The sequence below is a fragment of the Ochotona curzoniae genome, unplaced genomic scaffold (assembly GCF_017591425.1).
Source record: "Ochotona curzoniae isolate NIBS_2020 unplaced genomic scaffold, NIBS_Ocur_1.0 contig_908, whole genome shotgun sequence".
Lineage (NCBI taxonomy): Eukaryota > Metazoa > Chordata > Mammalia > Lagomorpha > Ochotonidae > Ochotona > Ochotona curzoniae.
The window spans coordinates 11,909,769-12,031,664 of NW_024466607.1; the positions used below are offsets into that span (position 1 = coordinate 11,909,769).

The window sequence follows — 121,896 nt, forward strand, 5'->3', positions numbered from 1 at the left end:
AGGAGGAAGAAGTATTGACAGCAGGAAAAAGTTGATGAACCTTGAGAACAAAATGGCCTGGCCCCGTCACCCGCCTAAGAAAGAGGCCAAGGAAGAGAGGGCCTCGGTGGGGCGAGGGGTGCCACTGAGGGGGTCCCTCTGTTTCCCAGGACTCTCATTCCTCAGGCAGGACCTGACCGCGCACGAGCACAGCAAGCGAGCGGCAGCGAACCCAGAGCAGCGGCCCAACCTTCACACAAGCGATAAACCCAGAGAGTTACTGGGGGTTTGTTTTATTTTGCCACTGCAGCCTGGCGGGGACACAAACGTAGAAAGCACGAATTGTCTCACCGGCTGAGTGGCTGGCTTCTTCTCTGGCTCCTTTCCTCTTCGGCGTCCTCACAGGCGCCCCCAGGACCGCGCAGGGTACTTCCGGGTGTGCCCCGGAAATGAAGCCCTGCGCGGGCGCCAGAATCTTCCATCCCGGAAGACCTCCAAAGCCGTGGTCGAGGCGGAGAGCTCTGGAGGCGAGGAAGGCCCCTGCCCCGTGGGAACATTCCTGGGGCGCACAGCAGCACCTCCAAACCGCACACAGTCAGCTCCTGCCAGGAAACAGGCAAGGACTAAACCTCTCCTCCCTGCGAGAGAGAAAACTCTTTTCTCAGGGGAGCGGGGTTGTCCCCAGCGCGCCCCTTTTTTGCAGACACGTTCCAGCGCACTGCTTCCTGCTCCACCCCTCTACCACTTGCATCCCCACCAAGCTAGGTGGTTATGCCGCCAGTCTGGAGTTCCTGCCTTGCCTCGAGGGTCTAGAGACAGACCCTCTTCGGGGGCCACCCGTGCTGACAGGCACTAACCAGCCAGGTGGAGAGAGATTCTCCAGCAGGGAGAGGCCTGAGAGGGTGACAGATTCCAGGCAGGTCTACTTGTACAACAGGAGAGCTTAGTCCTGGGTTCCCGAACGCCCAGGAATGCTTCGGAGGTCCTTATGTTTGGATGGTAAAAATGACTGCTTTATTCTGTTTTAACTTGTTTAGCGTTTTCTTCTGCTGTGAAGAATGGCTGGCAAACCACAGCAGGAGCAGCAGGAGCTGTGATTTTCTTACCAATAGAAACCCCAGGTATTTTTTTATTTCTTAAAACAAAAAACCAACAACAATGGGCCCAGCGGCATGACCTAGTAGCTAAATCCTCGCCTCGATCGCCCCGGGATCCCATATGGGCGCAGGTTCTAATCCCGGCAGCTCCACTTCCCTTCCAGCTCCCTGCTTGTGGCCTGGGAAAGCAGTCAAGGACGGCCCAAAGCTTTGGGACCCTGCACCCGTGTGGGAGACCCAGAAGAAATTCCTGGATCCTAGCTTCAGATCGGCATAGCATCAGCCATTGCGCTCATTTGGGGAGTGAACCATTGGACAGAAGATCTTCCTTTCTGTCTCTTCCCCTCTCTGTATATCTGCCTTTCAAATAAATACTTTTTAAAAAAATACATTTTTTAAAATGTATTTATTTTATTTATTTTTGTCTGCAGAGAGAAGAAGAAAGAGAGAAAGATCTTTCATCCAGTGGTTCACTTCCCAACTATCCACAGTGGCCGGAGCTGAGCCAGGAGCCAGGTACTTCTAGGTCTCCCACATGGGAGCAGAGTCTTAATGCTTTGGGCCATTCTGCATTGCTTTCTCATGCCACAAGCAGGGAGCTGGATGGGAAGTGGAGCATCCAAGACTCAAACCGTGTCTCTATGGGATCCTGGCATGTGCAAGGGGAGGATTAGCCAGTCAAGCCATCATGTCAGGCAAGGCTGGGCACATCTCAGAATGTCATTCACACACATCATTATTGTTACTCCCCCTCCCCACCGACCCACCGCAGGCACATTCCAAGACCCCTGGTGGATACAGAAAACACAGTTCTGAACCCTGTGTGGGTTATGTTGTTTCCTGTGTATCGCACTTACCATAAAGTGTCACTTATAAATAGCCATAGTAAAAGATTAACAGCAGTGACTCAGAGCAGTTACAGCCTTGGGCTGTAACGTACTACACTCACCCTTCCCTCGTGTCGGGGGGACGACACAATGCCCACAAGATAAGGTGAAGTGAGTGGGATGACAGCAATTGTGGTGTGCCATCAGGCACTGACTGACCTTCTGAGGAGAAGTCCAAGGCAGGGTCCTCGAGCCAGGCCAGTGCCAAGTGACCACAGATGACGATCACTGTGGGAAGCAGAAGGACAGATAAGGAGGAAGCCTTCTACTTTATGGTCACCATCCATTCTTAGTCTGCCACGAGGTCTTGTTATTTTAATCCACAAGAATGAAACACACATGCCGTAATGACACAAATTGAATATTTTGATAATTCTTTTCCAAGGAATGTTATGTGTTCTCAAAGGAATGTCTGTTTTATTTTTTGTTTATTGATTTTTTTTTAAAAATGTAACTTAAAACATCATGCTAACAAGGGTCTGTAGGTTTCAGAAGATCCATGGCTATTAAAAGGCCCAGATCCTGACCAGTGCTGTGGCCCAGTGAGTTAGGCCGTCGCCTGCAGCCCTAACATCCCGTATGGTTGCAGGTTCAAGTCCCAGCTGCTCCATTTCTAAGCCAAGACCCTACCAATGCACTTGGAAAAGCAGCAGAAGATGGCCTGATTACTTGGGCCCCTGAACCCATGTGGGAGACCCAGATGAAGCTCCTGACCAAACCCTGGCTGTACTGTTTGTCCTGCCTCGCTCTCTCTCCCTGTGCCTTTCAAATAAATTCATAAACCTTAAAAAAAGAGAGAGATGCATACCCCTGCCCGACAGGGGCCCCAGGAAAGCAGCAGTAGGTGATCTCCAGGTAGGTTAGGAACAGTTCTCCTTCTGTCTGTAAAGAGGTGGGCCAGGAATCTGGGAAAGGCAAAGGCTGGGTAGCCAGACTGCCCAAAGGAAAGATTTTATTCCTTTCTCTTTCCTTTCTCCTTTTTATTAATTTAAATGTATGGTTCCAGCTTCTCAGCTTATCCACTGTGCCCAGTATGGAGTCTGGCAGGAGAAGGTCCTTGGCAGAGTAGAGCAGGAAGTGAGAGCCTGGTGGGCACCTTTCTGTGACTGCCTGGGTTGGAGCGTCAACTGGTAAGTAAGAACCCACGGGCATCCCTCATCTTCCCAGCTGGGGGTTCAAAAATGAAAGTGCCTAAGTTCTAGGTTGTCCTGGACACAGGTCACATTGGCTATCACTCAAAGTGGGCACAACCAGGTGAAGAAGTAAGGTCTTAGGCACGAATTACAGTGAGTGTGTGGCACCTGTCCTGGAAGTGGACTTCATAGCCTGGACCACATCCTTGTATACTTTGGGTCAGAGGTAGGCAGAATTGGTACACTCATTGTCAGAGATGCTAAGAGCTTCCCTTGTCTGGCCTTGGTTTCTTCCCTCAGTAGCAGGTGCTTCAGGGCCCTGCTGTGCAGTCACAGTGGTGATGGATTGTTCTCAGCAAACTCTGAGCCCCACCTCAAGATCACTTAGGGAGGCACGTATTGTGGTGTGGCAGGTTAAGGTGCCACTTCCAACACGGGCATCCTATATGAGATGGTTCAAGTTCCCACCACTGTGCCTGCAATCCAGCTCCCTGCTAGTGCACCTGAGAAGCTGGGAGAAGCTGATCCAGGTACTTGGGCTCCTGCCATCCATGTGGGAAATCCAGATGGTGTTCCTGCCTCCAGCAGCAACCTGGCCCATCCCAGGGTGTTGTAGACAATTAAGAAATGAATAGTTGGATAAAAGTCTGTCTCTACCTCTCCCTATTTCTGAACCTCTGTGTGTGTTTGTGCCTTGCAAATAGATTCATAAACCTTTTTTAAAAAAAATATGAGAAAGCATATAGAGCTCTTCCTTTGCCAGTCTAGGGGCTATTTGTGAAGTCACAGAATCAGCTGGAGCATGGGGTTTGGGGGAAGGGAGGCTGTAGCCAGGACATGTCTAAGAGCTCATTTTCCAGTAGCTTCCAACTTGCCTTTTGGGCTTCTGAGTTCCTTGCTGGGTTGAGGCCCAACCCTGAAGCAGAGGCCTTGATAGTACTCTAGCCACTCCCACCCTCCCCACCCCCAGCCCCTAGGGTCATCTCCCAATAAACAACCCAGACTCAGATTCTTCCTATCAGGTTCTGTCTCCAGGAAAACTGAAGCTGAGATGCATCACTCTGGAATTATGGGCCTTGGAAACAACAGGCTTTATAGGAAGCTGTTACACGACCTTAGATAGTTATTATGGCTTGAATGTTGTCTCTCAGAAACTTCTCTATTACAATCCCGACTTCCAGAATGTCAGAATGTGACATCGTATGAAAATAGGTCCAGGCCTGGCATGATACCCCAGTGGCTAACTCCTCACTTTGCATGTGTCAGGATCCCATATGGGTGCCAGCTCATGTCTCAGCTGCTCCACTTTCTATCCAAGCCCTCTGCCTGTAACCTGGGAAAGCAGTAGAGGATGTCTGAAAGCCTTGGGACCCTGTGCCGACGCCTGAGAGACACAGAAGGAGCTCCTGGCTCCTGGCTTCTGATGGGCTCGGTTCCGGCCATTGTGGCCATTTGGGGACTGAACCAGTGAACAGAAGATCTTTCTTTCTGTATCTCCTTCTCTCTGTAAATCTGACTTTCCAATAAAAAAAAAATAAATCTCTCTTTAAAAAAAAAAAAAAAGAAGAAGGAAAGGAAAGGAAAAGAGTCTTCACAGGATAATCAAATCCTAATGAGGCTGTTAGCCTAGACCCTAATCTGACTAGTGGAAGTGGAGAGGGGAGGGCCCAGCACCGTGGCATTGCATATTAACCCTCCCTCCTACATCAGCATCTCGTATGGATGCCAATTGTAGTCCACGCTGCTCCACTACTTCTAATCCAGCTGCCTGTGAATGCCTTAGGAAAGCAGCAGAAAAGATGGTCCCCGTCCTTGGGCCCCTGCATCCACATGGGAGATCTGGAAGAAGTTCCTAGCATCCAGCTTCATATTAACCCACCTCTGTGGTCGTTGCAGCCATGTGGGAAATGAAACAGTGGTTGGAAAATCTTTCTCTGTCTCTTTGTAATTCTTTCAAGCAAAATACATACATCTTTAAAAAAAAAAAAAAAAGAAAGAAAGAAGGATGAGCTCTTAGGCAAGTGGTCAAAACCTCACTTGGGGAGCCAGCATCCCACTGCAGAGGGCGTGGGGTCCAGCCTGGCCTCCACTTCTGATGACTCTGGTGGTAGCGTTCCTGCCACCTGTGTGGGACACCCAGCGAAGTCCCTGGCTCCTAGCTTTGACTTGGCCCAGTCCTGGCTGTTTGTGGGCATTTAGGGCGTAAAGCAGCAGATGGAATCTCTCTCTCTCCTCTCTCTCTGAAATGATTCATTAAAAAAATTTTTTAAGAAAGAGGTTAATTTAGAGACAGACCTGTGCACAGGGATGATGCCCAGGAAATGAAAGCAGAGGCTGCCAGGCAGTCACCAGGAGCTGAAGCAGCAGCATGGAACGCAACTTCTCATGGCGGTTGGAAGAAATCCACCTTTACTGTGGAGGACTGCACATAAGACAATTCAAAGTTCGGGGCATAAAGAAGTATAACAGAGCAAGATTTATTCACAGCACAACACAAATGTAAACACAAGAACAAACAGCTGAAAGCACATAAAAGGCCCCAAACCCCTCACCAAGGGAAAGCCACCCCAGTGGTGGAAAAGCCCTCTGTACAGAAAGAAGCCTCCAACCAAGTCAGTCCCATCAAAAGGTTAGCTCCTCGCTTCAGACCCTCCTGTGCACAGTTGGGTGATGTCCTAGGCGGAGCCCAATAGAATATTCAGAAGGGAGCAGGGTTTGGGCCAGGTTTCCAACACTGCCCATTTCTGTTCCATTTTTAGGAAATATAGGAAGTGTCCTGGTATCAGGAACATGAAGGGAGTGGGTGTGCCTGCCATGATCATTTTTTTTTACAGTGACATTATAATGATCTAGAGGTCACTGGGAGGAACACATCCTGTGCCCGGGTCAGACGGTTCCAGCCAGTGCTGGTTCCAAGTTCACAACACTGTAGACTGCAGTTGTCACTGCACAGAGAGACATAGAGGCTTGCCACCGCCTGGGAGGCGGGCCTGCGGCATGCACAGAAAGGAAGCTCGTGCTGGTCACCAAGGCAGAAGGAGAATTGCACGGTGCACCAAAGGGGACTTGTGACACAAGTCAGTCCCGGCTGTCCCGTGGGCCAGCTGTCCTGCAGCAGGTCGGCTGCAGCCACAGGTGAACAAGGAGCTGTCAGACCCAAGTTCCTTCCTCAGCTACGTGCACTCCTGCAATGCCGCCACCCCAGCATCTCGGGCTTCCAGCGGCTAAGCCCTCCTGCCAGTAGATTTCACATGGAGATGACTCCCCAGTCCCACAAAGGAAGAAATCAATGGAGACCTATCCCATCGCTGCTGCTGCAATGACACACAGAACCTAGCATTTCTTCCATGTGGAAAGTGGATAGAAGATGCAGAAAGCTGGCCGAAGACCCTCCCCACAGAGAAAGAATACCACTGTTCCAAAAGTCAGCCTACTCGTGGACTTTCCAATTTCTGAGACACAAATCCTTTCTTTGCTAAAGCTGGCATATGCTGGCTTTACTGTCACATGAAACAGAGTATTTTTTTAAAAAAGATTTATTTTTTTTTTATTGGAAAGTCAGATATACAGAGAGAAAGAGAGACAAAGAAGAGGATCTTCCCTTCGATGATTTACTCCCCAAGCAGCTGCAATGGCTGGAGCTGCGCCGATCTGAAGCCAGGAGCCTCCTCTGGTTCTCCCACATGGATACAGGGTCCCAAGGCTTTGGCCCATCCTCAACTGCTTTCCCATGCCAAAAGCAGGCAGCTGGATGGGAAGCGGGACTGCCAGGATAGAACTGGCATGCATATGGGAACACAGCACATGCAAGGCAAGGATTTTAGCCACTAGGCTGCTGCACCGGGTCCCAGACAGAGTTTTAATATGCAAGTCTTCACTCTCTATTCTCCAAATTGTTCAGGGGCAGTAGAGTGGAAGAGTCTGCTTTGGGGAGTAGTTGGTTGAGCAGGATTAGCAACTTGTTAAGGGTCCAGGACCTTGGTGTTGGCCTCTTTGCTGGCTCTGTGGATCTCCCTAATCTCATGCCCTTTCTTGCTCTGTCACAAGGGGTCCTGCTCCACCCTCAGTTCCCTTCAACACGCCATTGCACTGCACCCCTCTTCTGATCCACACCACCCAGAGAAGTTAAACCAAATCTGCAGCTCCCATCCACACCCTACCTCATTCCTAAAATGCCATCCTGGTTTCTCCTGTTGGCCTGAGGTTCCCAGAGTGAGTTCTGGGCTTCTTCTTGCCCCTTCCTCCCCATACAAGGCATGAGACAGGTCAATACTCAAAGGGGAGATATATAATATTATATCTCAGGGCACCATGGGATTAACAGAAGGCAGCAGCTAAGCCAGGATGGCTTCCCGCAGCAGCAGCAGGTAGCAGGTTCACCTGGGCTGTGGAAGAGCTTCTGTAGTTGTCAGGGACTATATTCCTGTTCATCAGTATCCAGTCCCATCCCAGGAAAAAGAAGGCCTAGCAGTAAGAAGAGTTGGCAGGAGATTTGGTCTGGGCAAGATCCAGGAGAGGAGGAAGTGGGAGAGGCTCACCTAGCCAAGGCTATTTTTACCTAGATCTGTGCAAACAGGTGTTGGCTGGCCTGGCCAGTTCCTCTCCGCCCTCAGCTCCTGTCCCAGAAGTTCTTTATCAAATAAGCAGCGTCCATGAGGTTGGGAAGCTAGAGAAGGGAGGAATGGCTCAAAAAGAGCAATTGTGGGAACTGTCTCCCAAGGTGCCCAAAGATTCCAAACCTGGAGGGAACCTCAGGGGCCCAGATACTCATGACTGGCTGTTGGGAGCTTATACAGACTCTCTCACTTCGCACACTAGACAGTGGGAGCTGGGCTGCAATCAGGGTCACAGATTGTCAGAGGATGGGCATCGTGGCACTGCCACTTAAGCCACCATTTGAGATACCCACATCCCATATCAGAATGCCTGGGATAAAATCCCATCTTTGTTTCTCATCCAGCTTCCTGCTGGATGTGCCTGGGAGGTAGCAAGGGATAGCCCGAGTACTGGGGACCCTGCTAGCCACGTGGGAAACTTACAATGGAATTTGCAGCTCCTGACTTCAGCGTGGCCCAGTCTGAGCTGCTGTGAGCATTCAGGGAATAAACAAGCAGATGGGAGAGCTCTCTCTCTCTCTCTCTCTCTCTCTCTCGTTCTTACCCTACCTCATCATTGTGCCTTTTAATAAATAATAAGGCCTACAATCAGTCAGCTATCAGCCTGGACTCATGGGTTACTGTGGCCCAGGGACCAGTCTAGATCGATCAGGGTTAGAGATCAGCCTGTGACGACCGTGGATGTTGGCCAAGGCCTAGAGTCAGTGACAGATCCAAGCAGGGTCTTCCACATCCCTCCTGCTCACCCAGCCTCCGCTGACACCCATTCTGGGCCTGACTCCCAGCAGAGTTCCCGGAGTCTTGCTAGAGCAGGTGCCCGACTGAGCTCCCAGGGCTATGTAGAGGAAGGCATTCCTGGCAAAAGGTGTGGCCTAGGCCAAGTCGGGGAGGTGTGAAAGCGTACAGTGTAAGTGCACTAAAGGGAGGGGCAGGGAAGGACGGCAGCACCTCCTTTTTCTATATCTTGAAGCCATCTCATTAGCTGCAGCGATAGTTGGGGGGTTATTATATCTTCCTGCTAGATTGAATGTCATAACATGAATTACCTACCTACCCTCTTGGTGCTTTTTTCCCCCTCATAAAGGCCCAGTCATTTATGCTGACTCTGATGATTAATGCTTGTCATTATTCCTGGCATTTGATTTAATGCTTCAATTTATCATGTATTGTTGTGTTTAATCCTCCCACACATGCGATCTTTGGAACGGTGAAGTTTTCTTGTTTTTTTTTTTTTCTTCCCCCTCTGGTTGTTTGGAAGTTATATTAGTATTTCTTTTCCCCATCTCCCCCAGTGAATACTCCTAACTTTTTAACAGCCACTTTGATCTCTTGGCATCAATTGTTTTAGGAAAACTCCATATCTGTTTTTGCTCTACCTACATTATTTCCCTGTTTCAGAATTTATTATCCAGGGATAACTTCCCAACAATTCACAAACACGGAGCTGGGATCCATGGGATCCGAGGTAGACATAAGCACTTTGAGATCCCATGAGGAGTTTGTCTGAGCTTTCCCAGAACCCCTGCTGGGGTTCCGTGGGTCCCCACAATGTTGACCTGGTGCTGGCTGTGGTCCTGGGTACTGTCCTCTGTCCCTAACAACTCAGAAGCTGCCCTTCAGTCTATCTCATCCGAACTCACCCTGACCAAGCCTGCTCTCAGACCCCTGCTGGAAACCAAGGTATCTGTATAGATTCATGCCCAAACACAAGGACACATGCTCACTGGCTCTGCTGGACACACACAAGGTACTCACACACACACATACACTACACACACACACTACAGTAAGCATTTGGCCAGAGATTACGGGTGCTATCAGAGAATGAAACAAGGGGAGCAGTGCATTCCCTCCAGGGTCTCCCAGTTTCATTGTACCAGGATTCTCTGCTACACCTCCCGGAAGCTAAGCTACCTGCTGCCGTACTGCTGACTCCCTGCACTGAACTGAGCCTTATGATTTTAGAGCAAAGGATTCCTTCTCTGTACTCGGACTGGGAGTTCCTGAGGGTAGAACCTGCACCTGGTCTCCCTCTATTCCCTGGAGCAGAAGCTCTCCCTTTCATTTCTCAGACCTCAGCAGCCACCCTCCAGCACATTGCCTCCATGCTGGGCCACAGCTGGAGCCACGGCCATGCCCACCTCAGCCCATTCTGCACACAGTGGGGTGTCTAGGAATTGATTGGGTGGGCTCAGACCCAATCTGAAGTTCTTTCCACCCACTCCCACTTTTTCTTCCTGTATCTTTTCAGAGCCCCTTGCCCCCGCCATCCAATGGATTTATTTACTTGTTACCCCGATGTAGTACCCACTCACTGGAGGACCTGAGCTAACAAGGCTACAGCAAACTTGGATTTCTTCCTGGGTACAGCAGCAGCACCACCAGAAGACTTCCCCAATCTCCTGCTCACGCAGACTGGAGTTTAAGTCACAGTTCCACCCCAAGCCTCCATCACAGGGAGTAACCCATGAAGGAAGCGTGAATGATATTCACTGCATACTGCAACAAAGGCTCGAAGGGAGCATTTCTTTAAATACCTGCCCAGGTCCCTCCTGCCAAACCTCTGCTTGGAGTTAAGATGCAGAACCTCAGAAGGCAGTGAGTGCTTCAGATCCCTGGAACTGCCAGCTGCACTTGACCTATGGGCGAATGGAGGTCCCTTTAACTCAGAAACCCACCCTTCATCCAGACAGGGGAGTCCTGGAGCCATGATCTCCAGCTCATGCTGTTTCCTCCTCGTGCCCTGGTGCAGCCTGGTCCTGCCACACCAGTCAGGGCTATTCTGTGGTCCTCAGATGCTCTTCCCAGCCCCCTGCGGCACCCTCCCCTGAGCTCCTGAGCCCAGAGCCTTGGAGATAGCCTTGAGTGTACAACTCTGAGAGCTGGCTGCAGGGCTGGAGGAGGCTAGGGTGGTACCCACCACAGGGAAGCGGCAGGCAGGAAGCCAGACAGGCTCCAAGTGAGTAACTGCAGATTCTCTTCCCACTGAGCCTGTTGTCACGGGGAAGAGCAAGTGACTCTCTCTTTCTCTCTCTCTCTGTCTCTCTCTCTCTCCCACCTCCAGCATCCTCACACCCCTGCAGTCCTGGAATCTGGAAGGAAAGTGAGGGGGGTGATGCTTGAGATGGACACTGGAGACAGGTTCCAGTGATCCATGAAGGACTGGATGCCAGCAGCGCGTGGCTAATCAGATCAGGAGGCAAGTGGGGGCTCCTCCCGAGCCAGCACTGGGGAGGCAAAGACAGCCAGCAGAGGGACTAGGGCTTCAGGCAGGGGGAGGGGAGACGGAGATGCCAAGGAACAGCCAGCCTCCCACTCTGTCCCACCTCAGCTTCTGTTATTTTTAGCCTTGCTCCCTCCCTCTGCTCTTAACAGCGCTCCTCTTCCCAGAAGCCGTCCCGAGCCACCCAGGTGAGCAAAAGGAAGGTTTTCTTCATCGGATTCCTCAGGACTTCTCAAGAGCAGACCAGTGGTTGAGTCCTACCCCCGTCCCTCCAGGCCAAAGTTTCAGTACACGGGACAGGACGTGGGACAACCATCTGTTGAAACACCATCATCACAGTTAGCCTTGGTTGAAAATCCTTTGCTGTTTCTTTTTTCTGCCTCTTTGGGGAGTGCTTTGCGTACCCTTTGAGAGGTAAGGAAGGGTGATGCCCCAAGAGAACAGTTCCAAAAGAGCCAAGAAGTGTAGATTCCAAGGAAGCTTCTCTGTCCAGTCTCACCTCCCTTCCTGGGAGAGGATGGCAAGGGCATGGCCGGGCACCCTGGCTGTGCCCAGACTGGCAATCTAGTCCCACTGGTGGCATTTACAGTCTCTCCCCCTGCCAAGCAGTCACGTGCTGGGGGGTCACAAGGGCAAGTGGATTCTGGCTCCTTGACCCACCCCAGCCTTCCTGCAGCCTCCCTTTCGAAGTCTGGGGACCACTGCTGAGTCAGGGCGCACCAGCTGCGAGCTACGAGCCGGACCTCCCCTCCCCGCGCGAGGGCGCTGGAACTTCGGCCCAGCCTCCCTCGGGAGGCGCCTGTCCGCGCCGTAACACGCGAGGGCGCGGACTCGCGGGCCTCCGGGGAGCTGACCCTCCGGGCATGGAGGGCCGCGCAACCGTGGGTGAGCGCGCACCCCGCCGGCTCGCCCCGGAGCGCAGGCGGCACGGAGGAACCGGAGTTGGGCTTTATTCGCTCCCCTTGGCCAAGCCTCTTGGGACCGACGGATACATTGGGGGGCTGCTGAAAAATGCCTCGAAACAATGCGCCCCACCCTACTCTCGATTGCTACCAGAATCCAGCCCAAAGCGGGTCGCAGCCGCTGCCTGGAAAGGTGGTGGCATTGCCCCTCCGGCAACCTGCAGGCACGCGAACTCTCCGAAGCGCTGAAGAGAAACCGGCGGGGAGGCACCCTGGAGGAGGTGGCTCTGAGAGTAAACCCGCAACGCCCTGGGGTGCGGCTAAGGGGGCGTGCGAAGCTTGGGAAGCGCGACCAGGATCCTGGGAACATCGTGCACCGAGCAGGGAAGGACAGGGCGTGGTGGAAGACCGAGACTCCCGGAGACGAGCTCGAAGGGCGAGGGCTCGTGCACGCTTCACGACGGAAGACAGACGCGTGGGACTCGCGGGTGAAGAGCTGGGGACTCCCCACCCGAGGGGCCGACCTCGCCCAATACCTGCACGGCGGCTCCGCCCCCGTGCCATCCATTGGCTGCGCCCGTCACCCGTCAGACGAGCCCCCGGGGCCCGCCCCCAGCCCCGCGAGCCTCTTAGCGCTAGGGCCACGGTGCCCGCGCCACTCGGAGGGTTCCTGGCCGTCACCCGCGCGCTGCACCGTCCGCTGGCCCATTGCCCGCACGGGGCCGCCCGCCGCGGGCTCAGGGCGGACCATGGGCCCCCAGAGCCCGCCGCCCACCCGCTGGCTGTGCGTGCTGGCAGGGGCCCTCGCCTGCGCCCTCGGGCCCACGGTGAGTCCCGGCAGCCTAGGGGGTGTGGGGGCGGCGGGAGCCGGGCCATCTGTGCGCGCGTCTGGGTCCTGGGAAGAACAGACACCGGGCGCCCCGTCTCGCCTCCTCTCTTCCTTGCCGGGCCGGATTTAGACCCGAGAGGCTGGGATCGTGGTCGCCCCAACCCCTTCCAGCACAGACTGGAGCTCACACCTCCGGGCCATCGGTGGAGGGGCCAGCGAGGAGGGGAGCGTGCCGGCCCCTAGGCTTGGCTTTCCGGGTAGTGGCTGCCTGCTTGCATGCGACTGCAAGGCCGGTGGCTGCAAGACAGGGACTGGGGTCGACTGAGCGTAAGATCTGATAGACTGTGAGTACGAGGGAGATGATGAAGGTGATTGTGGTGTGCTGTGCCTGTGTGCAGAATCGAGGCGGGGTGAGGAGAGGGCGTTGTGTGCCTGTGTGGAGGTGAAGCCGGCCAGGGGACCCTCGGGAGCAGGCGGTGAAGGGAAGACCTCTCCCTACGCCCTCCCACTGCGCAGAGCAGCCAGGCACAGGAGCCAGGGTTGGAAGGTGGCAGGCAGTCAGGTGGGTTGCTTGTGGTGTTTGCCAGGAGTGTACCCTAGTGCATGGGGGGAGGGAGAGAAGCTGGGCAGACAGACAAGAGCCACAGCGGGTGGCCTCCCCCTTGCTCCCCACATGTGTCTGTGTATTTATTCCCTGGGCCCATGCGTGCCTGTGTGTCCCAGGTGTAGGTAACACTGGTGTGCATCTGGGGATGGCACACACCTGGGTCGCAGGGCCAACCCTGCTTGAGGCAGGAGATGCATGGATCGGTCACTCTGAGTGCAGGAAAGCCCTCCAGAGATAGCGAGTCTACTCAAGCCCATTCTACAGTTGAACAAATGGGGCAAGAGACTGACGTCAGAACCTTGGACCCTGACCCCCACCGGTCAGACCTGGACGGAGAGATATCTTTCTCCTTTATATGCGTACCAAGGCCTTGTGGAATCTGGAGTTACTCTTCAGGCATGACCCAAACCACCCCTGATTCCAGGTGTGTCCCCAGATGCCTTCCTTCACTGCTGCCCCCACCAGGGCCACACCCTCTGCTTCAGTATCTCGTGCACATGGGCTCAGAAAACTGTCCTCAGAGCCTGCTGTCCTCTCATGGGGGTTCATGAGACCCAGCCCTTATGCCAGCACCCCCAGGCCACTGCTCTGACCCCACTTGCAGCCCCACGAAGTCCCCAGACCTTGCCAACACTGTGGCTGTCCTCACCCTCAGCCCCAGCTCTCCTCAGCTGAGCCAGGGGTACCCCATCCCTGGAGCAAGGTGGTTTCAGCTAGGCCACCTTGCCCTCCACCTGAGATGGCTTCAGCCTCACTCTTTCCTCCCATGTCTTTACACATATTACTGATTTAGTGTCCAACTCTGTCTCCTCCTCCAGACAGCCTTCTTTGATTGCTTCAGCCCACTCAGCCCTCCTCCCCCTCTCTGACTCCACCCTTTAGCCCTAACCAGCACCTAGATAGAGAGATTCTGATCAGCCCATGGGATGTAGGCTTGGGGTCTCTTATCCACTCATGTCCCACGTGGCCCAGTCCACAGCTAGGCCCACAGGGTGGGGAAAAAGGAGTCCACCAGGACCCAGTAAGGACAGACTAGAGCAAGGAGCTCCCCACTCTCCCTGTTACTCCTTTGTCCCCGAAAGCCACCACTTGCTGTCTCTTAGATAGACACCAGGCATGCCTGCTAACAGTACCCTGAGGGGTGAGGGCTGGAGGGGGGGGGGGGATGTTATCAGAGTCATAAAATGGCAGCTGCAAAGTTCAGGTTGAAGGCCCAAGGCCTTATCACACCTGTTTATGGTGCTTTGGCCTCAGCCTGGGCTGGAGAAATCTCTGAACAGGGAAGCAAAAAGAAAAGAAAAGAAAAGAAAAGAAAACCTCCAGTGTCTCAGAGGAGGAAGTCTGCCCCAAGGCCACTGCCAGGCTGCCACTACCCCTGCCTCCCACCCCCACAGCAACCACAGAAGCTCCTCACCCCATGGCAGAGCCAATAGCGCGACATGCCCAGTGTGTGACTGATGTGGGGGAGGTGTCCGCCAAGGAGAAGGAGACTCAGGCCCTGCCCCAGGAGCCTGTCAAGTTAATGGAGACCCCTCTATGAGGAGGAAGAGCCAGGAGTTCAGCCCCCTAAAACCAGGACAGCAGTCTCTGAGAGGAGCAGTCAGGGAGGATTCCCTGGACAAAGAGGGACAGCTCCCTGAAAAGTTGGCCGAGAGGGCCAACCATCCCCCTCCCAGGGTGGTGAAACAGCTTCCTGCAGGTTGGACCCTGGACAGAGGAAGCTGCCCTCAGCATGTGGGATGGCCTGGGGTTGGCTTCTCTGGCTCCCCCTAGAGGCAAGCTGCTGGGCACTTACTCCTGCAGCCACCCTGTGCCATGGGCACCCTAGCCAGAAGGTGGTCCCCAGCTGCCCAGGGACTCCCCGCCTTGGCATCTAGCAGGAGACCTGTGAGGCCTGTACGGGGTTCTCAGGGGATTGTGCTGGGTGAGGGAGCTGCTTCTGGAAGTTTCTACACTCCCATCCACCTGTCCTGAGTCTCAACTTTTCCCTGAGGTTTGTGGGGTCTCCATGGGCCAGGGGGTGGAGGGGACAAGAATGCAGAAAACACGATGATAACCGCAGTCCTTTGACCTGGGAAACATCTTACGTCTCTGTGGAAGAGCCTCAGTTTTCCCAGTGTGTGAGGGAGGAGGGGAGGAAGAGCTGGAATGGAGCTAGCTCCACCCTCCTGACGGAGGTATCATCTCCCCGACCCCCATTCTAAGCACCAGTGTCCCTGGGAAATGAAACTAGTCTTCCATGCAGGACATCTGAGAGCTTTGTAGGAACAGGGAGGGAGGCAGAGTGCAGTATGTACCGAGTGGCAGGTCATCCCTTCCTGGGGTGGCAACTCCAGGCCTGGGCAGGCAGCAAGTCTTGGCAGAGACTCACAGACTTCTCACATGGTATCAGCTCTGTAGAGGTCCAGCCTGTGACACCAGCATTGAGCCTGCCTCTGCAGGGCCCCTGCCTGCAGCCACCCTGGCCATGAAGAAACAGAGGCCAGGCCCCCAGATGAAGCCTTGTCTCTCTCTCTCCCAGCCCTTTCTGCACAACTTCCTAGATCATGTCTGCGGGTTGGATTTCCCAGCACAAAACAGTTTTCTTGGTGTCTAGAAAAAATGCAATATATCTCAAATCTCATTTCTTAGAAGCATTTCTGAAGAAGAAAATGAAAGAGGGATTATTATTATTATTATTATTTGCAAGGCAGAACAACAGAGAGATGGACAGAGATCTTCCATCTACTGGTTCGCTCCCCTAGTGCCTGGACAGCCAGGAGTGGGTCAGTCCAAAGCCAGAGGCCAAGAATTTCACCTGGGTCTCCTATGTAGCTGGCAGAGACCTCACCTGCTCCCTCCCCAGCTACAGGTTAGTAGGAAGCTAGAACAGAAGCATAGCAGCTGGGACTCAAATAGGACACCTGGATTAAGATGTTACCGTTGCCTCAGAAACAGTTTAGTCTCCCTTGGACATGCTCTTGTTTTGTAAGAAACATTCCAACAAGTAGAGAGAGTGGTATACTATTCATGAAAGCACTCAGTTTCTGTGTGTGAGGGTTGAGTCCTCAACAATGACTATGTGTACCATTTGCTTTTTTTTTTTCTGTCTAAAATACTTTCAGGTGAATTATAAATCTTTTTTTTCAAGATTTTTTTTTTTATTGGAAAGGCAGATATACAGAGAGGAAGAGAGACAGAGAGAAAGATCTTCTGTCCAATGGTTCATTCCCCAAGTGTCCACAACAGTTGGAGCTGAGCCAATCTGGAGCCAGGAGCTCTTCTGGGCCTCCCACATGGGTGCAGGGGCCCAAGGCACTAGGCCATCCTCGACTGCTTTCCCAGGCCACAAGCAGGGAGCTGGATGGGAAGCTGGGCTGCCGGGATTAGAACAGACGCCCGTATGGAATCCCGGCACGTGTAAAGCGAGGACTTTAACCACTACACTATTGCGCCAGGCCCAAATTATAAACATCTTGTTCTCTGTCTCTAATTGCTTCAACACACTTCTCTAAAACCAAAGGCCACCTTCCTGTATCACTATTACACTGTCATCACACTTAACACAATGAACAAAGATCCCTTCATGTCTACAACCAGCACCAAATCAGGCACCCCTGATGAGCGGTGTCATTGTCAAGGGACCCAGTCTCCCAGCCTGTGGGTCCGGGTGGAGTTGAAAAGTGAGTTGGTAGTGTGCCTGGCCGTGGAGCGCCAAGCTGCCCTCCTCATCTGGGCAAGGCTCTTTACCCACATATTCCCTCTAGTGTGGCTCATGATGTAAAGATTCCTATTGTTCAGGAAGTGCCTTCTATTATCTGACTTAAAAACAAGTTCTTCCTGAACTTGGCCCAGGCAAGTGAAGAGGTCACACACCAACCTCCTTGCCCCAAGGACTTGGAGCCTCACAACCCCCAGCCCCCTTCAGGTGACACCAAGTTTGGGGGTGCTCTGGATGATTGACAAGGGGCAGAGGATGAGATTGTCTACTTGGCCTGCTAGGCTCGGTGCCCCGAAAGAAAGCTTCCAAGAAACTCCCTTAGATGGGAACAGGCTGAAGGTCTCGCTTGGAGTCTGCTCATTGCAAGAACCCTTGTCCTGGTACCACTCTAAGCTCTGGAATGTTCTTTCTTGCCTCAAGCCAAATGTACTTCTTTACATTCCTGCTGTTCCTTACCACGCCTGCCACCCTCACCCAAACACACACACACACACACACACACACACACACACACACACACACACACACACACACACACTCCTTCTCTCCTGACACAGGGACTCAGTCTTCCCCAGGAGGAGGTATGGATGGCAAAATTTGGTTGCAGAGAGGGGAGGCTCTGGATCACTGCCAAAGGAATGTGAAAATACAAGGACGGACAGAGAGCTCTCACTAGAGTCAGGGACAGGGGGAGTGACAGAGACCTCTCCCCTGGCAGGTATGGGGCCACTCCACAGCGGGGAGGGCATTCCGACTCCCTGAGCAGATGCCAGGCAATGAGACTGTGGCAGGGCCAGCCAGGCACGAGAGAAGGACCTTTGGCAAGAGCTGTAACCGTTGCTGGCAGTCCCTGAGGGCCAGATCAGTGCCCATTTCCCCGTCACCCTCGACACAATCCTCGAAGTCAACGTGTTTATTGTCCCCCTTTTACAGAGGAGGCCAGATACGTTGCCCAAGGTGACCCCACCAGGCAACGGTGCACCCATCAAGTGCCAGAAGTTTGGTCTTACATGGGTGGAGCTGCTTAAAGCACATGTTGCCCGGCAACTTCCCAGACATGCTTCATGAGTAAAACGCACAAGTGACAGCTGTCACACATGTGCACGCCAGAGCAGCCACCACCCAGGTCGAGCTGTGACCCCTTCCCATGGCTCCAGCTGGCTTCCCTGAAGTGAAACCTGATTTCCTCCTTTTGGTTCCTCTGCTAAACTGGGGCATCTGGATGCCAGGGTCTGCATACTCTCCTGTGTCCCTCACTCACTGTCTTCCTGCCCTCCCCACTGCAGCTCCTCCCTCCCTCCCCTTCCTATGCTTCATGGACTACAAACACAGGAACCAAAGCCGAAGCCCTATGTGTCCTCGGTTTCCCCTGTGTGGCTTCAGCAGCTCACAGGATACAAGGGCTGGGGAAGGTGGCTAATGAACCATGTACAGCACACTAAGGGCTTCCCATCACCCTGCCTCCTTCGATGGCCCCCAGGGAAGCACCTGTGCATGGTGCTATATAACAGAGGGGTCCTTTTGCTATCTCACCTGGTCCCAGGTGCTTCACTTTACATTCCTCAAAAGGATGCCAGTTCCCCCAGGGCCCACACCTGCAGCCTTGGGAGATCTCTGCAAAGTATGTAGCCTCTACTCTGACTCTCTTGTTTCAGATCTCTGATGCCCTCCCACTGTACCTCGCCCCAGGGTTCAAGTTCACATTCAGAATGGGCATTCCAGGCCTTTTCCAGTCCCAACCCTGTCTGTAACCTCTGACTTGTCTTCTGGGACCTCCCAAACTCCTCGCTGCAGCTACACCAGACTTCCCACAGCTTGGACTGCACTGGGCGTGTACGTGCCCCCGTGCATGTGTGCACACCTCGCTCCCGCTTTCTGGAACACTCTTACTCCACTTTTGACTGTCTTGCTGCTATGCACCCTCCGAGTCTGTCTCTACTAGCCATTCCACATGAAACCCACACTCCTGCTACATCCCACCCTGGGATCCGTAGTCTCAACTGTATTCAGCCAAGGAATTTTCCAATTCTCTCCATGTACCCAGGGTCCAAAGGGATAATGAGGATGTTTAGAATAGGGAAATAAGTTAAGAGAGAGGAAGTCCAAAGTCTGCCTGAATTCCTCAATGATAAGGGCTAGAGGGATTTGCCCTTGCCCTAGCTGACCAGATGGGCCCCAGGCAAAACTATGAAAAAGGACTGATCTAGTCCAGACCAGCGGTCAGAGACTTGGGGCCCATTTGGGAATGTGCACTTGCTGGGTGACCTTAGGCCCTTCCTCCAGTCTCCATTTTGTCAATCTCTGTCCAGAGGGGGCCCAGCACTCAGCTGACATGCAGCCCATGTCCACTTTGTTCAAAGATACCACCCCCCTCATTGCTGGCTACCCTGAGAGCTCATGTCACTACCTCTTCCCGCGGCTGCCTCTGAGGAAGGGCTCTGTAGCTGTGCTGCTAGGGTAGCAAGGTAGACACGATAGCCCAACACTCTCCCGCCCTGAGACAGAAGCTGCCAGGAACATTGAGTGCCCAAGGGAATTGGAAAAGAAATCTGTCTTGGCAAACTGCATGATCATAACCCTGGTTCAAGAGAAAGTGAGGGCATCTGTTGTAGTCCCACCACTAGACTGGACACCTCACGCACAAGGCAGCAAAGCTAATTGGCTCAGGCTTTAAAGGCAGGTGTGGGCTCACGTTGCTGGAGGCAGGCAGCTTTCAGGCATAGATGCACCCAGGGACCTGGCTTTTCTCCATTGTTCTCATCTACCTTCAGCTGTGTGGTTTGTCATCGTGTTCTGATAACGAGATAGTGGCGGCAGCTCCAGCCCCCTGCATCCTTTGGGGTCTCCAGATCAGTGGGAAAAAGCAAATCCATTTGCCTCATCACTTAATCCAGTGTCCCAGGAGAGAGGCCTCTGCCTCTGAATAGCCTGACTTGGGCTATGTGCCAGGCAACTGTGGCCAGGAACGCTCCGAGTGACCTAAGTCTTGGGTCACATGTTTGGTGCCCTGGAAGAGGGTTCATTAGAACCTCAGGAGCAGGGGTTGGAGGAGGAGGTGGTCCCCCAGATGGGGAGGAGGAGAGTAAAAGTCGGTGGGAGCCGGAAGGAGGTCCCACCAAGGGTGGTGAGAATGTGCAGGAGAAGCAAGAGAGGCTGGGAAAGGGCAGAGGGAACCTTGTTGCTGGTGGACAAGACCATAAGAGAAGGTACATCAGTGACAGACATGCTCAGCATGGTCAGTCGAGGGTGGATACTGGCCAGCGTGGCCAGTCCCCAGCTTCCTCTGCCAAAGGCCACCTCTGATATCTACCTAAGGCGGAGCTGGCACCAGCTGCTTTAAGACCAGCCCCATGAGGGCTTCACCTAGAATAACCCTATGGGAAAGGGGGGAAGACCACGGTTCCAGAGAGGAGGCACAAACATCAAGTCCCCCTCCAAGTCTCCTATCTCTTGTTTACCAGTGACACAAACAACTACATCCCGTTCCGTGATAGGGCCCTGTTATGTTCCACGTGCCTCATTTGGGTATCTCACCAGCTCACGTCTTTGCCTCTTCCTGCCTGGTGGGTGACATGAGCAAGCCCGTGGATCCTCTCTGTAGTCATCATTCTAGACAGTGGCAAAGAGACAGGTGTCGTCTCAGCGCTGGAGAAGCCTGAAAGGTGTCCTGAATCAGGAGACTTTTCCTTGGACCAGGAGTGGCTCGCTTAGGCACTGATGCTGGCGGCACTGAGACCAACGGGACCAGTGGTGACCTCTGAGACTGTGATGCTCCGCCAGGGCCTTCTACAAGGCATGGGAGAGCTTTGAGGCAGAAGTGACCCAGCTATGTGGCTTCTTGGACAAGGAGTTACCCAGCCTCATCTGGACCCCTCTTTCTCCATAGCAATAGGGACCACTGCTGCCTGGGATGCAGTTTCCTCCTGGCAGGGGTGGGAGGGGGTGAGTTAATTTACTTAGAACAATGGTCAGGATGTATAATATTTGGGTGCTACAAGCCAGACAGGAATCTCCTTAAAGAAATGAAATGAAGTACAGAACCCCTCAACTCTCTCCCTACAACCAACTTCAAGAAACCTTTGGATCAGCAGGCACATTTAGCTTACAGACCAACCGAAGCACAGGAGTGGCAGGGGTGAGTTGGAAGACTCTAGGAACCTCTGTTTCAGGAGCAGCCATGCTGGACCCTTGCCCACGGCTCCAGTGAGGGGCTGTGGCATTCTCCTCCCCAGGCAGACGCAAGCACGCTGCCATGGGGCTGCAGTCACTTCCCTGAAGTCTGAAAGACCAGCAGAAGCTGCCACCAGACAATGGTTCCTCCAGAGTGGCTTTCCCCAACCCAAGAGCTCCCAGGCCTGGTCTTTTGTAGCTATTCCTGAGTAGCCTTCTCCCACTCCCAAGTCTGCTGCAGTGCCCAGGGCCCTGTGTTACTGGTCTGGCCCCACCTGTAATCCCTGAGCAGCACTCAGAAGAACAGAGGGGAGAAGGCCGGCTCTTCCGTCCATCTACCCACATGACAGAGACAGGGAGGCCTGCTGTGATTTCAAGGCATCCCAGCAGGGCCTTGCTAACTTCTCTACCCTCCTTTCTACCTTTTGGAGGTCTGCTACAGTTGGGTATTCAGGACACACATTTGGCCTAACAGTCCAGAACGCACATCCCACGTTGGAGTGTCTGGGTTTCATCCTCTCAGCTCTGGCTCCAGCTTCCCCATGATGTGTAGCCTGGGAGTCAGGGGTGATGGCTCAAGTATTCGGATGCCTGCTGCCCATGTGGGAAACCTGAATCGCATTCTGAGTCTGGATTTTTCTTTGGCTGCAGCTCAACCCTAGCTGCTGAGGGCATTCGGAAAATGAACCAGTGGATAAGAGCATGGGTTTGCTCTCTCTATCTCTCTGAAATAAATACATAAGTAAAAATCAAAAGGATACTGGTGGGGTCTGGGCAGGAAGAGCCAGCGTGTCCTTCCCAGCTAGGTGAGCATCACCTCCCAGCATGGAGCAGAGGCCGAAGGTACAGCCAGATGCCAGGATATTCCCCAGGCCTGGCCTCAGAACCTAGGGTCAAACACCCCCCGGGCCACATCCCTCCAGGAAGACTGAAGGTGGAGTGGAGGATTCCCCACTCAAGCTGGAGAGAGATACAGTCCAGTAGGCAACTTAGGGTTCCAAGAAGAGGCCTTCCCATTTGTGTGCAGGGCTAGCCACCTGCAAAGAGTCAGAGCTTCTATAGCTGCCTCCCAGGGGTCACAGGAAGCCTCGTCAGGGTCCCCAAGGCGGACCAAGCCTGGAAGGGAAGAATGAACAACGGTTTGGAGTCAGATTCAGTTAGGAGTCGGGGTTCAGTCGGGGGCTGGGCAGTTCAGTCTGGGGTATAAGCAGTGTCATTCCAGTGGCGGGGCTATGCTGTGGATGCTGTGGGTGAGATGCAGGCTGGGCCTGGCTCATGGCTCCTTCGTACCTCTGTCCCCAGGGTGGCCGGGCGACCAGGATGCATCAGGAGTGCGACTACCTGCAGATGATTGAGATGCAGCGCAGGCAGTGCCTGGAGGAGGCCCAGCTGGAGAATGAAACGGCAGGTGAGGCCTTGCAAAGCCCTAGGTATCTCTCATTGTGCAGCCAGATCTGGGTCACATTCCTTCCCCACGTGGAGGATGGGCGACCACAGGCACAGGCTGCACCACAGAGCTGCAGGTGGTGAGGTCTGAGCAGACAAAAGCAAAAGGACTACCAAGCCTCCAGCTCCCAAGGAGAACATACTGATGTGGAGTTCCGGAAAGTGAATGAAGCCAGCTCCCCCTCTGCGACTCCCATCCAAGGGTGGAAGGCTTGGGACCCTGAAGACTGCGAGGTCTCTGGGCCATGAGGACACACAGGTTCCTCACTCTCAGGCCAAAGAGGCTCTGGGGCAGCTGTTGGGTGGCAGCGTTCCTAGGGGCAGGTTTCTGCATCCCCCTGAAAAAGCTGGAATTTAGCTTAGGAGAAGGGGGCTCCAGAATGCCACACCTGGGAGTAGCCGTCTTCCTGCATCAACCTCTCTGAGGAAGAGGAGGGGACATTCAGACACTGAATGTGACCCCACGAAGACCTCGTGAAAGCTCAGAACTATCAAAGCAACGCAGAGCAAGAAGGAGCAACGGCCTGGGCAGGGATGGAGCACTCCCCTCAGCAGGGAAAGCCAAGGCCCAGCTCCTTCCTCCTCACCCTCAGCCCTGCCGCTGAGATGCCAAGGGCACTCTGCCACGTGCACATGCCATCTCTCAGGGCCAGGGCAGCCTGCCCCGCAGCAGGGAGCATCTTTAGATCATCTTGGCTTCCCTGCCACTTCTCTGGGACTGGCAGTTATATAACCCCCTCTTCTAGGGTCCTTCTTCTTAGGCCTGGCACCCCTGCCCTCTGCCTCCTGCACTGTAAGTGAATGTGTATAGCCTTGCCTTCCCTGGGTGCCACAGCCCCCTCTACCCAGGAGGCCTGGCCCTAAGACTAAGGTCTGAACCACACCACTACCAGCATGGCTCCTCTCCGTCCTGCTAGGGCAGAGAGGCAGGTGAGGCCACAGAGAGGACTCCAGAGGCCCCAACTCCAGACTGCAGGTCCTATCACAGTGCCTTCCAGACGGCAGGGGCCAACCATCTCGTGATCCTCATGAGATCATTGCTGGCACAGGAAGCCTATCAGGTGCCACCACCCTGTCTCATGGCAGCCAGCCTGGGATCCCAAAGAGGGCAGGCAGGGGACAGTGGCTGTGGGTCTTCCAATGACCCACAGGGGTCTGTGTGTGTGTGTCTGTGAATGTGCAGGGTATACCGTAGCCTGCATCTGCCTGGGGTCGTCTGGAACTCTGGGTTTGATGTGTGGGTTGGGGCCGTGTGTCTATTTAAGCTTGGGCACACCAAGATGTGCCTGCCCTGATCTGTGTTTCTGTGTGTCCGTGTTAGAGCACGTCATTGATGTGAATGTCTAGAGTGGGCCCAGATGTGTGTGTGCGGGTATGTATGTACATGTCTGTGTATCTGTGTGTGTGTGTGTTTGTCTTGTGTGTGTGTCTGTGTGTGTCTGGAGTTGCATGTTCCACTGTACCTGTTGACTAACCAGCCATCCCTGCATTCATGCACGTGTGTTTGCATGTGTGTCTGGGGTCCCGCATGCCTGCTGGGACACACAAGTTAGTGTGTGCCTCTGTGTGCACACATCTAAAACACAACATAGCAGAGGCCCCCACTGCATCCTGCCTCATCTCCAACTGCGCTGTTGGGGTCAGAGCCCTGGTGAGCATACAGCTAGCCTGGGCTATGTTATCTGTAGGCAGTCAGCTGTGGGGTCCTCCCTAGGGTGGGCTCACACACCACAGTCCCAAGGGGGAGCCCCTAATGATGAGCCCTTCCAGCTACCAAGCATTGTTTTCCTCGCTGTTGCCCCTCATCTGCATCCCCAGCTGTGTGGCCCTGGAAGACCAGGCCTGTGTTGCTTCCCACAAGAAGCTCCCCTGACCATGTCCTCCACCCTGGCCTCTCTTTCCTGGCTCCCCTTGCTTTGCTTGCTGACCTGTGCCCCGGTCCCCATTCACTGCCCAACCTTGCCAGTGCTTGAGTGTTCCTTGAGGCTGAGGGTGGCCTTCCCAAGGGCAGAACTCGAGTTCTCTCCTTTCTGTCTTTTCTCCAGTGGAAGCAAGCTCAGGGCCCGAGACCCAACACTGACTGCACTCCCCAACCCAAGGCGGCAGCTGGAGATTCCGATCTGGCGGGCTCTCAGACAATAGTTGGCCCACAAAACAGGGTGTGCCAAGCACTGTCAGCAAGGGATAAACAAAGTCCAGCAGCCACAAACTTGCCTTCAGACTGGGTGTGTGACCAGGCTGTACCACTCACTGACAATGTGAATTTAGGCTACTGATCACCTGGTTGCTCAGCCTCAGTTTCCTCTGAAGTCAACAATGCCTTCAGAGACGTAAGAGCAAAGCCTGGCACGTAACAGAATGACGTCGTGTTTGCCAATATTATCAGCAGCATCTTAAACCATGAGCAGGGTTCAACTGGCCTGAAGGCCCCTGCGTGGCCTCCAGAGAGGCTGGCATGGGAAGAGAAGAGAGCCGGGCAGCCAGAGTGAAGCCACAAGAGCCCTCAGGACAAGTTGGAGTGCAAGTGGTGGGGGTCCACAAGACCAGAGGCTATACTCTGTGCCTGATCCTCCGAGGGGCAGGCGTCTTCCCTCCGCTGTCAGTCGCAGGTGTCACCTGACTGCTGCAGCCCATTAGGAAACTGCACCTGCTGCCACCGCACCCCGGGCACACAGAGTTCCGAGGCTCTTCCCCAAGCGGGGCCGTGCCTCCACCTTCTCTTCCCAGGCCCCCTTCTTGGGAACTGGTGAACCTTCGGACCTGGGCTGGGCAGGGCTTGGCCCAGCTGGCGTTGACTTTGGCTCAGGGGTTGGGTTTCCCGAGTAAATCTATGGGACTGGCAGGACTGCAAAGAGACAATTAAGCCTTCCACAAGGGCAGGGGTCCAGAGTAGTCACACTCCCTGGCTGGAGTAGGGGGATGTGTGGGGGGAGAGTAACTGACTCCTAAAGAAACAAAACCTTCAAATTGGCATCTGCCTGGTAGAGCAGACTCCTGAGGGACCCCCAGGTCCCCTGCAGCGGCCGGGCACTGTGAGGCTGACAGTACCAAAGTGAAGAGCCTAGTCTGGGAGGCAGGGTTTGTCTGCCCAGCCTCCCTAAGCCCTTTGCATCCCACTGAATTGAGGACATCTGTGCTGCACTCGGCTGCACCCCAACACCCTCAGCACCTCTTTTTTGTAGCAAACATTTTCTGGCACCTCCTTTCCTATCAGAAAGTGATATCCAGGACACATACCTATTCATTTATATGTATATATGTGTATATATATATATGTGTGTGTGTGTGTGTGTGTGTGTATAGTCCAGTTGTAATGTGAAAGGAAAATCATTTATAATACAATACTGTATACATATTCAGGCATGATTGTGCTCAAAGATCAGCAGGTACGGTCTGAAGGTTGTACCTATAAATATGAATTCCGGACATGTGAGAGCTATAAATGCTGAATGATGTATACAGGTGATTGTACTAGTGTCTCAGACCATGGCAGGCAGCATTGCTTGGAGGTAACATGGTTTTCCAAAACGTGGAATGATTCCCAGTAAAGCTCAGAGTGGGACAAAGGACACTCTTCTCTCCTTTTACGCAATAGTCGCCTTTCTGAGAAACTTGCAGGCTCAACCCATGCCGTGAATACCTTGAGTTGATAACGTAAAATGGAGTGAGAGTCTGGGCTACGGTCACGCGGAGGTCATGAAGAATCCAAGACAGTTCATGGGGCAGGAGCACGCAGAGGGGCACATGCACATCAAAGATCAGGTGGAACCCAGTCCCCATCAGCACAGCAAACAAAACCCCCACCAGACACTCTGTCCTCCACTGAAGACTGCAGAGCCATGGCCGTGCCTCCTGCTCCCCACGGCTACCAGGACAGGCCCTGTCCACCCTGGCAAGGCTGGGCCTCCCCTCTCAGGCTACGGACTCCCCCTGGCAGTAATTAGCAGGGGATGGAGGGGAGCAGCTCGGGGCGCAGGGCCGGAGGGATGTGGCTGATCCTTGTCTCCCTGCCTTGGCTCCACAGGCTGCAGCAAGATGTGGGACAACCTCACCTGCTGGCCAGCCACCCCTCGGGGCCAGGTGGTCGTCTTGGCTTGCCCCCCCATCTTCACGCTCTTCTCCCCCATTCAAGGTCAGACCCTGGGCTGAAGGGAGGGAGCCGGGTGGTATATGGCTTGGGTGCAGACTCACAGCTCAAGCAGGCAAGAAAGCAAAGGAACAAGTCTAAGGGGCAGGAGCAACCTGGAAGGCTTCCCGACTGAGGCGATGGTGGATGGTGGCACAGGGACTAGGAAGGAGCTCTTCACCTAAGTTCTTCACAAGAGATAAGCACATGGGACCGGCTCACTAAATATTTACTCAACAATTGATAGCCAATTGACTGACAGGTGCTTGATTACATTATGGCTCCCATGTGCCTGTTCTCTTATGCCGGTCGTGATTCAGTCTTTGCCTGGAGTCGATGACCTTTTGGGCTATATAAAACCATCACTTTTGCATAGCTTCACCTGCAAGCCTTGTCGTGGTACCCTAAATGCATGTCCACATCCAAGGCAGAACAGAGCCAGAGCTTTTTCCAGATGTGGCCGTCTGGCTCCCAAGTCAATAAAGAAGCGGAAAACAGACTTATACATTCATTCCCATGCCCCTAAAAATGGAGCGCTTCCAAGCAAATGGGATGAGCATGGTGGGGAGGGACACACCACCTGCCTCTGGGAGCTCAGGTTATGCTTAATGCAAATATACGCACGATAAAGAATGAAAATACCAAGCAGGAGAATAAGGAGGGGACAGCACACCCGGCAGGTGTTCCTGGCAGATAGCATTTGTGGAAGGTGACAGGAGCGCAGGCACTAGCATTCAGGGAAACCCCATGAAGGCCAGGTGGTGGCAGGCACGGGGAGAGCTCAGGGCAGGAAGGAGGCGGTGGGAAAAAGCACTGCCTGCACAGCCCTGAGGACTGAGGCCAGAGCGTGGGCTTTCCTAAGTGCAATGAGAAGCCACAAGGGATTGGCCATTCTGCTTGAGGCTTGTCACACACTGCTCTGGTTTCTGTGAGAGAAGTGGGGGGGGTCCTAGAAGTACAAATGGGGAGACTCAGTGACAATACGGGCCAGAGAGGATGGTGGTTTGGATTCATGGTGAGAGCATGAAGCAGTGGGGGACAGTGGTGAGCTGCTTCAGGGAGTGGGGTGTGGGGCGCTTGGGAAAAATGAAACATGGCTAGGGAGGACCAGGAGAAACAGAGTGCCTGGGGAGGAGTAAGCGGGAGCAGGATGGCATGGGGGGAATGGAGAGAGCAGGATGGATGGGGAGTGCCCAAGAGGGAAAGAATGTATAGGAAGGGCTGCAGATCAGGGGTCAGCAGGTGAGTGGAAGGATTCCTGGATGTGTTTGACCTCTGGCAATCTGTCCCTTGTTGGACTCTAGCCTCCAAGTTTTTTTTTTTTAAGATTTATTTTTATTATTTTTTATTGGAAAGGCGGATATACAGAGAGGAGAGACAGAGAGGAAGATCTTCCATCCGATGATTCACTCCCCAAGTGAGCCGCAACGGGCCGATACTATGCCGATCCGAAGCCAGGAGCCTCTTCCGGGTCTCCCACGCGGGTGCAGGGTCCCAAAGCTTTGGGCCGTCCTCAACTGCTTTCCCAGGCCACAGGCAGGGAGCTGGAAGGGAAGCGGGGCTGCCGGGATTAGAACCGGCGCCCATATGGGATCCCGGGCGTGCAAGGCGAGGACTTAACCACTTGCGCCACCGCGCCGGGCCCTAGCCTCCAAGTTTGCAAGCAGGGACCAGTGGTGGAGAAGAAGCAGAGACCCTTGTATGGGCCAGGTCTATTCCCAGAGTTCAGGCTGTGACCTCTATGAGGAGGAACAGGGCTTCTGGGGAGTCTGGGAGCAGCCAAGCATGCGGAGTTCCAGGTTGGTGTCCCGTTCTCCATTCCCAGCCCAGGGCTCCTCTGGGACACCCACCTCCTGGCCAGGTAGGAGACGAGCTCCTCTAACAGGTCTCAGGGTGTATCCTCAGCACAGCCTGCAGCCGGCATCCGCTCAGGTCCCTGAAAGCACCTGTTTAATTGCCCTGATCTGAGACAACCTGCTAATCGCGTTCCTCCCCACTACTCTTCTGTCCCTGCTGTCCCGGCGACTCTCTCGCTGGACTCCTGTCCACCACCTGCCTCACCCCAAGGCTGCTGGCCTCAGGCAAGGGGGCCTAGATGGTCCCTTTGTGCAGATGAGACACAAGGCAGCTCTTTCTCAGCAGGGTCACCCTCCTACCAGGGCTTGCCCAGCAGCAAGCTGCATATGGGAGAGCTTTGAACCCTTTTCATCCATCAGCCCGATACCATGTGCAGTGAGCAACCTGCATAGCTGTACTCAGCGGGCGTTTTCTCTGGACATGATGAGAAGAAATGGGAGCCTGTGGTTAGAGACTGACACCATAGAGGCATATGATTATTTTCCCAGGGAATTAGATGCAGAAAGTGTTGGACACCTGACCTTACATTGCAAAAAGGGAAGCTCTCACGTGTGGGCTAAGAGTTGATGCTAACCCCCAACCCCTACCCCTACTCCTTTGGAAAGCAGGACCAGAGGCGAAGTGTCCTAGCCAGGGAGGGACAGGGTCTACTGGCAAAACTGAAGAAAGCTTGTGGGAGATGCCAACCACGGAGGATTAGAAAGCTGCCTTCCCTGGATGGGGTTAAAACACCCGGACGACGGGGCTTGGCCCGGTGAGGAACTTGCCATGCACTAACCTGTTTCCTTACTGTGTTGTCTGTATTGCCTTCATCTGCAATGCTTTCATCTTCAATATTTGCAGAGGCTATTTTTTTTTAGAATTAAAAAAAAAATAGGATAGCTATTTTGGTCGAGGAAATTCAACACAGTCTGTATTCATCGTGTCTGTGGAACTCTCCTCTCCCTGCCACATGCAACCTGTCGCCATGCTTAAGAAACTTCCGATGCCAGCCTGAGGAGTGGGTCCTTGCTGCCCAGAGTGGGCACCACGGATAGCATTTCAGCAGAAGGGACTGAGCCGGACGCTCACTCCAACTGGCTTAAGGAGGGAAGCCTGGCAGAGGGGGCAGAGAGGCGATGTGAGGGGACACCCCAGAAGGTTCCTATCAAGCACAGTGGAGGCAAGAGAGGCTGGGGCAGAGTGTGGGTGCTGGAGGAGAGAAGTGAGTCCCGATTTCTGGCTCCATCCATCACTGCTGGAGACCCCAAGAGAAGGGATGAGTAGAAGGAAGGAGACTGGAAGAAGGTGGGGTTCCTCCCTTCCTCTCCCCACTAGGGACAGACTGCAGAGACACACCCTTGGCCGATGCCCCCGAGTGGGGTGTGGCTTCCGATCTCGGCGGCAGCAGTTCCCTTTGAGGCCTTGGCTGTCTAGTCCCTGGCTCTTCAAAGAGGCCACCCAAGGGCTTGCATTTGGTAGAGTGGTTCAGACGCACCCTCCTCCCCCCAGGCACGCCCACATGTCAGACAGCCTGGGTTCAAGACCTGGCTCCAGCTTGCTGCTATTGTGCAAACCCGGGGAGACAGCAGCAGATGGCAAAGGTGCTTGGGCCCCTGACATTCATACAGGAGACCCAGACTAAGCCACAGGCTCCTGGGTCTGGCCGGGCCCAGCCCCAGCTATTGTAGGCGTTTGAGGTGTGAGTTAGTGAACCGAGGATCTCTCTCTTTCAAATAAAAACAAAATAAATCAAAATAATAATAATTTAAAAGCCTTCCAGATGATTATCTACTAACCCCTTCCTTCTGCGAGAACTGAGAGCAACCAGGGCCTTGGGGAACAGGATGCCACTACAGTCACTGCTGGGAGCCCAGAAGAAGGTGGACTCAGGCTGGCCTTGCTCTAGTAGGCAGGCAGCTTCCTTGCTGTGTGACTATTGGTGAGTCACTTCACCTCTCTGAGCCTTGGGAATACCAGTCTTTCAGACCAATGATGACCTCTGCTCCCTCGCCTTCACACATTAGGGTTGTACACACACAGCAAACTGGGGAAACTGCCACGTAGACGTGGTGAGTTATCCAGGCTTGCTAGTGAGCCACAATGATGCCAGCCGGGTGTTCACCTTGTCGCTGGGACCAGCCGCACTGCATCCAGGTCTATGTGGCAGGGAGAGCTCAGGACTGCACTATCCCAACTTCAAAACTGGTGGGTTTGACCGTGGCCTCCTTTCTTCCATGCCAAAGCCTGGCAGGGGAAGTCCCCAGACAAATCAACTCCTGAGTGGAAGGCATGGCCTGGGGGCCTGCCGTGCGATCCTTAGAACCAGTGCTCTGGTCGGGCCTGCAGCTTGATGAGAGCTAGGCTGCGGTTGCCAAGCCAGGCCCACCCCTAGCTCTAGTGGGCAGCAGCCACGATGGCTGAGCAAGGCAGCTGCACTCCCTTCGCCTGTCCTGGGGGCCTCTTGCAGAAGTGCAGCTGGGCAGCCTGGGCAGGAAAGGGGATGCCATCCTGGGAAACTGGCCCAGCCCAAGGCCCCTTCCTCAATGAAAACTGCCTGCCCCTCCTTTCCTCTCCCCCCTCCCCGGGGGATAGCACACAGTAGAAACAGACCCAGGGCTGCTTCTTCCTGCCTGACCCTCCCCCGCCCCCAGATGGCCCTTGTCTCTTCAGCTGGTGTATTCCAGGGACACGGCAAGGTTTGGAATCCTAAACACACGCATGTACAAGGACAGCGGGACCACTCCAGCATGGCCTTAGAAGCCTCTGGAGACCAGACCGGCTCGACTCTGTCCTCCCCGTGTGGCCTTGGGCAAATACAGCCTCTACTGCCCAGCTGTGACATGCGGGGTTGGCCTTCCTTACTGGATGGCTGAGGGGCTGTAAGCATGACCATACGCCGAGAGCCCTCTGTGCTTCTAGCGCCAACCTGGGGAAATCTCGCAGGTGGCATTTGTGTAACGCTGCTGGGGGTAACGATGGCAGTGATGTGATGGTGACACGTGAGTCCCAGAATGCAGGAGAACAATACTTCTCCTATTTCCCCACTGTCTGTTCAACCCCTACTCTCGTTTTAGGGCAGGACCCCTCCCCAGGGCTGCAGCGTGGGGAGCCTGACTGCTCCCCTTCCCCTTCCCAGTCCTGTTCCTTCGCTGTGGCAGAGAGCACAGCTGCTGGCCAAGAACCCCATCTGCCCCCTCCAACCTGTTGCTGCCCCCAGTTCCCACCATACCAGGCTGCTTGATGCCCTTTCTCATGCCTGTGCCCAGGCAGGCCCTACTACAGGAACTCCCAGATCCTTGGTTTATGGGGTTGTCGGATCTGGGACGACATCAGACACCCTCAATCCCCACCCTGCGCCACACCTCTGTTCCTTGTCCCATGGCCCCACAGAGGCAAGGCTCACTGGGGAGGTCCCCATCCTGACCACGGCCCTGCAATGAGGGTCGGCAGTCCAGCTCACAGCAAGCTCAGGGTCATTCCAGGGCAGTATTGTGGGTCTGAGGGTGTGACAAGGATCAGGGTTTCTGTTGCCCGCCAGGGTCAGGTTCACACCATGACGAGGAATCTGAAACCTTATAGGGCCCTTTTCCTGCTCAGCGACCCCACGGTACCCTGGGTGCGTCTGGATCAGGGTCCCCGGGAACTGCCAGCACCCAGGATCGCTGGGATGGCACGGAGAGGGGCAGGTCCCCGTGGTCCACCCCTGTGACTGATCTTGCTCCAGTCCTCAGCCTCTCTCTTCCCTGGCCCCTCCCAGGCCGCAACGTGAGCCGCAGCTGCACCGACGAGGGCTGGACACACCTGGAACCTGGTCCCTACCCTGTGGCCTGTGGCTTGAATGACAAGGCATCAAGTTTGGATGAGGTGGGCCTCCTCATACCCCACTCCAGCTGCAGAGCGCTTGGGTCTCCCATTTCCCCTACCCATCTCTCCCAGGGATGCTGCTAACATCTGTATGGATGGGAGGAGGGGACAGGCCTCCTGGGGCTAGCCCTCCTAAAACCTTCTCTCTGCAGACCTCATTTTGGGGGAACTCATCCCCTGGCCTCCCCACCCTGGGAGGGGCTTTCACCGCGATGGACACAGTGGGGGAGGTGTCCCCAGTGCAATTCCCCAGGGTCAGCCTCACTCTAGTCCAGTGGGGCAGATACCCTCTGTTGTTCCCATAGGGGAAACTGAGGTGCAGGTCCTAGAAGGAACTTGCACAGCCAGACAGGAGCAGGAACAGGTGGAGGCCTGCTATCCTCACTTCTCCCAGAGCAGGTGGAGCCTGGAGAGTCTAAGTATTTGGGGAAGGGGTCAGGGTATAGACAGGGAGGCTGGGGTCTACCTGGAGTCCTCAGCTCCCAGCCTTCACTGCCTTAGGGTGCAAATACACGTGTGTCTGTCTGCACCAGGTCAGCCAGGACCTCCTCTCTCTACTCCAGGGGGTAGCGTGGAGCAAGACAGAAGGAGATGCATGCCCAGTAGCAACCCCAAGTATATATATGCCGTGGAAAGGGCATCATATTGGGAAGACAGGCCGTATACCCATAAACCAAGCTTCCCTCTTCCACAGGCCCAGCCCCTGGGAGCCCAGGGTGGAAAAATAGCGCTCCCCCATGAATTCCTGACCCACCTACTCTTCCTGGGTCTCTTTGTCACCCAGAGAAAGAGTATCGTGGTGCCCTAAAACTGAGCTACCTAAAGCTGCCCAGAGCGGGGCGGGACACATGGCTGGAGAATGAACAGTAAACACAGGGTGTGTGTGAGGTCATTGCTTGGCCTCTCTGCAACTCATCCCTTGTGAAAGAACAGAGAGAGAGAGAGAGAGACTAAACCCACCCCTACCTTCGGCCCCATCCTGGGGCACAGTCCTTTCCCATCTGTAGAAATCGGAGTGGGTGGGCCATTGCAGGAATCACCCCAGCTGCTCTCTGGAGCCCTGGCTGCAGCCTGCTCCTCTGCCCAGGCGCCCTGCTCTGCCCACTCTCCCCACTCCTCTGCCCACTCCCCCACCATCCCACCCTGCTCTGCCCACTCCCCCACCGTGACACCCTGCCCCCTACTCTGCCCACTCCCCCCACCATCCCACCCTGCCCCCTGCAGCAGCAGCAGACCGTGTTCTTCAGCTCTGTGAAGACTGGCTACACCATCGGCTACAGCCTGTCCCTTGCTGCCCTACTGGTCGCCACGGCTATCCTGAGCCTGTTCAGGTGAGACCCAGCCCAGGCAGGAGACCTGAATGCAGACTGGGCCAGTGTCACACGGTCAAGGCCAGCCAGGATCAGACGCGGCTGTGCCAGACTCTCTGGAGATGGCAGGTGACCGCGGACCTCATCTGCTGCTGCAGCCCAATCCCCGACAGGATGGCCCTGCCCTAGGGAGGGGGCATCTAGGGTGGGACTTGTACCCAATTGAGGCACCCACGGCAGAGCTGCACTGGAGACAGAGGAACTTGGGGGACCTGCAGGATATGGTGAGGCCTGCGTCCTAGAGGCCACATGCTCCTCTACCCTTGCCCTGGGGACAGGAGGGAGTTGGCAGGGTTGGGAGTCCAAGACTCCTTCGGCCTCCCAGATCTACCCACCCCACGCAGGAAACTGCACTGCACACGGAACTACATCCACATGCACCTCTTCATATCCTTCATCCTGAGGGCCGCCGCTGTCTTCATCAAAGACTTGGCCCTCTTCGACAGCGGGGAGTCGGACCAGTGCTCCGAGGGCTCGGTGAGGACCCCAGCCCTGGCCTGCCTCCCCCTAAACTTTGATCATCTAAATCTCTTCTCCCCTGCTCCTCCCATCTTTCCTCTTGCCATCTGCTTGCGCTTTCTCTCAATAAAAAGATGACCAATACCCCCATTCCCGACCCTACTTGGAGCCCCTCCCCTCCCAGCAAGAGGCATACTTGCTCAGCCTCCTGGGAGTCCCCAGATGAGAAATGCAGATGTTAAATACCCTCTGTTGATAACTTCCTCTATGACCGTGGGCAACTCCTTGCCTCAATTTCCCCATTGGTGCAGGGACTTCTGAGATTCCTCCCACTTCTGTGCTTTCTGAGTACATAGCCCCAGGTTCCCTTCACCACCCTTGCTACCTCCCAGCCGCCGGCCCCACCCCCTCCCCCCTTGCTCTCTGGAACCGGTCCAACCACAGCCAGCCCTTCTGTTCTTTCCCTGTCCTTGGTCCTCACTGCTTCCCCAGGGAAGGGAGGTTAAGGGAACATCTAAAATCTTCATTGTCAGTCTCTAAAGGGTCCATCTCCAAGGGATGCTCAACCTAGGTTTCCACTATCCCCCAGACTGAGTGCCCCTGAGCTTGGATGGACATCCTAAGACCAGCCCTGCTTCCCACCATTACTGGAGGACAGAAACTCATTGTTTCATGAGTGATCTTGGAGGTGCACATTGTGTCATGGGCCAACTCTTTCTCCTCCATGAAGAGTGAACCTGCAAAAGTAGAACCTCAGATGTCTCAACAAGGGGGAGAAGCAAACCAGGGACGAGTCAGACTAGTGCAGTGTGAACTTCAGAGCAAAGGATGCAATCTGCAGCCTCCAGACCCTTATTAAGGACCGTGGTGGACACGGCTTCCTGCTTCATTAGCAGCTCCGTGATGCTTCCTAAGGCACAAAGAAAGCACAGATGGAGCTGAGTAATCCTTGTTGTGAAGTGCGCCAGGAAAGGTGGGAAACACCTTTAGCTAGTGGATTGCACCTGTAGCTAGTGGATTGCAGTGCAACCTGGGGCAGGGAGGGATAGCAAGGGAAGAGGGAAGGGCAGGTGGCCTTCTGAGGATGTCTCAGAGCCAAAGGCACAACAAGGAAGGATTGAACCAGTGTTCTGGATATAGAGGGAAGTTCCTAGAGGAGGATGACTTTAAGCTCTGGCTCACTGGTGTTTAGCCTATGAGACTGTGTCTAGGAGTAGACAGAGGGCCCAGAAGACCTTCCGATCATGCCAGCTGGGCCGCCCAGAGCCCCTGGATTACCCTCATCAGGTCCTGCATCATCCTCATTTGTGTGGGGCCGTCCCCTTCCCTAGTGTTCCCAACTCCCAGAAAAAAATGTCCATCCTTCACTTCCCCTCTCCTCATTTCTACTTCTGCTTCCTCTACCCTCGTCTTAGTCCCACTCCACAGGCAACAGCCCATGACCCCAACACATTTAGCAGACTCCAGCAAGAAGTCTCCTCCCTCTTCTTCAGCTACCTCCAATCCTAACTGGAATAAGATGAATGAGTTGGGGGCAGGTGCAGGGAGGTGAAGTACATGGGCAGATTGGTAGAAGGTAGAGTTGATCAGTGCATGGATGGATGAGTCAGAAGAAGGATAGATGAAGAAAGTAAAAAAGATTGGACAAGGGAGGGTAGAAGAGCAGGTGAGTAGACAGATGGATACATGAATGGATTAAGAGATAGATGGTTAGGTGGGTGGATTGGTAGAGGAATGGAGACATGGATAGTGAATGGAGGATAACTGGATGAACGGATATGTGGGCAGTGGATGGATAGGTGGGCAAGTTGGGAGTAGAAAGCTGATGGATAATTAGATGGGTAATGGATGCATAGGTGGGTCAATGGCTGTTTAGAAGGGAAGATAGGTAGATGATGAATTGACCAATGGATAAAGCCTCAACTGATCCAAGATAAAAAATAATGGTAAAACCACCGAGTATATTTTAAGGTGTTAGTGCAAGAAAAAAAAAAAACACATAGATGATTAAGTAGGCTGTACCATAACTGTGTCTGCCCCCTTAGACTAGGGTGTGGGCAGTCGGAGACCCCTGCTTTTCCAGTGACCACCCCCCTCCACCTCCTGGCTTCTCCCCCTGCAGGTGGGCTGCAAGGTGGCCGTGGTCTTTTTCCAGTACTGTGTCATGGCCAACTTCTTCTGGCTGCTCGTGGAGGGCCTCTACCTACACACCCTGCTTGCTGTCTCCTTCTTCTCCGAGCGGAAGTACTTCTGGGGGTACATACTCATCGGCTGGGGTATGGTACCAGGGAGGGCTGCCCAGTTGGGGACAGATGGGGTGGGCAACATGGGGGGAGGATATCCACCCAACCCATAGCCTTCAATCTGGTTAGAATCTTGATCAGCAGGGGAAAGAGACCCTAGGTGTGTTGGTGCTGGGGCAGGTGCTCTCCAGCCTGCAGCTGTCCCCACAGCTAGCCTGTGGGACAGAGTCTGTCTTCACCCTGCCATCTCTCCTTCAGCCCTTGAAGCCCATGGGGCCATTGCTAATCCATAAGGCATATCTGTCACAATTAGAGGAAGACTGTCCCTCCAGGTGGACACAGCATCCTGGGCCTGCAGCTCTTCCATCTTGGGGGAGAGTCTTTGCTAAATCAGCAACCTGTGCAACCATGGGTGGCAATCACAGAAACCCACCCTGCCCTCCTGCTGCCTGATTTTTGCTCCTAAATCTCTCCCTCATGCCCTGCACCCGTTTCCCATGCCCTTTCCTTTCCTCTCTCCTTCGGTCCGGACAGGAGTGCCCAGCACGTTTACCATGGTGTGGACTGTCATCAGGATCCAGTTTGAGGATTATGGGTGAGCTGTCACCATCCCCCACCACCCCACTTACAACCATCCACTGGGCCAGACCCCTGGGGTGCAGAGAGAATGTTCTGCCTGGGCTGGGCAACTGATAGAGCACTGCACTTGGTCCAGAGGGGGAAGGCTGTGAGGCAACAGAGCACAGGAGGAAGAGCTCAGGAGGCAGAGAGTAGGGGACAGCTGGGAAGATTCTGACCTGCCTGAGGGACACCCTCTCTCATCCTCCCACCATACCCCACTCAGGTGCTGGGACACCATCAACTCCCCTTTGTGGTGGATCATTAAAGGGCCCATCCTCGCCTCCATCCTGGTAAGGACTTCTCCCGCCTCTTTGAGATGGGGAAACTGAGGCCCAAAGTGGGTTGACAACGCCTCAGGCCACACATGCAGTCAGTGTCTGGGCTGGAGCCTGACACTGGCTCATCCCTATCCTGCCAGTTCTTGCCCTCAGTTCGCAGATGGGGAGGCCTGATCCCCGGGGGCATGAGGCAGGGATCCTGCGAGACGTGCTGGGCAGAGTAAGACGGAAGGGCAGCAGGACCCCAGGGAAGAAGATGGCCCCGGAGATGGTGCGCCCAGCCTCCCCTCTGTGACTGCTCGACCTCGGGCCCCCACCCACTAGGTGAACTTCGTCTTGTTTATCTGCATCATCCGCATCCTGGTTCAGAAGCTGCGGCCCCCAGATATCGGCAAGAGCGACAGCAGCCCGTACTCGTGAGTGTGGGCCCAGCGCCCTGCCCGCCCCCCAAACGCCTCGTTTCATTTGCATCCCTTAAAGTCAGCCCTACAGCTAAGCCCAAACCTCCAGAGTTCCGAAAAGCCCTTTGTCCTTGCCTACATGCCTGTCTGTGGCCTGGCTCAGCCTGTTAGTACTCCCTGTCCCCTCCAAGCTGCCTGAGGGAACTTCATGCAGCCTGCTCCCACCCTCACTCACATAGCATCCTTCCCAGATGCACATCTGGGAGCTCGGGGAGACAGTTACTGGTGTATAGTCCCTGGTATGTGCTGGCACAGGAAAGGGATACACTCAGTGCATAGCCCCAGGGGTCCCCCATCTGCCCAAGAGACCCAGCGTCCCCAGTCATGAGGCCACCTGTGGTTCATGTGCCTGGCATGTGCCAAGGAGTTTCCTTGCACTGTCTCATTTCAGCCCCAAGGCCCCTGTCCAAAGCCCATTTCCAGAGCTTGGATGCACATGGGCAGGGGAAAGGGGATGCAGGGTCCATCAGCCTGCAATGGTTTGGGAGAACCAGAAAGAGGCAGAGCTTCTGGGGGAGTTATCAATACTCAAAAGGCCTCAGAGCTATAGAAAGGTGGAAAGGCGGGCTGCGGGTAAGCGAGTTGGGGTCTGCACCCCTGCAGACAGAAACAGGAGACCAAGACGCAGTACCATGCATACACAATCCTAGGACATCCCAGAGTGGCCTTTCAAGGCTTAGGATTCTAGAATGCTCTTGGCCTAGCTTCTCTTTGGGAGGTCTGTGCGATTCCTGGCTAGAATGTCACGAGCTACCGGATTTAGGATTCTATTCCGGAATCGTGTGATTCTCCCTAATGAGACTAAGATTCATATTCCTGGGGTGACAGCTTTCTCTCCTGCCTGCCTGGGTGTGGAGGCGGAGCTTCCCTTCCTGTTCGGGGAATGCAAGGCCCCATGGGGGTAGGGGAGCACTCAAGGGGGCTGCAGGAACTTGGAGACAACACAGAGAACCCCACACCGTCCTGTTCTCCTCTACTTGCGGGGCCTGATTTTGCCTGAGATAGAACAGCTCAGAAGAACTTGAACCTGAGCCAAAGAGAGCTGGTCACGGCCAGGTTCAGGTCCGTGTGGGTGAGAGGGAGAGGGAGCAGCTGTGAGCAGGCAGAGGGGTGGCGAGACTTGGGAGATGGAGCTCCCCAGGGAGGGGCTGTCAGCTCCCACTCTCCACCTCCCCGTAAGCCTTCAGTTTAAAGAAGGCCTCCATCTGTCAGCCTTGGTGTGTGGGTAGATTTGCAGAGAGCAGGGTGGGCCGTACTCAGGCTCCAGGAAGGGGTTGGCAGGCAGGGCCAGCTCCTCTGCCCCCAACTTGCTGTGGGCCCCCTGCCCCCACTGCACCCTGGGTTAGGTCTTCCTGGACTGACTGGCAAGGCAGGAAAAATGAGGGCAAAGACTCCTACCACCACCACCAATCCCCTCCCAGCCAGGGATCCGAGGGCTCATGCTGCCTAGGTAGCCAGCTAGGAGGTCATGTGCCTGGGAGGCTGGACCCAGGACCAGCTCTGTCCTTCAGAAAAGATCAAGCCCCTGGTGTGGATGCAGACCCTGCCAAGCACACAGGGCCCTGGCCTGGGAAGTGGGGAGATGGTGGTGCGAGCTCAGAGAAAGCAGTGGACAGACAGCCAAGTCCAGAGCACAGGGCTACCCTGAGGAGGCCTAGGGCATCCCTGGTGACCAGGCATAAGCGTAGGCACCCAACAGTCACCCGAGGAGTCCCACTTAGGAAGACTTGCCTCCCAGAAGTCGTCATTCTCAGAATGGAACCTGTTGGTCATCAGATTGCCACCCTTTTTAGCACCTGAAGCACATCTAAGTGTATGGGCTTCCTGCGTTTGGAAAGTTGACCCTGTTGGGCATACATTTAGCCCATTGTACAGATTGGGAAAACTGAGGCGAGGAGAGGGGAAGTCAGAATCTGTCACTGCCTGTGAATATCACCCCAGGAGCTGAACCCCCATGGTCCTCCCTCCTCCTCACTGGTCTCCTGCTTCTACTCTCTCCCCCAGAACAATAAGGGTGGAGAACAGTTTTTCAGGCTTCCATACAGTCTGGGAGGGCCAGGCTGCCGAGGAGAGGAAACAAGAGAAGATTTAGGGGAGCCGACAGCCCTTGCTCACAGTGCCAGTCATGGTCCCCTTTATCTGTGCCCCCAGCCTGCTGAGTGTGTGGGTACTCACAGCCTGCCCCTGCCTGCAGGAGGCTGGCCAAGTCCACGCTGCTGCTGATCCCGCTGTTCGGAGTGCACTACATCATGTTCGCCTTCTTCCCTGACAATTTCAAGGCTGAAGTCAAACTGGTCTTTGAGCTGGTGGTGGGATCTTTCCAGGTAGGAGCCGTTGCCCTACGACTGCTTTCTTCTCTGTGTGCTGAGAGATTCACCCGGAGCCCTGGCCACTGGCCCCCGGGCTCCGGTCACTTCCCTGTGATAAATATTGACTATGAACCTACTTTGCATCTAGCCAGTTCCTTCACCAGGAGAACACAGGGTCTGGGGTAGGGGTGGGATGGAGCTGAGGGCTGCTGGGGACTGTCTGCCTCACCTCTCTGTTTCTCCTGGGTCCCCAGGGCTTTGTCGTGGCCGTCCTCTACTGCTTCCTCAATGGTGAGGTAAGCCCCTCCCCGGGCAGGTGGGCTAGGGACTACAGGGACACAGGTGGGGAATGTACAGAGCGAGGACGAGCAGGGTCGATCTTGCTCCGTCCAGTGAGGCGCTGGGACTAGCACCAGCATCCCTCCCAGCCCCCCCGACCTGAACCTCATCAATCAGTGCACCTCTCTGGGGCCATCCCACTTGAAATTTACATTTCCACATTGTAAAGAAGGGAGATCCTGCTGCACGTCAGGTTTTGAGAAACATGGGGTTAAGCAGAAAGAGTGTGCAGAAAGATTGGGAGGGGACAGGAGTGGGGAGTGAAGGCGGAACAGCTGCAGAGCCTGGGTCGGAAAGCACAAAAACCCACCGGGATGCGCTCAGGTGAGCTGTGCGTGGCGATGGGAAGATTCTGCTGCTGCAATCCCCAGGCACCACGCCCTATCCATCCCCAACTCGCACCCCAGATGCTGCCTGCCGCCACCAGTTCCACCAACCCCAGAACCTGACCCCATGCTGGTCCTCCTTCTGCATTACTCAACACAGCAGTTAGGTCCCTTGATTTAGACTGAGGATGAGACTGACTGCCACGCGGCCCAATCCGCCCTGGCAGGTCTGACCACCCTCTCTTCTAGGTGCAGGCCGAGCTGCGGCGGAAGTGGCGGCGCTGGCACCTGCAGGGCGTTCTGGGTTGGCATCCCAAATACCAGCACCCATCAGTCGGCAGCAACGGCGCCACGAGCAGCACGCAGGTCTCCATGCTGACCCGCGTCAGCCCCAGCGCACGCCGCGCCTCCAGCTTCCAGGCCGAGGTCTCCTTGGTCTGACTCGCAGACACTGAGAGGCCTCACGAGGCTCTTCTTGCCTTCTCCTGCGCACTCTGGCCTGCCTCAATGCAGCCAGGCTCAGCCCAGACCCCTAGGTCTGGACACTCCGGAGGAATGCAGCCCTTTGCGCCTGCCCAAAGCCTTTGCACAGTACTCGTAGGGGGAGGCGCTGCTTGAAGTCAGAAGGAGTCTACGGCCATACCACCCTGAACACACCCGATCTCGTCTGAAGTCAGAAGGAAGGGTGGAACCCACTAAACACCCGCAAGGAATTTGCATACTCCTGGCTCCGCCCCCTAGTATCTCCTCTGACCAATGGAAGAAAAGCAACCTCCCATCTTCCAAAGACTTTTGGGTGATCTAAAGGCAGTGGAGACCTGCCAGGAAAGGTCAACCACCACCTCCCCCAACAATCCGACAGTGCCTGAAACCCCACTACAAGTTTCCTTGAGTTCAATGTTACCATGCAGGCAGCTCGCAGATGTAGTTGCTTCCCCTCCCCCGGCGTCTTCTTCCTCCTCCACTACTGTAGGCCACTCGGTTTCTCTACCTCGGGCAGATTAGGTTGCGACCCACAGTTTGGGTTCGCGGAGGTCAGCTGTGTTTGTAGTCCCCGCTGCCCTGTTGTGGATACAGCGTCCATATAGCACAGCCCAGGACTTGAGGAGCCCAGGCCATCTGGGAAGTGAAGAGACCGGCCCCTGTGAGGCCTTTAGACTAACGCTGCGGGCTCTGCGGTCCTCAGCGGCCTCATCTGTCCGATGGGTTTCGTTGTAGCAGGGAACAGCCCCTACGGGCTGAGAGAGCATAGCAAAGTCAAGAGCTGTGCTCCTGACGGCCCACCTGTGTAATGGCCAGCTTTTACAACTAGGCCAACAGGTGCTCGCTTCGGCAGCACATATACAACTAGGCCAACAGGTCCGTGCTCCTGGACTCAGGCGCCCCACGGGCCCCCTAATCCTCACAGCAGCTCAGCAAAGCAGACATTATGGAAACCGTCTCCCAGAGAGCAGGTATCCCAGCCTGTTGCACAGATAGGATTTGAACTTGATCTGGCTGATGGGAAGAGGAAACCCTGACTTGTAACTGCTGGTTTTTCTGTACCCTGGTCAGCTAGGTCATCTTGGGCGTTTGTATCACCAATGTCATTGTCATGGCTGTTCTGTCTTGAATCCCTTCCCCCATCCCACCCTCCCTGGAGTGTGTGGCCCAGCCTGGACAAGAGCCTGGTGGCCATGACATCATCCACCGCCCGCTCAGCACCCCTGTGCCCACGCAGCTTCCTACCCATGCCCACGCCCACATTCTGGCCAGCAGATGCTCTCAGGACTACAGCAGGCTTGTGCAACAATAAACGTTGGCTTGGACTGATTTGTTTGCTCTGGTGGTTGATGCCCTCATGTGACCGGAAATGGGGGCCATTCCCCACTCGCAGCCATCTCCTCCAACCCCACTCCAAGGAGAGGTGGCCCGAAACACGGCCAAGACCACTCTGATGTTAGACAGAAATTCCCATTCTTCCTTCCACTGAGGAGCACACATTCTGAGGACCTTCAAATCCCATCTTCTTGAACATATAGTTCATTTAGTTTTTCAATTTGAAAGGCAGAGTTACAGAGAGACAAAGATCTTCCATCCACTGGTTCACTCTCTAAATGCAGCAATGAGCAGAACTGAGCCAATCTGAAGCCAGGAGCTGCTTCCGGGTCTCCCACATGGGTGCAGGGACCAAGGCTTTTGGGCCATCCTTTACTGCTTTCCTAGGCCATAAGCAGAGAGCTGGATGGGAAGTGGAGCAGCCTGGACACAAACTGGTACTTCTATGGGATGCCAGTGCCATAGGCAGAGAGGCTTAGCCAATGTGCCAATCCCCACCTCTTACCTTTCTGAGTGGTATCCTCTCCTTGATCAAGTCAGACCACATCTCCACTGGGTCCCCTAGCCTCCTAAATCCAGCCATGATGAGCTCATTCAGGTCATTGGATCAATACAGGACAGCACAGAGCAGCAGCCCCAGGGTGCCAGAAAGGCTTTGCTGTGAAGCTGCAGTCATTTCCGCAGACAAGGAGATGTGAGATGGCGGCTACGTCCCCATTTCTAGGGTTCAGCAGACAGGAAGTAGGTAGAGGTCAACACAGACGTCATGAACACGAATGAGTGAGCAGACAGTCCAGTTGATAGAAAGATTTGGCCAGAGAGGCAGTACCGTGCATTGGGTCATGCCAGCCAGCAAGAGGTATCTCCAAGAGTCATTCACTTCCGTGGGTCCTACCTCCAGCCTACTCAAACAAGGGGTGCCCAGCTGGTGCAGAGGGGTCCGAATAGGCTGGCCAGGTCCAGCTCTGCCTGCAAGTTTTCTTCAATGTCTTGTCCCACTCACTGCTACCCCAGGACCCATCAGCAAATGACAGCGCCAACCTGGCACCTGCCATGGCCAAGTCAGGTGCAATCTAGCCAAGGCTGAGAGGGCTAGCATACTTTGGAAAGTCACATTCCATGCTCCGACCCGCATGATCAGAAGGAGGGCGTGCTCCTGGCCCTCACCTCAGGCCAGCGCAGGCCTGCTGCAGAGGGCATGCTCTGCCCCTCGCCTGCCTAGTCAAGCAGTGGTCACTGCAGGAGGTGCTGGAGGTGGCAAGCTGAGCGGGACAGCCTCTGCCTCTCCAGGGCAGAGCGGAGGAGAGGGTGTGCACAGGCCACATGCCCATGCTCTAGTCACACATTCCCAATGGGTTCCCTCTTCCTCCTGCCCACTTGGTGCCCCTTTGAACTGGCCCCAGAGTCCTGGCCCGAGCCCCACACTCCTCCATCAGGCCCCAAAGCCCCAGCCGAGGCCTTGCACTCCCGACTCTTTCAGAGATTCCGGCCCCTCTGGCTGACATCACCTGTACAACGCAGGAAGGTGAGAGGGAGCTGAACTCGGCTCCCAGCTAAGGTGTGTGGTCGGCTAAGCAGGAAGTGTCTGCCCGGAGCCCTGTGCCACCCCCCTCTGCCCTCCAGGGCCCCAAGGGATTCCCAGGCAGCCCCGGAAGGCGGGGGGAGCAGATTGAGAAATAAACAGAGCGGAGGTAGGCTGTGCAGAGAACAATGTCAGGGAACTGGATGGACTCCTTTTTGAGAGAGGAGCTCCAGCCAGCAGAAGAGGGGAAGAGGAAGTGGACACAGACATGGGAGGGGTCGACAGGTCTGTAGAAACAAGGCGATAAAAGGGCAGCTACCAGCCTTCCAGCCATGGGACCCCAGCAGCTGCCAGAGCAGCACCTGGCCCACCCACTCTAGACAGAACACACACATGCACGCCTACCATGTGTCTTGGCTTCAGAGCGCCTGGAAAAGGGAGCAGCGTTACCAGCCTGGAATGTGGGCAGTGAATGAGGCCAAGAGAGACCCAGGAAGTGGACGCAAACAGATGACCTCAGGGAGGTCCTGCCCTGAGAGGTGCTGGGTGGAAACCTTAACAATAGGTGTTCAGGAACAAGGAGGCGCTGAGCCACAGTCTCAGACAGCAGACGACGGAGCTGGGTGTCCCAGACTGGGGGCGGCCATAGCAGGGTTTTTCCCAGACCCCTCCCTTTCCAGTCCCTCTTCTGTTCCGCCGGGCACCTGTCAGCCCTGGTCAGTTCATCTCTATCGCCACCTGGTGGATGCTTCCAAGACCTCACGAAGATTGGCTCTTAAGGCCCCGAATGTCTGAGAACAAGTGACAAGGAGGAGAGGAGACAGGACTGGACCCCAAGTCAGCCTGGGATTAAGGAGACCCAGCAACTGTCCCCACAGTTCCAGACCTCCAGCCTCTGTTGCACACAAAGCCTGTCTCAGGCCCAGGTGCCACCCCAGGTGGAGCTCAGCCTCCGGTTGGCCAGTTAACTCAAGTATTAGTTCCTGGGAAGACAAAGATGAGCAGCCCCCCTCTAGACCCCCACCATCCCAGCACAAAATGTCCTCCTGGCAGGGGACACCCCATGGCCAATTCTTGCCATTCCAGGGTGCCCAAGAAATGTGCATAGGGGACAGCTTCCCAGTGAGGGGGTGGCTGTGGGTTGGGGGAGGTGACAGTGTCAGGTGACAGAGAAGGAAGGGATGGGCTGGGGAGGCGACAAGCTGGTACGGGACAGACTGAATATAAGATCTGTGGGACAGGAGGGAAATCCCAAGGTTGTGAACGTCAGGACCTAACGTGACAAGGCCCAAGCAGGGTGTGGGGAGACCAGGACAGCCCCCCTGTGGGGGAGCGGGGTAGGAGAGTACGTATCCTCAGACACCCCCACTGGTGTGTCGGGAGGGGGTGGGGTGAACAACAGACTCCGGCCCTGCATTCCCACTGCTCACCCAGGGCCTCCTCCCACCTCCCCTCATGTGGGAACAGGAACTGCTCTTATCTCTCCCGCGGGAGGGGACTGAAGCCACAGCTGGCAGTCATTAAACACCCTGATCGGGCCAGGGATGGTCGAGATATTAATAGCTAGGAGTCGATGGCCCTGGAGACGCAACCTCGCAGGAAGAGGGCTGTTAACCTCGGCGGGCCACGGGGCTGTGGAGGGCAGGTCAGGAGGCCACAGGGCAAAAAGCCACAGGGCCAGTGCAGGACTGATACAGCCACTTCAGTCCAGATAAGGCAAAGGACTTGTGTGGGATCACTGGTAACATCATCTAACTCGCAAAGCCCCGAACCCCTTCCTTTCCCTCTCTCGTTATGATCACAGATGAGATCATGGTGGGACAGGGGAGCCAAGTGATGCTGATCCTGCCTTGATTAAAAACCTCGATGTTTTGTTCATCCTGCAATGTTGCATTCATTTTGACTTTTTTAAAAGAGCGCATCAAGTGGCATCAGACTCCAAGACTGAGCTTCTTGTCTCCCTCTTTCAATTTCACATCCAGGACAAGGATCCAGCTCCCAGAGATCTTGGCAGCCCCAGTTCCAGGTCATCAGCAAGAAGAAAGCTTCAGAGAGAGAGAGGACTGGCAGGCAGTACCTGCCACAAGTGGGCGCAGTTCCTTGTGAGGCTCAATGATGCTGTCACGGGCCCAGGTGTATCCTCTCTCTAGGTGGGCTTTCATCCTCACAGCCACGAGACAGCTGTCGGCATTGCTGCCCCAGCGTCACATCTTCAAAGACCCCGTGCACAGACAGGGAGGATCATTTCTCCCGTGTGTCTCCCTTCATCAGGGACAATCTCCTAACCCAAGCCCTCCTTCTGCACGTTCTTATCAGGCCAGGGTTGGGCTTTACGCCCAAACCAGATGCAGCAGAAGCCAGCCTTCAACCAGGGAAGCTCATGTGTAGAGGAAGCAGGGGAGTGGCTGTTGAGCATGTAACCTGCAGCCTGGCTCTCGGCTTGTGAATGAATGTGAGCTCTTTCAGTGGTACAGGTCTGTAGTGGAGGGAGAAGTAGTCAAGTCAGCCTTGGTCCACTGCAGAAAGAAACACAATCTATCTAGGTGTTTTGCCTAGAAAGGGACTGAGTGCAGGGAATGAAGTGTGAGGACAGCTTGGAGGAATGGGAGGTAGGGCAGTCTCTGCTCCTCATGATTGCCCCCCTTCACAGGAAAGGATAGCCCCAACAACCCAGTGGCGCATGCATTAAGTGGGAGAGACTTGAAAAATGTGGTGTTCTTTTGCTGCAGAAAACCATGCACACAGTGTTCCACCATCCATCTTGCAGCCACAATGGCCTGTCCCTCCCTTCTGCCTTCCAGCCTGCTAGGCGCCACTTCCCTTTGGCACAGCCCAAGCTGCATGAGATTCCTAACAGCAAGGGACTCTGGGAAAGGCATCCTGGAGCCTCCTTTCCATAGAGAAGGATGTGGAAGAGGCTGGAGGGGAGGCCATGTGCCCGGAATTGGTTTCTAATACAGGGGCCCAGGTGGCATTTGGTAGCCTGAATCCCCAGAAAGCAGAGACAAGCAGCAGTCAAGAAACAGGGACTTGCGGCAAACCCGCGTCAAGGAGTGTTACTGAGCTGGTTGCAGCTGACACCCTGGGGAGTCACTTTCACCTGGATCGCTCCAGGACAGAACTGCACTCAACACTGGCTCCTGTCCCCAAATGCTCAAGACAAGTCCATACCAACCCCTCACTGGCCAGACTTGGCCTGCGTGAGTGCCCACTGGGCATCCCACAGCAGGTGTGTGAGGAAGCCTGAGCAATAAAGTGCTACTGTGTGTGCAGCCCAGTGTGGACAGGAGCCGCCAGGTTACTGCTAAAGGAAGTGGCAGGGGTGGACCAGGAGGTCAGACAGAGGTGGCTGAGAAGGGAAGCCTCCCACTGTGCTCCTGTGTGCCAGGGTCTTCAGGGACACTCCCTGCAGGAGGGGCATGCATTGCCTGTTCTCATGAGCCCCAGATGTACTATGACCCCTCAAACCTCTCTGAGCTCAGCCATGCCTCCCTCCAGCCTTGGCTGTGAGACCTGACTATGGCCTCCACAACAGGCTCGTCTCACTGTGCACCACAGCAGCATGGGTAGGCCCAGCAGATTCCAGGCAGCCACCTTCCTCTTGCGACAGGGACACACAGGCATTTCAGGATCCCTTCAACACCTCAGCTTCGGTGGGCGGACAGCAGCTTGCTGTTACTCATGCGCCCTTTTAAAGATGCATGTATTTACTTGGAAGGCAAAGAGAGCAGGAGATTTTGCGTCTTCTGGTTCAGTCCCTACATGGCTGTAATGATCAGGAGTGGACCAGGCCAAAGCCAGGAGTCCATCATTTCATCCTGGTCTCCCATGTGGGTGGCAGAGGGGCAAGCATTTGGGTCATCTTCCACTGCTTTCCCAAGGGCATTCGCAAGGAGCTGGATGGAAAGTGGTGCAGCCAGGGCTTGAACCAGTGCTAGGAAATAGGATGGCGGGTTACAGGCAGGGTTCCTGCTGGCACCTTCAAGCTCGCCACCAATAGTTCAATTGTTTTTACTCAGAGAGCCACCTAAGGAACTTATATTCACAGTTTCAATTTTTTTCCAGCAAGATTGTATCCCACAGAATGAGTCTGGGACCCCTTCTCCTTTGCACCCCTCAAGGCCTACAGGGCCTCTCCTTTTTCTCCTTCATCCTCCATTCCTCGGCCAGAGAAGGCACCCCACCTCTGATAAATTCACAGAGGAGAAGACAAAAATGATCCGCTTGATGCTGTCACCACATCCAGTCAGCAAAGAGTCACCGAGCATTCAGGACACACGGTGGGCACCTCATGGTGGAGACAGAAAATGAGTGAGAGCAATAGCGGAAGGAGAAAAGCAGAAAATGGAGGAACTGGATCCCAGGGTGTCCTGAGCACCTGCCGTGGAGTGGGAGCAGGCCAGACAAGCAAAGGATGCTGAACGCACCCATCAGAACTGGGTGCCAGAGACCCTGACAACAAAGTCAAAAACATGACAAGCAGCCTGGGCAGGGCTGAGGGGGCCCTGGGTGCTTTAGGGCTTGGGCCTTGGTGCCAGGGTCGGGGGCCAGCTGCTTGCCAAGCCTTTGTGGAATTGCCCACCTGGCCACACTGAGGCCAGTTAATTATGCTTTCCACTGCAGCACGGACCCAAGCCCCGGACTCCAGGTGGGTGCAGGGATCAAAAGATTTCAACCCCCCTTCACTCCCTGCCCGGGCTCAATGTCCCCGGTGCCAAGTGACAGGGAACAGGCAGCTCTTGAGAAGACTAATATTTACTCTTCAGATGGGACCTGGCACAGGCTGTTTCCTGCTACTGGCGTCTGGCTCGCCCCACGGGATGGATACAACAGGAGGCACTCGGAGATAGGCCAATGTCTGAGCGTGTAGTGCCGATGCTGGGGCCGGACGAGGTCTGCGGGCCAGGACAGCATGTTCCAAGGGCCCAGGCGACACACCTCGCCCGCTCCTGCACACACCTCCAGGAGAGCCAGCCTGCCGCCCAGCATGCTGCCCCTTCCATCCCCACCATCCCCACCCTGGTTGGACAGCTCCGTGAGAAAGTTCAGTCCCAGGCTGGCCCTGCGTTCCTTGCTCCTGGCCGCTGCTCGGGTCCCTGGGATCTGAGAAAGCGTGCCTCGGATGAGCCCCCAGAGCCACAACGGTCCTGATCACCCGCCAGCTCGGTGGGCCTCCACAGGCTATTTCTAGGGAGAAGCAAAGGACTGGTCTTAGGGACCCTCTGCCCCTGCAGCTGTGTTCTCTGTCCTCCTTGAGAGCCCTTGAGTTGATCGGCACCCCGTGGGAACACAACTCGGCCAGGAAACCACAGGCCAGATGGCCTGAATCCCTGGAGGAGGGAGTCCCCCAGGGCCAGCGCCGGCTCCCATCAGCCACTTTGCCCGCCTTGCCCACTGAGTCCGTTCCTCATTGCCATCTCTTTGTTCAGTCTCCATGACTCCTGGGAGGACACCCTGTTCAGCTACCCAGTTCCTGCTCTCCTCACCCAGGGGGTAGCCCTGGGAGCCTCTATAGCACCTGCCCCCGGGGTTGGTTTCTCTGCTAGCCTGGGGACAGCTCCATGGCTGGGTGCACTCCTGGCAAGATCTCCCAAGGAAACGCATTGTCCTGTGCTCCAGGCTCATCCAGCTCAGACCTGGCCGCTGACTCCACTAAAGCAACTTTTTATTTTTTATTTTTTTTTTCTTTTTTTGGCTTTAAGTCCTTACTAGTCCCTAAATCTAACTCCCACACTCTTAGCCTCTTGTAGACAAGCACTCAAACGTGTGTAACATATGTATTTGTGCATCCTTACTTATATAATTTGTGTGCATATGTTTTAATCATATAAAAGTTATTTTTTCAATGGCCATTTTACTCAGCCAGTTGTCACTTAGATGTCTATATCCCATATCAGGATCCTTTGGTTTGAGTCCCAGCTCTGCTCCTCATCCCAGCTTCCGGCTAATGGAGCACCCTGGGAAGCAGCGGGCGATGGCTCAAGTGCTTGCGTCCCTGCCTCCCACACGAACACTCAGCTTGGACTCCTCACTCCTGGTTTCAGCCTAGCCCAGCCCTGGCTGCTGCAGGCATTTTAAGGGAGTGAACCAAATGGACAGTGGAAAGATCTCAATCTCTGTGCTTTTCAAATAAGTGAAATATTAAATAGTTAAGAATCAGAAGTATGAACTAGAGGAATAATTCTTTTTGTCAAAGGTTATTGTTTACTGAAGTCTTCTGAAGTTCTGAAGCTCTATCCACACTGCCCGTTCCTTCTGCCTGCTTCACGGTGCTCAACTGAGGGTCGGACCACCTTGTCTGCACACAGCATCATTTCACCAACACCTACATGTCCCCCAAGGATCATGTAAGAATGTTCCCGGGACATGTGGACAAACACGAAACTTCCCCATCAGATGGTGCAAGGGGAAATCCCTGAGCCTATGGAACTGTATCATGAAAAGTAAAATACAAAATAAAAATATCACTTGGTGAGTGCCCACTTGAGTTGGACAGGCAGCTCTGTTGCTCTTAGGGCTGCCGTCACCATGTCCCACAATCTGGCTGCTTTAACAGCAGTCTGCTCTCCTGGGGCTCTAGAGGCCAGACATGCCACCCAGGGATCTGATGGCTGTCTCTGGGCTTTTCCCTATGTTTTTAAATTTTATTTTATTTTTGATGATGTTTACACAGTTGATTTATTATCTTTATTGGAAAGGCAGATATAAAGAGAGGAGAGACAGAAAGATCTTCTGTCCACTGATTCACTCCCCAAGCGCAGATGCAAGGCAAGGACATTAGCCACTAGGCTATTATGCCAGGCCATTGTCCCTGTTTTCTGTCTTCTTTACTTTCTTTGCCAGTATCCCATATGGGCACCTGTTTGTGTTCCAGCTACTCTACTTCCCGTCCTGCTCCCTACTTGTGGCCCAGGAAAGCAGTAAAGGATGGGATCCTGTGGCTATGCGGGAGACCAGAAAGAAGCTCCTGGCTCCTGGCTTTCGATTGGGTCAACTCTGGTTGTTACAGTCATTTGGGGAGTGAACCAGCAGATAGAAGATCTTTCTACGTCTCTGTAAATCTGCCTTTCTAATAAAAATAAATACATTTTTTTAAAAAATACAATTGTTTTGTTTATTTGAAAGGCGGCAAGAGAGAATTTTCCATCTGGTTCAAAACCCTAATGCCATAATAGACAGGGCTGGGCCAGACCCAAGCCAGTTCTCCCAGAGGAGCAGCAGGAGCCCAAGCCCTGGGGCCGTCAGCTGCTGCCTCCCAGGCACAGGAGCAGGAAGCTGGACTGGAAGCAGAGGTGTGACTGTCTCAGCAGTGCAATAATGGCATGTGGGCATTCCAGCAAGGCCCGAGGTCCACACCCTACCCCCTTTAGCACTCGGAGCCTCCGAGCTTTCTGTTTTCCCAGACTCCTGTGTGTGCCTGATGGTTTTGCATCTCTTCCTAAGTATCATGGCTTTTCAGGTTTGGTCTTTTAATGGTCTTCTGTTTTCACTCTGGAGTGGCTGTCTTCCTTGCTGACTTCCCTGACATGCTTCCCTATAAATCTCTTGTTCGATTCAGGCATTGTAAATCATCTCCCAATCTTGAAACGTTGCTCCTGGAATCCTAATTCACACATAGTCAAATTCATCAGTTATTGCATCTGGAATGTCCAGAAATACTTCTGAGGGACCAATGTTATGGTGCAACTGGTTAAATCATGGCGTGCAATGCCAGCTTCCCAGAACAGACAATTTGAGACATGACACCTCCACTTCCCAAACAGCCTCCTGCTCATGTTCCCGGGCAGGTGGCAGATGATAACCCAAGCACAGGAGATCCAGATGAAGCTCCTAGTCCCGGTTTCAGCCGGGCCTAATCCTGGCTATTGCTCCCAATTGGTGAATGCACCAGCAGAAGGAAACTCCGAGCCAGCTGCCCACTCTCTGTGTCACTCTGCCTTCTAGATAAGTAAAACAGTACTTAAGAAGTACTTCTTGTGTGTGAAGTACTTTGCTACCCCAGACTACAAGACACTCTTCGGGTTCTTCAAGGAACAACGGACGTTTTGCCAACACCCTTTGATCCGACCTGTCTCACGGTTGGGTCAGGTGTGCTAGGCTGGGTCCCATCCTCTCCGAACCTCCTTTGTGCTGGCACTGCCCTAGGATGCCTAGCAGCATTCCACCCCCTACCCCATACCAAGGGCTCTGGCCCAAAGAAACAGCAGGCGACTCAGCAGTCTGAAGTTCTTACCCAACCCTGCTAGGGGAATACAAAGGGTATCTTCATGGGCTATCCTTTTTTCTTGTCTGTGAACGCTGCCAAGTGGCAGGCCGCTCCTGTTCCTGTCCAGGTGACGGAGCTCTGGGCTGCCCTGTCCCTAGCTTTCCAGTACCGGCCCACCTACACAATGAGGACCCTGAACTAGTCGCTATCTGCAGGCACTGCCAGCTTCTAAACCTCAGAGACATTTTATTTCACGTCTTTAAAGAGTCCGACTCTGGACAGGTGTACAGACACTCGCCATGTGTTGGAGACGGTCCCAGGGGCCGGTACCTTTGCTTCCTTGCTGGGAATTTGATCAGCTGCTACTGGATGGCCCTTGCCAAAGGGGACCATCTGCAGGGCTGGGCACTGGAGGATGTGGCTGGCAAGTGCACCTCCTGGTGGCCATTCAGTGACCAGACTGGTCCTGGGAACTAGAGGCCTCAAAGCCCTTGTATGAGCAGGAAAGTGCCCACCCAGGGGCACACAGCAAAACGGGAGGGAACAGAGACTGCAAGGAGGCAGGCTGCTGGGCTCCCGGGGCAGCGTGGTGGCTGCTGGTTTGGCTGGCAGCTCTGCGGCCAGGAGAACCCTCACTTTAAGTACTTACTGAGCCAGAAGACTCTCAATCTCCTTCCTGTGGAGTCGGACGAAGGTTCTGCAGCCCCAAGTTTTTCACAGAAGTCCAATCATGCTTGAGTATTTAACGAACACCTTAGATTTATTCTCTCACTTCGGAAGCCACCTCGCTTAATTTATATAAATTTATATACATAGTATATAAACAGCTCTACAATGTTCTTTACACACCTTAACATAGGATTAGGGTTTTACATCCATGTAAAGTCTGTTCAAAAGGACCCATCATGCACTCAGAATCCATCCTGCCTATTGTATGAAGACAGCCAGAAGCTTGCACAGCACAGCCAGCAAGCACTCCACACCAACGCCAATGTAAGTAGCCCAGTGGCCTGCCCTGGCTACATCTGTTTCAATCTTTAATGCTGTAAGTAGCAAATGTCTATTAAACACAAGAGAATATTGAGAGTTAAGTCGATTCAACAGCTCATTAAATAATACTTGTGCAGCAACTCCAGATTCCTGCAAGGGTTAAAGAAGGTCATTATGTACAAAGCACTGGTTAGCGGAACAGAACAGGTTTAATTTTAGCCTAAACAGAAGGTGCTTGGGGGCCACAGCCCTGCCATCGGTACACACTGGCAGATGTTTCCACGTCCTGCCATTCCCAGGTTTTCCTGACAAGCCCTTTTCCACAGGCTCCCTGCCGACAAGGTATCCCCAGCAACGAACACTCGACATCACCGCTCCCACATGGGACAACCAGAGCCTACCTAGTTTGGTAGAGGACAAGCTGTGAAGTTTGGTCCAATCCATACAACTGGGAAGCCTTCATGGAACCAAGGGGTTTAGGCCTAGGAAGCAGGAGGCCAATATACTTCTGGAATGAAAGAATGGGGCTGTGCACACCACAGTGCCGTATAAGGCCTTTTCCTGGAGGCCAAACACGGCTGTCCTGTGTTGACACATGCTGGAGAGCCTGTGTGTCCCAGGTGAACTCAGGGCCTTTGTCCTCCTGCACCCAGTGCTCCCCTCTTCATCGGCTCCCCTACCTCATCCCTCAAGGGCTCATCTACTCTCCCTTCCTCCACCATCAACACAGTGCACAGCTTTCCCAGACCCATAGAAGGACCTGTGGCATGTGGGCAGTGTCTAAGCATGGATGTGCTGGGCACACAGGATGCTGCAAACCCTCCCCTCCCTGCCTGTCCTCCCTTGCACTACAAGCAACACGGTCCAGCATGTCACAGTGACCGACAGTCTGCACGGAACAGCAAAAGGCAGCCCTGGATCAAAGCACAGCATATGACTCCCACATGCCAATGGGCAACAGTGGGCATCTCAGAGTGAGCCCCTAGCTCTGTTCCCCTTGGATCCCCCCCACTTCCCATGCCCAGGCCACTAGCTGGTGTGTCTCACCCTGAGCAGTGCTGATAACCACAGCTCTCCTCTTCCCAGATACCTGGTACCTGGTGTGGGTCAGAGAGTTGGACTTCAATGCCAACAGCTCCCACTCTGAAGCTCCTCTACCCATTGTAGTCATTCAGTTCAAGGTGGATTTCACCCCCTGCCCCCACCCAGAGACCCCTTTTCAAGCCTTGTCTTCAGGGCTGCAGTGTGGGAGCAGGGGTACAAAGAGGTGAAGAATGGGGGTAGAGGGAGGCGCCAACAGAAGATCAGAGGCGCCCAAAGTGAGACCAACTGAAAGGATCACATGTTTTAATTTCAGAGTTTCTTGTGACACCTTTGGCCTCAACCACCCTAAAAAACTTTGAAATGTTGGGCCCTGGTGCACATCCACAGAATGATAATGGGATGCAAGCCCATACAGCAAAACCAGGGCCTTGGGTCTCACCTTCCTGCTTCTGCAGGCAGTGGACCTATGGGACTGAGTAAGAATGGTACCCAGATGTGTCCCAGCTGTTTCCACCAGGGACATGGAACACAGTAAACACACGCCCTTCATCACATCAGACTAACCTGGGAAAGAAAACCAGATTCTACTTGTTGCCTTCGCTCCATGGGCTTTGGCTCCAGCGTGGGAAGCCTCAGCTCAGAGCACTGAGCCCCATTTCCACAGCACTGAGACAGTGCACAGGACTTAACACACGTCCACACTTAAGATCCTGCAGCGTCTCACAGCCAGAAGGCGCCTACAAGGTTTCAGCTCCCAGATCCAGCCCCATGAGGTCGGTTAGGCAGGCAGTGCTAACTCACAGGGAAAACCAAGGTTCTGGAAAGAGCAATGAGTCGGCTGTGGGCTGAGAATAACTCAGGACTGTGGGGCCAGCTTGCTGACATCAAGGGTTCCGCAGCAGACCACAAACCTAGAGGTTGACCCTAACTTGGGGATTTCCCTAGATGGGGCTCCACCTTGGTCATCGGTCTCCTCTTCCAGAGACCAGAGGTTTCTTGTAGCTGGATTTCGGTTCAACAATGCTTTTGTGGTTATTATCTGTGCTGTTTCTCATGTGCATCTTTTTCTCCTTTTGTTTGCAAAAGTAAATCTGCAATCACAGTTAGATGCTGCAGACCAAGGTGTGTTCCAGTGGGCACCAGCGTTCACTAGGAAGCTTCACTTTCCAGGCTTGTGTATTCACTGCTTGCTGAAGGTGATTAAGGCTCAGAGCCCTGAAGCATCTGTGCTACATGACTCCACGGCCACACCAATACCACACAGGCTCAAAGCAAAAAGCGACACATTTGAGGTGCTTTTTAATTTTAAAGCTGTATGTGCGAGTGTCTGTGTGAACTTCCTATTCAGAAATAATTTGTCCTCCTTCCCTCCTTGGTTTTCCATTTTACTCTACCACCTTCTCAAAACTATCTCCCCAGAAGACTAAAAATTCACCTGCTCGGTAGGCAGAAAATTATGCAGATGAGAGACCAACAGAGAGATAACTTTGAAGTTTACATCTGCAGATATTGCCAATATAATTTTCCTATCCAGATATTTTATGTTTGGTTAAAAATAGAAACTTCTATTATAAGAAAATAGTTCCTATGGCAACATTCCCCCAACAGTTTCCAGTCACATAAACTTGTTTTTCTTAACATGATACCAAGGTGGCTCAGTAACAATACCGCACCAATAATAACCAAATATAATAAATTTCTTAAAAACTACATCCCTGCTCTCCCCACTTACTTATAAACTACTGTAAGTAATTTTCCACTTAAAAAAACCACATCAAAACAGGGATTTTAAAAAACATATCAAGACCACACAATTCTACCCAAAGTATTCCACGCAATATGGATGAGCTATTTCAACTCCAGACTTCTACCAAAGATGCTCCAAAGGACAAACTCCTAAAGTGGTTTCCCAGGTGTGACTCAGGATGGCATTTCTGGAGACCAAAGGGATCCTATTCAGAAACATATTTTGGAGACCACGATGAACATTATTTGACAACGAAAGAAAGTAACATTTCAGAGTACATGGGAGGTCCATTTTATAAAGCTTTAGAAAATTAACAGTGACTTAACTCTGTCCATAAAAACCAAAAGTGAGGCCCTTGATATAATCAGGAGTCCTGGGAAAGGTGTAGAGGGGGAATTAATTTGGGAATTCTAGGAACAGGCATATAGGACCAAGTATTCATTGTCACTGAAACTCATGCAACTGAGGTATCACTGAATCCCTAGCACTCACCTACTCCAGTTTGTGGCCAATTGTAAGAAATTCTGAAATTCTCATTTCTCTTCAAACTTATAACCCTATAATCCAGCAGTACTGGCTACTCAATTAACTATAAAAATATTCAGACCTATTCGGCATGTAAATACAAAACATTTCTATACCTACACAGTCTCACTACCATCACAGGTAATATATAAATTAAACTCGGATTTCTTGACCATTTTCTCAGCTTAAGTCTGTCTTTACTCTAAGTGAAGTTCAATTTATATCCAAAAATATATTTAAATATTCCAAAGGTACACTGAACCAAACTTATCAAAAAATGTAAACGAAATGTGGCTAGCTGATGTGTAGGAGCCATATTTTAAAGTTTCTAATTCACCCTGTAGGACTCTACAAACAACTCACCAAGTCACATTCAGGTTGTAAAGTGGCTCCTCGGAGACCATTGCCAATTAGTAGCACTAGCATTAGCAAATCTAGTGGTTTATTGTGTCCTAAAGACTTCTATTCGGCCTTTGTAATCACACTCTTTCCGAGCCAGCCGCAGGCTCTTCCATCCGAAGGTGGACGAGCTCCTCAGGAGACCAAGTTGGGTCCTGGGTGCACTTACAGCTTGTACTGGCTCTGTTAAAAAATCCACCATTCTTGGTGTCTCAGTCTGGGCTGGATGAAAAAAAACTTCAAGGAAGGAAACTCAAGGAGCAGTTGAGAAGCTTGAAAGGAAACACGGTTGGGTTCTAGACAGGAACCCAAGGATCCGCTCCTTGCCTGGTGTGGTCGTCACACTCCGCAGTCCGACTGCTTCTCCTGGAGCTGCCTGCTCAGTATCTGATAGGAAGACAGAAAAGCCACTCCGATGTGGAAAAGGATCTGCCAGAGGTTCCGCAGCCCGTGCAGGTACACGTTGCCCAGGCAAATGAAGAGCAGCATGAGCACGACCTTCATAGTCCTGGCAGGACTGTAGAACAAGTACAGGTAACACTGAAATGAGACCGCAAGAGGACGTCCAGTCAGAGACAACATTCTTCTTCTCCCTCACTCTGCATATCTGACTTTCTAATAAATATAAAGCAGTTTTTTAAAAAAGCCCATTCTTGGTCTCAGCATGATGGTTCAATGGCTAAATCCTCACCTTGTACAACTGGGATCCTACATGGGCTCTAGTTCATGTCCCAGCTGCCCCACTTCCCAACTTGCTCCCTGCTTGTGGCCTGGGAAAGCAGTAGAGGGTGGCTCAATTCCTTGGAACCCTACACCCGCATGGGAGACCCAGAGCTTCTGGCTCCTGGCTTTGAATCGGCTCAGCTCAGGCCATGGCAGCCACTTGGGGGAGTGAACCAGTGGATGGAAAATCTTTCTGTATCTCATTCTCTCTGTAAATCTTCCTTTCCAATAAAAACAAATAAATCTTTAAAGAGCCCATTCATGTCCCAGCTGTTCCATTTCCCGTCCAGCTCCCTGCTGTGCCCTTGGGACCCTGCACTTGTGTGGGAGACCTGGAAGAAGCTCCCAGCTTCTGGCTTCAGATTGGATAGGCTCAGTTCCAGCCATTGTGGCCATACGGTGAGTGAACCAGCAGATGGAAGATCTTTCTCTGTAAATCTGCCTTTCCAATAAAAATAAGTAATAAATATTTTAGAGAGAGAGCGAGCGAGCCTATTCCTAGAACAGGGAGTAATCCAACAACCACTCAAGTGGAAGGGAGACAGTGTCCCGCTGAAGAGATATGCAAGAGGAAAGCAGCTGAGAAATGGTGGAGGAGCTCGGATATTCCCGAAGCCATGGGATGCCTGCTTCAGGAAACCACTCAGCCCAAGGCTTTGGAAATCCCCTTTTCTAAAGAATAAATGTGTTTTTGGGCCCAGCGGCGTGGCCTAGTGGCTAAAGGTCCTCGCCTTGAACACCCCGGGATTTCATGTGGGCGCTGGTTCTAATCCCAGCTGCTCCACTTCCCATCCAGCTCCCTGCTTGTAGCCTGGGAAAGCAGTCGAGGACGGCCCAATGCTTTGGGACCCTGCACCCATGTAGGAGACCCAGAAGAAGTTCCTGGATCCTGGCTTCAGATCGGCATAGCACTGGCCGTTGCACTCACTCGCTCACTTGGGGAGTGAATCATCAGACGGAAGATCTTCCTCTCTGTCTCTCCTCTTCTCTGTATATCTGACTTTCCAATAAATAAATAAATAAATCTTAAAAAAAAAGAGTAAGTGTGTTTTCAATCTTGTATCAAAAAATCTGCCTTTGCACAATCATGTAGTTCTCAAAATTAAAACATTCTTAAGATATGCAAATGCTCTTCCAAAATTTCAAGGAAAATACATATTACAGAAAAAAACCACAAAGGGATTTCAAGTTTTGCACCAAAGTAAAGTTATATTTTATATTCCATTTTCCACAAACTTCTTGAAGTCTTCCATATAGGCAAGAATAGGGGGAAATGCTCTGAGAATAGAAATTTTAACTAAAACCAAATAACACGTTAAGCATGCAAAGAACGCGTGGAGATCCTGGCCCATGTGGAGGGCACCGAAGGAAAACTAGTCAGGTGAGCACGAGAATCAACTGCCTATCAAAGATGCAAGGTCCCTTTCTATGCTACCCAGCTTATCTGAAAAGAAACAATTATTAAATTTCTCTAGTTCATGCTTTTATTTTTGCCTTATCTCCTAAAAGATAGAGTGAAATTGGAAGGTAATATTATTACTAATTATAAAAATAAAATTTTTCATTTAGTTCTGCATTTAAACAACCACAAACACACAGACGTTCTCTCTATAGAAGGACAATTCAACATCTCAATTATCCCAACAATAAGTACAGGGCTGTATCTGACCTCATGCTAGCCTGACCAAGCCAATCCTACCGCATTCTCATCCTTCCCTTCTGGGGAGTCAAATTCAAACTCTCGGCTTCTTTCTGCTGCAGTTAATGGCCCTGTGGTCTTAAACAAATGACTTTTCCCTCTTGAGCCCAAAGTTTTTCCTCTGTAAAAAGCAGGAGGGGCATCAAGTTCTTTCACAATGGGCTTGATCAGGACCATGATTTGAACTGAAACCTTGACAGAACAAAAAATTGGGACTCAGAAACTTGCTGATGGTTCTGAGAAGAAAAGCAGGTCATGGACTTCACATCAATGTTTCACCCACCTGACAAATGCAGGCTACAAAAGGAATAAGAAAAGCCAGAATGTTTGCAATTTCCTCATGGGCAACCTAAAACAAATATGAGGAACACAAGGGAAGGAATATTTAGAAGAAAGCAAACATTACAGTACCAAATCCCCCGTTGAGTGAACTACAAGTCCCTGTTTATGCACAAGGTCAGAGTTGGCACACAATTGTTTTCAGAGCCTGGACACACCATGCACCCTCCTGTCCCCATGAATCTCTGGAGCCCCAAGCCCTTTTACCTCTCAAAACCCTACTCATCAACCAATACCATGACCTTGCTACCTCCTAGTGCTGCCAGTGTATCCTACTTTGTGCCACAAAGGTCCCTGAGGCAGACACTGTGTCTTAACCTTCTTGTGTTGGCCAAGTGCCTATTCTAGTTGCACAAACAGATGGTTAAGTATCTGGTTCTGAGTAATGATAACCAACCGGAGGGGAAACCACAGCTCACATTAAGGATAAGTTGTGGTAACGCATGGTTACCACTCTGGGCACACAGCCCTCTGCCATTCTCCAAGAAGGTCGTTTGTATCAGCTCTGTGGCGGTTCAGTATCAGCGAAGCTTCAGCCTTCAGCCACCACATGCCTGAGTGTGACCATGATGCATCGAGCATGGCTCCATCTCTAATGATAATATCTGTACTTTTTAAAAAGTTATCATCCCAGAAAGTAGCTCTGAGATATGCAACCCAACAATGGAAATTCTTACGCATATCATTCTTTTAAATATATATAATTCTTAAACAAAGTCACAGAGAACGTGTGCATCTGTAGCATACAAGTCAGACTACGGGACAATCTTTTTTTCTTTAAGGAAAAGAGCCTTGACTTTTGAGTTCAAGAATCAAGTTTCTTCTCTGAGTCAATAATCTGGCTTTAAGTTCTGTGGACTCCAGGGCCATGGAGTAGTCTGATGTCCTTATACCACATTGTTCATTTCTTACCAATACTCTAGCAGGATCTTAGGACAACAGATCCCCACCCCCGCCCACCAAAAAAAAACAAAAAAAACACTTTCATTATACATTTAATTCAGTACAAAAAATAAAATTTAAATAAAAATTTTTATTTGAACTTGAAAATTATTTAAACCTGAAAGCAAAATAATCTTATCAATAAATTGTATTCCTGATAGTTTCTTTGATCAGGTGTCCGTCAATTGAAACTGTGAAATTTTGTTCTTGAGCAGCTTACCTGCAGGGAATGTTCTGCAAGGTGAACCCCACGGATGAGGTTCAAAGCAGCACACAGGATGTTGAGGACAAGCGAAAGGATGCCCAGGGCGGTCACCGGCTCCATTCGGACATGGGGAGCTTCTCCAGGGAAAGAAAACAGCATCTAGTGAAAATGACGTCTGCATGAAACAAAGCCAAGCAGACACACTAAAACAAGCTCTACTGGCAAGAGGATCATGATGTTAGACAGAATTACAAAAGCACTAATTCTAAGGGTAGCAGAAGTCAGAGGAAAGAAAGACAAGAAGTGAAGGACAGGATGGATCTGGGCCTTCAGTTAAATCCAGAAAGGTCCTCTCTCTGGCAAGGACTCAATAATCCTTTCTCTTTAAAATAGTTCCCTGGTGTTGGGGGAATCCCAGAGTCTATGAAACCGTGTCATAAAATGAAATAATAAAATAATAAAAATAAATAAATAAAGTAGTTCCCAACTTGGGGTGATTTACCCCGCAGTAGTAGATATCTGGTCATGACTGTAGAGACACTTTTGGCTGTCACAACCAGAGACAGGTGGCATTGGCATCCAGTGGGTAGAGGCCAGGGAAGTTACTAAATGCCCTATACATACAGAATAAGCCTCTGCAATAAAGAATCATCTCAATTAAAAATGTCAGTGGGCGTCAGTTGGAAACCCTCAATTCCCTGTCTACTAGAGAGGCCCATGGCTTCATTTCCAAACTTGCTGTCAAATTCTGAAAGTATTTCTGTTGTAAATTAACCCTCACTTTAATATGACGAGAACGATACTTGGTGCTGTTTTGTGCATCTGGAGTAAATCACACCAAGTGCATTTTTTTTATTCTAAAATAATTGGGAAAGGCTGGAATATTGATAATTGAGACTCTAAGTGGTTAACAGAATTATGAAAACGACATTCTTACTTTACAAAACTGCTGAAATTGATTCTACTCTTCACAACAAAATGATGCCCTGCTCATCTTCTTGCAGGACTCTTCAAAAAAAAATCCTTCCTGTCCTTCCATTTCACTCACACACATACACCCCTAGCCACGACCCAACTTCAGCCTGTTAGTATGTCAGTTCCCACTAAGTAAGTCAAAGTCCCTGTGAGAACAGAACATGCTACCTGGAAAGATTCTAACCTCAGGAAAATAGAATGAGTCAACCGCCAGTAAACTGTCCTAGAAATACAGGCAGGTTGACACTTTCTGGACTTGTTCCTCTTGTCTAAGCATTTAAAAAAAAAACAGACATTACAAAGTTAGTTATCTGTATTATGTGTAGCAATAGACAAGCAATGGGTTTACCTTCTTCAAAACTTAAGTTTACTCACACTCAAATCAGAACAACTTATTAACTGCCTGCATAGCCCATCTAGGAACTCATGGGCTGAGATGGATAAAATCCAAATCCAAAGTTAGACCAAAAACGTGATCATCTTTAATGCAGCACTGTTAAGATTCAAGTAATGAGTCAAATATAACAGAATCAAGATAGTTGGACTGTTATTATGTAGACTGTTCTATCATTCAGAAGAAGACTTAGCTCTTAAACTAGGACAGCATTCCTAGGATGTAAATAAATATCCACTTTAATTAAATCAGTTTAATTATATGTAACTGTAAGACAAGAACACAAAAAAGCATGCACTGTTACGTGCTAAGCACTGAGTGACTAATGATGTTAATGCCAGACAGTCACAGAAGGCCAGGCCCTGGGATCACATTCACCAACACCTGGGACCTCAGATGGGGATGCTGAGATCCACAGGGAAGGGAAAGCTGCCCAGGTCCCAGACAAAGAGGCATGAAACGCCCTCACCCTGGCCACTCTCTTTCCCATAGGCCTCATTCCCATAAAGCAAGGTAGGGTAGCGAGGGTTCAGGACGGGGAGGGTGAGGGAGGGGAGGTTTCTCAGTGGAGATTTGCAACTAACAAGATGAGATCAAGACTCATTTTAATTACATATTTCTAAAATATTTATTTATTTGAAAGGCAGAGACAGAGTTCTTTCAGCTACTGGTTCATGCCCCCAACTGCCTAAAATATTTGGGGTTGGGTCAGGCTGAAGCCAGGAGTTTGAAAATCAATCTGAGTCTCCCATGTGGCTGGCAGGAACTCAATTACTTGAGACATCCACTGCTGCCCCCGAAAGGGGCACATTAGCAGGAAGGTGGGATTTGAACCCAGGACCTCTGAAATGGATGCACATGTCCCAAGCAGTATCTTAACCACTGTAGCCAAAACGTCCAAATCAAATGCCTGTGTATATAATATACGTGTAATGTACAATCTACAGTACAAATCTGCAGTGTTTGGTAGGTGCTTCTGAACAAAAGAGAATGTATCTCCTTTTACCATTTAAATGTATAGACTATAACCTTGTAAGAAAACACCTGCCAAGTCACTTTAAAAAAACATTTTTTTAATTGGGAAGTCAGTTACAGAGAAAAGGAAGAGACAGAGAGCTCTTCAATCTCCTGCTTCATTCCCCAAATGGCCACAATGACCAGAGCTGAGCCAATTCAAAGCCAGGAGCCAGGAGCCAAGAACCAAGAGCCCTTCTGCGTCTTCCACAGGGGTGCAGGGCCCAGGCTTTGGCCCCATCCTCTGCTGTCTCAGGCCATAGCAGGGAGCTAGATGGGAAGTGAAGCAGCCAGGACACGAACTGGAGCCCATTTAGGATGCCAGCCCTTGCAGGCAGCCAATTGAGCCAAGGCCCCTGAGTACTTTTCAATTCCTAAATGTCCTTCAATAACAGCCTTCCCTTTGGAGCCAGTGCTGGTGCTGTAGTGAGTTAAGCTGCAGCTTGAGTCCCAGCTGATTCACTTCCCATTGAGCTCCCTGTTCATGTGCCTAGGAAACAGCTTTGGCCACCACACACATGGGACCCAGATGGAGCTCCTGGTTCCTGGCTTTGGACTGGCCCAGCCTCAACCATTGAGATCTAGGCACAGTAAACAGCATATGGAAGATTCTTTCTCTCTTCAACTCTGCCCTTCAAATAAAATAAATGTTCAAAAAATAAAAAAGAATAGCCTTCCCTTAAACCAACCATTATAACAATCAAATTAATTAAAATAGCCTTTTGGAAACAGGATTTGTAAGTACTTTTTCCAACATGCCTCTCACTCCTACACTAAGATACAAGACATTTTTCTAATAACAAGCCATGTCCCTCTGACAATAACTGAAATCCATCACACCAGTTGGCGTTCCTCCACATCAGAGAGCAGCAGGCCACTCACCAGGCTGCAAGTGCATCGGCACGTGACCGTTCACCACCCCATTTGCCACATCCACGTCGTCCAGAGTGAGAACCACGGGGGGCTGGACCTCAAGCTCCTCCTGAATTTTCTCCATGCTGCTTTTCATCTGGGAGGAGGTTATGCAATTAAAGTGCCACTTTATTTTCTGAATGACATTGTCTGCAAAAAGGAGTGACACAAGCTAAGTATTTTCACTGGAATGGACATTATGAGCAAAATGAAATTCACATTTCTTTTTTTAAAAAAAAAGATTTATTTATTTTTATTGTAAAGTCTAATATACATAGAAAAGGAGAGATAGAGAGGAAGATCTTCCATCCATTGATTCACTCCCCAAGCAGCCACAATGGCTGGAGCTGCACTGATCTGAAGCCAGGAGCCCAGAACCTCTTCTGGGTCTCCTACCCGGGTGCAGGGTCCCAAGGCTTTGGGCTGTCCTCAACTGCTTAACTGCTTTCCCAGGCCACAAGCAAGGAGCTGGATGGGAAGTGGGGCTGCTGGGGTTAGAATTGATGTCCATATAGGATCTTGGTGCATGCAAGGCTTTAGCTGCTAGTTTATAACACTGGGTCCTGAATTTCACATTTCTAAGCAGGATCAGAAGTGAGCCAATTTCTGAACAGTTTCAAGTTCAACATAAAGGTTAAATGATTGCTACATATCAATAACTATCTGATCAACCTCTTCAAAACAGAACAAAACGTGACTGCAGAGAAGGCAAACACACACCATTGACCCTCCGTGATGAAGAGTCAGGGGAAGGGGCTTGAATCTTGACTCATGCACTCTGGCAGACCTTCCCAAACAATTCCCAGACTACTTGTAAAGCAGGCTGGGTGCGAGCACCGAGGGTTAAGATATCACATGGAAGGCACAGGTTGGTGTCCTGGCTCCATTCCCAACTCCAGATTCCTGCTCCTGTGCACTGGGAAGGCAACCAAAGATGGAGTAAGCATCTGGGTTTCTGCCAGCCACATGGAGGACCAAGACTGAGTCCCTGGCTTCTGGATTTGCCCTAGCCCAGCCCCGGCTCCTGAGGGTATTTAGGAACTGAACCAGCAGATGGGGAACCCTCTCTGCCTTTCAAGTAAAGTTTAAAAACATTTTTTAAAGAATACCTCTAAGCTTACAAAATTAGGATAGTTATTCCTGATCTGATTATCTCATATATAAAAAAGGCTTATTTGAAAAAAATATATAAATTACTACAAATACATTGTATAAGCTAGGATTATGACTTTGAAAGGCTTTAACTATTTTATTTTAATGTGAACTCATTGCTAAATCTTGTTTTTGAACCTTCATACATACTTTAAGTCACAACACACAGGAGTCAGCATCCCTGACTCATTCTAGTTCTACTCCATAAAGAGCAAATACGACCCTGGGGCAGGGCTGTGGGCAGGCTGAGCACCTTGCTTTAGAAGGAAGGCACATGCAGATAGGAGGGGAGAAACATGCTTCCTGGGCAGTTGTCAGCAGGGGATGGTGGGGCTGTGTCTGCTCAGGACAGCAGGCCCTGTTCATGGGAAGAAGCAGGGCTGAGAGCAGCCCTTAACCTAAGCCTCATCTCCTGTGATCACAGGGCCACCAGATCAGTCTGCCTACCAAGGAGTCCCCTAGCACCTTTGGGTGACACTGAAAAAGAGTGCCGCCCATTCCTGATGGGCCAGTCAGCAGACCATGGAGGGTAGACGTGGGCAAGGCAGGACTGGCCAGAAAGCAACAGCAACATGTCCAGGTGTTGGTTGTGTATCTGACCACCAGTCCTGCAAGAAGCTTACAGACAGCAGCAGTCTACATGGGGACCACAGAACACAATGCCCATCTCTCCTCCTGCCCTCCTCAGAGTTCAAAAGGACCACATATGACAAAAAGCAGTCCCACACCATGATTATGGCCCCGGGCCTCTACAAAGCCTTCCTGGCTGAGCCCAGGAAAGAAGCACAGTACCCTCTCCCAGGGCAGAGCGAATCAAACCTCTGAGGGAAGGCCCAGTTTCCTCTTATTTCCAAACTGCTGCAGGTTGACAGTTTGATAAAATACAATAAAAACATTTCAGGAATGCCAAGTTACTAAGCACTGGTCCTCACTTTCTGTAGTTACCTCGTGAGGAAAGCACCCCTTTGATCAGCACTGCTCTAGAGCACGAGTTGGCTAACAGTTCTCAAAGAGCTGGACAGTAAGTACCATGCGTTTCTGAGCTATCTGGTGTCCATCTAACGACTCAGTTCTGCTGCCCAGGGTGAAGATAGCCACTGGCAACACGGATAGGGAGAAGCGTGGCCGTGTTTCATTAAATTTATAAGACCAACCAGCTGGCCCCATCAGTCATAAGCCAATGACCCCAGGTATTCCATCTGTATAGGTTTTACCCATCATCTACCTGGCCCCCGGTTCTAGAGAGATGAAAAGCCAGTCAAGTCACAAAGCTTTCCAGGCTGCTCCACTGCTGTGGCATCTCAAGGCCCAAGGCTGTTCAGTGTCACATCCTTGAAGGTTCCATGTTTTCCTTCATGGTCAAAGCTAAACCTACACTACAAGTTCTACATATACAGTGGCAGAGAGAACAGTAAACACAAAAGAGAGTTACAAACCAAACTCGAGGAAGGCATAGGGCCTGGAGGCTAGGCCAATGCAGGTGCTGTCATAGGATGCTGTGAATTCCCACCACAGTGTCTCCAGGAAGCAAAAGGCCATGGCTGTAGGACACTGGCGCGAGCAGATAGCCATGCAGGCCACATCCCCGGAAGCTGAAAAACTGAAACAAAAGGGGGGCATCTGTATGACTAGCAAACAGAACCATGTACTCCCGTCCCACATCCAGACACACCCTGGCCTCCTCATGTCTGTCCCTGCGTGGTCTGACACAGCCCTTGGCTGCCTGTTGCATGGATGGTATCTCTTCAGCTAGCCCTACATCTGAGACTCTTTCTCACACGTCCCTTCAAAGGTCTAGCAGCTTTAGCCGCTGAAAGCGTGGGATCCCTCCTCCTCACGCACAAGGGAATCAGCCCCAGATTTCTCTGCATCTACTCAAGAAAGTGGTTTTCCTCTTTAATTGACATCAACAGATTTTCTAATGTTAAACCATCCTGGTATCCTGAAATAAACTTTGCTGGTTCTAAGCTGCTACAAATCCATATACTTACTACTGCTGGATCTATTTTGTTGATGTTCAATCTAGGACTTTTGCGTCCACACAAACTAAGAATGGCTTGTAATTTTCTGTTCCTCTATTGTCTTCACTTGGTTGCTATTTAGGTTATTCAGTTCTCTATCAGCTAAATGCAAGGTTCTTCATTGTTTTCTATTTCCTTCCAGACTGCCATACTGTTATTTCAAGTTTGGAGGTGAAGGGGGCTCTAGTTCCCCAGGCTGTGGTATCTACTAATTCCCACTTGAGTTTCTTCCTGTTTTGCTAAGTGTTCATGGCTGTGGGGCTTCTTTCGGTGGGAATTCTCTCTCTGGCAGCCTGGCTGGGGCACACCTCGTCCAGAGTGGCTCTGCACATGCTGTGGCCAGCTACTCTAGAAGCAGCATCAGCTTTGGACCATGACTGAGGTATCAGCTTGGGTCTGGGAATTCCTAGACCTCAGGGAACATAAGCTCCAAGGCCAACCTCGCAGCAGGCATGGAAGCAGAGTCTCAGGTTCCCAGGAAAGGTTTTATTTTTCCTTCCTATCCAGGGTCAAGGAGAAATAAGTTCTGGTGTATGAATGAGCAGACTGTCAATGACTTGTCTCCCTAGGGCTGTAGCTCAACAAGAATCTCCTTTATGTGGGGTCTCATCTGATACCCCATTCTACTGGGGGAACCTCGTGCATACTATAAAGCTCAAGATCCAAGTTCACCACCTCAACTACCCAGGAGCCTCAGGCAGCTCACTCACCTGCTACCTTGGTATTCTACCCTTCCTTCATCCAACACCTTGAGGTTTGTTTCTTCCAAGCTCAACTATTTACTAAAAATATTTTTTTTAATGCTTGCTATATTTCTAGGTGTTTTGGGCAGGGTACTGTTTTACCATCTTGTTGCAGCTGCAATTTTCTTTATACAAACTTTTCCAATTTAAAGAGAGGAGGAGTCCCCTCCACGTGGGAGGAATCTGTCAGAAGGCGCTACACCTCTCCAGCATGGAAGTGCTTCTATATGACAAAGGATCCTGGCTGTGCTCAATGTATGCCTCCAGCACCTGTGAATGTCATCTTATTGGGAACTAGGGTCTCCACAGTGTAACCAAGACAAAACAAAGTCCTGCATCGCCTGTGTGGACCTTTGCCTAATGCAAGAAGAGGGAAATTTGGACACAGAAGGGAAGAAAGTCATGTGATCACAGGGGCCAAGACTACACTGGAGCCTACACCAGCAGCCACCAGAAGGAAGCAGGGAGGGATGGAGAGGATTTTTCCTCACAGCTTGCAGGGGGTGGCCTGCTCTACTGGAACCAGTGTTAGGGTTTTTGGGCTTCAGAACTGTGACAGAACAGATTTCTGTTTTTGAAGTCCATCAGTGGTAATCCGTCATGACAGGCCTAGGAAATAAAACAATTCTCCAAATAAGAAGAGCTATAGTATAGTTCACCTGTAAGTAGAGAAAACTTCAGCTTCCTCTGCAAAAACAACAGTGGACAACTCCTTCCAAATATAAATGGGTGAAGCAGTTTTTATTGCTTTTTCCCAAGACTACAACATGACCCAAGATTTCATTTTGAAACTATAAGCTTCTTTTTTTGCTGTGAAAAAGAGCTTTTAATAGAGAAAATACTCCCTATCTGAGCTACAACATGGGTTAATTCATCACAGCATGGTGAGGAAGGGGCACGAGAGAAAGCGCTGCACAGGTGGACAGGTGTCCTGACACTTTGGCTCCTGGGTACCCTGAGCCCAGAGCACAGGCGCAGGTGCCAGCCAGCGGGCACAAACTGTGGGACACGACCCTTCCTCCTTCTCACCCGGCATATTACCTAGCCGGAGTCAGGCCTGGATGCTTCCTTTTGTTTTGTGATCCTGAGACTGGATTTCCCTGGAAGGATTCCAAGTGCAAATGTGCTGCTCCAGAAGAACAAAGGGGACTTAGTGAGTGAGGGTCCAGCTACCAGAAAGCACAGCTGCATGATCTGTCACAAGCTGTTCTGACATTTCAAAACCCATCTTGCTTCTGACCCCTTTACAGAACAGCTGCTTCTTCCTCCAAGCTCTAGAGGAAGAGATGAGCCCGTGCATGAGAAGACCCGGGTGGCACACAGCCTGCATGAAACCTGGGCCCTGCCAGTCACTAACCTATAACTCACTGCTCCTTTCACCCCAACGGCCGCCTCTATGAAACACATTTAAAGCTACTGCCTACCTCTTCCACAAGGAAAGCACAAGACCAGCGCTGACACACAGAAAGCACTCGAATGCGTGAGCTGTTAATATAATCATGAAATCCTACCGCCATGGGAACCTTTTCCCCATTGTATTGGGCTCTCATCTGTATTTCACAGCAGACCAAGTTCCTTATGACAGACTCACTCTCACTCATGTTTTGTGTCCCTGCTCTTGCCACAGAATGCAAATTACCAAGTATAAAAACTAAAAGTGAGAAAAACAAATAAAAAAGCAAATTACAACCATTCAGAAATGTTAAGAAAAATTGAAAATTAAAAACAGCAGCCAAGAGCTATAACAGAAGTCTTTCCTTATCTCCTTGGCTTTCTTACTCCCCTCCTTATCCATCTCCCAACATCTTCATCCGGCATCTCCTCCCACCTCATCTTTCTTTCTGCCCCACATCTAACTACAGGGGAAACAAATGGCATGAAACGCAGCTGACCCCAGGTCTTCCGGAGCTCAGGGTACCCCACCAAGAGAGATTAGGGGCTAGAGCTGCCATGCTGGAGGTTCTGGGGAAACCCACTGGATACATGCAACCCCAGATTACCACCTGACACTAGCAGTACTTGTCACATACACTTCGATTGTGAGGTGACATCCCCACAGCATCAGGGGTTCTGCTGCATTTAAAGGAACCCCAGTGTAGCTGACACTCTGCAAAGGTGAGCGTGTTGGCTTACTGTATCCTGAAGTCACAGCTTTCTGCAGAGCCTCGGCCTGGACACTGGGCCAGTCGCAGGGTTAACTTCTTGAGCCGCTTCCTGCACTCCACAAAATCCTGAGTGTGGTAGAAGTCAGTAGAGGCTGAGAGGGGCAGTCCATCCCTCACTCGTACCACGGTGGCAAAAAAGATCATGGACATGGTCCGCGGGAGGAGGCATGAGGACACCTGAGGAAAGGACGATTGCCTTGTTATTGAGGGCCAGGGGATGGCGCACAAGCATCCCACTCTACCCTAGGTTCTCTTACCCCCACCCCGCTCACGGCTGATGTAGTTTTTATTATTCTCTTCCCACCCTCAACTGCACTGCAGCTCCCGTCCCCCCCCCCCCACCACCTACCCCTTCTCCCTTCATGGTCTTCTCTCTTCTTCACTTACAACCCTCCTTTCTCTTCGCGCCCATGATTCTTCCCCTTCCCAGGACGAACTAAGCCAACTGGGATGAGGGAGAAAGGACGCAGGAGCAGATGGGCTTGGGAACGTTAGCAGGCAAAGCAGGCTGCGTGACCCACTGTCCCGAGAGGGCAGGAAACTCCTCTCCCTGAAGCTGCAAGAACTGGGGGCAGTGGCTCATCCATCCAGGCCCCAGGCAGCACAGATGCCACTTCCTCATGTGCAGGGAGGTGCTGGGGAAGAGTGGAGGACCCTGAGCCTGTGATTTAATCCTGGCAGCAAGGGAGACAGAAGGCAAAAAACACCACTGAGTGCATCCTCCTCGATGTCTGCAAATGCCTGACACAGAGCCATGCCTCAAGAGGATGACTGCGTCCCACAGATGGCTAGAGGAAGTCATTTAGCAGATTATAGTACAGGAAGACATTAAATATTTGGCCATGACATGTGAGCACCATTAGGAAACAAAAGGAAACACACCCAAGCCCTCCTGGTGCCTTTTGCAAATTAGAAAAAGTGCCCCTCAGGGTGGAACCAGGCCTGCTGCTTGTGGAGCCTGGCTGGGCTGCAGGCTCCCTTCAGTTCCACGTGCCTATACACGGCATGTGCCTGTACAAGCCGCCCACACCGCCATGTGTGGCAGCCCTCAACTTGGGATGGGACGAGTGTGGTGGCCATTACAGCTTTTGTGGGTCTTTCCGAGCAGCCACACATCTGGCTGTCAGGTGCCCTGCTTGACAGGATGCTCAGAGGAACACCAGAGGCGTGTCTTCCAAAGAATGCCAGCAATGTAAGCTGGCTCCACCTTGCAGCTCTACATCTGTTCTGCAGGAAACCCTCAGGACACAGGCCTCTGGGCCTCCACGCACGCTGTACCTGCCTGCACAGTCACTTGTTGATGTCCCCTCGTCCAAATCCAAGGCAAGGACTGACTCAGAGCCACCTTCTTCCCAAACTTGCCTTGGTAGCAGCACTTTCCCTCTCTTAAGACTTAAAAAAACTGAAAGGCAGAATTACACAAAGGAGGACAGAGATATATCTTCCATCTATTAGTTCACTTTCCAAATGACAGCAATGGCCAGGGCTTGGCCAGACTAAAGCTAAGGGTTTCTTCTGGGTCTCCCATGTGGGTGCCAGAGTTCAAGCACCTGGGCCATCCTCCCCTGCTTTCCCAAGGACATTTGCAGGGAGCCGAGTTAGAAGTGTGGTAGCTGGGACTCGAACCAGCACCCATACAGGATGCAGAAGAAGGCTTAACGTACTGTGCTACAACAATGGCCTCTTTCCCTGAAGAACATATCTTTGTCCCCTTACTGGTTTAGCATTTCTACTACCCGAGTGTAAGAACAAAGACCACATCTGTTATGGAAAAACAATGATTCTCACTGTACACATTCAGGAACTGCAGGAATGCACAGGCCCTCTGTCCCCCTTTCTACACTTTCCACTTGCATGGGGGAAATGAGAAACCCTGCAAGGCTCTAGGAAACTGCACCCACATACATGCAGCGCTGGCAGGGCCAGGCCAGCAGCCCAAAGGCACCCTGGGCTCCACACCCACCTTGAGCACCAGGTTACTCACATTCACCCTTTATTCTCTGGGGAATGTCTGACACAGTTAATTTAAAAACATTTCTTATATTAAAAAAAAAAGTTACAGGGCCGTTATATAGACAGGGATTTATAGATATAAGACTAAGTTGAGACCAGAGCTTAGGGGCTAAGTGGTAACTCCCATGAAAGCTCTAGGCCACGACACACAAAGACACAGAGGGGACGAGGCTGGCGTGAACTCCAGCAGTCAACCCTACCCAGGCCCTGCAGAGCGCAGGCGTCACACTCACACCAGACACTGCTCTTGACTGATAAGAAAAACAGTGGTGACATTCCCAAGGCATGGTCAGTGTGCCAGCCAATTCCACCGCTCCTGGCTCTCTATCCTGTTTATTCCCAATAATTAAACCTGCTTTCCCGCAAACATTCGCATGGAAGAGAAGCACAAACATGTCCTGTTTTTTGGTTCTATTAAGTTACCAGTGCTGCAAACTTATGAAATTTACAAACATTTTCTATGAAATGTTTAAAAATACATGCACATGCTTAGAGGAAGGCAATGTTGTGCGATTACTGTCAGCAGCATCTGTGCCGGCATGCAGGTGTGTGACCGTCCAGGACAGTGGTGGCCTGGGGGACTGCAGGCCTGGATCTGTCTCCCTGGCTCAGCTCTTGATTCTGGATTCCCACTAACGCACAACCCAGGCAGCAGCAGGAGACCTGAGTTGAATTCTCGGTTTTGGCCTGTCCTAATTCCAGCAGTCTCAAATATTTAGATAAGGAACTAGTCGATGGGGATCTCTGTCCATCTCTCTGCCTCTCAAAGAAGTTAAATCAATCAATCCTTTTTAAACATTTAGAATTAAAAACAATCCAATGGGTCAGTATTGTGATGGAGCAAATTAAGCAGCTATTTGTGATTCTGGTATTCCATATCAGAGTGGTAGGTCGAGTTCCAACTGCTCTGTTTCCAATCCAGCTTCCTGCTAACGCACAAGGAAGACAGCGATGCCTGCGCGTGAGGGAGATCAGGACGGAGTTCCCGCCTTTGGAGTCAGACTGGCCCAGATCTAGCAGTTGGAGGCTGTTTACATAGTGAATCCTGCAGATGGAAGATCAATCTCTCTCTGTGTCACTCTCAAAGTAATAAATCTTTAAAACAACAATAACTGATAAACTGGACAGTGAAATGGAAGGGAAAGGAGAAGGACAGAACAGCCAGAACACTCTAAGGGTGGAATCACATTGAAAAATGTCACACAGGACCTCAGCAAGCTGCCATTCATATCCTCGGAGTCCTGTAGGACAGAAAGGGAGTGTGGCTGGAAAAGTATTCAAAGATATAAGGCTTAAATAATTCTCAAATTCGGTGAGAGGCAGAAGCCTATAGATTCAAGACTCAACAAACCCCAAAAGGATAAACTCAAAGAAACCCACGCCAGCATAGCCAAACTCAGAAAAACTGAAAGGGAAAAAATCTCGAAGCTAGTAAGACCAAAACAATACCTAAAATTCATGCGGAGGGAAGCAATTCAAATGTCAGAATAGTTCTCATAAAAACCACAAAAACTAAAAGGAAGTCACAGTCAGTGGTGAAAGAACTGCCAATCCAGAACTCTGCAGGCGCAAGGGGACGAGGCCCACATGGAGAACACTGAACGGCCGTGTCACCAGCACACTCGCTCTTAAAGAACCTGGGAACACCAAGAGGGAAGAAAACAACAGAAGAGTGAAAAGATGACAACAGAAAATAGATGACTCTTCTCATGAGTTTCCTAGTTTACATTTGATGATGGAAGCAATCATTTTAATATGCATGATACGGTTCTCTCAATGGGAGTAAACACTCCTACCCATTAATGGGGGAGGGCAGAAAGATGTGAAAGAAGGTCTAGTTTCTACATTTCCCTTGAAATGCAGGGCAGCGTGTTGTGGGAAAAAACAGCTGCAGGTCCAAAATGAGCCCACATAATCCTCAGGTCCTGGCATCTTGCTCGGCCCAGCCCTGGACACTGTGTGCACCAAGGAAGAAACCCACAGAAGAGAGTTCAAAACAGGAAACAGCCAGATTGTTCCACAGCGAATGATCAACCAAGTCACAGTATCCTCATCGCACAGGGTACTACACAACGAAAAAGCAATGAACTACCAACACACAACTAGTTGGACAAACCTCGAGCGTCTGCTGCTGCTTTTAAGAAGCCAGGTTTTATAAGGTTATATTCTACTTGAATCCTTTCAAGTAACAACCTTGAAATGAGCAAAAAACACAGATAGATGATGTGTGGCATAGGGGGCAGGAAGGATGCAAGTATGACCACAAAGCACAGTAAAGGGACATTTTTGTGCTGATGGAATAAATCTGTGTCTGGATTGTGCTGAATCAGCACCGGCCCAGTCCTGTATGCACACTTTATAACAATGTCCATGTCTTGAATTTGACATTGGACCAGCTATCAAAGATTTATTGGGCGGGGAAAGCAAGTGACAAGTACTCAGGACCACCCTGTGCTATCTTTTGCAACTTCCTGTGCCTTTCATGATTTTAAAACACAAGTTGAGTAAAGAAAAGAGAATTAGCTCAAGGTCCTCAGGTTTCACAGTTATTACGCTCTTACTTCTTTTTTATGACTAAATGGCATTTTAAAACATCTCTACCAGAACAATAATCTTATCTGCTAATTAGCTGCAGTTGCAATGATTTATACACAAATGCTGAAGGGCATGTTTTATACTGAACAGCTCGGTAACTACTTGACATTTCCAAACTGGAAAAAATTACAATCTGAGGCTCATTAAAATCTAGCATATATTATTCATGCACAATTAGTTTTCCATTTGAAAAAGGAAAGCTGTGGTGTGAATCTGGAAAATCATGCCACAATTTGCAGAAGAAAATTAGTACTAATCCCCAAGCATAAAAGCACTTCAGACTGCTCCCCGTGAGCACACTGTACAGCTTTCTTGTCTTACAGGCAACGGAACTGGGGCCTGGTACCACACACCTACTAGCACATGCTAGAAAAGCCCTTCAAAAAAAATCTGCTAAGCAGGTAAACGAATGACCTAAGAAATACCTTATATTTGCACACTGAAACAATAAACATGGCTTTGTAGATTCTGTGCGATAATTCTGATTCATACATTGGACATTTTCCCACAAAGTGTTATTGAGATGGAACTAAGTCCAACCTAACACAGTAATCAAATGCACAAGATCCTTGTTTTTAACATTTTTCAATCTGTCTTCCCATTTTATAAATCCTTCTCCTCTCATCTGTTCACACACACTGCCTGCTCATAGCTTGACCCTATTCTACCCTCAAAGACTGTCCACGCTAGAGGTCACCCTTGTTCACAGGATTTTCTCCCTCTTTCAGCCAACCCAGCTCTTCACCTCAGGAGGTAAGAGAGACGGAGAGGACCAAGCTTGGCAAAGGAAGAATTCAAACTAGCAGAACAAGTTTCATTCAACCCCAAGTGTTCCCTGAAAGGCACCCTGCTCCCTCCTCCAATGCACGTAGCAGTCACACCACCCTAACTGCATCTGCCTTCTGCCCCGGGGCTCAGGGACTCAGCAGCTGATCTGGAGATTCTCAGGCTGCTAGTGAGGGAGGTCATTTGTTAGGAGTCAGAAAAGTGGGGACCTGAACTAACAGTAGTCAGCCCCGCATATCCTGGGGTTCTACAACTGAGGATTCAACCAGTCACAAATCAAAAACATTTAAAAAAACAGATTGCATTGACATGGAACAGATGGTTTACGTTCTCCTTGTCATATACCAACTGATGCAGCAGGCGCACTGAGCTAGCTGTATCATAAGTCATCTAGAGCTAGCTGACTGAAAGTCCATGGGTTTTGCATTTTCCATGACAGACTTCAGTACTGTGGACTCTGGTTATCACAGGGGTCCTGAAACCAACTCCAGGGATACTAAGACAGGACAGTGCATGCGGCCACTAACCTAGGACCTTCTGTGGCACTCATGTTTGTACTGAATGCTCTTACCCCTAACATAGGCCCTATTTTGCACTGGGCAGGTGGGAAAGGCTCAACAGATGTTAGCTAGATTCAAGCCCAAACTTCCTCATTTGAAATAAGTCAAAAAGCCCACGGTCTTCCCACCACATCCTGCTTCTCTAAAACCAACCTTCAAGCTGACCACTACTCTACTGCTGCAAAAGGGTTCTTTTGCAGAGCTGAAACAGAGCAGTCCTGTGGGTTGGTTCATTGGCCAAATGTCCCCATCAAATCCTGGGCGGAAATTGGGAACTCAATCCAGGTCTTTCACGTGAGTAGCAGGAACTCACTTGGGGGTGGGGTGGGGGGTGGCATTACTGCCTCCTGTCTCCACTCCCAGGTTCTCATCAACAAGAAGCTGGAATCCAAAGTCCCGAGGCAGATACGGAACATATTGGGAACAATATGGGGCCATGCATCTACGCCTAAAACAAATTTCTGGAACACTAACAAACTAACCAGGGACCTGTTGGTTAAGATCACACCTGCTGTTAGAAAAGTTGGTCCCACAAAACACAGGACCTGGTAAGCCTGGTCTCACAAACAGCGTACTCTGCCGCGAGCTCGGCTAGCAGACACTCGGGCGACAACGGTCCCCTCTCATCTCGGACACTCCCCGTCTCCTCCCACTGTCCCAGCTGTCCGCCGAGGAGGGGGTCCTTGCCTCGGGCCGCGCGGGGCGTAGTCTCAGGGAGCCGCCGGGAGGGACAGCGGGGGAAGGTGGACAGACTCCTGGAAGCCAGCCGGAGCCCAGTGGTGGGTCTAGGCCGGGACGAGGAGGGCGGGGCGGCCCGGGGCCGCCTCCACTTCCAGGCCCGCCCTGCGCCACACCCGGTCCCGGCTGCTCTAGGCTAACGGCCCGCCTCACCCTCCTCCTCCTCCTCCGCCCGTCAGCCCCTCACCTCGCCGGGACGGCGGCCTCGGGGGAGTCGGCGACCGCCACCCGCCGCCTCCTAGGCCACCTCAGCCCCACCGGGCCGGGTTGGCTCGCGACAGCGGGGGGCGCGACAGCGGGGAGGCGGCGCTGCGCGTGCGCGAGCCTCGCCCCTCCCACCGCATTCGCGGCTGCTAGGCGACACGCGCACCCAAACCGACCAATCCCAGCCGGCCTGCACAGCCCGGTCCCGGCGCGGCCGCAAATGAAGCAGTTCTTAAAGGGGCGACACCACGATAGAGGGGCGTGACCGGGGTGCGCGCTTCCCCGGGGTCCTCCCGCCTCCAGATTCTTCCCCCACTGTTATGTGAAGTCCGCATCTGTAATCCTCACCTCCCGGAGGTTCGAGAAGGTCGGTACCTGCCGGGGCAGCGAGCAGCAGCACGCACACCTGGAGGCGTGGCGACCCGAGGAACTCGGCCAGCTGCCAACCTGGATGAGGTGCCAAAGTCCGGCCCTGAGGGGACACGCCCCAGGCCGAGGGCTGGCTGGAGGGAGTTTGGGTAATTCATTGCAAAGTTTCCTGTCGGGTATGCACCTGTTGGATGGGCAGGGTCCGGGGCGCGGCAAGAATTCTTCTAGACGAACCGCTCATAAGAGGGCAGAGTGCAGGTACACGTCAAACACGGGTAGACACAAAATGCTCCTCAGAGCGGAGCAGGGCTTTCGGTCAGGACTTGTATGGTCCCAGGAGACTTCCCTGAAGGATGCGACAGTGACCAGGAGACAGCTAAGCAGGGGCAAAGAAGTGTGTTTTAGAGAGATCATCTTGTGCGAGGAATCCAGTGTGGGAGGCAGGAGAGACTCCACTGAGGGGTAGAATGCACGGCGATGTCGGTTACCCAATGAGATCAATGTACTCTGACCTGAATACTTAAAAAAAAAAAAAATCAGCCGCCAGCCATGATAACCTAATGGCTAAAGTCTTCGCCTTGCCCGTGCCGGGTTCCCATATGGGCACCGATTTGTATCTTGACTGCTCCACTTCCCTTCCAGCTCCTGGCTTCAGATCAGCTCAGCTCCAGCCGTTGAGACAACTTGGGGAATCAACAAGCGGATGGAAGATCTTTCTCTCTCTTCTTCTTTCTGTAAATCTGACTTTCCAATAAAAATAGTTAAATCTTTGGGCCTGGTGCAGTAGCCTAGTGGCTAAAGTCCTCACCTTGAACACACCAGGATCCCATATGGGCACTGGTTGTAATCCTGGCAACCCTACTTCCTATCCAGCTCCTTGCCTGTGGCCTGGGAAAGAAGTTGAGGAAGGCCCCAAAGCCTTGGGACCCTGTACTCACATGGGAGACCCAGAAGAGGCTCCTGGCTTCTGGCTTTGGATTGGCTCAGCTCCAGCCATTGAGGCCGCATGGGGAGTGAATCATCGGACGGAGGATCTTCCTCTCTCTCTCCTCTCTATATATCTGCCTTTCCAATTAAAAAAAAGAAGAAGAAGAAGAAGAAAGCTTTAAAAAAATAAATAAATCTTTTTTAAAGAGGAGTAAAATGGTAAAACTTATGTTCTGTGTATTTTACCACAAAAAAAAAAAAAAGGAACTCAGACATTAGACACCAAAGTGATTGTGTGACAGCCACTAAAGAGAATAGCTGGGGGCAGATCTGATAGGGCCATAGTGGAAGATCAGGACAATGAAAAATCTGACACAATTTGCATGTTGTCAAGATCGTGCTCATTGATAAAATTAGCCAAAGGGGAAGACTCTAAGAAGCCGTGGTGGCCTTGCTGAGGAGCCATGGGAGAGGGTAGAACTGGAGTAGGACTGGCTAACGGCAAAGAGGAAGAAGACTGGGTGGGTAGACTGCAGGGAACTGCAGGAACAAAAGCAATGGGAGCTGGCAATGAAGTCTCTTCAAGGACATGTGACAGTCTGGCCTTGGATGAACGGATGGCGATGGAGGAATTCAAGGAAATCCTGGAAGAGGATCTGCTCTCTGAGAGGGAAGATTGGCTACTAGCTCCATCTTAGACATTAGCTACCATGATGGCTATTGCTGGGTGGACTGAGGGCTAGCCCAGGAGATGGTAAAGCGCTCTGTCTGGATCCATCTGCAGCTCCGCCCTCCCCTGACGTGGGCAGCACTGCCCAGTCAGCCGAGGGCCCAGACGAACTAAAATGTGAATTCTCTGCCTTCTACACCCAGGACACCATTGCCCTGCTGTTAGTCAGAACTCCAGGTTCCGGCACTGGACTGTCCACCATTGTCCATATCTGCAATGACAGGATACACTTAAACAGCAGAATGATGGACTTACGACTGCTTATGAAGGACTATACTACTATAATAATATGGGGGAAATCAGTGGCGGAGGAGGGTAAGGGAAATCCCACAGCCTATGGAATTTTATGATTAAAAAAATAAGTAAAAAAATAACTCCAGGTTCTCATCTTTGGACTTGTACCAGCAACCCCCAAGGTCTCCAGCCCTCAGCTCCCTCAGCTCTGAGACCTCATCCAAGTCAGGGTGGACCAATCAGAGCCACAGTACTGTCTCCCATGGTTCTCCAGCTTACAGATGACCGCTCTTGGGACTTCTCAGCTGCTATAATCATGTGAGTCAACTCCCCTAGTAAATCCCCTGTGAATACACTCGTAGATCAGTAGATAGATAGAGTTCCTATTCTATTACTCTGAAGAACCCTGATGAACGCAGATGTCAACATGATAGTTGGATGTACAGACTGTAGTCCAATGTGGAGGTCCAGACAGGATATAGCCTTTACAAAGTCATCATCACATCAGTGGAAATAGAAGCAGATATTACTTAACCAAAAGAAAAAATCCTACCAGGGCCCAGCAGCGTGGCCTAGCGGCTTAAATCCTCGCCTTGAACGCACCGAGATCCCATATGGGCGCCAGTTCTAATCCAAGCAGCTCCACTTCCCTTCCAGCTCCCTGCTTGTGGCCTGGGAAAGCAGTTGAGGACGACCCAAAGCCTTGGGACCCTGCACCCATGTGGGAGACCCAGAAGAAGTTCCTGGATCCTGGCTTCAGATCAGCATAGCATCGGCCGTTGCGCTCACTTGGGGAGTGAATCATCGGACGGAAGATCTTCCTCTCTGTCTCTCCTCTTCCCCGTATATCTGACTTTCCAATAAATAAATAAATTTAAAAAAAAAAAGAAAAAATCTTACTAAAAACAAAAGCAAGCTGTGATAGAGTTCAAGATGGTCTCCAAGCTACCACTGCCTCCTGATATTCAGGAGATTTCTTTACTTTTATTAGAGAGGCAGATATACAGAGAGAAACACCCTCTATCCATTGATTCACTCCCCAAGTACAACTGGAGTCAAGCCAATCTGAAGCCAGAAGTCAGGAACCTCCTCAGTATCTCACATGGGTACAGGGTCCCAAGGCTTTAGACTATCCTCTACTGCTTTCTCAGGCCACAACAGGGAGCTGGATGGGAAACAGAGCAACCAGGACATGAACCGGTGCCCATATGGGATGCCAGTGCATGCAAGACGAGGACTTTAGCCACTAGGCTATCACACGGGGCCCAAGGACTTTGTATAGTTCCCTCCTATAATAAGTTGGGGTTGGCCTGTATGACAAAGGAGAATTAGATTGTGTCATAGCAGGAACAAGCAAGGAGAAAGACCAGGAGATTTCAGGCTACTTAAGCGGACTGAGAATTGAATCTTGCAGTGTACATGCTAGGGAAGAGGCGAGGATTCACTGTCAACACACACTCCCTTTGGAACTGTTCTTCCCAGCACAGGCTGATAAAAGTAACTCTCTGGTATAGACTACAGAAAATTGGTACCTATAAAATCCTGGAGCTTTCAGATTTGAATTCCTGGACTCTCAGAAGCTGCAACATAAGTGCTCTTGGGACACCTCAAGCACTGCGATGAACTGGCCAACAGGGGTGAGACAGGGAAGAGATATGGCACTGGAAGTCCTAGCCTTTATCTCCAACCATTGGCCACTCTGGCTCCAGGCTCAGAATGCACTCCTGCAAGCTTTCTCTTCACTCCTGGACCCTGGACCTCTGCCTCATCACACAGGAGCTGACGTCTGGAGTCAGGAAAGCAGCACCTGGTGTGTGACATGTCCTTCTGATATGTTCTCTGAGTTCCTCCCCCTGGCTTGCGGAAATTTCCAGGTGTTCTCCCCATGGCATTTCTCAGCTCCCTCCAGAGTTCACTTCATCAACTGAAAGTCCAGGGTCCAGTAATCTCATCACCTTCTTCCCGAAAGGCTTGCGCCCCTTGCGTTGTCAACATCCATTACATCTGCATGGCAGCTCTCCACTTCTGAGAAACAAAGAGAGAAAGCCAACTTCTGTGTTCTCTGAACTTGCTCCTGGGCTGTGAGTGCTTCTGGACCCAATGTCACAACCACACAGATCAGCACTAGATCTGCTTCCTCTAGCCAGTCTGGCAGTCCTTGTTTGCTAAGTCAGCTGTCTCCCCAGATATCCTGCTCTGTGACCTCCAGGTGCCTCCCTCACTGAAGGAAGAACAGTCTCAGAAGGGATTCCCCCAACAGGGCTACACTATGGGGATGATGTCAGAAAGCCAAGCGGACAAGCCTCAGAAACAACCAGCCCTCCAGGAAATGAAAGCTGTGTTTCTGAGGAATGCAGGATCCCAGGGACTCTCTCCCCACATCCATGCTGTAGGGAAGCCCGGTCTTGTCACAAGTTCCCCATAATGGGCTAGAAGACTGCCCGCACTTCAGAGGGTGGGCCACAAGGAGGGTAGACCCAACTTCCCACTAGCGCCTTGTCATCGACTCCCCTTGGCAGTGTGGGAGAGGTCAGGAACGAGGGTGGGAAAGTCAAATTGCTTGTGACTAGTGAGGCTGACAGTAGCTGTGAGACTCGGGCAAGTTACTTAACCCGTTTTTCTCGTGTGTAAAATGGAGAAAATACTAGAGCATTTCAGGACTGCAAACCTGGTCAGCAGTATGACTACCCCAAAGGACATGGAGGCGTACACTTGAGTCTCTCCCTCAAACCTGACTGTAGCGTTCCCCTGCCCACGCAGAGTTTGGCCAGATTTCACGCCTGGTGCGCCTACAGTGAAGGCGAACGCGCAGTAGATCTCCAGTCACATTAATGGGTTCCAGTCACCATGCCTGTGTGACCCGGGGTACAGGCGCAACCCAGGGACCCGCTTCACGTTCCAGGCTGCGCAAGCGCGTAGCGCACGCCCCCGCCCTAAGGGGCGGGACCCGGAAGAGGACGTCAACGTCCCCCTGGCGTATCCAATCACAACGGACGATCCTTCCAGCTCGGGAGGGAGGATCCAATCACCGTCGGCAGCGTCAGCCCGCCCACTTGCCCCGCGGAGCCCCGAAGCCGAGTTCCTGCCAGGTTCCCTGGGATGTCGGTGGCTTTCGTTCCTGACTGGCTCCGGGGCAGTGCTGAGATCAATCAGGAGACGATCCAGCGGGTGAGCGAGAGGCTGCGGGGCACGGGAAGCCTCCCTGCTGAGGCTTGGAGTTGGCTCAGGGGGTTGGAGCGAGATGGGAGCGGAACCTGCCCTCGCCACCGTCCTCCTCATCCTCTCTCTGCTCTTTCAGCTCCTGGAGGAGAATGATCAGCTCATCCGCTGCATCGTGGAGTACCAGAACAAGGGCCGAGCCCACGAGTGCGTCCAGTAAGTGTCCTCTTCTCGCCCCTGGCCAGTGGGCTGCTGCGAAGTGCCCTCCCAGTGAGCCATGTGGATGGATCAAGCCAGCACAAGAAGCATTGAGCCCTTTTCCAGTTCGAGTCCAGGATTCCACCTTATCTCTTAGAGGACAGTATTACTCGGGTGCTGAGGAAATGTTCAGGAAAGCCAGGTGATGGAGTGAACCAGGCTTTGCACCAGGTACAGCCCCTGTCAGAGTGGCCACCCTCTGCTTCAGATCTAGCGTCCTGCTAATCCTGACCCTGGGAGAAGTACTTAGGACATTCAGTGGATGGGAATATTCTGGAAGGCTGCAAGTGACAACAGAAAGGCCATTATGGCCAGAACTCGGCCACGGGAGAGCTGTAGGAAATGAGAGATTGTTATCTTGGTCACCAGGAGGCTCATGGTGGCATAAGGAAGCAGTAGGCAGTTGGCAAGCAGTGGGATGCTCGCCACCCACGTGGAACTCCTCTAGGGAGTTCTATGTGCCATCTGGCTTCCATCCACTGGTACCCAGCCCTGGCTGTTAACTTGCCTTCAAGAAGTGAGTCAACAGATGAAAAATGACTCTCTCCCTTTCAAAGAAAATGAACATTTAAAAACTTGTGAAGAATGGACTGGTTATAATACAATGGCCACACAGGCTGTATTATGGAAAATAAAGTTGGGGTGAAAAAAATGCATCTGGGAGACCAGTTAGGAAACTTGTAACAGTCTAAGCCAGGGTTGATAGAGCTTGACCTAGACCAATAGCTGTGATGAGAATGGGTGAGATTCCGGGTACTTTTATCATAAACATGTGGATAAGATTGATAACACTGAATGAGCTCATCAATGGATGAGCCATTTCTCTATACTAGGTAAATTCTTTTCCAGTTTTTGTTCATTGAAGACAAACCTGACTTTTGCCTGCTTTTTTTTTAAATCCATAGGTACCAGCATGTGTTACATAGAAATCTCATTTATCTAGCTACCATTGCAGATGCCAGTCCAGCCAGTACTTCAAAAGACGAATAATCTTCCAGATGACTATTGTGAAAAGAAACTGGATATAATCCATCTCCTACAAAATGGACACAAGATCATTACCAATTCAGCTACTCAGAATGTGAATGAAATCACTGTTGTAAAAATATGGAGAAGGTTATTAACTTATGTTTTCAATGTAAATACTGATTTTCATAATCAAGCAGAACTGTCAAGAGATTGGCTCAGATGTCGTCTTTCCTGAAACGAAAGTATGTTTGGATAACAGACACGATGGGCATCTTCAAGACCACATTTTTGTAGCACCTTAAGAAGTTTCAGCTGGGGGCCTGGCGGCGTGGCAGCCTAGTGGCTAAAGTCCTCACTTTGAATGCGCCAGGATCCCATATGGGCTCTGGTTCTAATCCCGGCGGCCCAGCTTCCAATCCAGCTCCCTGCTTGTGGCATGGGAAAGCAGTCGAGGACAGCCCAAAGCCTTGGGACCCTGCACTCACATGGGAGACCCAGAGGAGGTTCCTGGCTTCTGGCTTCAGATTGTTGCAGTACCGGCCTTTGTGGTCACTTGGGGAGTGAATCATCAACGGAAGATCTTCCTCTGTGTATATCTGACTTTCCAATAAAAATAAATAAATCTTAAAAAAAAATGTTTCAGCTGGGTTGTGGTGGTCAGACTCTGGTCTTACCAAATGGACATGCCATTGTGCCCTCCCTCCTGCCAGTTTATACAGGTCCTCCCATGAGTGTTTTCAGGATGCTTTGAAACAAAGCTTGCTTTCCCAGGAATAAAACTGTTAAGGAGGCCTACACAATTTCGTTTAGTGTTCCATTTGGTTTTCCAGGAAAACTAAAACTGTAAGCTATATAACAGCATTGTTGTCACTGCCAACGAAATAGTGATTCCTTATGTCATTGAATATGTGGTGATGTCACAGCTAACACTCGGTTTTCCTCAGTCATCGCAAGATATCTGAATCGGGATCCAAGCAGCAGTCACTTACTGCATTCTGTTGTCACTTGAAAGCTCTCCCTCATTTTTGCTGTTTGCTGAAAAACCTAGGTCATTTGCCACAGAATCTTTTTCTGGATTCATCCAGTTGTATTTCTGCGGTTATTAAATATGTCTCAGTGTCATTTTCTTGTAAACAGGTAAATCTAGAGGCTTCTTTAGATTTAAGCTTTAATAATTTTTGGCACTAAGACACACTGTAGGAAATGATACCTGCTTTTGCTTTGCATCAGGAAGTGAATGATTTATTTCCAAGTTCCCAAGTCTTCTACTTACCCAGCTTTGATTTTTTTTTTTAATTCACTAAGAACTGTATAATGGGGATTTTCTATTTTATAATTCCTTCTTTTATTAGCTGTGTTCTACAAAACAAACAAAAAAACTTTCCCTCATTGAGACTAATCTTTAAAATGAGTGGGAAAGATGTTTTGTGAGTGGACCCCCCCAAATTTATTTTTAATTGGAAAGTCAGATATATATAGAGAAGCAGAGACAGAGGAAGAGCCTCCACCCGATGATTCACTCCCCAAATGGCTGCAATGGCTAGAAATCCACCAATCCGAAGCCTTGAGCCAAGCGCTTCTTCCAGGTCTCCCATGCTGGTGCAGGGTCCCAGTGCTTTAGGACATTATCCGCTGCTTTCCCAGGCCACAAGCAGGGAGCTGGATGGGAAGCAGCGCTGTTGGGATTAGAACCGGCGCCCATATGGGATCCTGGCGCGTTCAAGGTGAGGACTTTAGCCACTGGGCCACCCTGCTGGGCCCAAGTGAACCCAAATTTAGAAGCCCAGTTCCCTGTTCCTGTGGTTGCAGTCCAGGAGGCTGGTAGCATCTGTAGTCCACAGATAGTTGGGGTTGTTCAGCTTAGAGTGGATCGAGCAAGTCAGAGGTGGGCCTGAGGCAGCAGCTGTGAACTGAGCCTCCTCACATTGTGATTACCGCACCGGCATGGCATGTTCCTGACATTTTCTTCTCACTTATCTTAAAGCATGGTTTTATTTTCCGAAGTGTCTTCTGGGGCCTCCTGGAATCTTCACTCCTTTTAATGTTGACCCCACTACTTGTTTCTGGCCCCAAGTTCTGCTTTTGGAGTCTTTGACTCTGACACTCTCTGGGTGTCAACAGAAGCCACAGCCAAGGGTAAGGCATTTCGGTAATTATCTTGATTTGATTTCCTCAGAAGCACTTGAGGCCTAGTTATTTAGGAAGTATTGTTGTCTGACTTCATCCTGGTAGACCATGGAGTCAAATGTCAAAACGACCCCTGTAACATTTCCAGAGGAACACTCGGGAGGGGTTTCTCAGCACAAACCACACACACAAAGTGACCGATAGACATGACCAAGATGAAATAGAGCTTAAGACAACCAGGGTCTGAACAGATGACCATAAAGCCAAGAAAATAGTTGCCAGCGTTCTAACACATCCCGGGCAGCGAGAACTTTTAACATATTCCACAGTTAGGATGAAGAAGCAGATTGTTCAGTGGGCCAGGGGGCCGGAGAGGCCTTCAGAGTGAGGGACACCGGGCGGACCACAGCGGCCTCCTTCCTCGACTTGGCGTACCAGGGGCTTCCACAGGGTCCACAAGGACGCCGCACCAGGGCGGGCAACGCGCAGGCGCGCACACCTCAGACGACGTGGCGTGCAAGGCGCAGGCGTATCCAGGCCTCCCTGATTGGGCGAGCGGTTCCAGAGGGCGGGGCGCAGACAGGACGCGCGCAGGTATAGGAGTGCGAGGCCGGGGCGCTCCCGGACACGCCCCCCTGAGCCCCCTTGGAGGCTGTGCTCTCGCGGTATTTGTTGGGATCTCGCGGGGCTCAGCGTGGCACTGGGCGGCCTGGCCGCAGGAGGCGGAGGTGGCGTTCCGTTAGTGGCGTTGGGCGCTGGCGGCCGTGGCGGCCGTCCTCTCGCCTCTGCTCACCGGGAGCCGTTCAGGCTGGAGGCAGGCCAGGTGAAGAGCTCTCTCTTCCCGGATAGGCCTATTTCCCGGGCGGGACGGGGCCGTGTCGTGGCATCCGGGGTGTGCGGGCTCCGCCCCAGGCCCGGCCCCCTGCCCTGACCGCTGCCCTCTCTCCTCTCTCAGCTCTCGCCGCCACCTCGGTCGCAATGGGGGCGCAGGACCGGCCGCAGTGCCACTTCGACATCGAGATCAACCGTGAGCCGGGTGAGCCCGAGCCCTGGGAAGGGTGGGGAGCACTGTCGGGGCCCTGCGAAGCGGAGCCATCCCCCCAGGAGTCTTTTAGGGGAGCGGATAGGCGCAGTGCACTTCCCACTTTTCTCCCAAGAAGACCCGGTGCAAAGCAGAGTGGTCTGGGCACACCTCCCCACCCACCGGTGCCCGCGCTGCACCTGCGGGTGGAGCCCTCCTTACCCAGCCTGGCGCCAGGCAAAGGCACTGCTTCTAATCCCTATGGAAACAACTTGCAATTTCGATTTCTAGTATCTTGCCGTATACCGTTCCGTATTGCTGAATCGCTTCTGTTTTTTTTTTCCACCCCTTGAAAATCTTCAGCCAAGAATGTCTGCGTTCCCGTGCCAGTCCAATTGTAGCCCGTCTGCGCTTTAGAGGGGGAGTGTTTTATCTGTAGGAATCCCCCCCCCCCCGCCATACAGTCGCGCGTGTACTTGAAGATAACACATTGTCGAGCCCCTAGGGTCCCACACTGTTCTCTTAGCCTTTGTTGTCCCTTGCTGTGACCAAAGTTGGATCCAGACTGCAGATTTCCTGTGGGAGCCTGCTGCCGTTGGTGGGCTCCAGGGAGAAAGTGATGAATAAAACAGGGGCTTTCTCTCTCTCTCTCTCTCTCTCTCTCTTTTTCTCTCTCGGAGGAGAAAGTGATGAATAAAATAGGGACTCTCTCCCTCCCTCTCTCCCTTTCTCCTTCCCTCCTTTTGATGTTGCCCATATGCTATTGGGGGCGAGAGCAGTAAACTCGGGGGTGGCCGATGAAACACAGCTGCATTTTTAGTAAGTCGGTCAGCCAAGGCCGGTTTTTTGGTGGGTTTTTTTTTTTTTGGACATAGTGGTATTTTGTGGCATGCGCTATGTGAGTGTGTCTGGGAAGAGGGAGCCATTCACGCAGGGCCGAGGGAGGGCGTCTACTTCCCAGGAACCCAGGTTGGAGCTGGAGAGGGAAGAGGGCAGTGGGGCAGTGGCCCTGTAGGGAGGAATTAGGTGAGCTTATGAAATGTGTTACCTGTAACGATTTGAGTATTGATGGATCCTAATTGTGTTTCAGTGACTCAGTGCTTGAGCTAGCAGCTTTTCCTTCTGTAAGGAGGAATGAGAAGTAGAAGTCCACCAGGTCTTCCTTCCTGAGGGCGTGTTCAGGATGGTGGGTTTGCGCGTGTCCTGTGCTGTGATAACCGGGGGGCACACATGAAGAAAGACATGCTGGCATTGTCCCAGGTGGGGCCTGGTGATAATCGACAGTTTGGTATGGCCCAATATCTAGCATTTTTTCATGTACTAACTAAATGCAGGATTAATTGATTTTCCCACTGTTGGTGTAAGGTTCGCTTCAGTTGTAGCATGTGAAGTATCCTGTTTTGTTAGTAAATATAAGGACATGTCAGAAGGCTCATGGAAAATGAAAGCAAGCAACGAATTTGTTTAGTTAAAAAATGTTTCAAGTCCGTGCATATTTCCATACCATCTGTTTTCCACAAAGTAACCTGCATGCTCCTCATGTGGCATTCAGTACTTGATCAAGTAATACTGCTTACTTCTTGTAAAGCTAATAATTCACTTGATATAAATACAAAGTTCACTTTGATAAGCAAAGATTTATATAAGGGGTGGCTGCACTGTCATTGTTAATGAGGTATTGGTAGCGACCAAGTTAGAGGACACAATGTGATGGCTCAGTGGCTACATCCTCACCTTGCAAGCGCCAGGATCCGATATGGATCCTACTGCTCCACTTCCTGTCCAGCTCCCTGCTTGTGGCCTGGGAAAGCAATCGCTGACGGCCCAAAGCCTTGGGACCCTGCACCCGCGTGGGAGACCTGGAGGAAGCTCCTGGCTCCTGACTTCAGATCGGCTCAGCCCTGGCCTGTGGCCACTTGCGGAGTGAACCAGCAGATGGAAGATCTTTGTCTTTCCTATCCATAAATCTGATCTGCCTTTCCAATAAAAATGAATCCTAAGCTGAGTTGATTACAGCACAGTATATATTTTGCATTAGTATTAATGTAAATGTATACATTTTAGAAGAAGCATCTTAATTTTTAAATTATGAAGCTAATGAATGAAAGCAAGTATATGTTAAAGGAAAAAGGTTTTAAATTTGTGAGTTCTCCACTGTGAATCCAAGATTGTTAGGCTGTTTTTCTTTTTTTAAGATTTATTTATTTTTATTTGCAAGTCAGATGTACAGAGAACTAGATATAGAAGAAAAGAGCTTCGTCCGCTCCTTCTCTCCCCAAGTGACCAGAGCTGAGCCCGCCCAAAGCCAGGAACTGGGAGCTGCTCCCCTACCCCCATCTGCCACAGGTGCAGGTCCCAGGGCTGTGGGCCGTCCTCTGCTGCCCTCCCAGGCTGCAGGCAGGGAGCTGGATGGGAAGTACAGCAGCTGGGACACAAACTGGCACCCATATGAGATCCCAGGGACGCAAGGCAAGGATTTAGCCACTAGGCTATTGCACTGGGCCTGATTATTTAAGCTTTTAACTAATATTTTTTATAATATGAATATTCACATTGTATATTTCTAAGGCATATTTTGGTAGTTTGTGGCTTTTATTTCCAATAAAAATAAAATCTAAAAAAATTGGTGCATTTAATCTAACTGGTTACATTTATTTTCTTATGGAGTTATTTGCCTTAGTGACTTAATTTAGTGGCTCTTGAAGTCTGTGTAATATTACCTTCATTCTTCATATTGATATTATCTTTTCAAATAACTATGCTTTTGTCTGAAATTTTTTTTATTTTCATTAATTTTGGTTCTCTTATTTCCTTTCTAATGATAACTTTGTTTTTATTTTATACTTAGTATTTCTTTCTTTAAGATTTATTCATTTTTATTGTAAAAGCATATCTACAGAGAGAAGCAGAGACAGAAAGATCTTCCATCTGCTGGTTTGCTTCTCAAATGGCCATAGCAGCTGGAGCTGAGCTGATCCGGAGCCAGGAGCTTCTGTCAGTTCTCCTAAGTTGGTCATGCATCCTCTGCTTCTTTTCCTGGGCCACGAGCAGAGAGCTGGAAGGGAAGTGGAGCATTCAAACCAGTGCCCATAGGGGTGCAAGCACTTGCAGGCAGAGGATTATCCCACTAAGCCATTACACCTGTCCCCCACCTCACCCCCTTTTTAAAAAGATTATTTTTATTGGAAAGTCTGATATATAGAGAAGGAGATACAGAGGGAAAGATCTTCCATCCACTGGTTCACCTCTGAAGTGGCCACAATGGCCAGAGCTGAGATGATCTGAAGTCAGGAGCCAGGAGCTTCTTCTGGGTCTCCCACGTGGGTACAGGGTCCCAAGGCATTGGGCTGTCATCGACTACTTTCCCAGGCCACAAGCAGGGAGCTGGATGGGAAGTGGAGCAGCTGGGATAGGAACCATCACCCATATGGGATCCCAGTGCATACAAGGCAAGGACTTTAGTCTCTGGGCTACCACACTGGGTTCATGCCCCTTTTTATGGTTTCTTAAAGTAAAAGCCTAGCTTGTTTTCATTTGGTACTTTTGTAAGATATGCATTTAACACTATAACTACATATCAAAGGAAACTTAGATGCATCCTGCCGGAGACCAGCTCTGGCTGACTGAGAGCTTGCAAAGGATGCGTGGATCGGCGAGATGATAGGAAGAAGAGATAAGACACGGACCACTATGACATGATGCTCATAATGGACAACTGAGGAAAGTTGCCTTCTTTATTTATACACAAATCGTCACGAGCTTTTGCACAATATCCAATTGTTTCATTTTTACTTCATGATTGAGAGAATACAAAAAACAATCCTAAGGAAAATATTTTCAACAAACCATTACTCATTGAAACCTGCAGTCACCTGGCTGAAGCCAGGAACTCCACGGTTGGCAGCGCATGTGGTTACATAGTGACAAGTAGTTTACTTATACTCAAAATCAATTTTTACTAAACACAGACTGACTAATATTGCTTGAAATATTAAGAATACAAAATTAAAAGGTCATAAATGAAAGGATTTTATAAAAGCGTATAACATGGGTCCTTTGCTAAATCTTGTAATCAAATCATGCATTAATTACCGTCACCTTCACCTATTTCTGATTCAATTGTTTTTCATTCTTTTGTTAAAGGGCAGTGAAAGGGATCAAGGCAGCTCAGCCAATCTACAAACAGAGGGCCTTTACAAGAAACTTTCTTTCATCTATATAAACTGTTTTCTTTCCCTAAATATAAGTGCCAATATAAGATAGAGATTTTAAGCCATTTTGAGGAGGTTCACGTCTATTTCCTTATAAAAGATGCCCCATATACTTTTTTGCTTTCTGTGGTAAGAAACTAAAATGCGTCGTATCATGTGTTTTAACAGTTCGAGGTGCATGGTAAACAAACTCTTTATACCTCCATGATTGCCATCTGTTCCAAGATATTATCAAGCCATTTCTTAAGGAAAACATTAATCATATTAGGGCAAACTTCAGGACAAAAGTGAGCACATAACAAGATGTTTGGAAACACTGTGGGTTCAATTGTAGTACTGTATACTTTTAACTGTGTGCCATACACATAGCCTTATGTTAGGAAAGGTGTTTTTATCATAACATGATTGATCATTTTGAGGTGTCATACCAGTTACAGGAATCACTTCACATTAGCAGAAAAACAACAGCAACACCCTCAGAAGAATTCTTTGAAACATCAGATTGAGTGTCCATACAGTGGGGTGAGGCAGCAATGAGGTGACCAGAGACATTCTGCCGGGCCTTGCCACGCAGCCAGAAACTCCTCGCAACCTTGCTAACTGAGGAGCAGTGCTCATCACACACCCATGCCATCTGACCCAACTGCATGGCTCCCCACAGCATCCCACTTGTTTTTCCCTCTCATTTGAAAGGCAGAGTTACAGAGAGAGAAGGGAAGGGCAAAATCACACCTCAGATGGCCATGAAAGCTGGGGTGGGCTGCCTGCTGCCAGGGGCCCACGTGTGCAGCTCACAGTTTTGAAATGTTGCTCATTTCTTTCAGCTTAGAATATTTCTTACTTTCTTTTAAAGATACGTTTGTTTATTTATATATTTATTTTGGCAGGCAGAGTGATAACCACATAGGCTAGACTGGATCAGGTGGGAACTGAGAATGCAGTTGAATTGTGCCATGTGGATGACACAGTTCTGAGCACTTGTGGGTTACCGCTGCCTCCCAGTGTTTGCATTAGGAGGAAGTTGGAGCCAAGTGCTGGAGCCAGACCTTGAACCCGGCAGTCTCACTTAGACGGCAGAGACCTCAGTACTTGAACCATCACCTCTGCCACCCAGGATGTGTCTTAGCAGGAACCTAGAACTGGGGGTGGAGCTGCAATCCAACCTCAGCACTCCAAGATGGAGCAGGAGCATCCCATTGCATCTGAACTGTTTTGTTTTGAGCAGCCATAACCTAAGCTGTCTGTTATGTGGTTCACCTTAGGAAACTGGCCTAAGCAGTTCTTCCAGAAAGCGAAAGAGCTGAAAGTAGATGACGGAACTCCCCAGCAGTGCTGGGCAGAATGATAGGATGGTCTGTCCTCACTGGCAGGTCCACACGTAGATCAGATAGCCAGTAATTGGGAATATTTTAAAAGACAGTTAATAGTTCAGGAGAGAACTTTACTAAAAGGAATCTAGTAGTGTAGATCCCTGTAAAAATCACTTGAAGTCCTATAGTTCTAGGACTGGAATCACTTTGGCTGGATGCAACTTTTAACATTAACCAGTGGATTGGAGCTCTTGTTACTTGGTATCTTCCAGTTAAACTCTATTCCATTAAATCTTTTTCAAAATTAAAATGAATTACAAACTTGTAGCTTCTAATTTATCAGTTCAGTTTGTTTTCTTTATTCCATATTAGATATTTAGTTAATTTCCTTTTTGGCTTTTTTCTCCCTGTGTATTTTATTTCAGTTGGTCGTATTATGTTTCAGCTCTTCTCAGACATATGTCCAAAAACTTGCAAAAACTTCCTTTGTCTGTGCTCAGGTAAGTGGATTATTGAATTATTTCCAATGAAAAGTCATAGCATAAAAAGGCTGATTTTTTTCTTTAAAAAAAGATTTATTTATTTGAAAGTAGTTTCTGTCTTTTAGTTCATACCCCAAACAGTCAGAACTGGGCCAGACCATCTGGGTCTGTTAGGTGGGTAGCAGCGACCCAAATACCAGGACCATCGTCTGCTGCCTTACCAGGCACGTTAGCAGGGAGCTGAATCCAAAGCTGAGGAGCTAGAACTTGCAGCATCACTCTCCTGTAGGGTATGGTTGTCCCAAGCAGCAGCTTAGCATCCTGGACCATGATGCTTACTCCCAGTGAGTTACAGAGCTTTACTAACTTCAGGAAAAGTGAAGTGCTGTGAAGTGAGTTTTGCAAATAAAAAATGATTTACCCTGATTTCTGTATGTAATCAAGGAAGCATTTCTTAAAGAAAAGAGAAGAGAATGGTTTTTAAAATGAAAAGAGTAACAATCTATAATGGACTGTCCCTATATATTAGAGTTAATACAGTAAAAGATTGTCTTGCCTTAGGATAACTTTCACTGCTTTGAAAGCACATGGAATTCATAAGAAATCTAGGGTTTGCAAAAAGGTAAAAACATAATGAAGCTGTGTACTATGCATATATTTAGGTTTATATTTTGGGTGAGTAGAAAAATGGAGATGATAACCTATAGTGTAACTTTAAAATTACAAGTTTGTCCGCTAAATTTTTTAATCCATGCTTGAATATATAAACACAATCTTTTAAGCAGTTTCTTTTTACTTTTTTTTTTAAGTCCATTTATCAGAAAGCGGGAGAGGGCTGTTCCACCTACTGACCCATTGCCCAGGTTTTTCATGTGGGTGGCTGTGTCCCGTTTTCCCAAGCCGTTAGCAGGGAGCCGGATCTGGAGTGGAGGAGCCAGGACTTACACAGAGGGCTCGCCTGCTGTACCACGAAGCTTGCCCCACAAACAACTCCTGGGTTACAAAGTGATTACTGTCTTCAGTCTCAATCTGTCGCTTGTAGTCTTTGTCACACGATTTTAAACATTGCTGTGCCACTTTTATTGTTTATTTTGGCTGATATGTTAAATAGCCGTGCTATTTCTCATATCTCTTAATACTTCCCAGCACAAAGGAGGGATTTGACTAAGGATTAATTTTGTAGTTCTTTTCATTGAAGGATGGTTTTGCAGCAAAAATCATTTCCTTTTTTTACCCACCCCCCCAGGGGAGAAAGGCCTTGGGAAAACAACTGGAAAGAAGTTATGTTATAAAGGTTCTACCTTCCATCGTGTGGTGAAAAACTTCATGATTCAGGGTGGGGACTTCAGTGAAGGTAGAGCTAAAACTTATTTCCTCCCTAACTCCTTCAGTTTTTAAAGTGTCTCGTTAATGCTTTGAATTGTAAATATTGTACCACAGTATGATGTAAATGTTATGTTGTTATAGCTATTGGATGCATGGATGTTATAGAGCCAGAATATTGAAAAAGCATTACTTTGTTATGTAGTTTGTTTTAGTAATGTAATTTATGTGGAAAATTCCGTTAGAGTTGAATGCCAATGTGCTGTTCAAATTGCATTTGTTTTAGAATTTTGTTAGTGTGATTGCTGATTGAAAGAAGTGGGTCATGGAAACCATTTTGTAACTGTATTTGTTGCAATGAGCTTCGGCTTATATTTTTCTAGATAGAGTTCATCTGCAGCGATTACATGGTTCAGGGTTTCCTTTGGCAAACTGAAACCATTAAAACACACTTTATATGTACCAACGTGTTTTTAAATTTTTTTATGGCTTACTGTCATCCATTATTTACAGGTAATGGGAAAGGTGGAGAATCAATTTATGGTGGATATTTTAAAGGTAAGGCTTAGTATTTTATGGTCTTGTATCAGTTCTGATAGTAAAGCAAATTTATTATATACTTTAATGAGAAGAGGTTTACTTTTAGTTCACTTTTTTGCATGGAACTAATGTTGCATGAAATACTTTATTTGCATGTATTTGGGGATAAATTATAATATGTAACTTATAATTGACAAAATTAATTAAAGCTAACTTTTATGGTTAAACATGACTTTCAGCATGGAGGTTAGGCAACTATATACATGAAAACTCCTATCTTCCTGCCTAAAACTGTCAACATATTCTTTTGTTTATAGAGAATGTGGTCTTTTGCAAAATGAAAAGGTAAGAGAACAAAGCTCAGTAACACAAGCTCCGATTCTGTTCCCTTGCACCCTTCCTAATAAATTGATGGATAGTCTGGGCCAGGTTGTTGCTGGATTTCTATATTGCTTGAAGACTTGGAAAGCTCTATATTATTTCACACATGCATTTGTATCTTTTTTTTCGTTGCCCAATGGTTGTGAGTTCCACATCAGGGAAAAGAACCTTCTTACGGGTTTTTTTCCCCCTAAACAAAACAATTTCTTTCAATAAAAGTTTGTATTTTCTCCTTTCTCAAAGGTTTGTATGTTTTCTCTTGTATACTGGAACTATATAATGTGTTTATTTCTACAGTAGTACCATTTGCATAAGTCTAACTATTTGCACTTGCCCCAAAAAGCCTTAGAAAAGTCAGTTGCAGAAATTTATGATGGAATCCAATGTAACTAGATTTTAGCACTGTGATAGCTTCAGTTTCATAATAGTCTTTTATATTTCCTTTGGGAGAAAATGGATTACTACTCTTTTTCAGAAGCCTGTTACAAAGGTAATCATTTTTTTAGTTTCTATGTTTGTTTGTTCTTAAAAAAAAAAAAGAGAGAGAAAAGAGAAGAAAAAGGTTTTGTTTGTATGATTGTTAAAAAGAAGCTTAAATTAGTTTTGAAGCATATTTCTGCTGGAATTAAAAATCCTCTGATCTTTATTCAGGATTTTTTTTTCCTTTGAACTAGTTGGGAACAACTATTTAGCAGGTTCTGCTTACATGTAATAATTTCAAAGTAAGTTCTGTTGAACACTGGTGTGATTGTTCCTTGTGGCAGGTACTTTTGCGCCTTAAAATGATATTTGGCCACTTACATTTTTATTTCTCCGGAACATTCTTCTTCCTTAGATACTTTTGTGATCCTATTGATTATCCAAGAACCTAATTTAATTTAAACATGTCCCTACAACATAATATATGTCATTCAGTTTTGCTGTTGTAGACTAGCTTCATTTCTTTAGAATAGTAAATTTATCATTTGAAGATGAAGTGTACAAGAGGGTTATTAAACCCTCCATGAGTGATGTATACATAACATCCTAATTGGAAATGTAGAAGACATGAACTTTACTAAGAGGCTATGCTGAAGATTTCCTTTTTGGTTTTCCCTGAAAGCTGTGACTTTAATGTCATTTAGATAAATATTACTACTGAAAGTGACTGTTCTAAGGCTATTTGTATAAAGTATTGAATATATGTTCTCTTCTTTAAGGCTTTCATTAGTATCTTTTGGCCTTTTTCTGCTTGATATTTGATTAGTTAAAATGTTTTCTAAATACTCAGTCATGTGTACTGACCAGAAGAGGATTGTCATCTTTTGCTTTCTATTTATTACTTGAACATGACTTTAAAAATGACCTATAATTGGAGACTGACAGATTTGTGTTTTCTTCAAACAGATGAAAACTTTATTCTCAAACATGACAGAGCGTTCCTTTTGTCAATGGCAAATCGAGGGAAACACACCAATGGTTCCCAGTTTTTCATGTGAGTAGGGGTAATTCAGATGAGCTTTTCCCACCCAGAGAAGCGCTGTTCATAAGAAAGATGGTACAGTTAAACCAAGTTTAATGCCAAAATTCCGTCAAGTTGTGTTAGTCTCTCATGGTCTAGTAACTGGGAAGCTCTCCCGGCCAGTTCAGTATTCAGCGTAAATCCTGGATCTGAAGAGTACAACTTAAAAAACATAAAGATACACGCTTTTTTTTTTTTCCTTTCTTTTCTTTTTTTTTTTTTTTTTTTTGTTTCGAAATAAACTTGTATAACAAAAGAAATTGGCTCTGGCCTCTACCAAATTTGGAGACTCAGTTTACCAAAATTATCATCAGAACATTAACTTGCTCGTGGTATAGGGCCAGATGGACCCTTTGACATGAAAAGTAGTTAATTTAAATTATGTGTGGTGGTGGTTTGGCCTTTAATGTTGCTCTTTGAGCTGATTTTGAGACTAGTGTCATTTTCAAATGAATAGGTGATTTGCTGTTGAGCCAGCATTTTTCAAAGCTCAGTGAGGTTTTTGTGTAATTGATTAAACCTGATGTTCCTATCACATCTGTCAGAATTTATCATGAAATTATCACCAAGGAACTTCAGAATACTAAATGTGCTTTTTGAAAAATAAACATCTTTACATGTACTTGTATGCACAACTATAAACATAGTTCTCATCTGAAAATCCCAAATAAGACCTTTGACATACTCTGTTATATTTTCATCTAAACCCATTTTAAAGCCTTGCTTTATTATAATCCAATCATATGAAGTGTGAAGTAGGAGTGTAGCAGGCAGATTAATACTTTTGATTGGAAATAAATCTCAGTTGTGCTATGTATGTTTAAGAGTTTATTCGTGATTTATCAGGGAAAGTTTTTGTTGTCATCTTTCTGAATGGATGAGTATGAATGGCGCTTCTCTCTGTAAAGGAGTGAATTACTCATATTTAAAAACTCACGTTTTAACTCTGACAAATATATTTCTGATATGATCTGATAAGTTCAGATAAGGGCCATTCTGTTCCTAAGAATGTCTTAAAAATGGAAAGCTGGTACTTAAGATTATACTTAGAGTTACACAGGAAAAAAATCTGAAACAGTTGTTTCCACAGGTTATATTAGATATTACATTTCTTTATGATAGTGTTTTTTAATTCTTAACCTTCTTAAGGGCCAATAAAAATGGGGAGAAATCTTCTAAAAATGTCATTTTTAGTAAATAATATTTACTCTTTGAGGTTTCCCATTTCCATTTTTAATCTTATCTGAACTGTGAACATGATAAGTAATGATTCATTGGTCAAGAAGCTATCATCTGAGGGCTCTAAAGTTTCTTTTCGATTTTTTTTTATATCAGTACATTAAACTTGTGGTTTACCAGGTAATAGCAGCTTCTTGCCATTATTACACTCAGATTAGCTTGTTTATCAGATGTTAACAACTAAAATTAGCACACCTACACACACTAACATTCTTTAAAAACTGTATGAAGTATCTTTATTTGTGTGTTTTTCAGTACTTAATTAGTTTTTGGGAGTATTTTTTAAGGCTATTACTATTTTATACATGATCTAATTTTACATTGACCTTTTTGAGAGGATTGTCAAATGAAAATTTTAGCAGAAATAAATTGGAATTTTCATTAGTACCTGCAAATGGCACTTAAATCACCATGAACTTGCTATCAGAAGAAAACATTTTCCTTTTTATTTGCAGTTTAATTCTTTTGGAAAGCATTTGCAAAAACAGTATGGGAAGTGCCTGAGTGTGCTTGCACACACAAAATCTCCTCTTTTTTTTTAAGATTTATTTATTTTTTATTACAAAGTCAGATATACAGAGAGGAGGAGAGACAGAGGGGGAAGATCTTCCGTCCAGTGATTTACTCCCCAAGTGAGCGCAACGGCCGGTGCTGCACTGATCCAAAGCCGAAGCCAGGAAGCAGGGACTTCTTCTGGGTCTCCCACACGGGAGCAGGGTCCCAAAGCTTTGGGCCGTCCTCGACTGCTTTCCCAGGCCACAAGCAGGGAGCTGGATGGGAAGCTGGGCTGCGGGATTAGAACCGGTGCCCATTTGGGATCCAGGCGGGTTCAGGGCGAGGACTTTAGCCACTAGGCCACACCGCCAGGCCCCATCATCTTTTTTTTTTTTTTTAAAGAGTCATTTGTGCCTGAGTACTTTCTTTATGCTGGCTGAAAATAAGAGTTTCCTGTGTGTTGCAGGATAAGTCAAGCTAATATTCACATTTCTGAGCAAAAAATATTCTTGGTTTTATGGAAGAGATATGTAAAATGCAGATGGGGGCCCAAGAAAGAAACCTGTTGAAAGTAGTGTAAAAGTATAATGCACTGTTTCGAGTTGTGTATATGATCATGGAAAATGGCCCTGATGTTAATGGAGTCAACGCATGGCTTCACCATGCTCCTGTGGGAGCTTGAGCAATAGTTCTGAAATCTGAAAAAGGATAGTATAAGAACAGGTAGTAACATTGAAAGAAATGGTTTTATAGTTCTGTTTTATAAGCTTAATAAGAATTTTTAATTCGCCTTTGCAACATTGTATTGGTTGTTTTTGTTAATCTGTTCCTTTGCAATTCCTAAGGAGTAAATTTGGTACTGTTAATGTGGGTGTTGTAAGATCTCCTTCAAGGAATCCTATCCTTGTGCGTTAAATAGTGTACGTATTACATATATACTTAAACACTTCCCCTTCTAAAGCATGCATCATTTTTATGTAATTTTGTTTATCTTGCCGTCTTTGGCTGGAACAAATATGTGTATAACAAACCAGATTTTCTTCTATAAAGCTATTCAAATTTCTTATAATAATTATATCTATTTATTTGACATAATGATGTTGCTTTGGGGGAGCTTATATAAGAAAAAACTTATGACTTTTTGAAATAATGCTGTTAAAGAAATGGGAAAGAAGTGATACTAAATCACTGAAGAAACAATGGTTTGTTATGCTCAAGTATGTTTGAAGGCATGGCAAGACTTGAGACCAAAGTTACCAAGTTAATTTGGTGTTTACTCATTTTGTCTTTAGGTCTAAGACTAGTAAAGAGCCACAAGAAAAGCTGTAAGATTATAGTCTTACAGTGGAAAGGAAGGGACTTAAAGAGCTCAAATTCAAGCTTTTTATTTATAGATAAGACTAGATAATGAATAAAACTCCTTGCAAGAGTATAGAAATTTTGCTCATAACAGAAGAAATGAATAGCCAGGAAAAGGATCTGCACACTATATAAGCTAATAATTTTATTATTGTCTCAGCTCTGCATTTACTTTATTTTACTTAAGTGTCAAGATCTAGCTAGAAGCATTTTTAGGGAATCTTTTCTCTCTTAGCTTTTGTTTATTCACTCTGGTTCTAATTTTCATGTACTTTCATCAAAAAGACAAAGAGGACATGTGAAGTGATCATTTAAAAGGTCAGATAATTTGTAACTGTGTTGAGTATTTTGGAGAAGATGCTGAGCTAACTGTCAGGACGCTTTCGTTTTCGTTTTATTTCTATGTACCTTGAAGTTTTGTCTGTTATTATTTTATTTTTTTTAATGAAGTGTCTATCCCTACTTTCAAAGGTAAACATTTTGGTGTGAGAATGTTATAAAATATTTTGTGGGGTGATCCTGAGTTTCTGATTTTTTTTAAACCTTGTCTCCTCTAAAGGAAATGGATACAGTTGCCTAACTTTCATGAGTCTGCAAGGTGTGTTAAAGCTTGCATTGAGCCTTTTCTGGCCTGCATCGGGCAGAAGCTGTCTCATCAGTTGCAGCTAGGGCAGGGCCTTTGTGGCTCTGGTTACTAAGGAATAGAGCCCTCAAGAACTGTGGGGGACGGTTTCGCTCATTGGTCCCTGTCAGGTTGTGGAAAAGTCAGCCTTTAAGCAGGAAGGTTAGCCATCAGCTGACGGGGGGTGGGGAGTAGGCCAAGGTGTAAAATTGTTTGTCATTTGAGAATCAGACTTGCAAGTAGCTGCTTGCCTGAATGGGAGAGAGTACTTATCATTTTAGAGCAGTGAAGAGTTCAGGGGAGGGTTGGTTTTAAAGGTTTGCAAAGTTATAGTGACATTTGAATAGATTTGGGGTGGAAGTGCTTTTTCTGCTCACATGTTCATAAATATATGTGAAAAAAAAATGTTAGCAAGTGTTAGTAGTCTGAGAAGTTCTTTTTCTTTCCCCTTTTTGGGTAATAGTTTCCTAGGCTGATTTCCAAATATTCCATGAAGCAGGGAAGTTCTGAGTGTTACTGCTGTCCCCCACATCTGGGGTTTAACATTTAGTGCTATGTGATGTATATATAAGTAACAAAGAAGCAATTTTGTGTGTTACGTCAGGTTAGAGCTGGATTTGGGGAAGCCTATCTCCTTGGGTGACTTGGACTCATGGGGAGAGCATCCTTCATTGAACCTGGTTCATTTCTGATGCTGTCACACAGGCTTTGGCATTTTGGGTCATTTGGTGTCTCTTCATGGTATGGAAGCCATAGGAGCTGAATTTGTCTTCCTTTGTTTTTCCCCTCTGAACAATTTTATACCTAGAATTGTTTATTTTCTCAACATTTCATTGAAAACTCCACATTATCTCAAACATTATGTGCTTTTCTAACACCAGTGTATGTGTCAGTATATTCACAAGAAGTCATAGCTTGTTTTTAAATATTTAAAAACTGTCCAAAGACCATTGTGGAGCATTTTGTTTATGGTATATGAGGGATTATTGGTTTGAGTGCAGTAGGTATGTTGGAGATCTCACACAGTTAAAAAGGTTTGGAAAAAAATGTATATTTATAGGGGGGGAAATCATAAAACGGAAATGCAGTGGCCACAGTTTACAGTACACTCTTAACACTTCTTTCCCTCTTGGCTTTTTATCCTCCCAGAAGCACCCTAAAATTCTAATCATGCTGCTATATTATTTTATTGTTGTTTTCATATTTGGTGACTTACCAGTGTCTAGGTGTATGTAATGGTAGTGAACGTAACTATAGTGCAAACAGTTGCTCATTAATTCCTTGAGGTGGTTTGTTATAAGTGAAATGAACTAGTAAAAAGTATCTTGAAATTGTGTTTGCATTATCTTCATTCAGTTTTTTTTCCAATGAAACTTTTGCTTCAACTCACTGTAACTGCTCCTGGGCATTTGGTCTTATGTCTAGGTGTGTACTCAAGATGCATTCTTCTCTTTTTGAGAAAGCCGTTAGTTGTCTTAGTTTCTGGGGTTTTGTAGAAGGACATGTAATGTTTTGTTACTAGGTATGATTGGCAATCTGGTGTTATAGTATTAAGATTTTGAACAGGCTCTTACTTTAACCCCAGTACTTTTCTTAAGCATTACTCATCTCTACACAAATATCCCAAATGAAAGAAAATTTAGAGCCCTCCATTTTAAAAAGCTTTCTTGCTTTGCATAAACTTGAAAATATTTAATTTCAAAGTTATATTGATATTAAAACATAGTTTCAGTCTTGTCTTAAAAGTGTATTACAATTTATTTCTTGCCATTTTTGTGTAAAATTTACAGAAAGAGTGTTACATCGTGCGCTCCAAAGGTAATGTCTCATTACTCTTAAGGCTCTTTCTCTTTCTTTGCCTTTATCTCTTTAATCCTGTTGTTTTGTGCTTTGAAACATTTTAAGAAAAAAAAAAAAAGCTTTCTGCTTGATCTGTGTAGCATCAATACATGTAAAACCAGGGTGTTTTATTGCTCACGCTTAATCCTGAAAGTTTAGTGTTAGTGGCTTGTTTCCACCGAGTTTCCACACATCAAATGGCAAATGGATTTATATTTAAAATCAGAGCTTTAGTTTTCATTTCAGTGCAGACTTAGTAAATTCTGCAGAAAAGCCAAAAATGTCTCTGATAATGGTATACAAAAGAAAATTGTTTTGGGGATAACAGTGACACTTTCGATTCTTAGGATTTACAAAGTTTATATGACTTTTGCACTTAATATTTTTAAAGTAGAATCTAAGGAGGGGAAAACTGAGAAATCAGTGTCTCTAATGAGAAAACTGAACTGTAAAGATTGGAAGGTTTTATAAGTTGAAATGTTCTCTGTGATTATTTTTCCTTTCGGTATATCTTAATAAGCTTGAATAAACCTTCAGCTTCTAGGCCTTTTCTTCAAGTCTTAACATTCTGCGCTGTGTCACCACTGCCCTGTTCTTGAAAAGGCTCTGTGGTGTTCAAAGATGGATCCAGGATGTTCGTGGGATGAAAACACGATGCCAGTTTTATCAGCCAGGGCTGAGCATCTCATCCCCCTGCCCTCTCCTAGTCCCCTTTGTTAATCTCCTCCCTGGATTGTGTCTCTAAGGGTTGGCCTGCTGGCAACAAGCCTGTTTTTCTTTGGGATCTCTGCTCCTGGAATATAGGCTTAGAAACCCAGAGGCCTTATTTTTTAAAAATACTTTCAGTATTCTTAATATATAGTCTTTGGGGGTGTGGCAGGAGAAAAAAATATATAAATCTTCAGTATTCTTAGTACATAGTCTAGCCAAATTTATGTTTCTGCATCCTGAATTTCAGATAGGAATAATGAAATTTTTCAGATTAGTTTAGGTACCATGGGCAGGCTGAAGGTTTTTAAAAGTTATTCTTGTCTTTGTTTTTCTTCACTACTGCAGTCAAGGACCATGGTTGTTGATTCTTCAGTTTTATTTTGCATTAAAACAAAGTATGACTATCAGAGAGAGCTGGTCCATGCGCAGACTGAATCTCAAGTAGTAGCTTGCTGTGTCACTGTAGGAGTTGGAGTGTTCTTCGTACCATTTGCTCCAAAGGTTTGCCATAGGTGGTTTTTACAAAATTCCTGTTCACCAAGATGGCAAGTTGAATTGGGCTCTGAATGTTTTAGAAAAATAGGTGATATCAGAAAGAGGAAAAAGGAGAAGAAATGAATCTATTCAGTAACTCACTGATTGTTTGTTTCTGCATATTTGAAATTGATCCTTCACATTGTTGAAATTGTTGCCTTTTAAAAAAAGCATTCTTTACGTCTTCCATATAGTAGAGTCACTGTCCAGCCCATGTACTAACTTCTTCGCTGTGCTTTGGTATAGTTACATAATTGTGGGAAGCACACTTCTGTCTGAAAATTTATTGTCCAGGGTAGTTTCTGGATGCCATTTTGATGATTTAATAAGCATTAATGCTTCACTAATTTGCTAAATTATATTTCTCTTTTTAAAATTTGCTGCCTATTTATATTTATGATTACACTGGCTTGAATTTCACTTTCCTGTCCTGAAAGACGTATTTGAGACTTATGGTTTTAAATTCAAGATTCCTTTAAAATCCTGGAACTTCTTGACATTATAATTGAAAAAAATTAAATTCTGTAATCTTCTTACAGAATTGAGTATTATTAATGTAAATGTAAGCATTACAATTACTTGTACTGTAAATATTTTTTAGCATTTTTGTGAAGCTTAGAATTGTGTTTTATTGACTTACACATGCTAGATTTGCTAAAATGAACATAGAATTTTGTTTGAAAACTTCTAGTATGATTACATTAGCTAGCCTGATACTCAGTGACCTGTCCGTCTCTCAAATACCTATTTTTCATTCTTACACATGAAGTATTTATAGCATGTAATTCTGAATCTAATTATCCTTTTTTTGAATTTTTTTCCATTGCATTTTACATGGGGTGAGATTTGTGAAAATGCTATGGGAAAACTTGCTTGGGTTCAGAATATCTGGGTGTGCCCCACATGCTTTACAGGAGTGGGACTCTCCGGCAGCTTTGGATTAGGGAAGAAGCCGGTGGGATGTTTTCTGGGCCATGGCAGTCTAGAATGTTATTCATCATTACTTCACTTAGCAGTCAGAAATGTTACTAGATTGGAGGTTTTCTCCCAAGTATGTTTTCAGAGTTGCTGTGAGTGGCAGAGCTTCCCCTGAAGGGGAAAAAGGGTCGGGAAGTTGTGGGAACAGGACTCCTGGGACCGACCTTCCACCAGCCTGCCTTTAGAGACGCACACTGACTCCTCCGGAAAATAACAGTGAACTCGTTTAAGCGTGGGGGGCTCCTCTTTCCATGGGGCAAATGTTAGTTGCTTTTTCTTGTTAATTATGCTGATATATTCTGAATTTTCTGTATGGTTTTGTTTTTGTTGTTTTGGATTTGAATGAGTTGTAATGTGTGTTTATACTGTATATGGCTTATAAGTAAGTCAATTTTATATGTGTATATAGTCTAATAGAGATCATTTTGTAATTTTTACTTTGTAATCTTGAGGTTTTGTTTTTAATAAATTACTTGCTGTTTTTGTGACTTTAAGCTTAGATGTTTATTATGTGTTTAATTTTTCCCATCTTTTTATCTTTACTTCTTTGTTCTCTACATGTGTTTAAACTCTTCTGCTCTCTTCACCTGAACACATCATTTTTGACATCATCTTTGTGTTGATATTTATTACACAGTACCACAAAACCTGCGCCACACTTGGATGGGTAAGAGTTGTATGATTACCTGGGGTTGGTTGGTGGGTGAGCAGCTGTAAGACAGGTTGCATTGTGGGTGAGCCCTCCCTGGGGAGCTCTCAGTGTGCGGTCAGTCTCTGCTAGCCGAGCTCCTCCACAGGACCCAGGTGCGGCTCTCATGGCAGAAAGAGACTTTGAAGGTTCCAGGAAGGATGGCTTCCAGCTCTGTCGGTAGCCTAAAATGCTGAAGAATCAGTGTGGATTGTTTGTTTTGCTTTGCGTTTAAGATTTATTTATTTTTACTTGAGAGAGCTAAAAAGATTTTTCCATCTGCTGGTTCTCTCCCCAAATTATCATAATGGCCAAAGCTGGGCTGGTCTGAAGCCAACAGCTGGGAGCTTCATCCAGGTCTGCTACATGGGTGCCGGGGCCCAAGGTCTGGGCCATCCTCCACAGCTTTTCCAGGATTGGAAATGAGGCAGCTGGGACTCGAACCTGCACCCATATGGGATGCTGGTGCCACAGGCAGAGGAGGATTAGCCGACTGAGGCCCAGTTTGACCCCTTTTTTACTTTCATGAAGATTTTGGGTTCCCTTTAGTTGGTTTTATGCATCAAATAATTGGATTTTATTTTATCAGTAGGCATATCTTTTATAACAGTTATCTCTTACTGTTCATAACTTAATTATCAACAAACTATTTCTTGAATTTTTATTGATAAGGGTACATGTTGTCTTTGGACTGGTTATTTCCGGTTTTGAAGTAATTGAACAAATTGAAAATCTGAAAACTGATGCTGCCAGCAGACCTTATGCAGATGTGCGAGTCATTGACTGTGGAGTGATTGCTACTAAGTCAACGAGAGATGGTAAGAGCTCTTGTGAGTTGGAGGAAGCTAGGAGCCAGGAGTCAGGCCTTGTTGGAGACTGTAACTTGAAAGATGCCTTCTGGGCTTTAGGGTGGAAAACCCTGTGCTAGTGGTCTAGCAGTGGCCTGTCTCTGTCCTGTATCTAGACCATCAGCAAATCTCATCAAGCCCTCCCTCTTATTACTTCCCCTTGCTACCAGCCTCTTCACCTTGCCTCCTCCACCTTGGCTTCCTTTTCATCTTTTCCCGGGCAGTGGCCTGCCTCCTAACATGTTTGCTCACAGCCTTGGCTCTCTATGATCTGTCCTTAACAATGGCCAGAATGACCCCATTAAAACTGTGTTTCACATCAAGTTACCATTGCTTCTGCTTGGAATGCTACAAGAGCTGCCTCTGCGCCCAGGGAGTCCAATCTCTCCAGTTGTGGATAGAGCAGCCCTGCTGGTCAGACTGCGCTGACTGTGGCTCTTCCACCTTGTCCATTGCCTTGCACCGCAGTGTACTTCACTCACACGTGACAGTCACTCAGGGACTTTGTGCAGGCTGTGCTCAGGCTGAAAGAGTCTATGTGAACCTCCCTCGCTTCCTTTTAGATCTCTGCTTAAATGATGCTGTCAGCTCCTCCATTCTCCTGGTCCCTGTTGGCCTCTCCCTGCTTGACTTGTCGTTTGTCTTGGGAAAAAAAAGTCCATTTAGTTACTGCTTTTAGTTTGCTAAAACAAGCTAAAAATATTTCCTGATTTTCTAGTCTCAAGAGTAGGTTCTTAGAGTACTAATATTTTTGTTCATGTTTCTTAAAAGTTTTTGAGAAGAAGAGAAAGAAACCAACTCGTTCAGAAGACTCGGATTCCTCTTCCAGTTCCTCTTCCTCTTCTGAATCATCTTCAGAAAGTGAAATTGAACACGAGAGAAGCAGGAGGAGAAAACATAAGAGGAGGCCAAAAGTTAAACATTCTAGAAAGAGACGGAAGGAAGCAAGCAGTTCAGAAGAGCCAAGGAGTAAACATGTAGTAAGCCCAAAAGGGTGAGTAGCCTTACCTGAAACACAGATCCACACTCTGGAGAAGGAAGAAAGTCTGTGCACATTTGTCAGCTCAGTCCAGTTACCTAGTGTTGAAAAATGATAACTTCTTTAACTGAAATCTGAAAAGTCTAGGAAGAGCATAGGCATTTCCTATCAACCAGTTGCATAATTTTAGGTGAAATAACATTTTCCAGTGAGATTATAAGCTGCCAGTAGTTTGGCTGATATATTTTTTTAAAGATTTATTTTTTTTTTTATTGGAAAGCCAGATATACAGAGTAAAGGAGAAACAGAAAGAAAGATCTTCCATATGATGATTCACTCCCCAAGTGACCACAGTGGCTAGAGCTGCACCGATCCAAAGCCCGGAGCCTCTTCCATGTCTCCCACGCGGGTGCAAGATCCCAAGGCTTTGAGCCATTCTTGACTGCTTTCCCAGGCTGCAAACAGGGAGCTGGATGGGAAGCAGGCCATCAGGATTAGAACCAGTGCCCATATGGCATCCCGGCACATGCAAGAGGAGGACTTTAGCTGCTAGGCTACCGTGCTGGGCCCAAGGCTGATAATTTTTTTTAAAAAGATTTATGTCTTTATTGTAAAGTCAGATACACAGAGAGGAGAGACAGAGAGGAAGATTGTCCAGTGATTCACTCCCCAGGTGGCCACAACGCCAGAGCTGAGCTGATCCAAAGCCAGGAGCCAAGAGCTTCTTCCAGGTCTCCCACACGGTGCAAGGGGGTCCCAAGGCTTTGGGCCTTTCTCAACTGCTTTCCTAGGCTACAAGCAGGGAGCTGGATGGGAAGTGAGGCTGCTGGGACTACAACTGGTACCCATATGGGATCCCAGTGCATTCAAGTTGAGGACTTAAGCCACTAGACCACCACGCTGGGGCCCCAAAGCTGATAATTTTAATGTCAAATTTTATGTGTTTTTATTATGGGTGCAAGCAGTACACATCTTAACCGGTGCTTTGGTTTGCTTTTTTCAGTTGCTGTGAGAGGAGTGATACCAGTGAAAAAAGATCAGGAGATTCAAATGCTAAAAGGGAGAAGCCAGTGGTTCGCCCAGAAGAGATTCCTCCGGTGCCAGAGAACCGTTTTTTACTGAGAAGAGATATGCCCGTTGTTGCTGTGGAACCAGAGCCGTAAGTAGGACTGGCATGCATTCTCCTGCTGGAGTTTCCATCAGCGGAACTGCAGTTTGACCTGTTGAGAACACTGTGAAAGGTGGTGTGAGAGATAGAGAGTGCCCAGGGAGGGACACGCATCCACCTCTTCAGGACTGACATTTTCCCACTGTGGCAACGAGAAGTCAGTTGGGCAGACTGGGTGACCTCCTCTCTGGAGGTCTAGAGAAGTCTGGTTACTGATCATATGATCTTATGCTACCTTGACCCTTTGTCAAAGGAATGAATGTTTGAACATCACTGTTTTGAAAAAAAGGGTTTCAGGCCAGTGCAGTGGCATAGTTGGCTAATCCTCCACCCTGTTGTGCCAGCTTCCCAAATGGGTTCCACTTCATGTCTTGGCTGCTCCACTTTCAATCCAGCTCTCTGCACATGGCCTGGGAAGCCCCCAAGTGGGAGAAGCTCCTGGCTCCCTGCTTCAAATCAGTTCAGCATATGGCCTTTGCAGCCAGTTGGGAGTGAACCATTGGATGGGAGACCTTAAGTATCGTTCCTTATTTCTCTGTGAAATCTGCTTTTCAAGTAAAAATAAGTATTTTTTTAAGAAGGTGGAGAGGTCCTTATTAAAACAACCAAATGCTTTAAAATGTTGATACAGGTGTCATGAACTTGTATTAGATAACTTTATTTTTATCTTTTAAAGGATTTTCTTATAAAGTTTGGTTATGTGGAATGTTGGACAAATTAATGCTTTTGTATTTTTAGAACACAAATTTTACATTTAAATATTGAGACAACTGTGTAGTATTTGCTTATTTTTAATTTTCATCACCATTTTTTTGTAGGAAGATTCCTGATGTTGCACCCATTGCCAGTGATCAGAAACCATCTGTATCAAAGTCTGGTCGGAAGATTAAAGGAAGAGGCACGATTGTATGTGTTAAGACACTTAAAATGTTTTCAAATTACTTAACAGTAGAAACACATTTTTACCTATATACTGATCCTAGCATAAATCTTAGGTATAATACAAGATTTGCTCAAGGAACTGGTTGTATTTGGTGTACAACTAGAGAAATGGCAGGTACTTCTTTTACATCAAAATTTACTGCTTTGTTTAAATCCGGATTACAGGTGCATCTTGGTCTCTCCCATCTCTTTTAATACTATATGTTTTTTTGTTTTTGTTGGTTGGTTGGGTTTTTTGTTTGTTTTTTTATTTTCTAAAGATTTATTTTTGTTGGAAAGGCAGATTTACAGAGAGAAGGAGAGAAAGAGAAAGATCTTTGTCTGCTGGTCCACTCCCCATGTTTGAAGTAACTTCTTCCCATCCTTTGGCACTTGAATCATTCCCTGTGATGGGACATCAGGGTGGGTCTTTGTAACTCTGTCCTGAGTCAGACTGTCACTGAGAACCATCTGCTAAAGGCTGTTCCTCCCTTTGGTTTTGAAGCGCTATCACACTCCTCCACGGTCAAGATCCTGCTCTGAATCAGATGATGATGACAGCAGTGAAACCCCGCCTCACTGGAAAGCAGAAATGCAGCGGCTGAGAGCCTACAGGCCGCCCAGTGGAGAGAAGTGGAGCAAAGGAGACAAGTAAGGGCTTGGAGTGTCTGCTGCGTCTCTGCTGTGGGGCCAGAGGCTCTATTCTCCTTCATGGATGACTTAGAATTAGACTGCGCCCAGAAGGAATGCAGTTGGAAATGTTGGGTGACAACAACTAAAAGCCTACTCAGTCTTTTAGAATTATCCGACTGAATTTTAGAAGTAGTTAGGATTTAGAGGTTGTACCTCATATTCTTTGCTAGCCACGTCTTGTAGTAACAAATCAGTTGATAGTTAGAGAGGAGACCTGCTCCCCGGTGTTATTGCCTTCTGGCCCCAGGAACTGTTGCTTCTTCAGAAATGTGTCCCTCTGCCCCTCAGTGACACCACAGTGACATATCTGTTTAGGAGTGGGATAGACCCCAGAGTAGCTGGTGAGACACGCGTCATGAGGCCCCGAGGAATCCTCCACTGTAGGATTTTCTACTGTCTTCATCTGGTGTTGTATATTTTTCTCCCATTTTCGTGTCAAATACTGAGTTATAACTTAGAGGCATGTCTTGCTTGTCCCTGTTGAAGCACAGTCATCATTACTAGCTTCTCTGAAAAAGGAGGCTCTTCTTAAACACCAATCCTGCGGCCTTGTTGTGTCTGCAGTAGGTCAGCAGGCTGTCTGGAACCCCAGTCTGAGGATCCCTGGAGCTGGGCTTCACTTGGTCCACTTAAGATGTTGATGATGTCATGTAGTCTGTTGTTAACATGAAGTATGCTTTAAGACATTGAAAACGTGCTTGTACCTAGCTATATGCATGTCATGTCCTTTTTTCATAGGTTAAGTGACCCCTGCTCAAGCCGCTGGGATGACAGGAGTTTGTCCCAGAGATCCCGATCATGGTCCTATAATGGATATTATTCAGACATGAGCACAAGACACTCTGATAGTCACCATAAAAAACGCAGAAAAGAGAAAAAGGTTAAGCATAAAAAGAAGACAAAAAAACAGAAACACTGCCGAAGACACAAACAGACGAAGAAAAGAAGGGTTGTTGTACCATCTGACATAGAGTCCTCAAAGTCTTCTACTCGACATGTGAAATCCTCTTGTGATCAGGAGAGGAGGTCCCGTTCCTCGTCGTTATCATCTCGGCATTCCTCCAAGAGGGACTGGTCCAAGTCTGATAAGGATGACCAAAGCTCCTCAAGCCGTTCCAGCAGAGACTCCTGTAGATCGAAATCTCACTCACCATCCTACTCGAGAGGAAGCTCCAGATCAAGGACTGCATCAAAATCCTCATCACGTTCACCAAGTAAATCCAAGTCGGAGCACCAAAGGGCACCATCAACATCACCCAGGAGAACAGTGTCTCAGTTAAGTGAAAACAAACCAGTAAAAATGGAGCCTTTAAGAGCAGTAGTGCCCCCAAATGAAAACGTGGTGGTGCAGCCGCTGGTGGCAGAAAGCATCCCTGTGATCCCACTGAGTGACAGTCCCCCTCCTTCGAGGTGGAAGCCGGGACAGAAGCCCTGGAAGCCCTCTTACGAGCGGATCCAGGAGATGAAAGCTAAAACAACGCACCTGCTGCCCATCCAGAGCACTTACACGGGAGCGAGTGTGAAAGAGACGGGTAGTTCTTCCTACCACAAGAGAGAAAAGAATGTGGAAAGTGATCAGAGTGCTTATTCCAAATACAGTGATAGAAGTTCCGAAAGCTCAACACGGTCTAGGAGCAGGTCTTCCAGGAGTAGGTCATATTCCAGATCATACACACGGTCACATAGCCTAGCTAGCTCACATTCAAGGTCCAGGTCTCCGTCATCTAGATCTCATTCACGAAATCGATTTAGTGATCGTTCGCGGAGTAGTAGATCATCATCTTACACTTCTGTTAGCAGTGATGATAGAAGACGAGCCAAGAGGAAATTTAGATCCAGTGGGAAAAAACACACTTCAAATAAAAGGTACAGCAGCAGCTCTGAGAAGACACGCAGCAGTAGATATACCAGACGCCGAAACAAGTCATCACGGCAGAGAAAATATAGCGAAAGTAGGTCATCCTTAGATTACTCTTCAGACAGTGACCAGTCCAGTGTCCGTGCTGCCCAGGAGAAGGAGAAGGGCGAAATGGAAATAGCAAGTGATAAGCAGAAAGCCAGAGAAGATGAGAAGTCTAAGCCTGAGCAGGAATGCTCAAGTTCAAAAAAAGGAACTTTGAAAGAGAATTTTTCTGGTCACTCCAGAAATAGTAGTAAGCCCAAAAGGAAGCAGTACGCTGGGAGCAAATGGGACTCCGAGTCCAGCTCAGAGCGAGATGCAACTCGGAAGAGTAAAAGCCATGCCCGGCCGGCCGCTGATAAGGAGGAAGGTGAGGCCACATCAGACTCTGAGTCTGAGGTGAGTGGCGTTCACGTCCAAGCCAGACCCATGGCAAAATCTGCAACCAGCGCTTCCCTGTCTGACAGCAATGGCGCTCGGCAAGGCGGCACACGGCAGCCTTCTGCTTCCAGTTCTGAGGAGTCCTGTTCCAATGCAGAAAGCAGTAAGGGAAAGCCACGGAAACAGACACAAGGGCCGAAGGAAGATCTTCAAAGGGAACACATCAGAAAGGTGAAGGAGAAAGGGAAAAAAGAGAAAAACCACAAGGCTCCAAAGCGAAAGCAGGCGTTTCACTGGCAGCCTCCTCTAGAATTTGGGGAAGAGGAAGAGGAGGAGATTAATGAAAAGCAAGTTACCCAGGAGCCAGGAGAGCAAAAGGAAGTTTCGGACAACAGTATAACTATAAAAAATAATACTCCGAAAGCTGAGAAACCCTGTGGCAAGAGCAGCCTCTCAGGTAGCCAAGATACGGCAACCGTTGCCTTAGATTGTGATCGGCTAACTAAAGAGGATGGCAAACCCAGCAGATCTCCCACCACTTCACCTGCCAAGGAAAACACAGCCAGTTCTTCAGACATTCAGCATGATGAGAAAAGTGTGCCAGGTGGGGTGGCAGACGTGCTTCAGACGGATGACAACATGGAGATATGCACTCCTGAGAGGACCTCCCCGGCCAAGGGAGAAGGGACTTCCCCTGCAGGAGGGCCCCGGCCTGACACCCCCGAGACGGGTGTGCAGAGGGAGCACCCTGAGGCCGAGGGAGTGAAAGAGGAAAGCAAACTGCTGGGGGAAGCAGAGAAACAGGACGGCAGCCCTGTTGGTTTGGCCACAGTAGAAAGTACTGGCAAGAAGGAGGCAGCCGAGAAGAGCCAGAGCAGCCTCGTGGACAACAAGTGGAAGCCCTTGCCAGGTGTGGGGAACGTGGCAGCACCTGCTGCCATGTCCAGTGCTGTGGATGTCAAGGCCCTGACTGCCCTGCCAGAAGTGAAGCCCCAGGGCTTGAGGATAGAAATCAAAAGCAAAAATAAAGTTCGCCCTGGGTCTCTATTTGATGAAGTAAGGAAGACAGCACGCTTAAACCGAAGGCCTAGAAATCAGGAGAGTTCAAGCGAGGAGCAAACGCCCAGCCGGCACGGTGCTAGCCAGTCGAGGAGTGCTAGCAGATCTCCGAGTCAGTCTGAGACGCAGTCCAGGCACAGGACGAGGTCCGGCTCCTACAGTCACTCGAGAAGTCGGTCCAGGAGTGCCACATCGTCCTATCGGTGAGCAGATGCCCTTGCTTCTAAAGCTGTTGCATAGCTTGAGGGAGCGAGGGACAAGGTTAGTATTTCAACATACCTAGAAGGGAGTAAGAAATCTTGTTCTGTTTGACCCCAAGAGCAGCTGGCGGACATGGGGAGTGGGGATTTCAGAAGACACTTGAGCTCAGTTTTAAGTAAAGCTCTCTGGCAGCAGAAAGCAGTTGCCACAACAGCTTGTCAGTTTTCTTGTCTTTAAAGAGGTAGGCCTGTTTCCTTGGCAGTCAAGGCAGATAATGATGTACAGAGCACATGGAATTCAAAGTTGGTTAAGTTGGGTGCTCATCTTTGATTGCTTGGTGTCGGTGAGGCTGCATTCAGCTCCCATCAGTGTAGACTCGACAGTACAGCATGTCACAACCCGAATGTAGCTGCTGGTGGCGATCGAAGGTGGCAAGCAGTTATGCTGCGTGCTTTGCTCTTTCCTGTCCTTTCCTCCCCACCCCCAATATGTATTTGTTTAGTTGAAAGGTAGAATTAGAGAGGAAGAGACAGAAAGATTGATCTTCCAATATATATTGGTTCACTCCCCTAAATGACTGCAAAGGCTGGAGTTGGGGCAAAGCCGGGAGCTTCATCTGGTCTCACTGCGTTGTCAGATGTATTAACAGGAGCTGGATAGGAAGTGCAGAAGCATCCCAGATCCCATTGGTGCTTGCATGGGATGCCATCTTCACAGGAGGCTGCCTAAGCCTCTGCCCACAACTCCAGCCCTGCATTCTTTTCTGTGTAAATAGTTCATGGTTCTGCCTGCCTCTGAATTACTCACAACCCTTATTAATATTGTACTTTATGTTGATTGAATGTAAAGCACAATGAGAATCATTGATTAATTAATTTTTCTGGGTATTAATCAGTCTTTTTCTTTTCATACTCTCTCAGACTACATTGAAAAGTAGCCACTGCGTGCCCTCTGTGGTCTCCCGTTCTCTCCTTGGTTACTTGCTTACTGTCTTCTGTGCCTTCCCTCCCGACATCTGTTTTCAGGTGCTTCTGCAAGGAAGTGCTCTGCTAGCTCCCCCATCCCTCAGACCATTTTGTCTTGGGTTAGAAGGCTTCCCTTGTTCCCACCTAGACCCCAGCAGGCTCAGAAAGCTTGTGATTCCTGGCCCTTGTCTCTGTATGATGTGGATGCCGTTGCAGTCTGCTGCAGTCTGCTTATCATTTCAGTGCAGTCAGTCAGGAGCTGTTGGTGGTGCTGGCCAACCTCCTCTTAGCTTCCCTACCCCTGCTTTTGGAATGGATGGTTTTTAAGTTTATAGATGAAGACAGTGAGTTAAAGGCTGAGGAATTTGCTCTCGGCTGTGCAGTTAACATAGTAGTGGGCTGAGCCAGCTAAGCCTGGCCACTGCCCAGCATCCTGTTTGATTACCTAGCTGACCTCACTTGCCTATGAGGCTGTGAAGTCTTTGGAGTCAGGAATTGTGACGGAACATATGTTACAGTCGCCTCACAATCTGGCTCTCCAACTTTGGATGAGCAAATGACTAGAACCCTGTTAAAATGTAATATATTCATTCTCGTGCGGATCAGCTGGAAGCAGGTCATGTCTTCCATAACCTAAGTGTATCCCGAGTCACACTTGCCATCCACTCCTTATGAAGCCTCTCCCCAGCGAGGCAGTGCTGTGTCTGACGACTTGACTGAAGTATCTGGGGTTGGGGGTGGGGTGGAGGGAGGCAGGGGAATGCAGAGGGGCAGAATTCCGCTACTTCCTTCTTAAATGTATAGGACATAAATGAATGATTACAGTGTTTTTAGGAACCAGATATGAAACAGCTTTGGTGAACCAATGAAATCTCGTAAAGTGACCATAATGCTATATATTTTAGTTAGAATATTGTTGCTTTTATCACAGATGTTTCTGTCCTTGTACAGTTATTTTTGCATATTTTAGAACTTTCCATAAGTAAAAATCCTTTTAGATATTTAGGTCCCCTACACATTTGACTTTTGCACTGCACTTTGTGTTGTAGAGAGTATGTCTGTGTTGGTAAATGTAGCTGTTTGTGTTTCTACTTTAGAACCTGTCGTAAGTCTGTGCCTTACCCCATTCTACCATTCCTGGAAGTTGGATTTTTTTTTCCTCTTTTGGTGTTTGAGACAGGACTCCTGTAAGAATTCCTTTCTGTCATTGCTTGGTGGAAACTGGCGATTACAGGGTTGCCTCCTCATCTCTCACCTCATAGCCACTGTGAGGAGTTTGGGGCACCTTCCCCTGGGTGTGTTTGCCCCTTCTAAGCTACCAGTAGTTGATTTAAACTGACAGGTTAATATAGCTGTATGGTTTCACTCATTTTAATTGTAGGTCGAGAAGCTACTCTAGGAGTCGGAGCAGAGGCTGGTACAGCAGAGGCCGGAGCAGGGGCCGGAGCAGTTCCTCCCGCAGTTACAAAAGCCACAGGTAAGCTGGCTACCTGCCTTCACTGCGGTCTCTGCGAGCGGAGTGGGGTAGCTGTGGAGAGTTGTGGTATCCTGGACTGGCTGATTTTCTCACCTAGCTTTTTCTTTCCAGAAGCTAGGGACTTCTTCCTGGCTGTTGCTAGGACAACAGTCTTACCAGAGCGAGGCAAGGGCAGCGGTAGAAAGAGGCTCCATGACCGCTCCCTGCACTCACCCCGATACTCGCTCCTTAACCTAAGTTCACGCCTGCACTCTTCCCTTGACTTAGGTCAAAGTTCAGGATGTGTGCATTGTCTAGAGGGCCCCAAGGGGAAGAAGTGGGGTGGAGGGAGACCCCCAAACGCCGCTTTCCCAGCTACTTTCCCTCTTTGGCCTCTGAGGTGTTTTCCAGTGCTGCAGCTGCAGTTCCCTACGACCTGCCTCCCCTGCCCTCCCCGTCCACTGCCTTCCCATTGCCTTGCTTCACGTGCACCGCAGAGGGACTGCGTACAGCTTAAGCTTCTGGAATCAAATAGGCTTTAAAACATCCAGTCAACTCTTCATGTGAAAACCAGTATACAGCTGTAGGATTTCACTGTACTTTCACTCTGATGGACAAATAAATGTCTAGATTTTTGATAGAGCCTATCTTGCCCTGACCCACAAGATGACGGTCCTTCATGTGATTAACATTAGGACGTCCAGCAGGAGCCGATCCAGGAGCAGCTCGTATGATCCCCACAGCCGGTCCAGGTATGGACAGGGGTTAGGTACCACCTGTGGGGGCAGAACTACAGACCTGGCTTTGCATATTCTTAACTATAAAGTGTCACGTTTTATTGACTAACTTCAGTGCATGGGTTTGTCTCCTGAAATCATGCCCTTTCTGAATAATAAAGTCTTTTGGATGATTTTTACCTATTAGATCAGTGGTAATGATAGTGTAAAATTGTAATTACAGGCTAACGGGTGTTTATTAAATACAATTGCCTATTAAGAACCACCAGATTCAGTGAAACTAAGTCGGTGTTAATGTTGTGATGTTTCTCAATGCAGAAAATAAGTTAACATTTTTTTCTTTCCTTTGGTAAGTTTCGTGGGTGATTGCTAAACGTTTCTTGTGCTTGCTTGTTACACAGCTGTTCCTCCTACATTGTCATTTAGTGCCCGTGTTGTAAGCTAGGACACTCTTGAGGTGCTAAGACGTGGAACGTGTGACTGTCTGACTGGGAAACTGTATTGTGTGCTGCTCTTGTTAAAGCAGGTCCTACACTTACGACAGCTACTATAGCAGGAGTCGGAGTCGGAGTCGAAGCCAGAGGAGCGACAGTTACCACCGAAGCAGAAGTTACAACAGGCGGTCCAGGTGGGTGTTCCCTTCGCTGCAGGCCATGGTGGGCACTTGGTGCCAAGTGCTGACCCGCCAGTGGTGGCCTGAGCACAGGATTCCAGGAGTCCTCGGGCAGCTTCTCCACATGGCCTTGGTGGTCAGTCAGCGCTGCCAGGCACTATTCATTGGTGATTGTTCGTCTCAAGTGAATTTTTCACTGTTCACATGTCATCAGACAGGTGTCTTTCAGGAATGAGTAAAGAGAGGGAGGCCCCCAACCATGGCCCACTTCCTAAGGCAGCGCCATTTACTAGGAATAGCTAATTTTTCTTTTTTTAAGTAAAAAAAAAATGTGTAAAATGTCATAATTTGCTTCAGGATTAAGGTTTGTATCACTTATTTAGAAAAATATACATATATTTTTATGTATTACATGTTTCATGTGACATTTTGGCTACTACAATCTTTATGGTAACTTTTGTAATGCCCCTTTCTGGTGGCTTCTAGTCTTACGCTGCACACATGGCAGCTTCAGTGGCCCTTGTAAAAGACCTGAGCTCGGACCCACTGTCAACCCTTGAAGGGCTCCCTCCTGCCTTCACGGTCAGGTCTCAGCTCCACGGCATGGCAAGCGGCCCCTCCAATGATGACCCTCCCGGCTCCCCTCCTTGCCTTGCCTGGAGATACGCATGTGCTGTGCCATCTCCTTTTGCTTCGTGAAATCAGTAGCTCCTACAGTACACCTGGCAAGCCCTCGCGGGCCCCTGGTCCCGAGTCAGCCCGTGCCCCTCCTGGGCTCCCACTGTCCCTCTCTTGCTGGTCTCATCTCTATTAATTACCCTGAGGCCCAAAAGGCGGGGGTGGGGAGGAGATGAGTACCCACAAAATAAGTGAATGGTGAGCAAAACCAGGCTCACTTGACTGAGAGACCCAGTGGCCATGTTCAGACACAAACCCACGCCCACCCCTTGTTGGGCTGCATTTTGGTTCCTGTACCAATAATGAAACTGTTCATGGACTGTGAGCTTGGAAATTACCCCTATGCATTTGCATGAATGGATTCCAAGTAAACTTCCCAAGAGGTTTCTTTAACTTAACCTTAACAGCAGTACTGTTTGCAATGTTTGAAAAGTTTATGGTGGTTGCTATAATAAGATGCTATGTTGTGCTCCACAATCATGTTTTCAAGCCACTTTTATCAAAAAAGAAGTTGTTAGAGAAATCTAAAGGATTGACAGTGAAGAGGTTTTTACATATTTTGTTTATGTTGTTATACAGGAGTTGTAGATCTTATGGCTCTGACAGTGAAAGTGACCGAAGTTATTCTCGTCACCGGAGCCCCAGTGAAAGCAGCAGAGACAGTTGAAAACCATCCATTTTTTTAAATACAAATTATATCTTTATTTGTAAATATCTGGTAACTTAAAAGGTTAAGAAACTTAATGGTAGTCTGTTGTTCTATTTCCCTATTAGAGGTGAATTTCAAAAACTCTTCTTGATACTCATTAATTTACATGTACACAGAAGGTTTAAAATACAGATATCTCCTAAAAATATTTTTATGCCACATTTTACAGTAGCCAACTATAGACATGAATTTTGTTTTCTTGAATCAAGAAATTATGAAATTTACCACATATACTTTGCAATATTATTTTGGGTAGACTCTCTTCATTCCTTGTATCCCTTGGAATAGATTGTTCTTATGGGTTTTCAGGTTTCAGCATAGAAACTGCCAAGTGTAGGGCTGTGAAGAAATGCTCACGGTGACCGACCGTCCAGTCATTTCCATTTACTCCTAGACACGCCCCCGACCCCAGCCCCTACCCCCGGGTCGACACAGTAGGGCTCTGGGTCACTGCCTCCTTACTGCTCTGCAGTCTCAGAGGATGAGGAAGGGTGAGCGTGTTGCCCACGGTCTGCCTTGGGGCCTGACCGCTGCCTGGGGTGAGGCTAGGAAGAGGAGTCAGCCTTAACCCTGTATCCCTGCAGTGTCTCTGAGGACTTGGTATTTTATGTGCTTTTTAATAGATGCTATCATAAGTCTTGATTGTAAAACATCCTCTTCCAGTTCATGCTTCGGTGCTCGGTACCTTGGGGTGCCTTGGTAAGCATTATTATATGCTTTATATTAGAATACTGTCAGAGACAAAAATGATTTTTTAAAATTTTACTGGCCCCCAAAATGGTTTCTTCTGAGCCATCTTCACTTTGATTACTTAAGGGGCTTCTCTCAAACACAGTTGTGGTTTGGGGGTCCCCGCATAGGCAGGATTGGCAGCACAGTTGGGGGTCACTCAGGTCTGCTGCCCAGGGGTGTTTCTGGAGGAATCGGTTGGAGAGCGTGCTCCCACAGTGATGCCCGCTCTGGAGCAGAGTGCAGGCCTGTCTTTCCATCTTGCGTGTGAGGGCTGCACTGCCTGCACAGCTGCTGTTGGAACCATGAGTGAACCTAGGACCAGAGGGGATAGCGTGCTGTGTTCATTACCTGTCTTCATGGTGTTGGGTGGGTTCTCCAGAGACCATTGACCTATAAAATGTTGTATATATGTCTTTTTAAAAGAAATGTTTAGGTTTTTTTTGTCCTCAAGTGTACTTAATCACCTTAGTGCCAGTTTAATATAGTTATGCAGAAGAAATTCATATTGGATGTTCGCTGTCCAACTTGGTACCTTCCTGCCCCAGGCCTCACCTGGACTCCTAGGGAAGCCAGGAAGGGTCCTAGGTGGAAGGAGGGGAGACCGTGGACATCCTGAACTGTCACCCAGACGGAGAATGTAAACAGGGTTAGGTGGGCAGTTGCCTGCCAAGTTGCAATAGACTGAAGTGTGCTAGAAAACACTAAGGCAAAGAATGACCTGATAGGAACACAACACAGTGTCTGATTCATGTGAAGGATTTTCAGAAGTTGCCTGCACAGGAGACTTGCTTCCCACTGCCCAGTGGGCAGATACATATTCAGAACGCCAACAAGCTGCTGGACCTAGTTAGGCTAGGAAAGTTACTTTGGAGAGCGTATCAGCTTTTTGCTGTATGAGAAAGTACCTCAAGTTTAGCAGTGGAATGCAACACCCGTGTACTAGCTCACGGCTGTGTGGCTCTCGGTCCTCCATGGGATGGCTGGAGCTTCCTGCTCAGGGTCCCACAGAATGGACCCCCAGGGTTGGAATGAAGCATTGCTTTCACGGCACTGGGCCAGACTCACTCAGGGGCAGACTTGTGTTCCCTGCTGGCAGTCCTGTGGGCTAGGCACGGGGTTCCTGGGCTCTCCAAGACTGCCTGCCTTCCTGCTGCTGGGGTCCCCTCCATCTCTGAACCAGCAGCAAGCCCTCAAGCCTTTGTCTTTGTCATGATGCAGGTCCCTCTCCTCTGTTTTAAGGGTCCATGCCATTAGAGCAAACCCACAGAGATCACCTATTTTAATTTAAGGTCAGTTGTGCCATAGAACCTAACAGAACTGCAAGAGTGAGGGCTCATCATTTCCACAGGGTCAGGGATTAGCACATGGAAGGGGTGGGGGTGTGGCAGAAGTCTCCTCCATAGGCAGTGAGTAGTTGTGCCCATCTCGGCTGTGGTTGGGGCCCAACCCTGAAGGGGCAGCCCTGGAAGCCCCTTTCTACAAGGGAGAGGCCAGCCCTCCACTGCAGTGACCCCTTGTGCTGATTGAAGTGAACTGCAGGAACAACTTCTCCCTAAAGATAATTGCTCTGTATTGTGAAGTTATTTTTTAATAAAACTGAATTATGTTGTGTATTGTGCTTAATAGAAAATGCATTTTAACTGTTTTTGTAATGTTCTGTTTACTGCAAATGAAATATCGATATTGTTCATAAACTGTAGAAGATACTTTTGTACATATTAGCAATGTCTAATTTGTATACATGTGACATAAACCTCCCCAAGACTTGAAAGAGGATCTTACAAAAATTAAAGTGTTTAGTCTGACTCCTCACATGTTTCATTTTTCTCTACTCACCCAAACTTTAGTTTTTTTTTTTTATTTAAAGATTTATTTTTATCATTTTTTCATTGGAAAGGCGGATATACAGAGAGGAGAGACAGAGAGGAAGATCTTCCCTCCAGTGATTCACCCCCCCTAGTGGCCACAACAGCCGGAGCTGCACTGATCTGAAGCCAGAAACCCAGAGCCTCTTCCAGGTCTCCCAGAAGGGTGCAGAGTCCCAAGGCTTTGGGCTGTCCTCGACTGCTCTCCCTGGCCACAAGCAGGGAGCTGGATGGGAAGGGGAGCAGCTGGGATTAGAACCGGCGCCCATGTGGGATCCCAGCATGTGCAAGGTGAGGACTTTAGCTACTAGGCTACTGTGCTAGGCCCTACATAGTCCTTTTGAAATGGAAAAAAAGACAAAGTTCTTTGACCCAGCCTGAGAAGAGCTCAGCCTCTTTTCTCGCTGTTAGTGCTGGTGGGGTGGGGGGGGGCAGGATGAACCTCCCTACACGGAGGAGCATCCATGGTGCCAGGGCTTCCAGCTTCCTACCTGTGTGTCCTGCTGCCCAGGGGACTGTCCATTCACTGCACCCCCAAGGCAGCACTCGCTCAGTCTGACAAAGGAGAACTTGCACAGCAAGGACAACTGGCTTTGTCTCCGTGAACGTGGCGTCCCTTCTCGCTGCAGTTGCTCAGTTTTCTTAGTCACGGTAACAGTAAACTGCCAGGTCAGGCAACTCCTAAAAACGTCAGATCTGAAGACCCGATGCTTTAAAACTTAAGAAGGG

General features: G+C 49.1%; 4 protein-coding genes and 1 long non-coding RNA gene across 10 annotated transcripts; 4 read left to right on the forward strand and 1 right to left on the reverse strand.

Annotated features, from left to right (window-relative positions):
- Positions 1-12,502: 12,502 nt before the first annotated feature.
- Positions 12,503-41,319, forward strand: VIPR1 (vasoactive intestinal peptide receptor 1). Of its 4 annotated transcripts, XM_040994302.1 has the most exons (14): positions 12,587-12,668; positions 16,609-16,649; positions 22,473-22,551; positions 26,614-26,721; positions 32,312-32,418; positions 33,646-33,749; positions 34,133-34,265; positions 36,370-36,523; positions 37,025-37,085; positions 37,335-37,401; positions 37,714-37,805; positions 40,045-40,174; positions 40,414-40,455; positions 41,074-41,265. In XM_040994302.1, the coding sequence occupies exons 1-14, from the start codon at positions 12,587-12,589 to the stop codon at positions 41,263-41,265; spliced, it is 1,392 nt and encodes a 463-aa protein (XP_040850236.1). The 4 variants fall into 4 exon arrangements, with proteins under 4 accessions (XP_040850235.1, XP_040850236.1, XP_040850233.1 ...); XM_040994301.1 differs by lacking the exon at positions 16,609-16,649 and having other exon boundaries at positions 12,503-12,664; positions 22,446-22,551; positions 41,074-41,319; XM_040994299.1 differs by lacking the exon at positions 16,609-16,649 and having other exon boundaries at positions 12,587-12,664; positions 22,446-22,551; positions 33,643-33,749.
- A 612-nt stretch (positions 41,320-41,931) lies between these two features.
- Positions 41,932-42,632, forward strand: LOC121165620. The gene is made up of 2 exons (XR_005885302.1): positions 41,932-42,144; positions 42,184-42,632. It is a non-coding gene; the product is annotated as an uncharacterized LOC121165620 (long non-coding RNA).
- A 10,479-nt stretch (positions 42,633-53,111) lies between these two features.
- Positions 53,112-87,070, reverse strand: SEC22C (SEC22 homolog C, vesicle trafficking protein). 3 transcript variants are annotated; one of them, XM_040994305.1, is made up of 8 exons: positions 86,961-87,070; positions 70,328-70,536; positions 66,867-67,030; positions 64,249-64,428; positions 60,999-61,117; positions 59,781-59,846; positions 59,498-59,689; positions 53,112-57,615 (listed from the first exon to the last, which is right to left on the reverse strand). In XM_040994305.1, exons 1-8 carry the CDS (start codon positions 87,042-87,044, stop codon positions 57,415-57,417), a joined length of 1,215 nt encoding a protein of 404 aa, XP_040850239.1. In that variant the 5' UTR covers positions 87,045-87,070; the 3' UTR covers positions 53,112-57,414. The 3 variants fall into 3 exon arrangements, with proteins under 3 accessions (XP_040850239.1, XP_040850241.1, XP_040850240.1); XM_040994307.1 differs by lacking the exon at positions 86,961-87,070 and adding an exon at positions 77,239-77,342; XM_040994306.1 differs by lacking the exon at positions 86,961-87,070 and adding an exon at positions 76,467-77,210.
- SS18L2 (SS18 like 2) lies at positions 82,569-84,102 on the forward strand. Its single transcript, XM_040994308.1, has 3 exons — positions 82,569-82,683; positions 82,814-82,890; positions 83,838-84,102. The coding sequence occupies exons 1-3, from the start codon at positions 82,615-82,617 to the stop codon at positions 83,920-83,922; spliced, it is 231 nt and encodes a 76-aa protein (XP_040850242.1). The 5' UTR covers positions 82,569-82,614; the 3' UTR covers positions 83,923-84,102.
- NKTR (natural killer cell triggering receptor) lies at positions 86,703-121,108 on the forward strand. Its single transcript, XM_040994304.1, has 17 exons — positions 86,703-86,851; positions 86,984-87,064; positions 92,996-93,070; positions 94,299-94,406; positions 94,889-94,933; positions 96,683-96,770; positions 105,212-105,241; positions 105,935-106,080; positions 106,882-107,104; positions 108,093-108,248; positions 109,076-109,163; positions 109,684-109,829; positions 110,610-113,414; positions 115,759-115,854; positions 116,529-116,585; positions 117,097-117,198; positions 118,441-121,108. The coding sequence occupies exons 2-17, from the start codon at positions 87,007-87,009 to the stop codon at positions 118,526-118,528; spliced, it is 4,311 nt and encodes a 1,436-aa protein (XP_040850238.1). The 5' UTR covers positions 86,703-86,851; positions 86,984-87,006; the 3' UTR covers positions 118,529-121,108.
- Positions 121,109-121,896: the final 788 nt, after the last annotated feature.

Coding starts and splice junctions, on each gene's coding strand:
- VIPR1 (XM_040994302.1), top strand. CDS start 12,587: ATGGGCCCCCAGAGCCCGCCGCCCACCCGCTGGCTGTGCGTGCTGGCA. Junction 16,650..22,472: donor CTGCCGGGATTAGAACAGAC/GCCCGTATGGAA, acceptor AGGATGCATCAG/GAGTGCGACTACCTGCAGAT. Junction 32,419..33,645: donor AGGCATCAAGTTTGGATGAG/GTGGGCCTCCTC, acceptor CCCCTGCAGCAG/CAGCAGACCGTGTTCTTCAG.
- SS18L2 (XM_040994308.1), top strand. CDS start 82,615: ATGTCGGTGGCTTTCGTTCCTGACTGGCTCCGGGGCAGTGCTGAGATC. Junction 82,684..82,813: donor ATCAGGAGACGATCCAGCGG/GTGAGCGAGAGG, acceptor CTGCTCTTTCAG/CTCCTGGAGGAGAATGATCA. Junction 82,891..83,837: donor CGAGCCCACGAGTGCGTCCA/GTAAGTGTCCTC, acceptor TTAAATCCATAG/GTACCAGCATGTGTTACATA.
- NKTR (XM_040994304.1), top strand. CDS start 87,007: ATGGGGGCGCAGGACCGGCCGCAGTGCCACTTCGACATCGAGATCAAC. Junction 109,830..110,609: donor AAGTGGAGCAAAGGAGACAA/GTAAGGGCTTGG, acceptor CTTTTTTCATAG/GTTAAGTGACCCCTGCTCAA. Junction 117,199..118,440: donor AGTTACAACAGGCGGTCCAG/GTGGGTGTTCCC, acceptor GTTGTTATACAG/GAGTTGTAGATCTTATGGCT.
- SEC22C (XM_040994305.1), bottom strand. CDS start 87,044: ATGTCGAAGTGGCACTGCGGCCGGTCCTGCGCCCCCATTGCGACCGAG. Junction 64,429..66,866: donor CTATGCCTTCCTCGAGTTTG/GTTTGTAACTCT, acceptor TCCTTTTTGCAG/ACAATGTCATTCAGAAAATA. Junction 61,118..64,248: donor GCCGATGCACTTGCAGCCTG/GTGAGTGGCCTG, acceptor TCCCTGGAGAAG/CTCCCCATGTCCGAATGGAG.